This window comes from Hyperoodon ampullatus (assembly GCF_949752795.1).
Source record: "Hyperoodon ampullatus genome assembly, chromosome: 9".
NCBI classification, from domain to species: domain Eukaryota; kingdom Metazoa; phylum Chordata; class Mammalia; order Artiodactyla; family Ziphiidae; genus Hyperoodon; species Hyperoodon ampullatus.
The window spans coordinates 66,448,237-66,592,415 of NC_136922.1; the positions used below are offsets into that span (position 1 = coordinate 66,448,237).

The window sequence follows — 144,179 nt, forward strand, 5'->3', positions numbered from 1 at the left end:
AAAAAAAAAAGTGTCTTAATGGATATATGCTTCTATTAACTGGGTACACTTTGAATTTTTTCTAATCTTTGTAGTTAACCACAGGGGGAGAAAAGAAGGTAATTTAACACAATACAAAAGAAACAGGGAGACTAACTTGAGGTTCTAATCAAGGTACTACTGAAAGCTGAGTAATAAAAATCTTGACCTTTGCAAAAAATAAAAACAAATATAATTTGTATTTTTCCTATCTATTAAAGAACATGAATACTGGATATACAGAGGCTATCAAAGACTGTGATGGGTTGCAAAAACAGAATTCTCATCACATGGAGGCTATCTTAAGGCCATGAAGAAGCTACATTACATTGCACATCCTTTTTTTTTTAAGAAATCAAATAATTATTGAGTTGTAACACAATTTCTATGAATGATGTCTTTCTTCAAAGTCTATGAACCATAATGTAATGTTTTTTTCACATTTTCTAGGGAAGTATAAGAGTTTCTTTATGTAAAACAAATAAGATGTAATTTTGACTAGAGAAGGACAGACAGCAGAGGGGAAAGGGTGATAAAATCTTGGGAATTGCAGAGACTGGTATTTTTTTAACATTTCTAATGATGGAGAGAAGAATCAGATTAGAGTTGTGTTTAATCTGACATATAGCAGTTTTCCAGAAGGATTTAATATCTTCTCAAGACTTCACATATATTTAAGAATTGCTGCCTTAGCTTTACTAACACTAACATCACAAATTTTCATGCCAAAATTTATTCAGTGCTATTTGTTACTTATTTTTTAAATAGACTTTATGTTTTACAGCAGTTTTTTGTTCACAGCAAAATTGAATGGAAAGTACAGAGGCCTCCCATATATCACCTGCCCCCCAACACACACTACTTGCCCCATTATCAACATCTCCCACCAAAGTGGTAGATTTGTTACAATTGATGACTCTAAATTGATGCATCATTATCACTCAAAGTCCATAGTTTATACTAGGGTACACTCTTGGTGTTTTACATTTTATGGGTTTTAACAAATATATAATAGCACATATCCACCACTACAGTATCATACAGAAGAGTTTCACTGCCCTAAAAATCCTCTATGCTCTGTCTATTCATTCCTCCCTCCTTAAGCCTTTTCAGATTGGCTTCTTTCACTTAATAATATGCATTTAAGTTTCCTCCATGTCTTTTCATAATAATCAATAGCTCAGTTATTTTCAGTGCTGAATAGTATTCCATTTCTGGATGTACCAAAGTTTATCCATTTATGTGCTGAAGGACATCTTGGTTGCTTCCATGTCTGGCAATTATGAATAAAGCTACTATAAACATCCATGTGCAGGTTTTCTGTGGACATAGGTTTTCAACTCCTCTGGGTAAATACTACAGAGTGCAATTTCTGTATCATATGGTAAGAGTATGCTTACCAAACTCTCTTCTAAAGTGGCTGTACCATTTGGCATTCCTCCTGGTAATGAATAAGAGTTTCTGTTGCTCCATATTCTTGTCAGCATTTGGTGTTGTTAGTGTTCAGGATTTTGGCCATTCTAACCTCTGTAATTTTTCATATTACTATTACTAAGCCCAGATAATTAAACAGCTTTCAGGAATATATATAAACCAATTTCCACATGAAAGCTGATTCCCAAAACATAGCCAGAACAAGCAAACAGAGACCCAAGAAATTGTAAGTTATTAAGATAAGCTTAGTTATTTTCTGTATGCGTGAGCTATTTTCAAGGATTTAGCAATATTTGGTAGAATAGTACATCTACTTAAAGCACTAAAGAAGAGACCAAAGTGAAACGAGTTCTGAAACCAAGGATATAAGTTTGCAAATCTTCTGAATGATGAGGGCTTTGGGTACTAGAAGGTGTACAAATTGCTTGAAGCATGTTAATTCAATGTTTCCCCCAAACACTCTATCAAACAAATAAAATACATTAACACAATTTCTTTCACCACCAACCACAAAATGTAGGCAAACTTTGTTGATACTATACCTGCCAGGGAAGAAAACCGTGAGAACTGAAAAAAAGAGATTAGTGCTTTCTATGAAAGGGATGTGTTCACAGGGCTTGCTTTTTTGTTGCTGCTGTTGGGGGTGCTTAAAGGGAGCACCACATGTACACACACCCACGTGTCCTACATTCTTTCCAAATCCCTATTTTACACTTTAATGCTCTGTGTAATAAAAGCTTCCTCCATGTGGTAAAATGCTTTTTAAGCATTAATAAGTGAATTTTAGACCTTGACAGCCTGGTCTCCCTCCCTCACCTCTAAACTGTTCATGTTTTTATCTCCATTCCTGTTTAATTACTTGTCTATTTTCTCTATATTGCTTTGGCTTTTTATTATGTGTAAACTTATGTTTTATTTAAAAAATTACTGATTCTCCACTACCAATATCACAAACCTCATCATGGGTAAGCAGTTTCAGACTCTCTGCAGACGGCTCAAATAAGTTTTGTGAATAAATTTCAAAATGATGCCAAGAACAGAGATTGTGAAACTTGTAGATTCATATCATTTATAGGAAATTATATTCAGCCATTTGACTTTTTTTTTTTTTCGGTACACGGGCCTCTCACTGTTGTGGCCTCACCTGTTGCGGAGCACAGGCTCCGGACGCTCAGGCCCAGCGGCCATGGCTCACGGGTCCAGCTGCTCCATGGCATGTGGGATCTTCCCGGACCGGGGCACGAACCCGCATCCCCTGCATCGGCAGGCGGACTCTCAACCACTGCACCACCAGGGAAGCCCTGACTTGATATTTTAGGGTCATATTGAAAGAATAAACACTCATAAATACTACAAGTTATAAATGGTATACTCATACTTCAGCAAGTAAAAAAAATGATATTGACATCAACGTACCAAGAATTTAATATTAACAGTAACTTTGTAAGGAAGGTATTAGCATTCCCATTTTCTAATGGAAAGGACTTAGCAACAGACAGTAAATTGGGAACCTCAGTTTATATATTCAAGGATTGGGTGACAATCAACTAACATACGATTACTTAGCAGTGATATGCTCTAATGTCTTATTATAAAGAAGAGTTATAAATTTTAGTTTTTTGAATTAATAACAGTAAAAGTAATGATTAAGGCTTTTCATATACCAACTTTTTAGAAGATACCATAATGTAATTTTAAAGAAGCTATACCACTCCTGAAACACCATGTATTTTCTTTTCATTACTATCCTGAATTTTCCAACTTTCCCTTAATGAATATGAACTATTTTTATAGAAAAAAATTTTAAATAAGAAAAAATAAAAAATAGTAACTGCTTTCTATCCAGTTTGTGCTGTTCAATAAAGGCACTGTCATATCATCTGCCACTTGAAGAAACTAAGTAATACATTGCACAAATGGAAGATCATCTATAATTAGAGAATTTGTTTGACTAGCAGGACCCCAGTCTGATGATGCTTGTTGAAGCACCCTAGAGCTACTGAAAGAGAATCGCGATTTAAGAACCGCTGATGATCAAAGCCCTACTTTGAAGGATGTAAAATATATCACATTATCAAGTATATGTACATCTTAATTACAAAATGAAAACTTATGTACTTAACACCCAGTTAAGAACTGGAACAGGAGCATTAAAGCACCCAGGGCTCCTCCTGGATTGCATTCTCTCTTAGAAGTGATTGCCAGCCTAACTCTTGAATGAATTATGCCTATGCTTTTGTTTTGCTACACATATATCTCATATTATTGTTGTTTTGTTTGCTTTTAGGCTATATACAAATACCATATATATTTACACATACATACACACACCACCTTTGATAACTTAGTTTTTTATTCTTAACCTTATATTTGAGATTCATTCCTGTTGACGCGTGAACAGATCATTTTCATTCCTGTACAATATTCCATTGTATGGAATTACTTTGTTTTGATTCATTCTATTGGTGGTCCTTTAGGTTGTTTTCAGCTCCCTCCACCAGGTACAAATAATGCTTCCATAAACATTCTTGTATTTGTTTTCCCTGGCATACTTGCACAGGCATTTCTTTAGGGGAAAGTTATTGGTTGCAGGGTCTATATACTTTAAAATGTATTAGGTAATAAATTATTTTCCAAGATGGCTGTATCAATATATACTCCTACTACAGTTTAGTGACAGTTCTTGTTGCCCCGTTCTCACAAATTCATATTATTATCAGACTTGAACATTTTGTCATGTGGTATTAATTTGCATTTCCCTATTTTATTCTAAAAGTTTTAAAGTTCTACCTTTTTCATTTAAGTCCTTGACCCATCTTAATTTGACTTTTGTGCCTGAAGTTATATTCCTACCCATTCTTTTCAGATTTTCCTTTTATGTATCATGGCTAACAGGAATTTTCAAACAGAGATTTTTCTCTTTTCCCTTATCTGTAACCCCACTCCTTTTGAGGAGACTCAACAGATTTACCAAAGAATATAAACAGAGCTCCAGAGAACATCCTTTCTAATAAGAATACGGTGAGTTTTTACTGGACAATAATGGAATGTATAAAGCTCTACTAGTTCACATGAGGCCCAAAACTGTTGAAATTTAATAATTCTGCTTTCTGTATCCTATAAAAAGCAGCCCAGATTAGATCAATAATAATGGTTTAAGAAGTTTCATACATAAGACACAATTTACAAAGTTGATGGTGTCCAACCTTGAAATTATGATTACTGAATCCTTATCTAAGCAGTGGCAGCATTGAGATTTTTAAACTTGGCATTTAGTATTAAATATGACATACTGGATACAGTATAAAGTATATAGTATAAGTTATAAACTATTTTAGATAGCCTGAAGCATAATGTCCAGCCTATTGAGTAGTAAGAATATATACGGCATTTTTATCAACTTTATGGAATACTTAATGACAAGAGAGACTCACCAACAGTGAGTACCTGTAACACAGATGGTCTCAGGGCTAGATTGGGCTTACATAAATGTGGATGAATATAAAGAGGCAATACATAAGAGTAAATGCAACCGTTTACAAACATGAATAAGTATCCAGTCACACAAACCATGGAATAAATACAACTTAAAATAATAATACCATTTTGGGTGTCACAAATTAGCAAAAAATATTTTTAATAAGGCTAACCAATGCTAATGAGTGTTGTGAGATGAGCATTATCATACACTGATTTTTGGTGGTGCATACAATCCTTTTGCAGAGGTAATCTGAGGCGAACTGCATTGAAGGCTTTACAGGTATCCACATTCTTTTATTGAAATTTAACTTTGTGGAATATACCCTACAGAAACAATTTGAAAATTAAAAAACTTAATGTACTAACATATTCATGGCAGTGTTCTATATATACATCCATGTAGTAGCAAAAATGGAAACAGCTAAACAATGGCTAAGATACAGGTATCTATGCATATATTTATATACAAAATAGGATATTATGTAACCATTAAAAACAGTCTATATGTAACACTTCCACATTTACTATATGAAGAACAAAACATAAAACTGTTTATGTTAAAAGAGGTAAACAAGGGAAAAAACTATGCCTAAACGTTGGAAGAAAACAAAGAGATAATAAATGCCTGGTGAATATTTTCCCCTTCTTTTAAATTTCCTGTTTTTTTCAAAACTAATTTTCCATAATGAGTTTGTATTGCTTGTATAATAGAAACATATAAAATATAAGCATAGTTTTATTATTAAAATTAAAATGAAAAGTACTCAATGATTTTTTTTTTTTTTTTTAATAATTTATTTATATCAGTATGGGCTCATGGATATTTATTTTATACTTTGGGTTATAATCCAGTAGGACTTATTTGTTGTTCAAATTGTTTCATCTTTGGCCATTTGGAGCTCTTTCACCCGGCTCCTGTGTCTTTTTTTGCGGTACGCGGGCCTCTCACTGTTGTGGCCTCTCCCGTTGCGGAGCACAGGCTCCGGACACGCAGGCTCAGCGGCCATGGCTAACGGGCCCAGCCACTCCACGGCATGTGGGATCTTCCCGGACCGGGGCACGAACCCGCGTCCCCTGCATCGGCAGGCGGACTCTCAACCACTGCGCCACCAGGGAAGCCCCTCAATGATTTTTAATGTAGTGTCTATTAGCAGCAGAAGAGTACAACACACATATTATTCATTGAAGCTGTACATCAGCTTCTGACAACTCGATGATGGAGGGAATTGCTGAGCTTGTGCACAACTCACTTCTACCATGGTTTCAGATAAACGTGCAAAAATATGATGACAGGAAACTAAGGAAAATGCTTCCTTGCACTGAGGAAAAATCTACCCATCACTCAACCCACAGCATTTGTGCATAGTTTTTCAGATTTCAAAAGAATAAACAATAAAATGTATGCAGGTAAGAATCTAATAGCATAATTTATATAAGAGTAAGCAGTAGTGCAGTAGTGCGCTATGCTTATTTTTTAAATTAATTAATTAATTTTTGGCTGCATTGGGTCTTCGTTGCTGCGCACGGGCTTTCTCTAGTTGTGGTAAGCAGGGGCTATTCTCTTCGTTGTGGAGCACAGGCTCTAGGCGTGTGGGCTTCAGTAGTTGTGGTATGCGGGGGCTCAGTGGTTGTGGTGCACGGGCTTATTTGCTCCGCAGCATGTGGGATCTTCCCGGACCAGAGCTTGAACCTGTGTCCCCTGCATTGGCAGGAAGATTCTTAACCACTGCGCCACCAGGGAAGCCCCACAGAATTGTTTTAAAATGGCCAAAAAAGATCACTGCCAATGTAAACATGGTCAATACATCCAGGAAACTATGATTTCTACCTTCATATCGAATGATTTCAATTTTAAAATGTGTGTTTAGTAAAGAATGAGGAAAGATAGAAAACACACAAAAGAATCTTCAAGGGCTTTTTTAATTTAAAACATATATAGTACATGAAAATAACATAAATTCATATTAATACATTATATTTATATGAAACTTGTTTCAGTTAATACAGTTCATCCATTTTTGTTGTTAAATTCTACCAACTTCTTTAAAATGTTGCCTATGAAAATACCATCCAAAATGTGGCACTTTAATTTCATGAATGTTAGGTGTTAGAGCTCTTTGCCTTCTTTGCCCCACACTTACACCAAAACGAATTATTTGAAAATGCTAAAATAAAGCTTTCTTAGTGGCTTAGTGGCTTTGTATTTGTATTAAAATATTTTAAAACTATAAAAAGTTTAAAATAATTATATTGGTTCCCCTATATATAAATCCACATAAGTATATTTGTATTGTATATTTTATTAGCTAATACAGTTTTAAAAAATATTCTACCAACTTCTTTAAAATATTTCCTATGAAAGCATCCAAAATCTATTTCAATTTTTATGAATGTTAGGTGTTGTATCTCCTTTCTCTCTTTGCCCCATACTTATGCCAAAACAAATTATCTGAAAATGCAAATATAAATAAAATTTGGTATGCTTTCTTAGCTGTTTTGTATCTTGTATTAAGATATTTTACAAGTATAAAAGTTAAAAATTTTATTGGTTTTCCTGTATATATTATATATGTGTAATCTTCTACCTATTGTAAGTGAACTAATCTACAGAATTTAGTCATTTTGTTATCTCAAATGTAGAGGTCCAAAAAATCAGGGAATTACAAAAATTTCACAACGATTAAAGCAGATGCACATTAAAATACTACAGCTATGGCATATTTAACATCCATCAATCAGAGAAAGAGAGCATTTATCTTTCCATTTGGCAACAATATCTTCAAGATAACTATTTACCACTTTTCAAAGCACTACTATCGGGTAGGTTTTATACTGGGAGAGAGGATCGATAAAACATTACTGTCCTCATCCAAAACCAAAAATAAATAAAGGACTTTAAAATACATTAATTATGAAAGATGGTGACCAGAAAAAATGACTATGTCCAATGAGCTTATAGGGCTTCAAGATGAGAATGCCTTTGCTTCACTCAAGATCTAGAATCTTCAAATTTCATTTGATAAATTTAACTGGATTTTCGTTTCTGATTATGTTTAATCCCTACATTTGGCTGTGTACTGTAAAAACTTTTATTTTACTTGGATAATAAAAGAAAAAACACTGAATTCTAAAGACAGATTAATAATCTGTTGAACTCAAATTGAGAACTAATCAGTGAAAAATACTTATCTGGCTGGGTAAATAAATTTAAAGAGATTGAAAACATTACAAAATAAGCTGTTTTTAAAAATACCTAACCTGAAATGATAAAAAAGTTTTTAAAAGCTATTAAAGATCTTTCCTGAGGGCTACTAAAAGCAAAAACAACCTTAATAAACAATGGTTACAAACAAATTTCCTCACAGATGTAAAGAGGTTGTGATCAGTATGAGGATCTTAAGGAAGTGTTATTTCAGAGACTGCATTAGTCTCTTCTAAATGGTTTTCTAAGGAAAATTTGGTTTTCTAAGGAAAAATGGTTTTCTAAGGAAAATCCGAAGCAATTCACCTAGTGGGATACCAAAAGGACTTACGTATCCTTGATTTATTCAATTTCATTGTTCTTTTACATATATTTTTCTTCTTTAAAACTTTAAGATGATTTACTCATTTATATGACAAGCTCAATAAGGCTGACATTCAATGGAAAACAATGAAATAATTTACCTTTTAGCAATTAGAAAAATTTAAATCATTTTTATTATCTTCTTTTTAAGGGTCCCTTATTAAAGCTTGTGAATTTTATTAATGTAAATAAATGAAAGTGATTGTTTATTATGCACCTCTTTGCACCACAGTGTAAAGGGGTAGTCTCATTCCCAGTTAACCTTTAACACTCTGTATATACTATTCTGAAACACCGCGGTGAAGTACGGCCTCTCATCCTTGAGCAAGACGCTACATAAGGAAGGGTTAGCTGAGTTGGAAGGGTCTTCCACATCCCAAATTTCAAGCATACTGCAACCAGGCCTGAAAAAACAGGCACATATATCTGTATTAAAAATGCATTCATATCTAGAAGAAATATAATTATAAAATATCTCCTAGATTTTGAGAGACTAATTTAATAAATTAAAGATTTTAAAGCATCATTTCAAAAAACATAAGTTTAAAATTTAGAGATAATAAAATGAAAGTACGGTGCATTTTCATGTTCCACTTAACCAAATAACCAATATATTACTGAATCAAATAATAAGGGCTCAATGCACATTCAGAAATATACATTTAAAAATCTACTTTCAAAGTAAAATATAAATGCATATATTTTCTAAGTGGTATTGCCATCCAAACATAAGGCCCATTTATAGCAGAATGAGACAAATTAAAGGAAAGTTAATCTAATTCCTGAATTTCATATTTCATATTTTTGAGCTTAAATTGACTTGGATTAGCATGAAAATATATATAGTCCAAAGCAGGGAAGAGAAGCTCTCCTGCCAACTTTATTCTCCTCAACTCTTTCCCTTTTGAATGGATTGAATGAAATAATACTTCTCACTAGGCAACAACCCAGCATGAGAGTCATTAAAGGGAAGAAGTCAGGCAAGATTGGTTTCTAATTTTTTTTGTGTGTGGTACGCGGGCCTCTCACTGTTGTGGCCTCTCCCGTTGCGGAGCACAGGCTCCGGACATGCAGGCTCCAGACACGCAGGCTCCGGGGCCATGGCTCACGGGTCCAGTCGTTCCGCGGCATGTGGGATCTTCCCAGTCCGGGGCATGAACCCATGTCCCCTGCATCGGCAGGCGGACTCTCAACCACTGCGCCACCAGGGAAGCCCAGGTTTCTAATTTTTTAACAGCTATATTGAGGTATAATTTATGTACGATAAAATTCACCCATTTTATGTGTAAAGTTTGATAAGCATGGGCAAATGTGTATAGGTGTGTGAGCACCATCATAATCATAACACAGAGTATTTTCATCACCCCAACAAGTTCCCTTGTAGCCTTTTAGAGTCAGTCCTCTCCCCCAAATATAAACCCAGGCAAGCACTGATCTCCCTTCTGCACTATAGTATTGCCTTTTTTAGAATATGCTAGATAATGCATATCTAGCATATGTTACATACATGGTTACTCACATGGTAACATTGCTATCCTTTCTCCTTCAACCTTTCCTTAATGTATTTGTATTTACAATGCATCTCTTACAGGAAGGACATAGTTGGGTTTTGCTTTTGTATTCAGTCTGTCAATCTCCGACACTTGATTGGAGTGTTTAGTCCCCATTCACATTTGCAAGTACTGATATGGTTTGATTTAGGGTTGCCACTTTCCTTTTTTTCTTCTATTTGTTTCGTATCTTTTTTGATCATCTGTTTCTTTCTTGATTTCTTTTATGTAAAGCAAAAAGGTTTTATTATACCATTCAATTCATCTACTGGCTTATTCGGCTTTTTTTGTTTCTTGCTTTTGCATTTTTCAAGTGGTTTGCTCTAGGGATTACAACAGACATCTTCAATTTATCACAATTTACTTTACATTAAAATTACATTAAAATTGGATTATTTCCAAGGAGGTGTGCCAAGAAGGTGGAGTAGGAAGGCCCTGAGCTCACCCCCTCCCATGGGCACACTAAAATTACAACTATTTACAGAGTAACTATTGATGAGAAAGACCAGAATCTAGCAGAAAAGATCTTATACAACTAAAGGTATAAAGAAAGAACCACAATGAGACAGGTAAGTGGGGCAGAGGTGTGGTATAGTCAAGACTCATCATATACCCAGGTGGGTGACCCATAGATGGGAGGATAATTACAATTGCAGAGGTTCTCCCCAAAGAGTGAAGGATCAGAGCCCCACTTTGGGCTCAGGGTCCTATATCAGGAAGATGAGCCTCCAGGATATTCAGCTTTGAAGGCAAGCAGGGTTTACTTCTGGGAAAGACAGAGGGCTGTGGGAAAGAGAATCCACTCTTAAAGAGTGTACACAAAATCTCACACACTACAGGACCCAGGGTAGCAGTAATCTGAAAGGAGCCTGGGTCAGACCTTCCTGCTGATCTTGGAGAGTCACCCAGAGAGGCAGGAGGCAACTGGAGCTCACCTTGGGGACGTAGATGCTGGTAGCAGCTATTTTTGGGAGCTTGTTTTACCACGTGGACACAGGTGCTGGTAAGCGCCATCGCGGAATTCTTCCTCTAGCTTATTAGCATAGGACCTGTCCCGACCCACCATCCTGTGGGTACCAGTACTGAGAAGACTCAGGTCAAGCAGGTAGCCTGACACAGCCCCATCCACCAGCAGGCCAACATCAGCTTTGCCACACCCTGGAACGTATAGCCAGGTGCCTCGTGATCTGGCCCCACCCACCACTGGCCAGTAGCCTCCACACAAGGTAGGGCCTGGCAACCAACAGGACTGGGGGCCAGCCACATCTACCTGACCATCCATAGTTCTCAGCCTGCCATAACAGAAGGGCCCACGCAGCTGACACAGGGGGCAACCCTAGAGCATATAGCTCTGGTGACCAGAGGGGAGTGCACTTCTGGGACCCACAGGATGTTTCCTACAGAAGGTCACTTCACCAAGATTGGAAAGTGTAACCAAACTACCAAATACATAGAAATAATAATAACAAATTAGGCAAAATGAGGTGACAGAGAAATATGTTCCAAACAAAGGAAAAAGATAAAAACCCTGGAAGAAGAATTAAGTGCAGTAGAGATAAGCAATCCCGAATAAAAAGTTCAAGGTAATGATCACAAAGATGCTCAAAGAACTTGGGAGAAGAATGGATGAACACAGTGAGAAGTTTAACAATGAGGTAGGAAGTATAAAGAACCACCAAACAGCTGAATAATACAATAAGTGAAATGAAAAAAATACACTACAAGGAATCAACAGTAGATTAGATGATACAGAGGAATGGATCAGGAAACTGGAATACAGAGTTGTGGATGTCACTGGTGCTGAACAGAAAAAAGAAAAAAAAAATTACTGAGGACAGTTTAAGAGACCTCTGAGACAACATCAAGCATACTAACATTCTCATTTTAGGGGTCCCAGGAGGAGAGAGAGAAAAAGGGGCAGAGAACATATGTGAAGACACAATAGCTGAAAATTTCCCTAACCTGTGAAAGGAAACAGACTTCCAGGTACACAGAGAGTCCCAAATAGGATTAACCCAAAAGGTCCACACCAAGACACATTGTAATTAGAATGACAAAAATTAAACATAAAGAGAGATTCTTAAAAGCAACATGTTACCTACAAGTTTTGAGCTATTATGAATAAAACTGCTATGACACCCCTTCTAGAGAGATGTTTTAATTTCTCTTATTTAAGTTCTTTGGAATGGAACTGCTGAGTAATAAGGTAGATGTGTGCTTAAACTTTTTTAAGATTCCTCCAAATAGTTCTCCAAAGTGGTTGTATCATTTTCAGTCCCCTTAGCAATGTAAGAGATTTACAATTATTCTGTATCCTCTCCAATGTATGGTATTTTAGTTTTAAAAATTGTATTTATCGGTCAGTCACACATTTTCTTTGGTGAATTATGTCTTTCCAAGTCTTTTGCCCATTTTCAATTGTATGGTCATTTTATTATTAATTTATAGAATTTCTTTATATGAACTATATTTATAAGTCCTTTATCAGATATATGCTTTCAAATATTTTCTTCTAGTCTGTGGCTTGCCTTATCATTTACCTAATGTCTTTTTGATGAAAATATTTCAATTTGGATATATACTATTTATTGATTTTTAAAAATCATTAGTACTCTGTGTTCTAAGAAATCTTTACAACTTTAGCTCTTACATTTAGTTCTATAATCCATGTAAAGTTAATTTTTGTGTATGGTGTAGTATGGGTCATGGTTTAATTTTTTTCTGTATATTATATCCAGTTAGATCAACAATATTGTTAAAAGACCCCTTTTTCCATTCAAGTAAAAAATAGTGTTTTAAAATTTTCTTTGTGGTTTTTTTCTTTGACCCATAAATTACCCATAAGTTTACTGCCTAATTTCCAAATATGCATGGATTTACTAGGTATCTGTTTATTATTGTTTTCTATTTTAATTCTGTATGATTTAAAACCTTTTAAACATATTGAGATCATTTTACAGCCCAGCATATGTTCTCTCTTGGTGAACATTCCACATGCCCTTTAAAAGAATGTGTACTCTGCAGCTGTTTCCTGTAGTGTTCAATAAATGTCAGTTGGGTCAGGTTATTTGATACTATTTGTTGTTCATCTCTTTTATATGCTTACTAACTTTTTATCTACTTTTCCTAGTAGAGAAAAAAATGTTAACTTTTCCAACTATGATTAAAGCCTTGTTTATTTTTTCTTTTAGTTCTACACATTTTTATTTTTTGTGCTTTGAAGCTCTGTTTAGAGGTATGCACATTTAAAACTGTTAGATATTTTTTTTTTTTTTTTTTTTTTTTTTTTTTTTTTTTTTTTTTTTTTGCGTTATGTGGGCCTCTCACTGTTGTGGCCTCTCCCGTTGCGGAGCACAGGCTCCGGACGCACAGGCCCAGCGGCCATGGCTCACGGGCCCAGCCGCTCCGCGGCATGTGGGATCTTCCCAGACCGGGGCACGAACCCGTGTCCCCTGCATCGGCAGGCGGACTCTCAACCACTGCGCCACCAGGGAAGCCCTAAAACTGTTAGATATTTTTGATGAATTAATCCTTTTGTCATCATAAAATGTCCACCTTTATTTGTGATAATATGCCATTTTGAAGTATGTTTTGTCTTAAGCTTTAAATTAAATTAATATGATAAGCATATACATTATGATATTTGTTTCTTCTTTTGCAAGATGCCGTTTCTTCCTATACATATTTATTAGATCTTAAAATTAGATACAAAAATTAGCTACTAAAATTTCCAAACTTAGCTCTTCAAAATCTGTTATAGCCAATTCTTAATTATCCATAGGAGAAATGAAAATTCTTAGTGCTAAAATTAATATAACTAAGGACTTCTTAAATCAAGGAGACTAAACAAAGGTCTCAAGATATCCATTACACATCTTAGAATTTTATGTATTATTAGAGATTCAAAATTTAGAAATGAAAAAATGTTAATTAGAAACGTTTCTTATTATGTCCTTTTGAGTTACGTGAAACTTTTCTTAAGAGTCTTATAAATCCAATGTAAATCAGCTGTAGTAGCAGAATGCTAATATCTCACTTGGTTGTAAATTCAAATCTGTATTTCAGACCTCTAATAAAAGTTATCATAGGGCTTCCCTGGTGGCGCAGTGGTTGAGAGTCCGCCTGCTGATGCAGGGGACACGGGTTCATGCCCCGGTCCGGGAGGATCCCACATGCCTCAGAGTGGCTGGGCCCGTGAGCCATGGCCGCTGGGCCTGCGCATCCGGAGCCTGTGCTCCGCGACGGGAGAGGCCACAGCGGTGAGAGGCCCGCGTACCACAAAAAAAAAAAAAAAAAAAAAAGTTATAAAAATTTGAAGATTATGGAGAAAAGCTACATTTAAGATGTTAAATTAAAATGAAAAAATTAGGATAGCAAAATATACTATACTTAAAAAAATTACATTATGCTTAAATAATAGTATAATTTTAATTTCCTACATGAAATAATTTTAAATAAAATACCAGGGCAACAATTTAATGGAATTAATTTAAAATAAAAATTTTTAAAGAATCAGGACTGCTGTAATAAAGTAAAACATTTGTTGTTTTAAAATATACCATATCATATACCACAGGGCTCATACTCACTTAGTTCGTACAACACACCACGCCTCTTCTAAAATGTAGTAATTCACATGTAACTCCACCAACTTATCTCTCACTTCTTTTGCAGATTTTCGACTATATGCAGAATAAACTATTTTTGTCCGAGCTCTTTAAATTCAAACAAGTTAAAAAATTTTTAAATAAATGATAATAGATTTGTTACCAAATTAAAACCTCAATGCTTACTGGATGGAGCATTGATTATATATGACCCCAAATAGCATGAATTATTATTTTGGGAATAGCAATTGCCACATTTCTACTTATATTTTGCAAGTGCTTAAACTTACAGCAATTTGAATTTTGCAGGTACTGCTTATTAGTGTATAAACCAGTTTAGAGTCTAGAGGTAGGTAGCAGTATAATAGTTCAGAATATAAAATTTGCTTTGCATAATTCATAAAATAATCTGGAACAAATTCAGATAGGGGCTAAATATAGTGAAAATATAGATTTCAGTAGATAATTTCATTCATAGAAACTCTGAAAAGCATATGAGTTGAAGCTGAATGTAGCAAATAGAACAATTAGACAGTGGGCATCTAGGGTAGTAGTCATGTAGAGAAAGCAGCTTAACAGAAGCTTGAGAGACAGGGATGCTTACCAAAATATGGTACAACAGATGGTTTAGCCCTAAATGGGGGTTTTTATAAAATCCTGAACAAATTATCAATTATGCATTAGACTTTTCTTAGGATTTCAAGCATACAGAATGCCCAATCTCCACAACCAAACATAAAACTTTAAATAATTTAAAATATTACCTCTAACAATAAGCCAAAAATACACTAAAAGGAAATGATTACCCAATTACTAGAATGATTAAAATAATTTTTAAAAGTCAGTCATTTAAGGAAAACAAAACTTTCAGACCTCAGTGGAAACCAGAGTTCCCATAATCAGCTAGCAAAAGAGCACCCCAAAGTTTCATAAAAGCATTTAATATAGCAAATTTCATGTACCTTTTCTATCTGTTCAAAAAGGCTAACCATTGGCCACAAGTAAGATGAAGAATGGTTTCTTAAACCAGGCAGAGGGGCTGTGGAATCTAGAACAGGGGTTGGCAAACTATGGCCATGAGCCAAATCTATCCCCACTCTTATTACCATTACTTAGGAGTTTCACTGGAACACACACCCACATAAACACACAGAGGCTAGTCATAAATGTGACATATTTTTCACTTTGAGAAAAACTGGGTGTTGTATTTTTCAGTTTTCAGAGGTTCATTAAGGTTACTTTAAGTCAACAGGTACGTACTGTAATTTCTGAATGGTTATTATTCTTTAACTTCTAGCACAAATATGATAAGAGTGATTGTGTGTGTGTGTGTGCATGTGTGTATAAAAATTTCCCTATTCCTATGAGTCAGTAGAAGTCGTTAGTGTGTCTGGTTGAAGTATTCTATCAGTTGCCCACCTCAAGTCTGCACCCTCATAATGTGGGTGATTCACAATGGGGTGAAGAGTGGAGAGCTTTACACTTGCCATTGTAGGCATGGAACCTGCGAAAACAGCATCTGGAAAACAAGATTATATTCCTTAAGATGTTTTAAAGAAAACCAAAAGTTACCTATCTGTAATATTTGAACCCAGATTAAGAAAGATGAAGTACATTTAAATAATGATCATTGGCAGCATTCTTTTTCTTTGCTTAATATTTACTGATGGTCTACACAATAGCCAACTTTCATTAAATGTTATCTTGCTGCCAGGAACTGCTAAATACTTTTACTAGGATTATAGAATTTAATTTGCACAGCTTTGAGGTGGGTTCTATGTATTCTTATTTTGTAGATCAGGAAGCTGAGACACAGCAAAGTTAAGTGACTTGCCCAAGACTGCACAGCTAGAAGTATCAGGGCCAACCCTCTTAGCCACTTCACTACATCATACTACCATGTTCAAGCGCTATACTAAGAGACAGCACTACAAAGACACACAGGACTGGAAAGAATTGTAAAATTTGATATCTTTTTCCAATAGTTTAAAGTTCTAGGAACTGGGAGACTATTATAAAGGGCAAGTCTTATGGTACATGTTTTAAAGTGACTTTTGTGGGTTGTGAACTGTAATCTTGAGAACTTTCCAGATGAAAGCATTGTTTTCTTCCCTCAGATCACCTTTAAATATTCATAACTAAGTTTTCTTAGTTTCTGTTTGACTTTATAAATGTATACATTTCATCAAACCATATCATTACTTGTTAGTAGTACTTTCTGGAGTAATAGCTTGTATAAATGTATTGCCTTTTGGTTATAACTAGTCTTACACCAAAATCTACTGTCTGGCTTCAGTTTTAGTTCTGTCTCTTGGGAGACAAAAAGACCAAATACTTACTTCCTGGCACTCCTGTACAATAAATGATTACATGATTAGGAAGGTTATTGTCATTTTTAATCAGCACAGTAAAATCACTAATAAGAACAAGGCATATAATTCAGATCTATTGTAAATAATTGAATCTTTACTTTCAAATATAATTAAGCATTCTAAATGTAACTTTGGAGACTTCCCTGGTTGCGCAGTGGTTAGGAGTCTGCCTGCCAATGAGGGGGACATAGGTTCGAGCCCTGGTCCGGGAAGATCCCACACGCCACAGAGTAACTAAGCCCATGCGCCATGACTGCTGAGCCTGTGCTCTAGAGCCTGTGAGCCACAGCTGCTGAGCCCATGTGCCACAGCTGCTGAAGTCCACGTGCCTAGAGCCCATGGTCCGCAACAACAGAAGCCACTGCAGTGAGAAGCCCACGCCTGCAACGAGAAGCCCGCGCACTGCAACGAAGAGTAGCCCCTGCTCACTGCAACTAGAAGAAGCCCACGTGCAGCAACAAAGACCCAATGCAGCCCAAAATAAATAAATAAATGGATAAATTTATTAAAAAATAAATAAGTAAATAAATAAATATAACTTTGCATGAATATCTCTTTATATGCCTTAAATTTGAAAATACATAAATAAATTGAAGTAGACGTGTATTTCTTATTGTAAGATTCAATAACTAATGATGAAAAGCTCTTAGGCTAGAGCAGTGGTTCTCAACCAGAAGTGATTTTGTTTCCTAGAGACACTCACAACTTCTGGAGACATTTCTGGTTAGCACACTGTAGGGGGAGAGGGGCTACTGACATCTACAGATAGAAGGAAGGAATACTGCTCAATATTCTGCCAATGCACACGGTAGCCCCAAATATCAACAGTGCCAAGCTTGAGGAACTCTGGGTTAGAAGGACCCAAAGCTCAGGGCCAGGGTCATCCAGAAGAAACTAGGTAAGCCTGTCCAGCAAGAACTGGAACCACTGAGAAGAAACCATCTATGAAACAGAGAGAAGGGGAAAATACTCCCCAAATGCTTCTTTCCTCTTGGGGGCAAAGTAAACATGAGCATGACAGGGAAACAATAGGATCTTTTCTATAATATATTTAAATCTCCACTTAGCTTACTGCATGTATTAGAAAAAAATTATCCTTTAACTTGACAAAGCCTCACTAATACATACATGACTTGGTAAGTGGACCACAGGCTGGATATCAGTTCCCACTTGTCCTCCCAACTAAGCACCTTTGTGCTGTGTACAAACTATACAACCTTACATGGTAGACCTGAATGTAAGCTCTAGTTCCACCTTTACTATAGAATTTAATAAACCATGTGGTAACCATGACAGAACTCATAATACAGCGATGAGAAAGATTGGTAAGATCAAAGAAGAGGCAAAAATGAGGTAGGAGTTTGTGAGAGTTATCTCAGAAGGGTAAGTTGCCAAACATAGGCTCTCTCTGCCAAGAACCCAAGACAAACACTGGAACAAAGAAAGACACAAGCAAACATGAAAAGAGCAGGTATCTTTTAAAGCTTTGGAAAAACAGCTGTAAGTGGGGAGGGGCAAGGGAGAGTAAAGGGACTAGCTACCTTGTACTATTGTACTACAGGGAAAAAGTCAGTAAAGTGTTAATTCAAAAATTCTGATTAAACTAACCTGGAAGCTCTAAGTGATGAGGCACTGTCACCTACACCCCTTGAAAGCCATAGGCCAAATATCTGCGTTGAAGTTCATAAGAGTTTACCTTAACGATAGCTAGTTAGTAAAATGATGACTACCAAATAAGAGATAAGAAGAAACTGGCTCAAGGAGTCACAGGATAAATTTAAATAAACCATAGTGAAGAACTTGTGCCAGAAAAAAATTATGAAATGTCAAAAATTGTCTAGGACAAGACTATAGGTTACTTACAGAAAATAATGTAGAATATATTTATCCTCTGGAAAGGTATTCAAAAGTGAAATAAATATCAATCTGCTTGAGGTGGTTTTGGATAAAGATAGCAAGAAAAGAAGATAAGCTAAAAGAATATCTTGAAGTATTTAAAAATAGCATGTATACTCATCTTTTTGAGATGCATTAGTGAAGAAAACAGAATATCCAAGATTTTAACTCTTCTGCATGTGACTGGTTTTACAGACATGGAGCAGAGAGTAGGCACTGATGAAAGTGATGGGAGAGGTATTGTTAACCTCCCCACAGTCAAAACTATCTTCTCCAGTGGCCTGTCACAGGTGTGAAAGTTCTCATTAAAGGTTTTTTTTTTCTTTGAGGTGTCACTGTTATGGTTAAAATACAATAATCTCAGAGTTATAGCACATAACTTGTGAACAATCAATAACTCTTAAAGTCAGTTAAAATTCTTTTTGACAGGTACCTAGGAGGGGTTTAAAGATGACACAAAATCACCTTTTAAAAAGGTTTGATTTGGTGAACACTGAAATTACCATGCTCAAAATCTGTGAAGGTATGAATGCATATGTATTTTAAAATTTTATATGTATACACACATACACATATATATGAAATGATAACTGTACAATATATTCAAATGTATAATAACATATAATAATAATGTGTGTGTGTGTGAGTGTGTGCTAGCTATACATATAACCAAACAGCTACATACCCGGTCTGATATTGTATTTGATCCACTGTATCAGTTCTTCCTGGGGTAAATTATTAAATTCTCCTATTATGCTCCATTGATTACGGAGGTTTGCACAACCTCGTATTGACATCACTGTTAGAATGCCAAAGATAACATACTCAAAACGAACTCTCCTAAAAAGCCAGCCAAAGAGCTGAAATGAAAGAAACCAATTATTTATAATTCTTATATGAAGAGGGCTATTGGGTCAATAATAAACTACCACCTTTCTACCTAAACCAAGGTGGATTACCATTTGATACTAACAATATACAGAATATAATAATCATCACCTATTGTTTAAAAACAGCAAATATTTTGGAATTGGAGTCCAGTTAAAAATGGAGCTTTCTGGGCTTCCCTGGTGGCGCAGTGGTTGAGAGTCGGCCTGCTGATGCAGGGGACACGGGTTCGTGCCCCAGTCCGGGAAGATCCCACATGCCGCGGAGAGGCTGGGCCCGTGAGCCATGGCCGCTGAGCCTGCGCGTCCGGAGCCTGTGCTCCGCAATGGGAGAGGCCACAACAGTGAGAGGCCCGCATACCGCAAAAAAAAAAGAAAAAAAAATGGAGCTTTCTTTCCTCTTAAAAGAAATAAAGAAGGAATACCTGATCCTTCTAGTACTGATTTACTACCAGGAATTAAGATTAGCAAATCACAATTCTGAAACATCCTGGAACTAAATCCATAATATCTGGCTGCCTTTTATGGACATCTTGAATAACTAGGGAAACCTCACTAGTACTGACAAGTATATTCCTCTCAGGAATAGAAGCATTATGATATTCTAAGGCAAGACACTTATAATCAAAACTAAATAAGGTGTCTCTAGAAATAACTTGGTCCCAAAATTCTAGCTACTTTGTCTAGCTCTTTTGCATACAGTAACAGAACCCCAGAATTGACAATTTTCCCCACGTATTATCCAAGCCCAACAAGACAATACTAGAGCAATTACGCTGTATCTTCTCTAGTATTACAAGAGCACTTGAGGATAGTTTACACTGACCTGAACTTCAAAAAACTATATTTGTGGAGAGGATACTAATAGAGGGGAAAGTCATAGAATTATCAGCTAAAATCTAGGAATAATTTTCAAAGCTACCTGAATTTGCTTTTCTTACTCTATAATGAATCATGAACTAACATTTTAAATCATTTAAGATAAAAACACCGAGTGTTTTTATGTTTTGGATTACTCAGCAAAGCCATGGTAACTACACCGTAGTTGCTGTAGTGTTATAGTGTAGTTATATAAGAATGAATACCTTACCTGCTGAGAGCATATCAAGGAAGCCATAACACACATGTGAGGTGTCAAAAAGAGCTTCAGCCTCAGAATTAAAATGGCAAGGGAAGTAAATGCAAACAACTGCAATGTGTGAAAAATTAGCTATAGAAACACAAAACAAAATTACATTTTCACTTTATATATTTTTAATTAATATATGTAAAATAAAGTATATTAAAACTATTATTATTCACTAGGGCAAGGATCTTTTAAGTTAGTAATAAGTCTATTAATATTTATTCATTCATTCAACAAAGATTTATCAAATGCCTGCTACATGCCAGGTACTGTTCTGGGTGCTTTGGATATAGTAGTGAACAAAACAACACTGAGCAATTCCTGTCCTATGAGGCTCACATTTTAGTACATTTACTAAGGAGAGACAGAAAATAAATAGACATAGCAAATAACAAAATCTATCATACAGTCTATCAGAAAGTGGTAAGTGCAATGGAAAGGGAAGCAGAGCCAGGAAAGGAGACTGAAGTGCAGGGTGTGGTGTGAGACCACAGGCAGGAGAAGTTGCAAGTGTAATTAGGATCATCAGAGTGGGCCTCTTCAAAGAGGTGGCATTTGAGCAAGGACCTACACCAGGTGAGAAAGGGAGTCACAGAGACATAAAAATATGGGATGCTTCACAAATTTGTGTCATTCAGTCAGCAACAAAAATCATAACACAAACTAGATTATTTTAGAAGTAGTGGAACTGTATAAATACTTGTTCTAATTAGTAGGACATCCCGTTTTAAGATGGGGTTCCTCTGAGCAAAGGTTTCAACCAAAACTTTTCTAACAGACATATTCATAAAATATCAACAAACTCCTCACTAGAAAAATGGACAAAGAATTAATACAACCAAAAGTAAGCACAACTAAATATTCATGTTCTAATTCACTAATATTCAAATTAAATAGTAAAGATAATATTTTCACCTACAAAATTGACAAATATTAAATTAATAGAGTGTTAGAGAGTATGCCATGAAACACACCGAAATAATTCGTATATTTCTGTAATTTAGCAATATTTATCAAGACCCTAGGGCTTCCCTGGTGGCGCAGTGGTTGAGAGTCCGCCTGCCGATGCAGGGGACACGGGTTCGTGCCCCGATCCCGGAAGATCCCACATGCCGCGGAGCGGCTGGGCCCGCGAGCCATGGCCACGGAGCCTGTGTGTGTCCGGAGCCTGTGCTCCGCAACGGGAGAGGCCACAGCAGTGAGAGGCCCACGTACAGAAAAAAAAAAAAAAAAAAAAAAAAAAAAAAAAGACCCTAGAAAAGAGCCAACTCCTTTGACTTAAATTTTGGTTCTAGGAATTTAACTTAAGGGAATAATCAAAACAGAAAAATGCTTCTACAAAGATGATTGCTGAAGTGAATTTTTGCATTTTCACATGTATACAACCATTAAAAGATTACATACTGGAAGATTATTTAATGGCATGGAAAAGTTTTCAGAATATAAAACTCTATACTTACAGAATAATATTAATTCTGTGAAAACCATCTATGTGTGTATATACATGCACAGGGGGAAAAGACTATAAGAGAATATACCTAAAAAGTTAACAGAAATTATTTCTGAATGGTGATTTTTCTGCATTTTTCAAATTTTAAAGACATGTGCTATTCTTATAATCAGAAATATATAATTTATATTTAAAACAGAATGGCAAAAACTGTACCTAAAGCTACCTTTTTTCCTTTTCTAAATGATATTTGAAAATGGAAAATCTGATAATTTTTTAAATCATTCTTGAACCCAGAGTTGGAATGTGGAACATTTATTTCAAAATCAGTCCTTCATTTTTCTTTAGTCAAACTCACCTTTGGACAAAATCAGGAACACGTTTTGGAGAGAAGACAAGACATCAACACACTTCATCCTCAGATAGGTCCTTTTGTTTAGGACCACTAAATCACAGATTGGTAGGTTATGTGAGCCATCTACTTTAATCATCTATCCAAAACAGGGATCACTTCTATAAATCTATCAACTGAATATTCACTATTTCCTGAAAAGGAATATGCCATAGGAGTACCTATTACAAAGACGGATAGCTGTACATGTTAGAAAATCTTTTCTAAAACTGAACTAATGTTTTCCTGCAACTTCCACACCTCTGGAACTGCACAAAATTGGTCTAAACCCATTTGTGCATGACAGTTCTTGATTATCTAAATACTATAATTATGACTTTGCATTATTCCCACCTTCAACCTTAGAAAGCTTTCTATCTTTAGAGTAAATATTCAGAAAAATTCAATTATTAGTTGTGTGTTGTCATAATTCTGGTAGCCCTGCTCTGAATGTGGTACAGATTGTCCGTCATCTTCTTAAAATGTGGCATCTAGAAACAGACCATCATAGATAACGGATAATCAATACAAATACACATCTGAATTCTCCCAGTATTCCTTCCTTTGGTTATTTTGAGCCACAGGATGACACTATCATTTCCTCCCCTAACTCTGTTACTTCTACTTTAGCAACAATTTCTCACATGACCAAAATCAAATCCAAGGTAGTAATACTCCTTGACTTTCCTCTATCATCTAAAGGCTGAAGGAAGGACTCTGTTTTCATATGGAGACTTGAAAGATCCCCACCATTACCTTGTCTTCCCTGAATGACGCTTTTTGTGGCTGGATGACACAGAATAGCTAACCCAAATGGCATCACTTATGTTTGTTTTCTATTCTCACCCAAATGCTCCTAAGCATTCACTTACTCTTGGGCTACGACTTTCCATAAAGCTCTCTTGCCATAGTTATTTTATCTTCCATTCTATAAGACGGCCTTCTTTTTAACTACCAAGTGGAGGACAGAAGGTTACAGTCCAAAAGTATAGTACAAAAACCACTATTGTATGTATGTCATTGTCAATCTGGTACCTCTTGACATATAAAAATTACTAGGAAAATTCTCACAACATTTTTTAGAGGCTGGAAGGAAGGAAGAGAAGCTCAGGAAACTGTTTACTACTCATCTTTGGAATAAGTGAGCCCAACTGGGTAAAATGTGAGGTAGCAGCTACCAAGAAGAAAGAAAGCAAGGACTAACTAAAGCCAGTCCAAATAGCGAGTTGTTCCTGTCAAAACTACCTCACAGGACAGTGTGAAGATATCTTGAGAGCATGCTAAAGAAATGCCCTTCACTGGCACAGTTAACAGGGAGCAGAATATTAGATCTGAAATTTTGATCCAGAAGGCACACTAACTGTCAAAGTGGATATTTACACAATGCTTAACTTATACTAGGCATTATTGTAAGGACCTTACATGTAACTCATATAATCCCATAGCAACCATATGAAGATAAGTACTATTATGATTGTTGTTGTTTTTGTTGTTCCCCAAAAGATGTAGAATAACTTAGCCAATATCACACGCTGAGTAAGTGGAAGAACAAAGATCTGAGTCCAGTCTAGCTTCTGAGTCATTGTCTTTAACTACTACCCTATACTTTCTCTCCAAACAATAAACTATTCAACAACATAGTTCTATTAGTCTGTGAATACAGAAGTGTGCAGATTCCCAAAATATGTCACTCAATATCAGTTTCTAAAAAGAAGTCAGTCTTCCCCCAAATTCCGTATCATTTCACTTCTTCAACTGAATAGCTCTATATAAGTTCAGATGCCTTCAGCTGTATGTCACAGAAAGCTCTTTGGCTGTAAGTAATAGAAAAACCTTGTTTATAATAGAACACATAAACTAAACAGACTTCAAATATAAAGGATCTAATATAAACTAATCACATAATATAATAAACTAGGGATTAGAAAAAAGTGAAGGCTGATGCAGGACTTTCTGTCATGGACAAAATGAGATATGAGTGGGTCAAAAGAATATTCAGGAGTGAATACTCTGAATGTTCTCTCTCCCTAGCCAATCTTCTCACCAGTTCTTCATAGTATTAGGACATTCTGGGACTAAATATTGTTCCTAAATCTCTTTCCTTTCTTTTCTTTCCTGTGTATTACTAGGCACTCCTTCACTAATTTCTAAGCCCATAACATAAAAAAGTTGGCTAAAAGAAACAAATCTGATGGAATAAATAAAACACAAATACATTAAATTATGAGGAAAAATCACAACAGTATCCATTAATCTAACAAACTTTAATAATCAATATCATGCCAGTAGGGGTTAATTTAGTGAGTTGAGGTTTGCAGACTATCCCTGATTCAGAGGGTTAGCACAAAGCAAGGAATTTAGAACTTACCCCCCGGTGAAAAAATTATCCTAAGGGATCCTCACCTAATTTTTTTTTTTTTTTTTTTTTCCGGTACGCGGGCCTCTCACTGTTGTGGCCTCTCCCGTTGCGGAGCACAGGCTCCGGACGCACAGGCTCAGCAGCCATGGCCCACGGGCCCAGCCGCTCCGCGGCATATGGGATCTTCCCTGACCGGGGCATGAACCCGTGTCCCCTGCATCGGCAGGCGGACTCTCAACCACTGCACCACCAGGGAGGCCCCTCACCTAATTTTGAAACAAGCTGGAATGTACAATCTTTTGCTATCATATCACATTCAGAGTGAATCAGGGTTTGTGCCTCTCACACCCTATCATCCCTAAGGTGAAAACAGTCCCATCCCAAACCAAACAGATATTTATCAAGTGTGAGTCACAAGTGGAAGTGGGATTAGGAGCCACTTCATTGCTACTGCTCAGAAATCTACAATCTCCTTCCATAAGACCTACTATTTTTAGAAATTTAAATCTCTATACATGCCTATACATCAGGAGTTTAGCATACCCTCTTTAGTTTGAAAAAATTAAAAGATTTGCTATCACTGTCCTTTTTTTGGTCAGCTTGACTTCTTACTGCCTTTCAAAAAACCATCTTCTTTACTGCCAACAGACTTAAAGTATTTGAAGCTCAGATCTGACCATACCATCTCCAACTTAACAAAAAAGTCCAGAATGAAGTCGAGCTTCTTTGCATACAAAGGCATCATAGTCTGAACGCTGCTTTCTTTTCCCATCTTCTTGCCTTTTTTATGCATCAGCAACACTGATTTGCCTGTAGCTCTGGATAAATTTATTACCTTCTGTCTTCTTTGCACATGTGCATCCTTTGACTTTGGTAAACTCTTCCTCTATAGTCATTTGAAAAGCCTTTCCCTAACTACCCCATCCCTTCCAAACACAGATTTAATCACTTCTTCTGTACTACTTTTGTATCTTCCTTTGTCATTGCACATATAATTATGTGGTCACATTTTTTTCCCTCTACTATACCTTAAATTCCATAAAAGCAGAAACCTGGAGTATAGTAGGCACATAATAAAGACTGAACTGATAAGTATGCAGAATTAATAGAAAAAAGAAAGATGGGCAAAACAAGGACAAATGGAGAAATGAAAGACAATGAGAAGGTAGCAAACTATGTGAGAAAGAGAGGCAGAAACTTAAGGAATACTATATTTCTAAAAAGAGGTGGGTTTTAAATATTGTATGATAAAATATGAAGTACGAATGTGTACTAGTAAGTAAAGCTGGATAATGTGACATGCCTGATTTACATAGAAACAGTTCACATTAGGTGGTATCAGAGTGAATGGCCAACAGCATGGATTATGCTGCTACACTGCCTGGGTTCATAGTCCTTGGCTCTACAAAGCTAAGGCCACTTCAGCTTTGTGACCTTAGGCAAGTTATCTATACTTAACCTCTCTATGCCACAGTTTTTTTCATCTGTAAAATAAAAAAATAATAGTACTTACTGTCAATGGGTTGCTGTGAGAATGAAATTATCAAACAACTTCCCCCAAAATGCCCTGCACACAGGAAGCAGTAAGTGCTGACTACTCCTCTGAGAGCACTGGAAATGGATTGCTAGTGGTTAAATGCAAGATTTACTGCAAATTAGCTGTGAGACCTTAGGTAAACTACTTAATTTCTCTAGGTCTCTAGTCCTTGGCAGAGATCCCTTTGCTCTTTTTCCTAAACACACAGCAAGACTCCATTTCCCAGCCTCCCTGGCAGTCAGGTGTGGCCATGTGCCTGAGTTCTGGCTGTGAGATGGAAGTGATGTGCATCTATCTTTTCCAGCCTTACAAAGCCTCCAGTAGACAATCTTCCATGTTCTTTCTCCTTTGCTGCCTTGTACACATCAAGCCTGAAAACCACATATTGAAGATGGCAGAGCCGTAGATGGAAGGAGTCTGGGTCCCTCAAATACTGCTTGTTGGAGAACTACCTGCTAGTCAGGAACTCTGGTTTTAACCTTATGCGAGCAAATAATTAAATTTCTACTGATTTAAGTCATTTCAATGTTAGTGTTTATCTCTGTAACATCTAATATCATTTAATTAACATAATTTTCTTATTTGCAAAGTGGGAATAATATTATTATGAGAATCAAAACAGTACAGTACATGGCACATAGTAACTATTTAAAAAATATTAGTTATCATCATAAACTATTCCTATTAAGTTCAAATTCAGTTCCCCTCTCTTGTAAATTTGACCTGCCACTTAAGACTCAAAGTTCTATTACTTAGGAAATTGTATTTCTAGCCCATGACGGTCTTTCTCTTGTATGTCACAAAATAATTTAGCACCATAAGAAAGGCTATCTTGTTTTGCTCTCTGTTGAAAAATTAGACATATCTGAGGGCAGGAACATCGCTACACCATCTGTTATATCCTATAACACAGCTAAGCTTGTAACTGGTTGACCATCAGGTCTGTGTGTGGCAAAAACCCACCAGTCACAGGGCCACAGGTACCTACCCTGATGGCTTGTAGCTGATTAGCTCAGCAGGTTAGAAATTAATGTTTGTTATTGTTGAATGAATGAAGGAAGGTAATTTAATTTAATTATACTCTGTGGTCATAAATCAGACTTCTGGCTGTCAAGTCCTTACTACTGTTCAAAACTGAGAGCAGATTAAAAAGTGGGAAGGATGAGCAGAAATTTATTACCAGTGCTGAAGCACTTAAGCACTGATGTTGGTGTATCAACAGCAGAGTTATACCTTTGTGAATTATCCTTGAACTAAAATATAATACACAAATCTAGCAGAGATTAAAAAGAAAGTTTTACCTCACCATGTTCAAGGAGCTGTTTTCTGGAATAAAACAAAAATATTCTCTATTTACTGACTGTCCATTATACTATGATTACATCAAAATGAACTTCCATTTATTTGTTCTTATATCTTAAATAAATAAATATATAAATAAATAAAGCTATCAGATAATATTACTAAAAATTATGGTAATTTAAAAGGCATGATTAATAGTCATTCTATTTAAAGTATATCAAAATGCTGTTCTTTGGTTAAGATAAAATGGGTTTTACTGATTGCCGAAAACTGTATCTCTGGAGAGATAAATGAATAAAAAGAATATCTATTAAATATTCAACCATATACAAAATATATAATGCTTTATATAAGCACTGCTGTGACTTTTGAGTTGTTTTTATTTTTCACAATTACTAACATGAACATCCTTGTACTTAAAACACTGTGAGCATCTCTGAATATTTCCTTAGGATAAATTTCTAGAATAAAAGTTACTAGGTAAAGCTTATAAATATTTTTAGTTCCACAAAAGTTGTCTAACAAATTTTCTAAATATTTATGTCTAAAAATTTCCTAAATTTTTATGGCATACCTACTGTGTTCCAGGCACTGTGCAGTGAGCACAGTGTGAACAGAATAGATACTGTTCTTATCCTCATAAAGTTTATGTTAGATCCAGACAAGAGACACAAGACTGCTTATTTTATTGCCCATTGTAAAGACTGAATATTTCAGTCTTTGCAGGATAAGAGGCCTTCTCATATGGATTTTGGGGTTGGAGAGAGAAGTAATACAGTATAAATAAGAAAGTAAGAAGTATAAGGAAGTTCAGGGGCACACACAGATCCAGAGATTTTTTTAAGAAGAGTAGTGGAGGGAAGGCCTCTTAGAATAGTAGTGAAATCACCAAATTATTTTGCCAACCTTGCAAGTCCTTCCTGAGTTTATGCAGTCAAGGGTGGAGGTGGGGGTGAATGGATGGGTTCCCACATGTCCTGAAATCTGCCAGTCACAACAGACTCCTATAGTGAGCTACTGCCATGTAAGGGAGAGGCCTGGTAGGTAAGTATTATAATCACCAATGACCCCACCAATAAGTATGGATACAAATAAATCTAGTAACTAATTCAGACTATCAATATACAACCAAATCATGTGACACAAATAGGATGAAAGAAAAACATCAAGATAAATGAGCAAATGAACTGAACACTCGAGAAAGAGTGTTCAGTATAAGGAATAATAGACAGTATTAAATGAAAATTCCAATTATTATCTTCACAGAAGTCTAAGAGGATTCTGCATCCATTCAATTAAAACAAGCTGCAGTAAAAAAGAGCTTTCAGAAATTATGAAAAAAACATATTTGTCTAATTTAAAACCTCAAAAGAAGGTTGAATAGCAGAATTTACACAGCTGAAATTGGTCATTTTGAAGACCCAATCATAGAATTCTCTGAGAACATAAGAAAAAAAGAAATAAAAAATATGATAAAAGCAATAATATATGTTCAAAAAAGAGAGGCTAAAGCAAAAAAAAAAAAGAGAGAGAGAATAACTATCCCCTGAGCTAAAGAAAGATTTGAGTGTTCAGATTAAAATGTCCATGAATAAACATATAAATAACAGGGTAGAAATCTTATTTAGGGAATAATGACTGAAAACTTGCTAACTCTGGGGAGAGATATGGACATCCAAGTACAGGAGGCTCATACGTGACCTTTCCCAAATTCACTAGATACATTATAATAAAACTGTCAAAATCAAAGACAAAAAATGAACTTTGAAAACAGCAAATCATCTCATATAAGGGAACCCCTGTAAGGCTATCAGCAGATTTCTCAACAGAAACCTTGGAGGCCAGGAGAAAGTGGGATATTCAAAGTGCTCAAATAAAAAATCTGCCATCTAAGAATACTTCACCTAGCAAAGCTGTCCTTCAGATGAAGGTGAGAAAGACTTTCCCAGACAAACAAAAGCTGAGGGAGTTCATCATCACTAGACCTGCCTTATAAGAAATGTTAAAGGGAGTCCTTCAAGCTGAAACGAAAGAATACTAATTAGTGACATGAACACACATGAAAGTATAAAACTTGCTAGTAAAAGTAACTACACAGTCAAATTCAGAATACGCTAATACTGTAGTAGTGGTGTGTAAATCACCTAACTCTAGTATAAAGACAAAAAGACCAAAGCATTTAAAAATAAATATAGCTACAATAATTTATTAATGGATACACAATATAAGAAGATCCACATTGTGACATCAAAAGCATAAAATGGGAACAAGGGAAGTAAAAAGAAGAATTTTTATATGCGATTGAAGTTAAGTTGTTATCGGCTTAAAATAGACTCAAAACTATAAGATGTATTATGTAAGCCTCATGATAACCACAAAGTAAAAACCTATAGTACATACACAGAAGATAGAGGAATCAAAGCATACCACTACGAAAAATCATCAAGTGATAAAGGAAGATAGCATGAGAGGAAGAAAGAAACTACAAAACAGAAAGAAAACAAGATGGCAAAAATAAGTCCTCATCTATCAATAATTACTTTAAGTATAAATTGATTAAATTCTCTAATCTAAAGATATAGAGTGGCTAAATGAATAAAAAGCAAGACCCAATTATGCTGCCTATAAGAGTCTTATTTTAGCTTTAAGGATACACATGAAGTAAAAGTGAAGGGATGACAAAAGGTATTCCACACAAATGGAAATGAAAAGAAAGCAGGGGTATATATATATATATATATATATATATATATATATATAAATATATATTATCAGGTGAAACAGACTAAGTTGAAAAATGTAACGAGACAAAGGAGAAAGTCACTATATAACGATAAAGGGGTCACTTCATCAAAAGGATATAACAGTTCTAAATCTATATGCACCCAGCATTAAAACACTTAACTATATTAAGCAAATATTAATAGATAGGAGAGGAGAAATAGACAGCAGCACAATAATTCCAGGGGACTTAAATACCCAATTTAACATTGGATAGATGTTATCTATCCAAAAAAAAAAATCATTAAGGAAATACTGGACTTGAACTACACTTTAGACTAACTGGACCTAAGCATATACACAGTGCATTCTATTCAACAGCATCAGAGCACACATTGTCCTCAAGCACACATGGAACATTCTCCAGGATAAATCACATGTTAGGTCACAAAACAAGTCTTAACAAATTTAAGATTGAAATTATATCAAGTATTTTTTCTGCCCACAACAGTATGAAATTAGAAGTAGGAGAGCTGGAAAATTCACAAATATAATCCTGAACAATCAATGGGTTAAAGATGAAATCAAAGGGAAATCAAAAAGTATCTTGAAACAAATGAAAATGGAAACCCAACATACCAAAATTTATGAGATGCAGCAAAAGCAATTCTAAAGGGAAGTTTATAGCAATAAATGCCTACATTAAGAAAAAAGAAAGAGTTCAAATAAACAACTTAACTATACACCTCAAGGAACTAGAAGAAGAAGAAAAAACTAAGCCCAAAATTAGAAGAAAAGAAACATCAGAGAAGAAATAACTGAAATAGAGAGAAGAAATAATAGAAAAAAATCAATGAAATTAGAGGTTTTTTTTTTTTTTGGAAAAGATAAAATTGACAAGCCTTTAGTTGAACTGAGAAAAAAAAGACTCAAATAAAGAAAATCATAAATGCAAGGGAGGACATTACAACTAAATACAAAGAATCATAAGAAACTGTATGAACAATCATAAACCAGCATATTGGACAACGTGGAAGAAATGGATACTTTCCTAGAAACATACAATCTACCAGGACTGAATTGGAAGAAATAGAAACTCTAAACAGACTTAAAACTAGTAAGGAGGGGGCTTCCCTGGTGGCACAGTGGTTGAGAGTCCGCCTGCGATGCAGGGGACAGGGGTTCGTGCCCCGGTCCGGGAAGATCCCACATGCCGTGGAGCGGCTGGGTCCGTGAGCCATGGCTGCTAAGCCTGCGTGGCCGGAGCCTGTGCTCCACAACAGGAGAGGCCACAACAGTGAGAGGCCCGCGTACCGCAAAAAAACAAAACAAAACAAAAAAAAACTAGTAAGGAGATTGAATTAGTAATCAAAAGTCTCCCAACAAAAAAACCCTGCAAGACCAGATGGCTTCACTGGAGAATTCTATCAAACATTTAGACAAGAATTAATGCCAATCATTCTCAAACTCTTCCAACAAATTTAAGAGAAAAGAAGACTTCCAAACTCATTTTACAAGGATAGTATTACCTTGACACTGAAGTAAGACAAGGACAATAAAAATAAAAGAATATTGTAGGCCAATATCCCTGATGAATACAGATGCCAAAATCCTTAACAAATAGTAGAAACCAAATTCAACATCACATTAAAAGGATCATACACCATGGTCAAGTGGGATTTATATTTGCAATGTTAGGATGGTTCTACATATACAGATCAATAAATGTGAAACACTACATTAACAGAATGAAAGATAAAAATCATGTGCTCATTGCAATAGAGACAGGAAAAGCATTTGACAAAATCCAAAACCCCTTCATGATAAAAACAAAAAAAAAACTCTCAACAAATTAGGTATAGACAATATAATATAGGCAATATATGACAAGCTCACCGCTAACTTCACACTCAATGGTGAAAAGCTCAAAGTTTTTCCTCTAAGATCGGGAGCAAAACAAGGATGCCCACTCTTGTCATTTATCTTCAACACAGTACTAAAAGTCCTAGCCAGGGCAATAAGGCAAGAAAAAGAAACAAAAGCCATCAAAATCAGAAAGGAAGAAATAAAATTGTCCATGTTTGCAGTACCTAGAAATAAATTTAACTGAGGAGGAGACAGACTTGTATACTGAAAACTGTAAGACACTGATGAAAGAAATTGAAGATGATGCAATTAAATGGAGAGATACCCTATGCGTTTGGTTTGGAAAAATTAATGCTGTTAAAATGTCCATACTACCCCAAGTGATCTACAGATTCAATTCAATCCCTAACAAAATTCCAATGACATTTGTCACACATATAGAAAGAACAATCTTAAAATTCATATGAAACCACAAAAGACCCTGAATTTTCAAAATACTCTTGAGAAAAGCAGAACAAAGCTATAGGTATTACATTTCCTGATTTCAAACTATATTACAAAGCTATAGTAGCCAAAACAGTGTGAGACTGGCATAAAAAAGACACAAAGACCAGTGGAACAAAATAGAGAACCCAGAATTAAACCAATGCATAAATTGCCAATTTATCTTTGACAAAGGCACTAAGAACATGCACAGAGAAAGGACAGCATTTTCAATAAATAATGTTGGGAAAACTGGACAACCACATGCAAAAGAATGAAATTAACTCTTGTCTTACACAACTCACGGCAAGATAGAGTAGAAATGGATGAAAGGCTTAAATTTAATACTTTAGGGCTTCCCTGGTGGCGCAGTGGTTGACAGTCCGCCTGCCAATGCAGGGGACGCGGGTTCGTGTCCCGGTCCGGGAAGATCCCACATACCACGGAGCGGCTGGGCCCGTGAGCCATGGCCGCTGAGCCTGCACGTCCGGAGCCTGTGCTCCGCAACGGGAGAGGCCACAACAGTGAGAGGCCCGCGTACCGCAAAAAAAAAAAAAAATTTAATACTTTAAACCATAAAACTACTATGAGAAGACAAAGGGGAAAGCTTCTTGACAGTGGTCTGGTAATGACTTTTTTGGACTTGACACCAAAAGCACAGGCAACAAAAGCAAAAATAAAAAAGGGTGACACTACCAAACGTAAGGTAGATAGCTAGTGGGAAGCAGCCGCATAGCACAGGGAGATCAGCTCGGTGCTTTGTGACCGCCTGGAGGGGTGGGATAGGGAAGGCGGGAGGGAGATGCAAAAGGGAGGGGATATGGGAACATATGTATATGTATAACTGATTAAATTTGTTAAATAAAAAAAAAAAGAATTTCAAAGGAAAAAAAAAGGGTGACAATATCAACTTAAAAGCTTTTGCACAAAAAGGAAATAGAATGAAAAAGAAACCTATAGAATGGGGGAAAATATCTGCAAACTGTGTACCTGATAAGGGGTTAATATCTGAAGTATCTATATATAAGGAACTCATACAACTAAATGGCAAAAAAAAAAAAATCTGATTTTAAAATGGCAAAAAACTTGAACATTTTTCCAAAGAATATACATAAATTGTCAATAAATTGTCAACAGGTACATGAAAATGTGCTCAACATCATTAATTACCAGGGAAATGCAATTCAAAACCACAATGAGATATCACCTCATGTCTATTAGAATGGCTATTATTAAAAAGAAAAGAGATAACAAATGTTGGTGAAGATGTAGAGAAAAGGGAACCTTTGTGGACTGTTGCTGGGAATGTAAATTGGTATAATAACATTGTGTAAAACAGTATGTAGGTTCCTCAAAAAAATAAAATAGAACTACCATATGATCAAGTCATCCCACTGCTGGGAACGCATCCAAAGGAATAAAAATCCATATCCTGAAGAGATATCTGCACTTTCTTGTCCATTGCAGCATTATTCATCATAGCCAAAATATGGAAACACCCTAAGTGTCTGCTGATGGATGAATGGTGTATTTCTAAAAGCACTGCTGTTGGTCCTTCTAAATCTTAGATCCACCACTTTTGGAACTCTCACCGTGAGAGAGTCACAGGATTCTCAAGGCACTTGTCTCCTGCTTCTTTTGACTTACAGCTTACAAAGGGAGAGATACTCCAATATCACAAAGGCATAATTGCTTCTATTAAAAATAACCATGTTTGGGGGAATGGGCTTAAAGGAGAGATGTGAGGTCAGAAACAGCCAACAAAGGGGAGCAGGAAAGAAAGGTACCTAAAATAACAGACCTAAAGAGTCGCATGGGTAGCCTTAGAAGTTGCCAGGAACCAGCTCTTTTGGTGGAGTCACTGTCATTCGTTAAGGTTATGTAATCATCTCTACTGGGCAGAAGAGAGTGGAGACTGCTAGACCAACAGAGAGGTGTGAACCATAGAGCATATGCAGAGGAAAAACCAGGGAGTTGAGAATTCTTAATAAGAAACCATAACAGAGATTGACCATGGATTCCAGGCTGTGTCAGAAAGCAAACCAGGAATTCTGATTAGATTACAGCAGTTGACATCTTGGTGCCTTGAGGCAGCTGAAGAACAAACAGATTTAGTGAGCGGGGAGAAGAGGAGTGCAAGCATGTGGATACCAGGTGGGATTTCTTAAAAGGAGCAGTTTCAGGCTATGGCAAGGTCTGGGCTGTGACCACAGAAGCAGAATTGGCAGCATGCAGTTCACCCATTGTCTTCTTCAGGGAGCCTTGCAAATAAGACAGGCTTCTGTTAAGGACATTGTTTAGATTCCAAATTAAAAGTGCCTTACAGCCACCAAGTATTAGAGTGTTATTGTGAAGGGATGTGGGGAGATGGCTTCAGGTCATATGCTTGATGGTCGCCTGGCACCTTCCCCGAAGCACTTAAACCTGAATACAAAAAACTACTGACCTATATTATCTTAGGAGGTGTTCTATTTAAGAATAATTTCTACCATTATGCCATGAAGAAACTAAAATCACTCTCTCAATTCAAAATGTCATTCTGTTGCTGACATCCAATTCTTACAACCCTTGGTTATTTTTCATTCTTGGATGAAATGCCTGTCAAGATCTCCGTTGGCCTATTGCAAGATGATTTCCCATTGGCTGTTGGTTGATTTGTTTTTTCAGTCAACCAGAGGTTTGGCTGTGGGATTTAGCTGAAAACCCAGGGACTGCTTTTAAGAAGTGAAGATAAGAAGTAGGAACTGAAGTCCCAAGCACATGGCTGTGAAAGGCAGCAGAGTGAAGAGTTAAGATCACTGGCTCGGTAGTCAGATCTGGCATCAAACTCAATCTCCACCTGCCAGTTGAGTAGAAGAATCCCATTCTCAGTGTTGTCTTCTGTACTATGGGCTAATAATGTCTACTTTGCTGACTTTTTTTACAAAGATTAGACAAGATCAATTATGTAAAGCACTAAACAATTCATTAAACTGTAACATTAGCATTAAAAAAATAAAATAAAATAACCATGTTTTATTAGAGCAATCTTTTCACAGTGCACTCTTGGGAGACAAAAACCTTAACCATCACACCTTGCAACCTGGAGATTTTACCTATTGGAAGAGACACATCTAGAAGAACTCTCTTCAACCTTGCTGGAAGGGCCCCTATCAGGTACTGCTAACCAACCCTTATGCCACCAGAATCCAAGGAACAGACTCTTGGATACATGTGACACACCTAAAGAAAGTACAGAACCCTGACTGGACTTGCACATCATCTGGTGACTTGAAAGTAAAGATTTCCCAGAATTGACGTAGATGACATCTGATGAGACAGCTTTCCCAGGATATTCAGGCCAGGACTGTTGGAAGTTTGTCATCAAACTTTTAAGGATGATATAACACTTCGGATGATCACAGATATTTAGTATCTTGATAACATACGAACTTTAGATAAAAAAGCGCCTGTGAGTTCTCCCTCCCACCCCTCCTTGTTACTCGCATGTGACCTCAATAGGTTTCCAATCTGTGCACTTTTCCTCTGATGTGAGACACTACACTCAGGAAAGGTCCTTCCTGGCACTGAGGGACAAAAAGCTGCTGAAACTAGAAAACTTGACTTTTTTTTTTTTTGCAGTATGTGGGCCTCTCACTGTTGTGGTCTCTCCCGTTGCGGAGCACAGGCTCTGGACGCGCAGGCTCAGCCGCCATGGCTCACAGGCCCAGCCACTCTGCGGCATGTGGGATCTTCCCGGACAGGGGCACGAACCCGTGTCCCCTGCATCAGCAGGCGGACTCTCAACCACTGTGCCACCAGGGAAGCCCGAAAACCTGACTCTTGATCAATGATGCTTTCAGAGAAAGGTCTTGATCAAAAGGGGGAAAGTAAAAAAAAAAATTAATAAATAGAAATCTCAATTAAATAGAGTTGGAGACAAGAAGGGGGAACTTTCCTGCCCTGTAACAACAGCAGAGTCCAACAGGAAGAAGAAGGATTCCTCTTCTTTCCTGGCAAGGATTCAGCCAATGAAAAGCCATGGACTTTTGGTTTACTATAGCTCTCCCAACTTCGTTTTCCCCTCTATGAAAGTGTTCTCTTCTCCTTGCTGTGCAGGGACTTGCATGTGGCTCACCATGGTTGTAAACCTCAAAGTGCAATCCTCTGCTGACCACCAATAAACCCATCTTTGTTGGAGAAATATCTGGCAGTCCATTTGTTTTAGGGCAACAATGAATAAAGAAAATGCGGCACATATATGCAATGGATTATTATTCACCCATAAAAAACAAGGAAATCCTGTCATTTGCAACTACACAGATGAAGCTGGAAGGCATTACGCTATGTGAAACAGGGCAGACAGGGAAAGACAAATATTTTATGGTATCACTCACATGTGGAATCTAAAAAAGACCAAAAAAAAGTCAAACCAGAAACAGAGAATAGACTGGTGGTTGCCAGGGTCTGGGGACTGGGGGTAATGACATGATGTTCTTTAAAGGGTACAAACTTTTAGTTATAAGATGAAGAAATTCTGAGGAAGCAATGTACAGCATAGTGACTATAGTTAATAATACTGCATTATATACTTGACATTTGCTAAAAGCGTAACCCTTAAGTGTTCTCACACACACATAGGGTAACTCTGTGAGGTGTTAGATGTGTTGATTAACTTGGTTGTGGTGATCACTTTACAACATATATGTATATCAAATCATTGTATTATATACTTTATATATACACATATTTATTTGGCAAAAAATGGAAACTATGAAAGAGAATATGGGGAAATACTTTTATGATTTTGATGTGAAGTGTTTCTAAGCACAGAAATTACCACAGAAAACACAGCAAGTGTACAGTTGTGATTGTATACAAATTTTAAACTTCTATAAAGCAATGACCATTAATAAACTATATATTGATATCCTAGAATAAACTATGTTATATACATAATAGACAAAAGATTATTGTCTATAATATAAAAAGACACCATAAATCAATTTTCAAATGGTCAAAAAGAAACGCAAATAGCCAACAGACATATGGAAAGATGTAAAACTTCACTGGCAAAGACTTGTAAGATGAGTTACTTTTTAAAAAACTATCAGTTAGAAAATGTTAAAAGTTTAATAACAGTGGTGTTCATGGAGATGCAGAGAAATGGACACTCTCACCATTATAAGTTCTCAGTATCCATCAAATTATAAAAATTCATACCTTATGGTCTAGCAGTCCCATATCAAATATTTCAAATATTAAATATTCTAAATACTGAAATAAGTGTTCAAATGAATGTGTACAAGGATGTTAATTACTCATAGCACTGGTTGTTATGACAAAAAGATAAATATAATCTAAATGTCCACTGATGTGGGAATGGCTAATTACATGATAGTCACTCATGATGCTGAACAATAAAACGTGGAGAGTACTACAAAGTATGAGGAAGATCTAGGCAGATGCCCAAGACACGCTGGTACATAAAAGTTACAGAATAATACCATTTAAACAATACATTGGGTTTTCAGAAGTGTTTTCTGGAATGATACATACAAAGCCACTTACAATCAGCACTAATTGAGGAGTACATCTAAGAGAGGGGAGCATTTCCTCTTTTCTTGATATACTATTTTTTCTTATTGTATTACTATAAGCATATAGTTGACTCCTGAACAACATGGAGGTGAAGGGTGCAGTTGAAAGTCCGAGTATAAATTATAGTTGGCCCTCCATATACTTGGTCCCTCCGTATCCTGGGATTCAACCAACCACAGATCTAGTAATAGTGTAGTATTTATTATTATTGGGAAAAAATCTGCAAATAAGTGGACCCATGCAGTTCAAATCCATGTTGTTCAACAGTCAACTGTATTATTTTTGTGATTTAAAGGCCACTCTGCCCATAGCCATCACTTTCAGGAATGTAATCACCAAGAAAGACCTCCTAACTTTGAGCTAAGTATCTTCCTTCCACCAATTGGCTCCCTCAAGTCTGTCATCTTCCACATTATACTCTCTCAAATGTTTGAAGACAGCTGCCATGTACCCCTCAATCTTCTATTATCCAATTAAATATCCCAGGTATCTTCATGCATTCCTTAAGTGAACAGTTTTCAGGGCTCTAAAAACATTCTTTTTAGAATGTCAAGACATGTTCCCCCGGGCTCCATCTGACCAGAACAAAGTAGAGTGGATCTACTAACCCTCTTGATTTGGAAACAATTTCAACAACAAGATGTTACCATTTCAACCATAAGATTCTAATTAGCTCTTCTGGCTACCATACAAAACTGTTTACTGAAAATATAAGCACGGGGTACAGGGTTCATGGAAACTCTCTATTCTATCTTCAGAATTTTTCTGTAAATCTAAAACTGTCCTAAAATAAATTTTATTAAAAATAATCCATCTAATGAACTTATCTACAAATATAAAATGTAATCTGAGGTAAAATTTTCCTCAGAAGGAAGTTTTCTTCACAATTCTCATGTCCTATAGCAATGTGTGATTTGAGTTATATTTTGCTCTTATTTGTTTATCCCATAATTCTAGTGACTAATAAAACCACAAAGAAATGCAATAAAACAAGCAGTTTTAACAATAATGTAGGAAAAGTTATTTCATGAATATTCAGAAAAACAACTATGCTTTCTCTGAAAGTTAAAAAAAAAAAAAAAAGAATCGCCAAAATAAAACTTTAGCTTACTTCTGTTTACTGACTTTAAATTGTAGTGGTATATTAAAATTAAACTAAATCAATTTAAACTTTGAGTTAATTAACAAATATAAATCCTTCAAAACAAGTCCAAATGCATAAAAGAGAGACAGCCATAAGAATAATACATTTGGTCTTTTTTTTTTAAGAAGACATCTAAGCTTGGTTCATGTTTCCTGTTGTAATCATAATGCTTAAGTTTAATGTATATTCATTTGGAAAACTGATATTACAGTAAGTTATTTAATAACTGAATATAGTATGGTTTAAAAACAACTATGAAATAATTACCTCAGATAAGTGTTTGCAGATAAGACACATAAAATATCACGAAAAGCCTGTGAATAGAATCAAATCAATGAAATTTCTAAGGAATTAAATGATGTTTAAAATGTCCTGATTCATTAACAAAAATACCCCCACTATAAAGAAGTATTTTTATTGTTAAAATGAGTCCTCAGAAACAGTTTAGTTCCAGCGCTACCTCAGGCAAATAATTTCTTGAAGTTGTAACCTCCTTTTCTATTAAAAAAAAAAAAGTATTGGAGTAAACCTTTCAGCTCTAAAATTCTAAGCTTTTTATATGTGGATAACTTCTTACCAGTGTTTAAGTTTATATTTTACTGGGAGGCAGGTGGGTTGTGGGGGATTGCTTTCCACAAAGGAGGCAGCTTCCTCCAGGTACTTTCAGAGACTATTTTATCTTGACCTTCTAAGCGAATTAGGAATTTCTCTCTATCTACACAGTCTATATGCCTGCTTCACTCAAACTCCTGATTATTATAAAATTAGCTATGGCGTACCTGCTTCCCTGATCTACCTCAGCCTGAAGTGACTGCTACAGAAGGCTTAAGAGCACTTATCAAAATGGGACTTCCCTGGTGGTCCAGTGGTTATGACTATGCGTGGCTCAACCAAAAAAAAAAAAAAAAGAAAGAAAGAAACTGTACCAGATGATGATGAGAAAGGGAGGAGTGAAGGCAAAAAATGTGGAAGCTAACTTTGGCCAAAGAGGCTTTAGCAGCAATTACACACAACTTAAGAAATTTACAGGGAACTTAAAAATTTTGCACTCTGCATGATATGTGGCTTATAACTCACAGATAAACATTGAAAAAAATATGTAATAAAATTTCGACTCTAATGTTAAATTAAATCTAAGTTTAGAATTTTTAACTTCTCTCATTGATTCAAGGGCATCTGGCACAGACAAATGTTTCAAATAATGAAAATGAGATTATCAGTCTTTTTGGCAAGCAAAAGCCTATTCAAAGGTACAGATAACCAAATATATGCATTTATAGGAGTCTAAGATTCAATAGTGTTACAGGAAATCATACTAGACATGCCTTCCTCCTTTCCTTCTCAGAAGTGATTTCACACAAGTGAAAAGTTAAATGAACATCAGAAGTAGCCCTGAGGTGGAAAATAAGCCATAACAGGACAATTAAAGACTGAGGTGTTTATGTGGATGCAGAAAGGAGTTAAGCTTTAATGGCTGCAGGGATGGGTGTGTGCGCGTGTGCGCGCGCGTGCATGCATGCATGCATGCATGCGTGCGCCTGCTACTGCACGTGCACGGTTTGAGCTGTGGTACGTTTGGGGGCTAGTATGATGTTTATGAGTCTTAGATCTTGTATCTTTATTTTTAAAATAGTTAATAGTATATCTAGTTATCATTTTCTCCTGTGCTAGATATCTCCCCACTGAACAGTTAATTCTTGCATTAGTCCCCCCCAAGTGGAGCCTTGTAAGAATAACACAAATTGCCATGATGGAATAGAGAAATAGGCTAGTGGAGAAAATATGCAACTTGAGCTAAGTAGGGCCAAAGCAATGGAAAGCAGCAAACCTGTGTGTAGTTTACCCATTTGTATCTATCCTGACTTTCCACGTGGTCCCTAAGGAACTGGATCAAGGGTGAAACAACAGAGATGTACAGGGAGATGCCTTTCTCACTCATAAATTATTCATCTTCTATGTTAAAACAAAGGAATGAGAAATGTGGGAACTGGAACTACATAGGGAAGATAGACAATTTGACTTTAAATTTAGAACACGGGCTTCAACAGAACCACACTTCGTATGACAGTAGAGAAATCATGTTATTGCTATCTGCTTAAAAGCATAAAATACATACTGACTTAAGGCAGGACAACTTTTAAACAATAAAAATAAAGATGGTTCAAAATTGCTAAAAACTGAGGACCCACTGTCTTTAACCTGACTTTTGGATAAACTACTCCCAGATCAAGAAAATCTTCCAGTGGTATTTTAAACATTATTTCTTCTACTGTGATAACATTTTGTTTTTTTGTGAAAACAGTGAACAGTAGAGAATGATATTTTAATGACTATACAAATTTCTCCTATTCATGTCTCAAAATGGATCCAGCTTTTTTCAATGTGCTTTATATTTGAAAGATACCAAAGTGGTCGTTGTACTTTTTTTTAGTACCTATAACAATTGCAATTATTTAATCATTTGGGAAATTATTTGCTGAATGTTCCCCCCGGCTCAGACTGTGAGTTTCAAGATAGGGCTGGGCTTGTCTTATTTATCTCAGTGTACCTACTTTGTTAACGTAGTTCTTAGAACATAGTGGGTAAATGACAAATTTCTTTCGAAAGAATAAGTAAAAATATCTTTTCTAATGTGGCTTTCAGAAAAAAACCCACATAATACTAGATAAAGAAAAATCTGAATAAAAAAAGCTTTTTAGGGAGGGAAGAGTTCATCCTAAAAGTAAGACAGAATTCTGAGCTATTAGCATTAATCTAAGTCCTTGTCTTGAACCCAAAAGCAAGTGAAAAAAAATTTAAATACCTTTTTAAAGATAAAATAAGTAATCACTATAACGATTGGAAGCAACAATGTCTCTGTGTATCTCAGTGGCGTCTGAAATATAGCAAATTATTCAAAATAATTATTTAAATTTTACATTAAATGAATAAAAATGTATGCCAACTTGAGTGTCACAATAAGATTTTGTAAAAGTAAAAGACATCTTTGTCATTAACAGACTATATATTTATTGAGTTTCATGTTCTAATACAAGAATCAAAAATATAAAATAGTTACACAAATATATCAAATAGTTTTAATGATAAAAACTATTAAAATTAGCTATGGATATTATTTTTTCCTTTATTTTGGTTTTATCTTTCCTTTATTTATATTATATAATAGTAAGTTTAAAATGTGTGTTTACTGATCCCTGGGCCCTGGATTATCATTTCCTGGGCTGCAAATTCTATTATTTTCATTTGTGAAACTACAGAACTAACAATGAAGAAAGTTACACTAAGTAATTAAGTATGAATAATAAAATAATAGCAGCAGCTAAATAATTCTCATGAATTGTGATAGTGATTTACCATGTAACAAAATTATATATTTCTTGAAGGCAGGAATCAAGTAATTTTACTCTTCATAGTCCGACTACAAACTGCCTCACAGATAATTAGTGGTCAATAATTGTTTCTGAATAAATGTATGACTGGATAGATAAGAGAATAATAGATGATTAGTAGTATATCTTTCTTGGCAATGTCTTATTTTAAAAGTTTGTAATATTTGGGACATTAAGTGAAAAAAACCTGAATTTTTAAAAAACAAAAACAAGAATTTGGGTCTATATTTCCTGAGTGGTCTCATACCTCCAACTGACCCAGATTATTAAAAGTAATTGAACTGTAGTAACAGTAATTGACTATGGGTCATACAGTATGTTATGCACTCGCCCTGGTAGGGGCCATTGTTTACTGATTTTACACATAAGAAACCAGGTGAAGGAGGCCATATAATTAGCGAAAGTTACCGTAAAAAAATGATAGAGTAAGTAAATTGGGTGTTTCTGAATAAAACTTTTGAGTTTCGGATTAAAGGGAAAACTTAAGAGCAAGAACCCATCATACCTGTAGAGGAGAAAAAAAGAAACATTCATACCGCTTTTTCCATGAAGTCAAGTTCAGGAGCACAGGTGTAAATTAAAGTATCAAAATTTGTGTAATTTAAGATTCTGGCTGCAATAAAGTCACTCAGGCGAATCTGGAAGAAAATAAAAACAAATTAAAATTACACAAATAATTATAGTTAATAATAATTGGTTTGATGTAATAGTAACAAAGTCTACAGAGAAGATAAATCCAAGGTACATGGATGCCTCTCCAAAAAAACAAAAAATACAGTGAACCACATTATGTGCTGAATTATGAAGAAAATTGAAAACAAACAGAAATAGCAAGAGAAATAAAAAGGAAAAAGAAGTTCAGAAAAAGCAAGCAGAGAAGGTGATAATGTAAAGAATGAGCTAAAATCAACATTTGCTGGGCACAAACCACCATGCAGTTGATCATGAGATTTTATAATCAGATCATTTATCAAAAAAAAACCAATTTCAGTTAACTTCTTTCACCACACATTGTAAATCATGAACAAATTTTCCATGCACTGTCATTTTCACAAAGCCTCACACATTGAGCACAATTTTTGGTGCTTCTTGAATTTTTCAGACATACATTCAAGCCATTAACTATGAGAGTTATTCTTCAAGAGAATTACAACAACTATACATACTACTTTGATTTAGTTACTTGATCTCAAAGGACTTTAAAATAAACACCACCAACCAAATCCAATGTAGAACTATTTTCTACTGATTATTTATTACCTACTTTGGTGAGACAATTATTTTTACACTGCATTCTTAGAAGGCCAGATAAAGAAAAATATTTGGCATGTAAAACATTAACTCAAACTACTTTACAAGGACATAAATTATTATATATCAACTTTGATGATTATCTATGGTTTTCATTTATTCATGATTCCCCTTATCTACCAGTAACAAGGATAATTTACAGTTAACTTTATTTTTCTAATTTAGAATAGGCCTGGTGACTAATTACAATTTAACCAAGCCACTTTAGTTTCAAGTCTTTCTCACAGCTGTCACACAGAAGTCAGCTGTGTGTGTGACAAGGGGTGTGTGTGTGTGTGTGTGTGTGTTTTAGGATTTGTAAAGAGTTGGGTGGCAATGTGGAGCAAGGCAAGAAAGAAAATAACAGACCAACTTAATAAATAACTTAGGAGGCCTAAATAAATTTACCATAAAATGTATACCCCCTACAGAATAAAAATTTAAGAACAACAAATAAGCCTAATAAACCACTCTGCAGATCTAACAATAAATGGCAAATAAATTCTTATATTTTAAGATTTTATTTAACATGAACATGTATGCAGGCTCAATTCTCCTGGATAGTGACAGCATTTGACATTTTAAGAGAGTAACTACTATCTATAATCCCTTGTTAAAGTTGAAGCAATTTCAGCATTAGACAGAGTCCTAATTGGAGAGTACTACATAAGGTAAATTTCAGAGTAGATTATTGTATGATATACTCATCTATCCTCATATCCAAACAGAAAGTGCTGAAAAATCAAAAGTTAAAATCATGCATTGTTTTCTATTCCCAAAACAAACTAGTTAATAGGAACTTTTGCTTTGAAAAGGGCCATTATTTGAGGTATTAGCCTTAAAACAGACAGAAACAACATGCATGAGGGATGTGGTCCATATATTTTCTAGAAGTTGAAAAGACAGAGAATTTTTATCATTCTCTTTATACAAGAAGAACTTTAAAAATATCAAATCACATCTTAATTTTAGTCTATAATTATAAATAAAATAATATTGAGATCTTGAGCTCTATATTGCAAAGCTGAGTACAGACTGTTCATATGTTAACATTTACAATGAATTAATAACTTATTAAACAAACTATTTGTATTTTAACCAAAATATAAACAACTACTTAACATATTTTTTTCCTAGAAGGCTAAGTCACCATTCATTGATATACTTTCTTCTTAGTGGGTTGAAAAGATCTGCAGGGTATTAGTACTGACTCTGCCAATAACTAGTTTGGGACCTTGAAGAAGGCACTTAACCTCTATAAAATGAAGAGGTTTCATTTAAAAATAGATGGTTTCAAAGTCTTCATCCAACTAAGTATGTATAGAAATTCTAATGTTTTAACTAGAAAGTACTTACATGGTCTGAAACACCTAAAATTTTAGATGTCAGAAATTTCAGAATGATTGTCCCACAAAACCAAGCACTTCCTTGAATTATCTAGAAAATAAACAAAATAGATAGAAGTCAGAAGACCAAAAGGCCCTTCCTCCTGGAAATTAAACCTCCTATTAATAAGTCTTAAGTGAAAGGGAAACACAAACTCAAAAAAATTTTTTTAAAATATGGTAATGAAAACTACATATTAGAAACTAAGGGATGCATGTAAAGCAATGATCAGAAGAAAATTCATGGCCTCATAAACTTTTATCAATAAAAATGAGAGTAAAGGAAATAAATGAAAAGCTGGACTCAAATATCTAGATAAAGAACAACAAAATAAACAAAAACACATGAAAGGAAATATTCAAGAGAATAGTCTATTATATTTAGACCTATGTGCATCCATTTTGTTGTCCTTTACTTCTGGATGTTCTAACATTTCTTCTCTCATCATTTACTTCCTGTTTCAAGGACTTCTATTAATCATTATATAAGGGGTGCTCTGCTAGCAATAAATTCTTAGTTTTCCTTCATCTGAGAATATGTTTTACTTTCCACTTCATTCCTAAAAGACACTTTCACTGGATATATAACTTGTGGTTGACAATTCTTTCCAGCACTTGACAAATGCTGTGCCACCTCCTTCTGGCTCCCATAGTTTCAGATGAGAAGTCTGCTGTAAATTCGAATCAGTTTTGCCCTAAAGGTAATGCATTATTTCCCTCTGTCTGCTTTCAAGACTTTTTCTTTGCCTTTCGTTTGTAGAAGTTGAATTATGATGTGTCTTGGCATGGATTTTGTTGGCTTTATCCTACTTGGGATTAACTCAGTTTCTTGACTCTGTAGAGTTATGTCTTTTACCAAATTTGGAAAGTTCTCAGCCATTACTTCTTTTTTTTTTTAACATCTTTATTGGAGTATAATTGCTTTACAATGGTGTGTTAGTTTCTGCTTTATAACAAAGTGAATCAGTTATACATATACATATGTCCCCATATCTCTTCCCTCTTGCATCTCCCTCCCTCCCACCCACCCTATCCCACCCCTCTAGGTGGTCACAAAGCACCGAGCTGATCTCCCTGTGCTATGTGGCTGCTTCCCACTAGCTATCTATTTTATGCCATTACTTCTTCAAATACTTCAAATACCACTCTCTTTTTCCTCTCCTGTGGAACTTCCACGATACAAATATTAAATCTTCTGTTATTGTCCCACACTTCCCTAAGCCTCTATCATTTTTTTTTTTTTTTTTTTTTTTTTTTTTTTTTTTTTTTTTTTTTTTTTTGCGGTACGCGGGCCTCTCACTGCTGTGGCCTCTCCCGCTGCGGAGCACAGGCTCCGGACGCGCGGGCTCAGCAGCCACAGCCCACGGACCCAGCCGCTCCGCGGCATGTGGGATCCTCCCGGACCGGGGCACGAACCCGTGTCCCCTGCATCGGCAGGCGGACTCCCAACCACTGCGCCACCAGGGAAGCCCAGCCTCTATCATTTTTTTCCAGTTACTTTTCCTCTGTTGTTTAGATTGGGTAATTTCTATTCTTCTATCTTCAAGTACACTGATTGCTTTCTTTGTTAACATTCATTCTTCTATGAAGCTCATTCACTGCATTTTTTATTTCAGTTACAGTATTTTTCAAGTTATTTTTTTTAATTCCCAAGTTATTCCTTTTTTAAAAAAAATTTTTCTATTTCTTTGGTGATATTTTGTTTGCTTCTAGAGTACTTATAATTGCTTACTGAAGTATTTTTATGATGACTGCTTTAAAATTCTTACCAAATAATCCCAACATCTTACTCATCTGAGTGCTAACATCTCTTTATTGCCTTTTCTCATTCAAGTTGTAATTTTCCTTATCCTTATTACATGATAAGTGGTTTTACACATTTTTTTTTATTAGTTTCTGCTTTATAACAAAGTGAATCAGTCATACATATACATCCGTTCCCACATCCCTTCCCTCATGCATCTCCCTCCCTCTCACCCTCCCCATCCCACCCCTCCAGGCGGTCACAAAGCACCGAGCTGATCTCCCCGTGTTCTGCGACTGCTTCCCACTATCTATCTACCTCACGTTTGGTAGTGTATACATGTCCATGCCTCTCTTTCGCTTTGTCACAGCTTACCCTTCCCCCTCCCCATATCCTCAAGTCCATTCTCAAGTAGGTCTGTGTCTTTATTCCCGTTTTACCCCTAGGTTCTTCATAACATTTTTTTTTAATTCCATATATATGTGTTAGCATACGGTATTTGTCTTTCTCTTTCTGACTTACTTCACTCTGTATGACAGACTCTAGGTCTATCCACCTCATTACAAATAACTCAGTTTCGTTTCTTTTTATGGCTGAGTAATATTCCATTGTATATATGTGCCACATCTTCTTTATCCATTCATCCGATGATGGACATTTAGGTTGTTTCCAGCTCCGGGCTATTGTGAATAGAGCTGCAATGAACATTTTGGTACATGTCTCTTTTTGAATTATGGTTTTCTCAGGGTATATGCCTAGTAGTGGGATTGCTGAGTCATATGGTAGTTCTATTTTTAGTTTTTTAAGGAACCTCCATACTGTTCTCCATAGTGGCTGTACCAATTCACATTCCCACCAGCAGTGCAAGAGTGTTCCCTTTTCTCCACACCCTCTCCAGCATTTATTGTTTCTAGATTTCTTGATGATGGCCATTCTGACTGGTGTGAGATGATATCTCATTGTAGTTTTGATTTGCATTTCTCTAATGATTAATGATGTTGAGCATTCTTTCATGTGTTTGTTGGCAGTCTGTATATCTTCTTTGGAGAAATGCCTATTTAAGTCTTCTGCCCATTTTTGGATTGGGTTGTTTGTTTTTTTGCTATTGAGCTGCATGAGCTGTTTATAAATTTTGGAGATTAATCCTTTGTCAGTTGCTTCATTTGCAAAAGACCTGTATGCAGAAAATTATAAGACACTGATGAAAGAAATTAAAGATGATACAAATAGATGGAGAGATATACCATGCTCCTGGATTGGAAGAATCAATATTGTGAAAATGACTCTACTACCCAAAGCAATCTACAGATTCCATGCAATCCCTATCAAACTACCACTGGCATTTTTCAGAACAAAAAATTTCAAAATTTGTTTGGAAAAACAAAAGACCCCGAATAGCCAAAGCAATCCTGAGAACGAAAAACGGAACTGGAGGAATCAGGCTCCCTGACTTCAGACTATACTACAAAGCTACAGTAATCAAGACAGTGTGGTACTGGCATAAAAACAGAAAGATAGATCAATGGAACAGGATAGAAAGCCCAGAGATAAACCCATGCACATATGGTCAACTTATCTTTGATAAAGGAGGCAGGAATGTACAGTGGAGAAAGGACAGCCTCTTCAATAAGTGGTGCTGGGAAAACTGGACAGGGACATGTAAAAGTATGAGATTAGATCATTCCCTAACACCATACACAAAAATAAGCTCAAAATGGATTAAAGACCTAAATGTAAGGCCAGAAACTATCAAACTCTTAGAGGAAAACACAGGCAGAACACTCTATGACATAAATCACAGCAAGATCCTTTTGGACCCACCTCCTAGAGAAATGGAAATAAAAACAAAGATAAACAAATGGGACCTAATGAAACTTCAAAGCTTTTGCACAGCAAAGGAAACCATAAAGAAGACCAAAAGACAACCCTCAGAATGGGAGAAAATATTTGCAAATGAAGCAACTGACAAAGGATTAATCTCCAAAATTTATACACATTTTAAAAAAAAAAATTTAAATTTCAAAAATATTAGATTTATTCAGATACTATGTATTTTTTTCTCCCTAAAATATATGGCATATTTTCAAAAATATGTTTTTTGTTTGTTGCCAAAGAACAGAAATACAATTAACTTTTAAATATTAATCTTATACCTAGCCATGTTATTGAATTTTTATAATTTCTAATAATTATTTTGTTTTATATGTAATATAATAAATTTTTATTTTTCTTTCCATTTCTTTTCTAATCCTGTTATTTACTTTCTTGCTTTTATATGTTTGAACCTTTAATAAAATGTGAAAAAACATATTAATCTTGATCTTCATAAATGGAATACTCCAAATATCTCTCCTGCAAAACCAATGACTGCTGAAGAATTTTACTGGGTTAAGTAAACTCCCTGCTATTTCTTCTGTGCTAAGAGTTTTTATCATAAATGGGTGTTTAATTTTAGGAAATTTATTTTCTGCATCTAATGAGATGATCATAAAGTATTTTTCTCCTTTAATTTGCTAGTGTGATAATTTACATTTATAAATTTTCCAGAAACATCTTTGTATTCCTGGGATGAGCCCAATTTGACAAGAATGGATTATCCCTTTTTCTTACAAAAACAGGTGTTTTTCTAAGAAAAAGTGTTATTTCACAAAATAGCTTTGCTATTTCTTTTTGATGGTCTTCCAGAAAAAAGACATAAAAAGCCAGAATGTTTTCTGTGTCGTTCAGATGACTACCATGACTAATTTCTCCTTTTTGCAAGAGATTGATGGTATTAATTATATCAGTTTTAAAACATAAATATAAGCTGAACATTCATTATATCTTAACTGTTCTCTCCTTAGATTTTTGTTTCCTTGAAATTCTTGACTTGAAAGCTTTTTATTCTTTGCAGTCTAAAATTGAAAATATTTAAGACAATAAATTTTCCCCTGAACACAATTTTGGCAGAATTCCCTAAACATCCACAGATACTGCTCTATTTATTGTCATTTTTCAGTAATTTGTAATTAAAATTTTGACTTCCTTTTGAGTTAAATTATTAAATAAAAATATTTAAATTTTCTGTTGATTTCTTGGTTTAATCTTTAAAAAAACAAGTTTTGCCAATTTTTCTGAAGAAAAAAAATCAAATATTAGAAGGGTCATATCATTCAATAACAAGTGTATTTTCACCATAGGGGATGGGAGAATGCTTCCAGCAATAAGAAACTGGCAACTCATTCCATTTTGTTTGTTTGTATTCTGAGTCGCTATCTACCCTCTTATCATTTCCAGTTTTACCGTACCAATATATAATATGTAATCACAGAGTTCTTCAATATGGTAGATTTTATTTTTTAGTAGGAGCACATTAAAGACCTAGAGAAAAAGAATGTCATCTGTCTGATATTATGAGAATTAGTCATTGCAGTGCCTACTTAATAAGGTACTTATTTTACTTTGTAACAGAACATACAAATATAGAGGTAACATGGGCAATCCATTTGTACATTTGCAAAGAAGTCAAACAAAGATCAGGTAGTGGCTGAGATGAAATAAAAAGGAACTGGGAGATTGTAGGGAAAATGTTAAAAGGACAAAAATAATAAGAGTCTAAAGTTTGAAGCCAAAGGAAAGATCGATGATGGATAAGTGTAGAGAAGAGAAAAAGGGAAAGTGGGGACAGAACTACAGACTGAGTTATTTTGAAGAGAAGGTTAGTAAATCTAAAGAAAGAAACTCAAAGCTAATAGAAAAAAAATTAAAAGCAAGGTAGTAGGGTATAGCAGAAGGAAAAGTAAAGAAGAAAGGCCTGAGGGTAGTGCTGAAATAAATGAACTAACTTTTTTTTTTTTTTTTTTTTGTGGTACGCGGGCCTCTCACTGTTGTGGCCTCTCCTGTTGCAGAGCACAGGCTCCGGACGCGCAGGCTCAGCAGCCATGGCTCATGGGCCCAGCCGCTCCGCAGCATGTGGGATCTTCCTGGACTGGGGCACGAACCCATGTCCCCTGCATCGGCAGGCGGACTCTTAACCACTGCGCCACCAGGGAAGTCCCTGAACTAACTTCTTGAAAATAACTTGCAGATATTGCTAAGGAGTGTTTCCCACCTTATGTAAGTAGCTATTTATAATATTTACTAACTATAAATCATTCATTTTTAAAGCATATTATCTGTATTCAGTTTATAGAAATAAAAAAGGATTTGAAGAAATTGTGTTAAAAATGTTGAACCTTACCCAAAAGCAGAGTTCAGATGCACCCAATCTTTGAATTTTATTTCTTCTTAGAATTATCACCTAAAATGCATATGACATAAAATAACACAATTAAATTAACTTTTTAAAAATTACATTTCAAAAATTACACATTTCAAAAATTACACAGCCACCCCCTTCCATCTTGGCTATCACCAGCCATTTTCCTTCTTAATTGTTGATTTTTCTGAATTTGGACATGGAAAATTTCCTTGGGGTGAAAGCCAAATGCTTTGTGTACCAGAAAGTTGACCCTAGAATCAAGTTAATTCCTTACTGAGTTACTTGGGACGTTTTATGCAGGGCAATTCCTCTGAGGAGATAGATAGTGTGTGAAAGGTATGTCCATGCAAGCATACATGTAGGTTATCCAGCAAAATTAGTGGTCTAAATTAACATGAAAATCCTTCCTCTCCAAACTCCCAAATATTTTTAAATGTTTAAATATATATATATATATAACTGAATTTATAAGAAAGAAAAGGAACTTTCCAGGTGCCAGAGAAAAGAAGGTAATTTTAAAAAAGTAAAACATTAATTAGGAGAGTTTTTAAGGAGTTGGCAGTTTTTAAGGAGGTCTGTAGAACAGGGTTACAACTATGTGCTTGTATTAAAAGGGAGGGCAGCAGAAGAAGACTTGGGACTATGAAAGGTAAGAAACTGAAATTAAGACTCATGTATACAGCTGGGGTCCTCAAAAACTATATCCTTGGTGCTATCAACTGAATGTTTACATCCCTCCACTGATCCTGTGTTGAAACCCTAAGCTCCAATGTGACATATTTAGAGGTGGAACCTTTGTGAGGTAATTAGATCATGAGGGTGGGAACCTCATAAATGGGATTAGTGCCTTGCTAAGAACAGACATGAGAGATATGATCCCTCTCTCCATCATGGGAGGATACAATGAAGATATCTGTCTGCAAATCAAGAAGAGAGCCCTCATCAAGAACTAAATCAGCTGACACCTTGATCTCGGACTTCCCAGCATCTAGAACTGTAAGAAACAGATTTCCGTGTAAGCCACCCATTCTGGTATTTTTGTTATAGCAGCTTGAACTGACAAAAACATGCAGGACTAGGAATACTCCTCCTACTATCTCTACAAGTTGGTAAGGTATTTGTTTATTCCCAAGTTTGTGTTGGAAAAACAAAAAGCTCCAATGAGAAACAAATCTTAGGCCTGTGTATTACTAAGATTTGGAGGAGAATTTTGCATCATCTAATTGGCTCAAGATGAGCCAGGATTCCTGAAGTTCCAACAATAGGAAAATATAAATGTACCAGATTACACAGGCAAAATTGTTTGTAAATGCAAAATATAAGAAATAAACAGGGCTTCCCTGGTGGCGCAGTGGTTGAGAGTGCGCCTGCCGATGCAGGGGACACAGGTTCGTGCCCCGGTCCAGGAAGATCCCACATGCTGCGGAGCAGATGGGCCCGTGAGCCATGGCCGCTGGGCCTGCACGTCCGGAGCCTGGGCTCCGCAACGGGAGAGGCCACAGCAGTGAGAAGGCTGCATACCGCAAAAAAAAAAAAAAAAAAAAAAAAAGAAATAAACAAAATGCCCAGACTTAGGAGAATGGTTGAATTATCTATGGAATATACAGAAGGGAATAGTTACTATGAAATTACAAGAAAGAATGAAGATCTCCGTGAACTGATATGGAGTGATATCTAGGAAAGGTTGCTAAGTGATACCCAGAATAGGTTGATAAATCAAAATGCAAAAGACTATAGTATGCTACCTTTCATGTAAGTAGGAGGGGGTATAATAAAATATACATGTAACATTTATTAGTGCAAAAAATAAAAAATAAAAAACAACTAAATGGGTAAACCAGAAAAATTGAGAAGGAAAATGTAAAATTATCTCTGTTCACAGATGGCATGATCTTAGATGTAGAAAACATTAAAGATTCTACATACACATACACACACATAAACTGTTAGAATAAACAAGTTCTGCAAAGTAGCAGGATACAAACTCAACAAAGAAACTATGTTGCATTTCTATACACTAACAATGAACTATCTAAAAAGGAAATTAAGAAAACAATCCCACTTACAATAGTCTCAAAAAGAATAAAATATTAAGAATAAACATAACCAAAGAGGTGAAAGACTTACACACTGAATACATTGCTGAAAGAAATTAAAGAAGACACAAATGAAAAGATAGTATTTGTCTTTCTCTGTCTGACTTATGTCACATAATTATGCCCTCAAGGTCTATCCATTCTGTCACAGATGGTAGGAAAGCCTTTAACTACCATCTCCAGGGCCCTTCATTTGTTTGAGCCAGACTGAGATCTAATATTATATTCCTTTCATCTGAAGGACCTCCTTTAACATAAAGGTCATAAAGTCTTTATTTTGCCTGCATTTTTGAAAGACATGTTTGCTGGATATAGAATTATAGATAGTATTTTTAAATATTTTAAAGATGCTTCTTGACTGTTTTGTTGCTTGCACTTTTTTCTTATGAAAAATCTGCTGACATCCTTACTCTTTGTTCTTCTGTATTTAACATGTCTTAATTCTATTGCTACTCCCAAGATTTTCTCTTTATTGCTGATCTTGAACAATTTGACAATATGCTTACTCTAGCTCTATGTTTTTTGTATTTGAGATTCACTGATACTCTTCATCTCTGAGATTATAATTTTCATCAAATTTGGAAAATTATTGGTCATTATTTCTTCAAATATTTTTCTACTTCCTCCCAACTCCCCCCCATTTAGAAATGTACTTTACTTTTCCTATATGAACTGTGAACTGTAAAGGAGGGATTGGAATATCACCATTTTGCAATCCCTACTGAATTAATGGATCTGGTACTAAGCGCTGATCATAAAAAGAGAGGCACCAGATAATATGTGCCTCCTGACTGAAGAACAATACTATATACTTGCCAAAGGAGTTAAATCTGAACACATCCAGGTTTTAGACCCAAGTATTAATATAAATACAGAAGATAAAAGAAGATGTAAAGCGGCACCATGAGAATTTGGGAGCAAAATCTAGACCACAGAACCCTTCACATGTTCAGTGACCCAGGTAAAAAAAAAATATCCCGGGGTAAAAAACAGGGAGACATATTGGAAACCTATAGATAATAATAGAAACTTAAGTGATGAAACTATAAAGAAAAGCCTGGAGTGATCACCATAGTCAAGATAGTCACTACAGTTTTAGAGCAGCTCAAGGGAATTATGATTGAGGCAGGTTACATGGAAGGCTTCTAGAATGGTTAGAAAAGTTCTGGTTTTGACTTGATGGTAGTTTAAGGGTGTTTGCAAGTAACAGTCCATTAATCAGTACTTATCAGTACTAGTCAGAACTAAGTACATAAAACATTGGTTTTATGAGGTTTTCTACATCTGTGCTATATTTTAAAATAAAAAATGTTTTCATAGAAAGAGGTTGATGAACACACTATTACAAGTCATCTACTTTGTAATACTGAAAAAGTTTGACAAAATGTTGAAAAGAAAGGGCCTATGTCTTTTGGGAGAGAGAAAGAGGAGAAATTACTTACTGGGAGGCAAAAAAAAAAAAAAAAAAAAGGTATGGGGAGAAAAAATGTTAAAAACCTAAACCTCAAAAGATTCAATCAATGCACCATACATGGAAAAGTGCTATATTTTGGTATTTCTGTAGTAAGTTATCATTTCTGGTCATTGTGGAAAGAGAACATTCTAGGAACATTCCAGTGGAGAATATTCCAGGTTCTGGCTTATGAATATCGGAAGTGTGACTATAAGGTAATAAAACTGATTTACTGAACCACCATTCCAAATACAACTCTAAATGAGTGTTATTCCATGAAAGTAAGTCACACGAAGAAACTATACCCTTATTATAGTTATGTTGCCACTGCTCAAAACAGTTTGGAACTCCTCTTTATAAACTATCTTTAGAGATTATTTCCTTATGGGTTCAAGAAAATAGGTCTTATAACTTTGTTGTCACACTATATTTTGATCAAGATCTGTATTACCCAGCCCAATCACCGACCTTATTCACAAGACTTTGGTCATTTCCAAAAATCAAATCCACCCTTAAAATACAAAGATTTGCCACCACTGAGGACATTCAAAAGAATGTGCCACAGTCTGTGAAGGCAATTCATAGGAGTTCCAAAAACGTTTTGGGCAATGGCAGTGTCACTGCAGTAAGTATTTAGTCTACTGAAGTGACTTAGAAGGAAATAACTAATTTTTATCATAAATTATGGTATATTTTAAAAAGTAAGTCTTATTACCTTATTATTTTAAAAAAATTTACTTGGGCATTGCCTTAAAAAGGTAAACTTTGCTTATATTATTTTTCAAGGATGAGATAGACAAAAAGCATTATCTGGGAAAAATTTTTCATGTGAGCAGTAATCCAGAAAGGGCCTTATTTATTCTCCTTAGCCTATACTAAATGGGTAAACTTGCTATTTGACAGGTTAAAAAAAACTTCACAAGCTTAACAAACACTTACCAATGTCATCAATAGAGACGAAGAATAATAAGAAGATAAATACATTGGATTTCCAAACATCAACACAAAACAAAGGAGAACCGAAACCTGAAAATTGAAGAAAATGAATACATTTTATAGTTATTAGATAGATAGCATAATGCATACTTTGTCTACAGGGATATAGTCATTTCCAATACAAATTTTATTTGCATAAAAAAGATTAATAAATAGATCCTGACCAAGTGATAACAGAATTTCAACACACTGATAGGTTCCAAGTATTTTCAACACCATAAATACTATATAGCAGAATTTAATTTTTTCCCCCTGTTTTCAACTTGGTACAAAGAAAACAGGAAAAATCTTATTGATTCTATTAACTCAATAATGGAGGGATATAACAAGAAAGACTTACTTATAACTATTAGTTTTCTAATCTGATTTTTGTTGAACTACTTGAGGATTTCCCTCACTAAGGAAGCTTTATTTTATGTTCTTACCTAAAAGATTTTTATTTTTTATTTTCTTAAGGGATATGTGTTTGGAAACTAATATAAAAAAACAATAATGCAAAAACATAAATTTCACAGTGTCATATTCATGCAAAGTGTTAAAAATCTCAGGTCTCAGGGAGAAAAGGCAATTACAAAAGTAGTGACAATAATAATAATAAAAAATTTTTTTTAAAGATTCAGAGAATATAAAACATCTACAGTCTAGTTGAAAGTATAGTTGCTATAATATGGCATTCAGTTATCCTTCTAAATATTATCAACATCATATGTATTAAATACTACTTGAGAGGAGGTATATAAAACAGTCAGTTCTATTTTATAAACCCTGAGATCTTATTTTAATATATGACTTATAAATATTTAAAATGTTACCAGGTGTACAGCAGAAACTAATAAAACATTGTAAAGCAATTATACTCCAATAAAGATATTCAAAAAATTGTCACCATGTTCATATAGATGATCTTCTGAAATTTTTTTGGCTCAATGTACCCCACAACATACATGGGAAATAATGAGGCTATCTGAAATAAAAATATAAAAAAAGCAGAAGTGAAAAAATGTAGAAAAGCATTTCACTATTCATAAGCAAAGTAAATATAAGAGGAGAGTTATATTTCCAATAATGATTGTCAAAGTAATGTGAACCAACCTTCTCACTGAGAACTAGAATAGCTTGAAAAAATAATAAAAGTACCTGTATGAAAGCCACAGCTTACTAATACAGCAAAAAAAAGAATTAGAAAGCTAAGACCAGAGAAAAGGTGGAAATCTACAGAGATAAGCATGACATTTTGGGTCACTTTTCTTCTTCTGCCAATTCTAACAGAAGCAGATGCCTGCCAGCTGAGAGGCAGTTGAGAGATTTCCACACACTTAGCAGTCAGGTAACCCCAGGAATGAGATCTCTGCTAAGTCCCCAAGCTTTGGTTTGGGACTTCAAAGGGTTATACTATAAGAAAGAACCAGAAATCAAAGCAGCACTCCAAAATACTGAAGCCCACCTTTGAATTATCTCATTCTCTGATTGCATGAGGGAGATTAAAGATTGTTAGTCCCTGTATTTGCCTGCTGGAAACAAATTTAATTTTCTCTGGAAGAAGTTAATATCTTAGTCTCAAATTAACTGTACTACTGTTCATGTACAATGTCTAATACCACATCAAAACTAATCAGATATAGGAGGAGATAAGACATTATCACTAAGACAACAGAAACAGATCTATGAAGAATCTCAATCTAGTTCAGGGGTCAGCAAACTTTTTATGTAAAAAGCCAGATAATAAATGTTAAGACTTGTAGGCCACGTACAGTCTCCATTGTATACTCTTCTTCTTCTTCTACATTTTTTAAACAATACTATAAAATGTAAAAACTACTCTTAGCTCACAAACCATGCAAAAACATGTCTGGCATCATCAGACATAGACTTTATGTTTGGCATATGCACGGAAATAACAGATAAGATTGAAAATTCCAGGAGGGTACTGAAAGCCATAAAAAAAAAGAACCAAATTAAAAATATACAACTAAATATTACAATAATCAATAATAAGAAGTCAAAAATGGGTTTAAGCAGGTTGAACATAGCCAAACAAAGAAGTGATAAATTGGAAGATAGGTCAGAAGAAAGTATAAAATGACAAAGGGATGAACAACATATGAAAGAACATAAGAGATGTAGAGCATATAGTATAAAAGTCATACTTTACATCTCAGAAAGGGCTGAGGGAATTAAGTAAAATCTATACTTAAAGACATTATACCTGAGAAGTCCCCAAAATCTATAGAAAAAGAATCAAGCACTGATTCATAAAGTATTAGTAGCCCCCAGCAAGGGATAAATTAAAACAAACAAAACCCAACCACACATAGGCATGTCATAGTAAAAACTGCTTATAACCAAAGGCAAAGAGAAAACTCTTAAAAAGGGTCTGAAACTAACTGACTTTAAAACTTACTACAAAGCTGCAGTAATCAAGACAGCATGGTACTGGAGAAAAAATAGACAAATTGCTCAAAGGAATAAAATAGAGGGTCTAGAAACAGATCCACACAATTATAGGCAACTGAGCTTTGACAACGGCGCAAAACAGAGAAATGACAGTCTTTTCAACAAATAGCGCTGGAAGACTTGGACACGCACGCATTAAAAAAAATAAATCTAGACCTAGACCTTACACCTTTCAAAAAACTGACTCAAGTGTATGTTAGAGCTAAATGTAGAACACAGACTAAAAAACTTCTAAAATATAATATAGGAGAAAATCAAGGTGATCTTATTTGAGGATGAGTTTTTAGCTATGACATCAAAAGCATGATCCATGAAAGAAAAAAACTGATAAACTGAACTTCCTTAAAATTAAAAACCCCAGCTCCACAAAAGACACTATTAAGAAAACTAAAGACAAGCCAGGGACTGTGAGAAAATCTTTGCATAACCCACATCTGATAAAGGTTTGGTATGTAAAATGTACTAAGAACTCTTAAAACTCATAAATAAGAAAACAAATAACCCAATTTAAAAATGGTCAAAAAGGGCTTCCCTGGTGGCGCAATGGTTGAGAGTCCGCCTGCCGATGCAGGGGACACGGGTTCGTGCCCCGGTCTGGGAGGATCCCACATGCCGCGGAGCGGCTGGGCCCGTGAGCCATGGCCACTGAGCCTGCGCGTCTGGAGCCTGTGCTCCGCAACAGGAGAGGCCACAACAGTGAGAGGCCCAAGTACCGCAAAAAAAAAAAAGGTCAAAAGATGTGAACAAATAACCTAAACAAAGAAGATCTACAGAGGGCAAATAAGCACATGTAAAGATGCTAAACCCAATACTACATTAGGAACTGTAAATTAGAACAAGGAGATACTGCTACACACTTAATAGAATGGCTGAAATCCAAAAACCTGACAAAATCGGCAATTTCTTACAAAACTAAACATAGTCTTAACATACAATCCAACAATCACACTCCTGGGTATTTACCTAATTGAGCTGAAATCTTATGCCCACTCAAAACCTTCACATGAATGTTTAGGGAATCACCAAAGACTGGAAGCAGCCATGATGTCCTTCAAGAGTTGAATGGATAAACAAACTGTGGTACATTCAGACAATGGAATATTACTCATCAATAAAAAGAAATGAGCTATCAAGTCATGAAAAGACATGGAGGAACCTAAAATACATATGGCTAAGTGAAAGAAGTCAGTTTGAAAATGTGACACAACCTATGGTTCTAACTATATGACATTTTATTTTGGTTGTACTTTATTTCATTAAAAATTGTACAGCTCTACTGTGAGTTACAGTATTAACATTTATTTTAGAGGACTGCATTCACAATAATAATTATGACTGGGCCCAGTAATTCTTTTCTTTGGGGCTTTGAAAAGTCTCATACAATTTAACATTTACTGGTAACCAGATTATGAATTTGTTGTATAAGTAAAACAACAATGGATAATTCATTCAAGAATTCCAAAGAGATTTTTATTTCAAGAGGTGCCAGTTGAAGGTGGTAATACTTTCAAGTAATAACCAATTTACCCGAATATAGTTTCCCAGAACTTTGCTTATAACTTAATTGCTTGGAGCTTAAAGTATAGTTTTCTTAGAAACGATGCTATAAATTCAAATCCATTCAATGGATACTAGAGGGCCAATGCTATCTCCACCCTAAAGAAACTTATTTGCTGGTGGTGTGGAAAAAAAGGCAAGGACACAAATATCTCTGCAAACTTCGTTTCAACACATTATCAAGTGCCTCCTAAAGTAAGCTCAGGCAAGGTCATAGAATCTCAGAGTCAAAGAATGCATAAATTGTTATAAGTATATTCTATAGATCAACTACCCAGAATTTGGGAGTTTGGTGCTAATATCTTACTCTCAAACTTCCTTTCATTTTTTTCTTCTCCCAGTGTAAATACCTTACTACCTACCTCCTCCCCCCAAATGGATGGTGAAGGCATAAAGTGGTTCCAACTAAAATTCCAGCTAATGGATAATCAGAACTTTACTGGATTTAAGAAATTTGTCCCTTTTATTAAGCTTAGAGTCTCTACCAAGGATCCCTCTGTTATTTTTTTCAGCTTTATTGAGATATACTTGACTTAAAACATTGTGTAAGTTTAAGGTGTACAACCTGTTGATTTGATACACTTATATATTACAGTATTATTACCACTGCAGTGTTAGCTAACACCTTCATCACGTCATGAAATTCTCATTTCATTTTTGTGGTGAGAACATTTAAGATCTACTTTCTTACCAATGTTCAAGTATATCAAACAATAACATTAACTACAATTATTATGCTATGTGATAGATCGCCAGAATTTATTCATCTTCTAGTTGAAAGTTTGTACCCTTTGTCCAATATCTTCCTACTTCCCACACCCTTCAGGCCCTGGTAGCCACCATTCAACTCTCTGTTTCTATAAGTTTGTTTTTTTTAGATTCCAAACTAAATACTAATACATGATATTAATATTATATCCCATGATATAATACAGTATTTGTCTTTCTCTGTCTGACTTATGTCACTTAGCATAATGCCCTCAAGGTCCATCTATGTCCTATGGCAGGATTTCCTTTTTCTCATGGCTGAGTAATACTCCATTGTATATGTATGTAGCGCATCTTCTTTATCCATTCATCTGTTGACAGACACTTAGGTTATTTCCATACCTTGGCTATTATGAATAATGCTGCAATAAACATAGAAGGGCAGATAATCTCTTCAATATTCTGTTTTCATTTCCTTTGGATATATACCCAGAAGTGGGATTACTAGATCATATGGTAGTTCAATTTTAAATTTTTTGAGGAGCCTCCATACTGTTTTCGATAGTGGCTGTACCAATTTACATTCCCACCAACAGTGTACAAGGGTTCCCTTTCCTCCACATCCTCACCAACACTTGTTATCTCTTATTTTGATGATATTAATCTCTTATCAGATATAAGACAAGTGAGATTACATCAAAGTAAAAAGCTTCTGCATAGCAAAGGAAACACCGAAAGGGTAAACAGCAACCTATAGAATGGGAGAAAATACCCCATATATCCGATAAGGGGTTATATCCAAAATATATAACGAACTCATATTACTCTAGCAAAAAAACTAATAAGGGGTTATATCCAAAATATATAATGAACTCATATTACTCTAGCAAAAAAACTAATAACAATTAAAAAATAGGCAAATTGCACAGCTATCCTAAGAAGATATACAAATGGCCAACAGATATATGAAAAAACACTCAATATCATTAATCATCAGTGAAACGCAAATCAAAACCATAATGATATATTATCTCACACCTGTTAGGATGGCTATTTTCAAAAAAACAAATGACAAGTATTAGCAAGGATGTGAAAAAAAGGGAATCCTTTCACATTGTTAATGGGAATGCAAAATTATGCAGCTGCTAAGGAAAACAGTACGGAGGTTCCTCAAAAATTAAAAATAGAAATAGCATATGATCCAGCATTTCCACTTCTAAGTATTTATCCAAAGGAATTGAAAACAGGATCTTGAAGAGATATTAGCACTCTCATGTGCACTGCAGCCCTATTGACAATATCCAAGATATGGAAATAGCCTAAATGACCATCAACGGTTGAATGGATTTTAAAATGTGTTATATACATACAACAGAATAGTATCAGCCTTAAAAGAGAAGGAAATCCTATAACATGCAACAATATGGATGAGAATATTATGCTGAGTAAGTTAAGCCAGTCACAGAAGGACAAATACTGCATGGTTCCATTTATCAGAGGTATTTAGAATAGTCAAACTCACAGAAATAGATAATAGAACAGTGATTGCCAAGGGCTGAGGGGAAGAGGAAATGGGAAGTCGCTAATCAACACACATAAGATTTCAGTTATTCAAGATCAATAACTTCTAGAGATCTATTATACAACATGCGTCTATAGATAACAATACCTACACTGTACACTTAAAAATCTATTAAGAGGGTGTATCTCATGTTCAGTGTTCTTACCACACACATACACACAAATACACTTAAAAATTTTTTAAGGCTCATTACATAAAAATAAAAGGACTATATAACAACTGTGCACATAATGATGTTGCATCAAAATGTTTAAAGCAAGAATTTACACAGCTAAAAGTAGATACAGACCAATCACTGTTATAATGGAAGACTTTCTTTCATCCTCTAAGTAACTGAAAGCAAACAAAAATAGTAGAAATCTAAAAGATTAGAATAATACAATTAACAAACTTTGCTTAACATACATAGAACCCCATATCTAACAAATATAATCAATTTTTAAAATGCAACAAAAATAGAAAATACCTGGGAACAAATCTAATGAAAGATCTGTAAGATCTCTAAAAATCTGTATTAACATTATTGATAGAAATTAAGAACTAAATAAGTAGATATATATCATGTTCTTTGATCAGAAGACACAATATTTTAAAGATCTTAAAAGTTTTTATTTACTGCAATCACACTTATTGTCAAACTGAAAAGGAAAGAAATACAGTATGTATATAAATTTGGGGATGGGGACAAGTCTAAAATATAGGTTTTAAGAGACACTGTGAGAAAGTGTGTCCAGCTCATTTAATAAAATAACTATACAGTTGTTAAAAGGAAGTTCATAGGGCTTCCATGGTGGCACAGTGGTTGAGAGTCCGCCTGCCAACACAGGGGACACGGGTTCGTGCCCCGGTCCGGGAAGATCCCACATGCTGAGGAGCGGCTGGGCCCGTGAGCCATGACCGCTGAGCCTGTGCGTCCGGAGCCTGTGCTCCGTGACGGGAGAGGCCACAGCAGTGAGAGGCCCGCGTACCAAAAAAAAAAAAAAAAAAAAGGATCATAAATTTACTTTGTGAAGAAAATTAATCTTGACACTAACTATGAAAAATGTATCATACAGATTCTTATGTAGAAAAGCAATTAGGTAATACAATAGACTCAATTAATTATGGTTTTACAAAAGGTATAGAAGTAGTCTTTAAATGTATATTTCTTTTATTAATGCTTCATGAAAACTGAAGGCATTTTAGTAAGGAAATAAGACAACACAGCCAAGTGTGTGGCCTTCAACAGAAAAGAGTTGAAAGACCCTAGAGATGCAACAAAAATAAATTGGAAAGTGTTGGTGCTCTGAAGTAGGCCGACTTGATTTTAACTTAATCTCTGAGCCTCAGTGTCTTCATCTGTAATCGTAAATTAATAATACCCATGTGCCTGGACTCCTTGAGGATTAAATGAAATAAACTATAATACTGAAGTCTGGTATATGTTAGTCTCCCTTTCCCTCCTACCATAGACCAATACTGTTAGGATATGCAGATCTAGACCCTCCTTCTTAAAAATCACATTTACACTTCGGCTAAAAAAAAAAAAAAAAAATTCACAGGAGAAAATTGTGCTTAATAGCTGGACTGTTGCTATTTGAACTGCTGGTTGAAAAGAAAGCCCTCTCATTGAGATACAAGCAGCAGAGTCAACATTCTGTTGTGAAATGTAGAAAACTGACTTCTATTCTTGCCTCCTTTCATCATACTTCTCAAGATAAGTAGTTCTGAGGATAGGGCAAATTCTGTTTCCATGAAACAATAAAGAGTTTTTAATCTGTTCAAATGCTTGGACCAATTTTGTTTCTGAAATCAGAAATGAGTACAGGTATTAAAAATAAATTTTAAATAAAACTGTGTATAAGGAATGAAACTATAAAACCCTTCTGTAAGCTAATTCTTGATTCCCTGTTAGTTTACACATATAGAATAAACTATATTTTAACCACTGTGGCCACAATAAACATTGTCAAACTAATAGAAAGAAATCAACCTGTAGACTGAGTTTAACAACAAGATGCAAGGTCAGACAAAGCTTTCAGAAAGAGAAGCTGACATTTATAGTAAGAGTAGCTGCTTCTACATCCAGAAGAAGAAACATCAACTCCCCTTGGAAAAAACCATTTTGGTGACCTTTTAGTTTTGTAGATCAAAGACTCTTCTTGAACAAAAGGTTTATTTGACTTGCCAAAAAACTGTCCTTTCTTGGCCCTTTGGTGTGTGAAATTTGATGTTCAGTAAAGACAAAGGAACTGGAAAAAAGTTTCATAAGGAGCTATGAGTCTCCTGTGGGAAAACCTTTCTGAGACTCACCAATACTTGAACATCTCCAAAAAACTAACATAATCCTAATTTGGCAAGACAGAACCCCAAGGAACTTGAAAAACACATTGTGTAGATGATAGAATTCTGAACTTGTGAGCTCACTCACAAGAACTGTACACCAGAACTGCAGTCTTTTTTTAGGAGAAGCCTAGTTCTACAGACAGCATTTAGCTGACGCTGAAATTCCGTATGACTCAACTCAGCTATCTCAGCACTGCAGGAGTGCTATGAGACATTTACAAGGAAGAAAATGGTGCCACTCATAAGTAAAAGCATGGAGTCCAGGCCAATTTTAGTGTGAAGCACTTGGCATCTATGGCTGTTAGGAGTTTTCTATCTTCAAGAAGGTGAATTTGAGTTCTTGACATCAATGCTAACCAGGGGGTTTTAAGTTCACACTTGGCCTCTGGTTCATTCAGAAAGCTGTAGGACAGGAAACAGGACTTGTCAGCAGGACAGATTCAGATATTTCTCTTCAGTGGGAGCTCTCAAAGAAGTCTTCATGGTAGCCTCATCCCAGGTGACAGCTCAGGAGCAAAGAAAGAAGATGCACATCACATAAATGGAGAAGACACTCTGGCTTAGAAGATCCATAACCCATGGAAACTTCTGCAAGGGAAATGACACTTAAGAGAGTCACTTCACTTAAGGAAGCTCGAAGTCAAGGCATCTCCCTCAGGAAGAACTTAGCTCACTTACAATTTCTTCCTCTCGGATGCAATTAGGCAATCACCAAGCAACGTGCCTAGTAACGTCATGGTCACACAACAGTAGCAGGTTTCTAAGGGAAGAGAGCTAGAAGGTTAACTGAGGGTTAAATTCCATGCAGAAGGGGTAAGTTTTGCTAAACAGCAGTGTGGTGGCTTTGACTGTGTACCCAGACTTCTGAATCCTCCAGATACAAGTAGTCTCATTTCTGGCTTCAACAGTGAGGCAAAAACATCTAGTCCTGATATTTGGCTCAAATAAATGGCCGATGGGCTTATCGTTGGAAGAGAAACTCCAGGGTGGGAAGAAAATAATCTTCTTATAAGCAGGAGGAGGTCATGGAGTCACATTAATTTAAATATTAAAAGAGATATGGCTTTATACATATCCCAAGCAAAGAATCAGTTATATAAAGAAAGAATATGAAATTGACAACCAGTTTTGTATAGATATATTGATACTATCTCTTCCGGAAATAATCTGCATCTCTATCACTTCTGATTTTATAACCTCCTTCCTGCAACTATCCCTTTTATTGTCCTTGGTCATAACAATCTCTCCTACATGAATGGGAATTCTCTAATAAAATATAAGAAAATAGAGCATATTATAAATTAAAATCCAGTTACTGAATAAGTCAGTCACAATTTCTCAGTTTCTTAAGAATGATAATGCTTTAAGGTCTTCTCACTCCAAATATTCTAGGTTTCTACAACTGTTGCTTGTAAATTTTTTCCTTTAAAATATAGCCAATCCTTGAGTCCTTCAGCCCCATTTCTCAGACAATATGTGCAAGAGACACGAACTAATCTTAACTTTAATCTGTGAAAAATATAATCAAGAATAAAAGCCTTAGAACACTCCCAGAAAAATAACATTGAATTATCTTCACGTTAGTATTAAAAAACAAAAACACAAGCAAACAAAACTTTATAAGTTAATTCAGAAAACTAAAAGCTGGGAGTTACGTCAGCATCATGGCAGCATAAGGTGTCCCGCTTTTCTGCCTCCGCCTTTTAACAACTAAAATTTGGCATCCATCCATGAACAAAAGTGCCCCTGTGGAAGTTGTGGCATCCAGCACCATATGCCAAGGGTCCCGGAAGGAGTCTGGCCCACCTATGTATCTGGTAATAGGCAGACAGACCTCAGCACAAGCTGTGGAATAAGCAGGAGCCAGTGAACTAATCCCAGCTCTTCTCAGCTATGGTTGAAGAAAATCTGGATACTGCTGACTTGGGCAGACACCCACAGACAAGAGAGCCCTGTAGAATCCAGTCTTCCTGAGGAGAGGCTCAAGCACTTCATTGGAGCAAAAATATATATGAGTTTGGACACACTAGAGAGAGTAAGAGGAACTTTGCCAACACCACCTTATCCCCAAGGTGGCACAGTGAGAGCCTGAACTAGCCAGTGGCAACCTCTCCTATGGGAGAAAGGGAGAATGATGAGTGTGTGCCTGGCATCCCCAGCTATGCAGGACATTGCTGGAAAAAACAATTTCTTTCCCACAGCACTCAGAACTCTGCAGTGCGACCTCCTTGACTGGGGCAGGTAGGAGATTGAGAAAGAGGCAAATAAGAATATCAGAGGGCATTAAAAGGATGCAGTTCCTTCTGGTTGTGCTCAGGACTCTGGCAGGAAACCTGCCTACCAGCTGCTAAGAAAACCACCCAAGGATCCCTCCACTTGGCCTGAAGGCACTCTTGACACCTCCTGAGTGTTAAACTCACACCTCTCCCAACTCTGCAGCTGGCTTCTTTTTCATGTTCCTTAGTGTGGCAGTAAGAGTGAGTTCTACTAGATAAGGAGCTCATGTGAAAAAGAGGCCAGGGTCTGTGGGCCTGTCTAGAAAAGACATACAAGCTTAATAATTCTGCCACAGAGGGAGCAAGAAGCATGAAGCAGTTGTATGCATATAAGGTCAGAGAAAACCCCAGATATAAGCAGGATGAATGAAGAATATATCCCACCTGACGGCAACCTGAAATGCAAAAACTGCAACACAAAACTTCAAGGAACATGAAGAATCAAGGAAACATGACATCACCAAAAAATCTCAATAGTCCTCCAATAACCAAACTCTAACAGAATTCTACAATTTACCTGATAAAGAATTCAGAATAGCTGTTTTGTGGAAACTCGATGAGATACAAGAAAACACAGAAACACAATTCAATGAAATCAGGATAACAATACATGAACAACATGAGAAGATTAACAAAGAGATAAAAATGATTAAAAGAACAAAACAAATTCTGAAACTGAAGAATTCAATGAATGAAATGAAAACGGCAATAGAGTATCAATATCAGAATAGACCAAACAGAAGACAGAACAGTGAGTTAGATAGGAACTTTGAAATACGCTGTCAGAGGAGAACGAAGAAAAAAGAATGAAAAAGAGTGAAGAAAGTCTATGCGATTTATATGAAAATATCAAATGATCAAATAAGAGAATCACTGGAGTTCTATGAAAAGAGAGGGAGGAGGGACAGAAAGTTTATTTAAAGAAATAATAGCTGAGAACTTCCAAACCTATGAAGAGATTTGGACATGCAAGTTCACAAAGCTAATAAATCACCCCATTATTGTAATTGAAAAATACCTTCCCTAAGACACACTATAATGAAACTCAAAAATCAAAGACAGGGAGAATCCTAAAAGCAGCAAAAAAAAAAAGGACTGTAACATATAAGAAATCCCCATTACTCTAACAACTACAGTAATCAAAACAGTATGGTACAGGAATAAAGACTAATATACACAGCAATGGAACAGATTGAGTGACCATAAGTAAACCCATGCATATACTGTCAATTAATATTTGACAAGGAAGCCAAGAATACTTAGGGGGAAAAATAATGTCTTCAATAAATGATGTCAGGAAAACTGGATATTTACATGAAATTGGACTTCTATCTTACAACACTCACAAAAATTAACTTAAAATGGATTAAAGACTTAAATATGAGACCTGATGCCATAAAACCCCTAGAAGAAAACTTAGGGAATAAGCTCCTTGACCTTCATCTTGGCAATGATTTTTTGGATTGTAACACCAAAAGCAAAAGCAACAAAAGCAAAAATCAACAAGTGAAACTACATCAAACTATTGATAAAAAGCTTCTGCACAGCATAGGAAACAATCAACAAAATGAAAAGGCAACCTATGCAATGGGAAAAAATATTTGCAGATCATATATTAGGTGAAATATTAATATCCAAAATGTATAAAGAACTCATACAACTCAATAACGAAAAAAAACTGATTAAAAAATGGGTAGAGGAACAACAAATATTTTTCAAAAGAATACATCCAAATGGCCAACAGGTACATGAAAAGACACCCAACATCACTAATCATCAGGGAAATAAAATCAAATCCACAGTAAGATATCCCTCCATACTTATTAGAAAGGTTATCATCAAGAAGACAAAAGAAAACAAATGTTGGTGAGGATGTGGAGGAAAGGGAACCCTTGTGCACTGTTACTGGAAATGTAAATAAATTGGTGGAGCCACTATGAAAAACACTATGGAGGTTTCTCAAAAAATTTAAAATACCACTACCATATGATCCAGCAATCCCACTTCTGGGTACATATCCCAAAGGAAATGAAGACAGAATATTGAAGAGATATCTACACATCTATGTTTACTGCAGCATTATGCACAATAGCCAAGGTATGGAAACAACCTAAGTGTCTGCCAACAGATGAATGGATAAAGAAGATGTGTTACATATATATATATATATATATATATATATATATATAAATCCTGCCATTTGTGACAACACAGATGGACCTTGAAGGCATTATGCTAAGTGAGATAAGTCAGACAAAGACAAATACTTTATTATTTCACTTGTATGTGGAATCTAAAAAAGCCAAACTTTTAAAAACAGAGAGTAGAATGGTGATTAACAGGGGCTTGGGGGTGGGGGAATTAGAGAGATGTTGGACAAAGTATACAAACTTGCAACTAGAAGATGAATAAGTTCTGGAGATCTAATGCATAGCATAGTTATTATAGTCAATACTGTATCATATAATTCAAAGTTGCTAAGAAACTAGATCTTAAATGTTCTCACCACAAGAATGAAATAATAATTATGTGACTTGATAGAGGTGTTAACTAACACTACGGTGTTAATCAGGGGATAATCATATTGTAATATAATAATGTATCAATACATTGTATATCTTAAACTTACAAAATGTTAATTACATCTCAAAAAAAAGAAACAACAACTAAAAGTCTAGTATATCTTTTGAATGGATAGAAAATCATTAAGGCAATATCAAAATTACCCAAGGGGCTAAATTAATACATTTCCTTGCCAGGAAATGATGCACATTAGACATCTATTCTACTATGTTGGCATATGCAAATAATGAAAACCACAGAAATTCTGTGTTAGTTTTAAGACCAAATATAAGGAAGTAAGGCAGAGGGAATACTCTTAACATGCTTTAAACATGCAGCATCAATTAAGTTGTGGTTATAACTTCATTCTTTGTAGACAACTGGCAGCACAAGGATTCTTGGCAGAATTTCTCACTGCCAATAAAGAACATCATTACATATTGTCAGTGTTTGTTAGTTAGGTGGAAAGGAGTTCTAACGAAAAATCATAGTAGGAAATTTCGTAAAATTGACCTTTTACTCTCTGCTTCCCCAGCTCAGTTTCTTGCCATTAGTTACTTTGTTGTTTGAAGAAACAGGGTATGGCCTCAATTCACTGAATAATACCATGATTAAAGCTCTGAGAAATGGTGTCCAGTAAGATTCTGCTCTTCAGACAGAACAGCTAACATTTAGCTGGATTAGAAGCAGAAATCCCCTACCATGAAGAATCAAAGTGGCCCTTACCATGTTGTGCAGCTTGGCACCTAAAATGATTCCTCAGACAAAAGGAAAATCTACAGGCAGGTTTACAGAGATCATCTCAAATACCAACAGGAAAAATTATGGATTAAAATAAGAGGAAAAAGTCTTTTGCAGGTTTAATATCTGTTTAACTAACCAACACATTAACAGAAGGTAGATTTATATGATTAAAAAAAATCACACACGTATATAAACTTTATAATTATTCCATATTTTGAAAATCTATTAGGGCACAAATATAATCACATTTAAAATTTCTCCGTAATGAAAAAGAATATAAAAAAAGAATGTATATATGTGTATAACTGAGTCACTTTGCTGTACAGCAGAAATTAGCACAATATTGTAATCAACTATACTTCAATAAAAAATTTTTTTCCTATGGAAACAACCAAGCACATCTTGCATTCAACTTAAATTAGTTTAAAATCATCTTACCTGTGTAAAAAGTATAAACTGAGCAAATTGCCAGGGAAGCATAAAAGCAACATTGGAAAGGCAGAGTGCAATAAAATGCTTTTTACTATTGTTCGACGTCCTTAATGGAGAGAATTGACACCAGTAAGTTTTACTATAAAAGTAGCCTATCATTAAACTGAATGACTAGGTGCAAAATGCTAAAATCTATTGATCCCCTTACCTTTGATGTTAGACAACAAAATATAGTTGACTTTTAAAAGCTCATTAAGAAGAACTTAAAATATTTGGGTTATAAAAATGCTTATAATAAAACAAAATTAGAGCTTTAAATAAAGTATTGTATCTAGTTTATCAGTAGGTATCTTAAACATATAGCACAGGGAATTTGAGTCATTATTTTGTAAATTTTTAATGGAGTATATAATCTGTAAAAACAATGAATCACTATTCTGTATACCTGAAACTAATAAAATATTGTAAATCAACTATATTCAACTAAAAATTTTTTTCTTTAACTATGCATGACATTAGAAATTTAATACTCCAGCAAGAATGTCAGAAAATAGAATCTGAACTGACCTTGCATACCTCGAGATATTTATACTACATGAGCAGCAATAACTTTTATATACCACCACTTTTATGTTTCAAAAAACAATGAAGAAAAGTATAAGTGCTGGTGAAATAAAAAGCTAACGACTATGAGAAAAACTTAAAGAGATTTTAAACAATGACTTTAAAGAAATAATTCTGGAATACAGTTAAACTAATGCATATTGAAGTTTAAACTCTCCATTCTGCAATCATGAGATTTATCAGTAACCAATACCTTTTACCACATAGATTTTAGTACCTTTTAGAATATGAAAAAAAGAAATGCACACATTTTGTGTAAATTATAAAACTGTAACTCTTCTTTTTATAAAGGTTGTATTGGATTTTCATAAATTCTTGTACTATGGTATATACATTTTCAAAAGCAAAATTTTTAATGATCATATTGTTTAATATTATCACAAAATATATTCACTAAGTATTCAGTTATATTTATAAAATAAAAATTACTTTTGGCTAAGGTATGGAGTATAACACATGCACTCAGGGATACAATTCTAAATGTTCTAATTAACATATTTAATTCCATGAAATCTCTGATTGGTTAGACTAATATCACTTCAAAAAATAAAAATGGAAAATAAACCACCTTTCTAGAAATTTAACTGGGAATGAGTGGGGATAAATAGGCAACTTCCTGTACCATAATCTTTGAGAGAAGATAAGGTTTAGAGCAAAGATACAGAAATCCGGATAAGGATCAGATTCCCAAATCCATATTCAATCCAAAAATAAACTTTCATGTAGGTTAACAAACCACAAGGTAGTCTGCACCTTTCTAGAGGTTAGTAGTCATGCCAGTATGCCTTTATTTACCTTCTTTAAGCTAACATATAAGGGCCTTAAATGTCTACATGGCAGTGTGCTAAGTGCTCCATGGTTAAAGAGATAAATGTGGCATGGTCTCTGTTTCCAGTGGCATTTTAATACATTAAGTGTATGTTTAGACATTTGTGTATGTATGCTTTATTAACAAATTTACAGTTTTAAGAAAGAAAGAAGACATGTACACAAATGATCTTAATATAGGCAAAATCTGATGGGTACTAGTAAGTGAACTATGAGTTTCTCTGGGAATTTGGAGAGGACAGTGATCACTATCTCAATAAGAGATCTCATGAACATTCTATGAACCTATCTCTATTGTAAAGTTATTTATAGTATTCTACTATTTATGTTTTTGTTGTTGTTCCCCAGACTTTTAAAATTTCTGAAATGCTTATAAAATTAATCCCAACCAAAAAATGTGTCCAGGAAAAGCAGCTGAGATGAAACTTTGGTTGAGTTTCTAGAAACATCTGTAGTTCAGATATATTCGTAAACATATGAATATAGATACTCCTTATCTATCCAACCTAGCATTTCCCAAATTCACTTGTGCATAGAACACTTTTTTTTTCATGCTTCATCAAAACCACAGGATGGACAACAATAAGTCAGAGTACATAAGCACTGAGGGAAAAAAGTAATACTTTCTCAAAAACCTTTGCATCTTTACCAAATATATATGAACACATACATATTGGTTTATTAAAACATAACATAGTTATGTAAAACCTGTAGCCTAGACTCTTAAGTGGAAAGTGATTTTTTACATAGCAATTTTAGATTTTTTTTTAAACTGGACACACAATTTATTTTTGAAGTAATTTTTAAAATAGAGTCTAAATTTAATAATTATAACGATAGGTTGAAGTAATTTTGAGAAACTTACAATTTAGCTAGTTTCATTTTATAAATAAAAATTACCTGAGAATCACAGTTAAGATGTACATCTGAAGTACAAGAAATGGATATGAAAAACTTTCCCGGAGAGGTGGTGTCCACATCACCCGAGTAGCCTGAAATCAATAAAATGCTTACCTCACTCTATGTTCCATTGCAATAAACACAATTAATTTAAAAAATCATGGGTGGGCTGGTTTTAGTAATTTTAATACTAGGCTCATTTATTTCTGGATACCTGGTATAGCTCCTCAGTTTTTGGAGTTCTCTTACAGCACATAGCCATTAGGTAGAGAGCCATTAACTAGCAAGTCCAGAAACAAGTGAAAGATAGACCAGGCCAAACATAAGGACACTCAAAGGACAAACAAGATGATAGGGTTAGGAGCAGTGAGAATTCTGGGAAAGACAAACCAGATCCACATTCCAGCTCTTCAGTGATGATCCTGGGCATCCCAGGGATTTGGGATTTATACATGCTCAGAAAAATATCTAAACAAATGTCACCTAGGGCATTCACAAACACCAAATGTTTACACATGACAAGTTTAATGTGTATAGACACCCATTACAAGTACAAGACTGTCTCTGAATTTGTGAAATATACCTTTGAAAGAGTTAACTATAAATTTCTAAAAACAACTAGAAGTATTTGGGATTCACTGATATGATGTATACAATGAAACTATTAATTAAATTTTCATGTAGACTTTAAAACTATTTCCAAAACATATGGGTGGGAATATTATAAAATTTTATATCAAGAATTCTGAAATTCTAGAAAGAATCTAAACTCTTACAACCTTGCAAGAGTCTTAAAATTTATTGCTCTTCTTCCAAGAAACCAAAATCGTAAACCTCAGAAGGTGAGTTACGGTACGTATAAGAAGGTCAACTCACAGTGTCAGTCATCTGGCATACTCAAAGAAAAGGTCTTGTGTTTATACTAATACACTGGTGACTGACAATGTATTTGTTTGCTTAATATATTTAAGATACTTATGTATAATTTTTCTGATTCCCTTGTCTAACTGATTTTTTAAAATTAACCAAGTATCTACCTTTCCCAATAGTAACGGATAGAGACTTCTACCCTATATGATCTGTGCCATAACATATTACATATTTTGCTTCCAAAAACTAGCAGTCAGATTCTTCCACTTTTCTTGGCCATATCCTCAGCATCTAACACAGACTCTGGCACACGTTTTGTACTTGATATTTTGTTGAATGAATCTATCATATTCTAAATAAGTTTCCATGAACTTGTTTTAGGTGGACCCTGTCTTATTGGGCTGAGTTAGTAAGTTAGTTTGTATTTTGAATTCGGCATTTTGTGTAATTGAAAAGGCAGCATGATGTAACAGAAAGAAGTGAGGTTTTAGAGCCAGAAAGATGTAGAAGAGGAAACCCAGCTTCATCATGGAGTGAATGTGGAATCTTGAGTACGTAACTTAACCTCTCCAAATTTCAATTTCATATCTTCTACTGTGAGGATAATAGCCACCTCCCTAAAAAGTTTGGTGGGAGTGAGATAATGTACATAAAGTGCCTGAACTCAACAAATATAGTACTTCCTTTTTCTATAAAATATATGTAACATATATACATGCTAAAACCAGGCAAGATAGCTCATATCATAAATTCTAATTATTATGTAAAAATGTGGATCAACATGATTAAAACATCAACTTACAACACAAGGTTCTTTAAAATACTGTCAAGTCCTAAGTAATATACAATTAAACACTGTTTTGATGAATAAGTTTCCTTGTTCCTATACCACCCCTTCTATTTCTACAAATTATTTTCTAGAAAACAAACCTCTCCATGGTTGAAAAAGTAGCATAATACTGTAATTAGACCTCCAAGTTGAGTCCCACTGTAAAAAAAAATGTATACAATCAAAATTCATGTAAAATATAGTGAGTTTTTCACAAAATTATCTTAGATTTTAAAATGTCATAGTACTAAACCATATAAAATAACAGTAAAAATTTCAAAAGTACCCATGTAGTTGATGTTTTACTCTTTTTTTTTTTTTGGCGGTATGTGGGCCTCTCACTGTTGTGGCCTCTCCCGTTGCGGAGCACAGGCTCCGGACGTGCAGGCTCAGCGGCCATGGCTCACGGGCCCAGCCGCTCCGCGGCATGTGGGATCTTCCCAGACCGGGGCACAAACCCGTGTCCCCTGCATCGGCAGGCGGACACTCAACCACTGCACCACCAGGGAAGCCCAATGTTTTACTCTTGAATGTACAAGCATACAAAGTGTACATACAAAGTAATCTGAATGTTATTAATTTATATTTAAAATATTTTCTACGTAAAATATTATATGTGAACATAAAATAATTTTTAACAAACAGGCCAGCACTTCAGAGTCTATACTGCATTCTTTGAATATTCTGAGTGGAGGCAAATTTTTGTCATTCTAAATTGAATTTCAGTGACTGAGAGATGAAGAGTCTAACAGTTTCATTTAGCGGTAACTGAACCATCTAAACCACTGCAAATACTCTTTTGTTGAGTCCCAAGAAACAACAATGTAGAATACAAAACTGAGATCAAGGATGGCTGATTATTATCAAAGATTAAAAACCACTTCTTAAAGTTGCCTTTTCTTTAAAGTATTACTCATCATTATATACACAGGTTCAGACTCGGAAGACAATAAATACTGGTTGAATGATTGAAAAAAGGAAGGAATGAGTTTAACAAAACAAGCAGAGGAAAGCCAATGGGAAGTAATTTACCTTTAACAGATTTTCACTAAGGGAAATTCAAAGGACGCACATCAGAAAAGAAGAAATTGAAAAGAGGAAGGTGTGAGAAGCAAGAACAAATGCTGCATATAGAAACTAGGAACATGTGGATAAATCTAAGGAAGATTTGACAACAAAAAATAACAGTGATGACTGCTGTGGAGGGGTACTAGAAGTACTAAATTATGGTAATAATTACAAGATGCTAGGGGCTGTTTCGAAGTAAAGTGTTCTGAAATTCCTTGTAGTGATCAAAAAGAAGAGGAAAGATATCAATTAATTTTAGACTTGATCAAGTTAGATATGCATGTTAACATTTTATCATTAACCACGAAAAGAATAGAAATGGAATATCTACCTTCCAAGTTAGTGCCAGTGGGGGAGGGTGGCCAAGGTAAGAAATATCCTTCTTAAAGACTGGAGCCTAATGATGTATTTGATATTCTAGAACTGTGTAACCAATTTAGAGAAGACTATCATCTTTTGGGTAGCTCTCCCAATGAAAAGTACTAACTTTTAAAATGTCTTATTAGTCTCGTGTAACATTTTCCATATTTGAAAAAAGCATAATAAATACAAACTATTTTTTAAACTAGAACAATTTAAAGCCTGTTAACATAATCTAAAAGTAATCCTTTCCCTCAAAATACTGATGAGCTTATGTATTTTTCCTATCTGGCACACATATAGAAAAGTACATAAAAATTTCTAGATAGCTTATAGAACACTTATAAAGTGGATATTCTTATAACTACCATATATTATTGAAACAAAACTGATCACACCGAGACTTCACTTGCCACCCCTTAAGACAGCCACTATCCTGAGTTTTGTGATTACCAATATAACTGCTTCTATATACATATCATACTATCATTTAATCTGTGTTTAAACTTTATACAAATATAAGTATGCAGTATTTTTAAATTTTGTGCATGCCTTGATTCATTCAACATTATATTTGTAAGATTTTTCCATGTTGATGTTTGTAGCTATAGTTCATTATCATTGTTGTACAGTATTTCACTGTATTAATAAACCTACAATGTGTACACTTCTCTGCTGAAGGACATTTAAGTTGTTTCTAGTTTGGAGCTACTACAAACAATGCTGCTATGTTCTTGTATATATTTTCTGGTGTACATAAAAGAGTTTCTTAGGCATATTTACTTTAAATTGGAATTGCTGAGTTATAAGGTCTCTGTATCTTCAAATTACTAGATAATGCACACCGTTTTTCCAAAATTGCTGTACTAATTTATATATCCACCCACCAGGGTTAAAAGTTGCCTCTGTCAATCTAGTAGGTATGAAATGGTATCTCATTGTGGTTTAAAATAGTATTTTCCCCATAATTAATGATGGTGGTCAATTTTACATAAGTTTATTGGCAATCTGGAATTCTTCTGGGAAATGTCTATTCATAAATATTTTGTCTGATTTTCAGTTGGGTGGCCTATCTTCTTAGTCTTTGTCTATCCCCTAGAATATAAATTCCATGAGGACAGGGATTGTTTGTTTTGTTTTCCTAGCACCTAGAATAGTGCTCCCAGTCACAGTAGGCATTCAATAAATATTTGTCAAATTAATGAATGTAAGTCTGGATACCACATTGCGTACATGCTTTGCAGTATCTTTTCCCAGCTTGTGGCTTATCTTTTCATTCTATTATATCTTGAGGAACTTAAATTCTCTTCATTAAATTTATCAGTTTTTTTCTTCATGGCTGGACTTTTGTACCTTGTTTAAGAAATCTTTTCTTAACTCCAAGTTACTGATGATAATCTTCTATATAACATTTTATAATTTTGTCTATCACATTTGAGTTTTTAATCCAACTAGGATTTGTTTTTCAAAAGTTCTGACTCCGCTTTGTTCCATATGATCTCCCCATTATTTCAGCACCATTTATTGAGAAGCCTATCCTTACCCACTGATCTGTAATATCCACTTTGTCATACACCAGGTGTATATCAATGTACATTTCTGCTTCTGGGTTCCACTTTATTCCAGTGATCTATTTGTCTATCTCTATGCCAATATCACATTGTCTTGTTTACATTAGCTTTATAATACAGAAATAATTAATGAAGTAAGTTCTCACATTTTCTTCAGGATTGTCTCAACTATTTTAGGTCCTGTGCATTTCTGAATAATTTTAAAATCAGCTTATCAAGGTCAACAAGTTTTATCAAGATCACAATTTTTCACTGATTCTGTGCTAGGATTTTTATGCTGAAAACTTCCAAAAACAAGGGGTATATTTATATTAATCTCTATAGAAACATAAATCTTATGAAAACTCAGTAATTGTTGAAAGATTAAATCTAGATTTTTCACTTTTAATGTTGTGCAGTTCAAGAATAACATTGTAAAGAAATCTGATGATTCAGTTAAAAATGTATTGTTGTCAAAAACAAAATCTGACAGAAGTGTCTTAAATAATATGGATGCTTATTATATCATTCAACAAGAAAATAAAAGATAAGTGTCTGTTGGCATTGGTTCAGCAGCAGAAGGATGTTAAGGCAGACATATATGCTATGTTTATGGCCTTTCCCTCATGATCACAAAATGACTGCAATAGCTCCAGGTATCACATCCAGGTAAAAGCAGGAAGATAACAGAAAAGGGGCAGCTGAATCTAACCTTTTGTTAGAAAGGCAAATGCTTTCCTGGTGTAACCAAGTCTGATTTCACCTTCTTTTTCACCAGAAAAGCTAGCTCATATGGCTCTCCCAACATGCAATGGAGAGTGGGAAGCAGAATACACGATGGTCATAGTTAACTTCAACCTATCACCTGAAATTGGGCACCCTGCTACCCCAAACAAAATTGTGGTGCTGTTATCAAGAAAGATAGGCTATCAAATGTACGTGTCTGCTACAAGTGATATACATTTTCTTTTACTGCTTTCTTAATTTCACATGTACAGAGATGAAAATTAGAAATATTAATACTTTGCTACTAATGCCAACCAAAGATCCCCTCTAATGTTATAATAATTTTACACATGATCTAGAGGTATTTTCATTAAAATCTTTGTTAAGGAATCTTAATTAGCTTAAAAAATATCCCCATAAGGATAAAAGAGGGGCCTTTAAGATATTGTTTTAGCGACAGCTCTAGTTTTTGGCTGCATATTTGGCTCAGCTTCTGAAAAAATAAAATCTAAAGGTTTCCTACTATTAGTCAATTAATCTTGTTATTTATCCTTTTAATTTAATCAACAAATGTCAGAAAGTCCTTATTATCCCACTGAAAGATCTTTTAATACCGTAGTCTTACCTCAAGTATGCACCATATATGAAGAACAATCCCATCATTATTCCATTTAAAATAAAAATCACACCAACATAAAAGCAAGCAGGGTCTCCTAATCCTTTAAAAAGACACAGATTATTCAGTACTTAATGAATAAATTACTATACAGTAATTGGGCATAATTATCTCAGTGCTTTGTAATCAAGAGCTAGTGAATTTGCTGAAAGCTTTGTTGCTCAGACTGCTGCTCTATTTAATAGTTACATTAGTACTTTCCCCATCCATAAGGCATTATTAGTTACATTTATACTTTTCCCTATTGAAGTGTTGTTATAGTGTAATGATTAGTTGGTGCTTCATTTTATTTAGGTGATGCTGCTATTGTTCCGCATCTAGAACTGTCTGTAGAGCCATTTGATAAATTACAAGCGAAAATCCATTGCAGTAATTTTATCTTTTGCTAGGCTCTAGGATGAGTAAAATACGGCCCCTGACTTCAAGGAGCAGCTTTAGTCTGTATGGGATAAATTGATCCATTATCATGTATAGCCAGGACCTTAATACTTAATATATCCTGTGTATAAAATGATACATACATATATATATATATTAACACACACACATAATCTACTAGGTACTTTGCAATCATCATCTCACATAATACTCAGAACAAATCTTTGAAATTACTTGGTATGAAAATACGTTTTTTAATGGTTGAGAAAACAACACAGAAAACTTAAGTAACTTGCCAAAAGTTATTTAGCTGTAACTGGTGGAGCCAGGATCTAAAGGCTGGCCTTTCTGATTTCTTCTTCTTCTCTGATCATTCCTTTTCAGTCTGTCCTAGTAACTTCTCATCCTTTTACACACACCCCTTCAATGTTGGACCACCTTAGGCTCTGTCATATACCTTCTTCTTTTCTCAGTCTGCATATTCTCCTTAAGGAAATTCTTCCACTTCCATGGTTCCAATTATCATCTATATACAGATGACTCCAAGTCTACCTTCAGATGAGAACTTTCTTCTTATTCCTATAGGTATGTATATGCAGGTAGCCACTTGACATCTACACTTTGGGGTCTCTCAGGTACCTCGAATTAATAGCAATTCAAACCTGCTACTTTTAAAAATGTTTCTTACCACTTTGAATGGAGGGACTCAATTAAGCCAGAAACCCAACAGTGTTACATAAATTCATTCTCCTTCCCCTTCCCCATCAAACAATTACCAAATCTTGTTGTTTCTCCTTCCAGCTATCTCTCAAATCCATTCATTTTTCCAGTTACCTTTCCTGCAATCACTTGCTGAGAGCAAAACAGTTTCCTACCTGGCCTCACTGAATTCACTTTTGTCCTTTACTAGTGTCTTTTCCATGTAACTGCCGAAACTGTGTTTTGAAAATAAAAATCTGTCAAAATTCTTCAATGAATACACATAAAATCCTTAACTAGTAAATGGTCCTTCATTATCGGACCCTTGCTTACACTCTAAGCATCATTTCACACCATGTTTTCTTCTCTATCTCTCTGCTCTAGGAAGTCTAACTTTCTTTCAGTTCTCCCTTGCCTCAGGACTTTGGAAAATGCTGGTTCCTATTCTTGAAACACTTCTCCTAACCTCAGCAATCTTATTTTCCTATTTGTAACATCCACCACAGTTGTAACCGCTAACATCCCTCTTATGTTGCAAACTCTATGAGGGTAAGGCCCCATGTTTACCCAGTTTATCTTGCGGTCCCAAGTGCCAACATTAACCTATCACTTAGTGGCAACTTAATAAATACCATATATGTACATATATAAGGTGATTTTTTCCCATCCCTCAGAAAAGTTTATACCTTCTAAGCTGGTTGAGGCAGTCTCTCAATTCCTTTAGTTAGTACAAAAAAAAAAAAAAAGTCTAATTGCCCTCAAATATCTTCTAACAATGCTGTTTTAGACCATGGTTATAAAGACCATCTGAGGGAATCAGTAAAAATGTAAAGGAAACATGGAAATACAAATTTAGGATATATTCTGAGAACTGAATGTTACTATACACAAGTCAACAAAAATATATTTATAAAACATAATGTTCTAGAGAATATGAAGAAATAAAGAAAAAACAACTATGTGTTATGGAAGTAGATACATGTGATTTCAAATAAGAGTTTCAAGGAACAGCATCATACTAAGATTGTAACAGTGCTAAACTGCAAACATCTTAAATGGAAGTGACAATTACAGATCCTGGAAAACTGTTAGATGATTCGAAAAGCAGTTCTCTGACAAAGATACTGACGTAGAAGATGTATATGAAGAGTTCGATTAGAACTGTTCATGGACTGTGAGAGCACAAAAACAGCAGAATTTCTAAAGTAATCTATTATATATCTGATTTTTAAATATTTATGCATAACTAAATTTTTACATTAAATATTTATGTTAACTATTACAGGTAGAACTGTGACTATTTAATCTACATCCCCCAAATTTATATATTCAAGCCACCCCAAAGCTTTTTTTGTACCTTCTGAAATGGAGGAATGACTTATAATCAGTATGGCCTTACACTGGAGTATATTAATACTCTAAATTCCAAATTAATACTCTTATTAGCAAGTACATTGCCTTCTCAGAAAATTAAAGGGTAAATACACTTTTAGGTGAATCAGTTCTAGACTGTTTTTAAAGAAAAAAATCACAGTAGTTTATAATAATTCTTAAAGGAGTCATAACATTATGTTTATGTAAACATTAATGACAATACAACAGCATTTTAGGAAGAAACATGCCTTCACAGCTTTGAACTTCACTTAGAGGTTTTACTCTGGTCACATTCCAGCAGGTCTTTGTTTCCAGCCCCAAAAAATCCATTATTCCCACAAATGTGCGATACCAGAAGGCTATAATCACCTACAAATGATAAAATCAAAAAGATAATAAAGAAAAATTCAATATGTACAAAATTCATACATGTACAAAAAATTTCCACATTAAATGTATGTGCAAATTCTAGAATTATACTCCTTTCTGAGATGTCATTGAATATAGTAGAAAAGCATGACTTTGAAGTCAAAATAGAACAAAAAATTCTGACTCTGCAAGGTATGGTTTCTATGGTGTGAAGTAATCCTTCAACCTCTGAACCTCAGCCACCTCATCTGTAAAATGAGCTTAATATCAATAATAACCATCTTACAAGAGTGATGGGAGATTAGTGCTTATATATATAAGAACTGGCATATAGTAAGCATTAAATGCTTTTGTCTTTTCAAAATACATTGTTTCAAACTTACACTTTTAGATGAGAAATTAATCTCAACTTTAGATGAGAAATTAATCTTGTGAACACAAAGTATGGACATTTACTTCAACACTTAAGTACTATATAAGGTTGCAAGCAAATGTAAATCTGCATACTGCATCTAAGCAATATGAAAATAAGACTGGACGACTCTTTGTTGCCTGTCATTTACATGCTTTCAAGTTTTAAAAACAAATGAACTACATTACCACGATTACTTTTTCAAAGCATCAAAGAAGCTGAAAACTGCAGATTATTCAATAAATATTTTTAATAAGTAAAAAGAAAAAAATTAGCTAATGTTTTGGAGACCATACTGTTGGAAACTAGTGGAACAAGAAACAGAGATGTAACGACATAAAGTTCCAAAAATAACCAAAAACTAAAAATAATACTTACCAAACACTGGAAAAAATGGGCCTAGTCTAATAAGCTAAGTCCTTATCTTATATACACAGAGTAAGTCAACATTAACTAAAGTTGAAGATTCAACAAATAGGGTTTTTTTTCTTTTTGATTTTTCCATTTACACTAGAATTAGACAGATAATCATTAGAGGAAATATGGTCAGACTGCCTTTGAAAAGTAAGCTGGGATATAGAGAAAGCTGCTGCAGAAAACTGCTTCTTTCATCTTAGATCTTAGGTAGGTCTACACTATACAATTGTTACTACTACAAATTACATTGAAAAGTACTTATAGAAATTTAAAAAAAAAAAGAAAGAAATTTGGGAAACCCTTAAGTACTTTGAAATTAAATAACAATATTTAAGTATCCAATGGATCAAAGGAGAAATCACATGGGAAATTAGAAGGTCACTTAAACTAAATGAAAATGAAAAAAAAGTCAATATTTAAATAATGTAAATTTCCTATTCCTACAAGTACAACTAGAACTCCTGTGAATAATATAAATCAAATACAAGAAGACCCTGAAAGGTAGAGAAAAGAAGGCAAACTAGATAGGAATGTCAGGGCCCAAGGAATGACATGGTAATAGGTTCCCTGGACTTTCCCTTTGCCTTATTTTCTCAGGTTTGGAGTTAAAGATACTTTGATACTTGATACCGAAACCAACAAAGAAAGTACCAAAAAATTAAACCACATACTAATAACCTTTATAAAGACAGACGTAACAAGTCCTAACAAAATATTAGCAAATAGATTTCAGCAATATATAAAAATAATTATATGCCATGATCAGATGGGGTTTATTCCAGGGATGCAAGACTATTTTAGTATGAAAAAATGAATGTACTCCATCATATTAATGGAACAAAGAAGATAAATTCCATGATCATATCAATTGGTGCAGAAAAAGCATTAGAAAAAATTCAATACCCATTCTGATAAGAACTTACAGAAAAACTAGGAATAAGAGAGGAACTACCTCAATCTTATAAAGGTCATGTGCAAAAAAACTTACAGCTAACTTTATACTTAATGGTTAGAGATTGAATGCTTTCTCCCTAAGATCAAGAATGAGGCCTGGATGTCCACATTCACCAGTCTTAATAAACATAGTACTGAAAGTTCTAGCCAGTGCAATAAGGTAAATAAGAGGAATAACAGACATACAGATTAAAAGAAAAAAATAATACTCTATTTGCATATTAAATGACTCACTATGTAGAAAATCCCAACATACGTATAAAAAAAAAATACTCCTAGAACTAATAAGTGAATTCAGCAAGATTACAGGGTGAAAGATAAACATACCAAAATAATCAACTGTATTTCTATGTAGCAATGAACATGTGGGCATCAATATTAAAAATACAATCCCCTTTATCATCTTTTAAAAAAACATGAAATACTTAGATGTATATTTATCAAAACACATACAAGACCTGTATGCTGAAAACTACACAATGCTTTTGAAGGAAACCAAAGAATACCTAAATAAACAAGCGACATACCATGTTCATGAATTAGAAGACTCAATAGCAAAGAGGTCAATTCTCCTCAAATTTATTTACATGTTTAATGTAATTCTTATCAACGTGTCGATAGAATTAGATATAGATAACATTATTGTTAAATACACATTAAAAGGCACATGAACTAGCTAAACCAATTTTGAAAAAGAATGAAGTGAGAGAAATCAGTTTACCTAATCCAAGACTTACTGTATAGGTACATTAATCAAAATCATATGGTACTGGCAGAGGGACAGACACATAACTCAATGGAAGAGAGCAGGGAACCCAGAAGTAAACCCATAGAAATATGCCTAATTTATTGTCACATAGGTGCAAAAGCAATTCAATGAAGAAAAGATAGCCCTTTCAACAAGTGGTATGGAAACTATTGGACATCTACAGGTAAAAAACAGCAACAACATAACCTTTACCCAAGTCGCAAGTCTCACATCACATAAAGAAATTAATTCAAAATGAAATGGATCACAGACAGAATTCTAATTGCTTTTAGAAAAAAACATAGAAAATATTTAGCATCTAGGGCTAGGCAAAGAATTCTTAGACTTGACACCAAAAGCACAATCCACAAGAAGAAAAATTGCTACAATGGACTCCATTAAAATTTAAAAATTTTCTTATGCAAAAGACTCTACTTAAGAGGATGAAGAAACAAGGTATAGACTGGGAGAAAATATTTGCAAACCACATACCTGGTAAAGAAGTAGTACCTAGAATATATAAAGAACAACCTAAGATTCAACATTAAAAAAAAACAACCCAATTAGAAAATGAGCAAAAAACATGAAGACACATTTCACTGAAGAGGGTATACAGATAGCTAATAAACACAAAAAAGGGGCGTTCAACAACATTAGTCATTAGGGAAATGCACATTAAAACCACAATGATAAATCACTACATTCTGATAAATCAGAATGGTTAAAATAAAAAATAGTGACAACACCAAATGCTGGAGACCCTGTGGAGAAAGTGAATCACTTATACATTCCTGGTAGAAATGTAAAATTGCATAACCACTCTGGAAAACAGTTTGGCAGTTTCTTATGGTTTGTTCCTTTTTTATTGCTGAATTGTATTCCTGGTATGAGTGTACCACAGTTTCTTTAACCATTCACATGTCAAAGGACATCTGTGTTGTTTGCAGTTTTGTGCTACAATGTATAAAGCTACAATAAACGTGTATAGTTTTTTGTGTGAACATAAATTTTAATTTCTCTGGGATAAATGTCCTGGAGTACAACTGCTGGATTATATGGTTTACATCTGTAATTTAAAAACTGGAAATAATTTAATATCCATAATAGGGAAATATACAAATAATTTTGGAATTCATAAAATGGTTAAAATTAAAGAAAAATAAATATGTACATACATTTTCAAAAATTCCAAAATAAAATATTGAGGAAAAAGTTGTAGAGTGATATGTTCAGTATGAGAACACTTCTGTGAAATTACAAAAACACAAACAATCCTTGAAAAAAGAACTGGATGGATATACACATCAAATTCACGATAATGATGCTTGTGAGAATGGGAAAGGAACAAACTTAACTGGGAAGCAGAACAAAGATGACTTTAACTGTATTTATAATGCTTTATCAGAAGCAAAAACGATAAAAGAAAAGCATTTATTTATTGTAGGTGGTTGACCACACATATTTGCACATTATTCTCTAGCTTCTGCAATTTTAAACATTTTAAAATCAAAATAAGAATAATTTTTAAAAGCTATAAAATATGAAGAAAGAAATAAAAAGCAAGACTTTTAAACTAATCTGCTGGATTCTGAGATAACTCAAAAGTAGTTCTTACCATGCTGTCAAGTCAGCATTTATCTTCAGAGTTCACAAACTGAATCTACAATATTTTTTCTCCTTTTTTCCAATTTCTAGAATTTGAAGACTATCATAAAATTCATACCTTTTTTAGTATTGGGAAGTATTCATAGATTTCTAGCTATATAACTAAATAAATCTTGCCTTATTAATGTATCCCCAAGGTCACTATTCTACTCATCACTGTCACTGTCCCTTCATGTGATCAGTATGCCCATCCACACGGTCTCTAAAGCCAACAGATGCAACTGACAAAGGATTAATCTCCAAAATATACAAACAGCTCATGCAGCTCAATATTAAAAAACAAACAACCCAATCAAAAAAATGGGCTGGAGGCCTAAATAGACATTTCTCCAAAGAAGACATACAGATGGCCAACAAACATATGAAAAAATGCTTAACATCACTAATTATTAGAAAATGCAAATCAAAACTACAATAAGTTATCACCTCACACCAGTCAGAATGGCCATCATGAAAAAATCTACAAACCATAAATGCTGGAGAAGGTATGGAGAAAAGGGAACCCTCTCACACTGTTGGTGGGAATGTAAATTGATACAGCCACTATGGATAACAGTATGGAGGTTCCTTAAAGAACTAAAAATAGAACTACCATATGACCCAGCAATCCCACTACTGGCCATATACCCTGAGAAAACCGTAATTCAAAAAGAGTCATGCACCACAATGTTCACTGCAGCACTATTTACAATAGCCAGGACATGGAAGCAACCTAAGTGTCCATCGACAGATGAATGGATAAAGAAGATGTGGTACATATGTACAATGGAATATTACTCAGCCTTAAAAAGGAACGAAATTGAGTCATCTGTAGAGACATGGATGGATCTAGAGACTGTCATACAGAGTGAAGCAAGTCAGAGAGAGAAAAACGAATATTGTATATTAATGCATATATGTGGAATCTGAAAATATTGGTATAGACAATCTTATTTACAAAGCAGAAAAAGAGACACAGATGTAGAGAACAAATGTATGGAGACCAAGAGGGAAAAGGGTGGGTGGGATGAATTGGGAGGTTGGGACTGACATATATACTATTGATACTATGTATAAAATAGAAAACTAATGAGAACCTACTGTATAGCACAGGGAACTCTATTCAGTGCTATGTGGTGACCTAAATGGGAAGGAAATCCGAAAAAGAAGGGATACATGTATACGTATAGTTGATTCACTTTGCTGTACAGTAGAAACTAACACAACATTGTAAAGCAACTATACTCCAATAAAAATTTTTTTAAAAGAAGCTACTGGGGCTTCCCTGGTGGCGCAGTGGTTGAGAGTCCGCCTGCCGATGCAGGGGACGCGGGTTCGTGCCCCGGTCCGGGAGGGTCCTACATGCCGTGGAGCGGCTGGGCCCGTGAGTCATGGCCGCTGGGCCTGCGCGTCCGGAGCCTGCCTGTGCTCCGCAGTGGGAGAGGCCACAGCAGTGAGAGGCCCGTGTACCGCAAAAAAAAAAAAAAAAAAAAAAAGAAGCTATTGTACTTATATTTGTATCTATTTTGCTTTTGCCCTGACATTACTTTTATCAAATCATTCATTTATTGCATTTTATAAAAACAAGGAGTAGGTAATTTGATGAATACTGATTAAAGAATGCTTCAATAATATCTTCCCATAACGTTTTCTCTGCTGATGTTTTGTAATATATGGTCTTTGTACATACTGCAATAGCCATGTACTGCTTTTCACCGAGACTTGCTTGGGGAAAAGAAGAGGAATTTAACAGGATATATTTTTGCTAGAATTAGAAAATAATAGATTGAGGTTTAAAAAAAAAATAAAGCCAACAGACCATCTCCCTCGAGAATCCTTCTTGGCTCCTTCCCATTTGGCCTATTACGCTAGTCATTAATTCCATACTAAGGTTCTATTCTTTAAGTTCATGTGAGCATAATTTCTGGGGTTTTTACATTTAGGAGAGGAACTTTTGATACACTGCTCAACTATAAGGACACATACAATCAATAAACTTTAAAATCCCCTCCTTCCTATAACATCATTGAGCTTACTATTTTTATCTGATAAAGAAGAATCCCTCTACAAATATTTGTCCCCAAATATTGCTTACCTCTGGATAAAGATGGAAGTGTTTTACTGTATTAATTATAAGGGGATATTCAGTGAGCCTGTCATTCATAATCATCCACAGACCTCCAAAAAATGAAGGCGCTTCGATAATGGTTTTGAAGTAGGAATAATAAAGTCCCTTTAAAAAAGTACAAATTGTCAATGTAAGTAAAATTTGAAAATATTTATTTTTATAACTCTTTTTAGAACAATTTACTCTGAAAAAAAGAAAAGGATAGATAATAAGACTACCTAATTTCTCCTCGCTAGTGCATTCTTGGATGCAAAAAAGGCATACATTTTCAGGTTATCACTATACTATTCTTTCATATTTTCTGTAGGTTTGAAAAAGAGTTAAAGGGATGGTTAAACATTTTAAGGAGCTTTTCTAACCACACCTTAAAATATGTAAACAATATATTTTTAGTTTTACCAAGCCTGATTTTACCCCCACATTATGAGATGCCTAGAGGTTGAGATCTGATGATTCTGGCACAGAGATGACTTCATGCCCTTGTACATGTAGAACTTTGCATAGAGAAAATTACTTCTTTTTCTCCAACTCTTAAGAAATAACAGTGACTACAAGAGCATTAGATGCAACTTTGTGCTTTCATCTTACTTCCTAGTTCCATCTATTGGCTCTGCACAAGGTGAAAGCTAACTAAATGTGAACCAACTATTGTTCATGACACAAATGCTGTGTCCTAAAAAACGGATTACTTTAGTGCATTATTCCAGCATGTGGAATAATGATTTTATTAGGTTACTAAAAGTGCTGTTTAGTTAAATTCCAAAGATTAACAAAAGCATGTTGTTTCATATTACTTCCTCATCAATTTCCTGCTTTCCTTCCTAAAAAATAAAGGGCCACATAGTTTGTAATACACGCTCCCTCAAAAAACATTAAAAGCAATTTTCAACTCCACACGCATTCCTGCTTCATACAACTATAGGTACTTTATTTTTGATAGACTAAGCAACACTAGTGACTATTAAAATTAAAAGATCTGGGGGGCTTCCCTGGTGGTGCAGTGGTTAAGAATCTGCCTGCCAATGCAGGGGACATGGGTTCGAACCCTGGTCCGGGAAGATCCCACATGCCACGGAGCAACTAAGCCCATGTGCCACAACTACTGAGCCTGCGCTCTAGAGCCCGTGAGCCACAACTACTGAAGCCTGGGCGCCTAGAGCCCATGCTCCACAACAAGAGAAGCCACCGCAATGGAAGCCCACGTACCGCAACGAAGAGTAGCACCCGCTCGCTGCAACTAGAGAAGTCCACACGCAGCAATGAAGACCCAACACAGCCAAAAATAAAAATAAATAAAATAAATTTATTTTTTAAAAAAGTATAAAAAAAATTAAAGATTTGTTTTAGCTGATGTCTGTAAAAGCATTTACTCATAATTTTGATTAGTAAAATAAGTTCATATAAGGATCTTTCCCTTTTCTTATGAGAGAAACAAGGCAATACTACAATGAAAAGATATTTAATATGCATGTCTATACTTAGATAAATAGAAAATATATAAATTTTTATTAATAACAGTTATTATTTTGGGGCCAGGTACTGTGCTATGTGCTTCATTCATTTTCATCTTCCTTCATTTTTGGTAAAACCCTGTAAGGCTGGCATTATTCCCAGTTAACAGATGAGACTGAGAATCAAAGTTAACTTACTAGCCATTATGCAAGAAAGCACAGAACTGCTATCTGAATCTAGTGATCTGTCATCAAAGCCCAGACTCTGCCACAGCTATGCTCTTTATTTAATATTTTATATACTGTCTTTGGAAATAATACCTATAATAAAAATTCAAATGCTAACACACCCAATTCTTCAAAGCTTTAAGTGGCTATACGGTGAGACTTAAAAGCAATGGCTGAGATACCTAGAGTAGGCAGATTTATAGAGACAGGAAGTAGAACAGAGGTCACCAAGTAGCTAGGTGAGGAGTCAGTGTGAGTGGGGAGTTAAGTGTTTAGCAGGTACAGTCTCTTTGGGATAATAAAGTTCTGGAGATAGATGGTGGTGATGGTTGCACAACTATATAAGTGTACTTAATGCCACAGAACTGTATACTTCAAAATAGTTGAAATGGTAAATTTTGCTAATTTTTTTAATTAAAATTTTTTATTTTAATTTAGCCACAATTAAAACCAAAAAACAAAACTAGTGGCTAAACAGTCAGGAGACCCAGTTTCAATTCTTCTCTTGGCCCCTAACTAGCTGATCTGGAAGACAGTCCTGGTCTCTCTTAATTGTAAATTTCTGCAATTCTGGCATTCTTTTTCCCATTTAACCCCCATAAAAATTATGTGAAATACATATGGTAGATAGATTATCTCCATTTTATAGGTTAGGTGCCAAAAAAACAGAAAGCATTATATCAAAAGTTGTCTCTTAAAAGAAATTATCTTGAAATCAAGAGAGCTAAAAAAAAATTTAAAGAGCCAGATAAAACATGGGGTCTCCCAACTCCACCCTAAGGGAAAGCAATTTCTGATCATTTTGGTAGCCCTGTATCACTTCTTTTTAATTTTATTTTATTATTATTATTATTTTTTGCGGTACGCAGGCCTTACACTGTTGTGGCCTCTCCCGTTGCGGAGCACAGGCTCTGGAAGTGCAGGCTCAGCGGCCATGGCTCACGGGCCTAGCCGCTCCGCGGCATGTGGGATCTTCCCGGACCGGGGCACGAACCCGTGTCCCCTGCATCGGCAGGCGGACTCTCAACCACTGCGCCACCAGGGAAGCCCTATTTTTAGTTTTTTGAGGAATCTCCATAATGGCTGCACTGATTTACATTCCCACCAACAGTGTACAAGGGTTCCCTTTTCTCCACATCTTCAGCAACGTTTGTTATTTGTACACTTTTTGATGGCAGCCATTCTGACAAGTGTGAGGTGATATCTCATTGTGGTTTTGATTTGCACTTCTCTAATAATTAGTGATGTTGAGCATCTTTTTATGTGCCTGTTAGCCACTTGTATGTCTTCTTTGGAAAATGTCTATTCAGGTCTTCTGTCAATTTTTTTAACTTTTTCTTTTATATTGAGTGTGTGAGTTGTTTTTGTATTTTGGATATTAACCCCTTATTAGTCATAGCATTTGCAAATATTTTCTCCCATTCAGTAGGTTGTCTTTAAGTTTTGTGGATGGTTTCCTTTGCTTTGCAAAAGCTTTTAGGTTTAACTAGACTCTCTATTTGTTTATTTTTACTTTTATTTCTTTTGCCTTAGGAGACAGATCCAAAAAATATATTGCTACAATTTATGTCAAAGAGTGTTCTGCCTATGTTCTCTTCTAGGAGTTTTATGGTTTCAGGTCTTACATTAGGTCTTTAATCCATTTTGAGTTTATTTTTGTTTATGGTGTGAGGACTAAAACACTTTTTTATTTAAATAATAAACCTACAGGCCAGATTTCAAAAACAAACCTATGGTTACCTAAGGGGAAAAGTGGGGTGGGGAGAGATAAGCTAGGAACCTGGGATTAACATACACACATTACTATATATAAAATAGATAACCAACAAGGACCTACTGTATAGCAAGCACAGAGAACTCTACTCATATTCTGTAATAATCTACATGGGTAAAGAATCTCAAAAAGAATGAATATGTGTATACATATAACTGAATCAGTTTGCTGTACACCTGAAACTAACACAACATTATAAATCAACTATATTCCAATAAATTTTTTTTAAAAAAACAGCAAAAATAAAACAAAATAAACCTATAGGCTATAGTTTGAGAAACAGTGCAATTCACCAAAAATTCATTTCAGTTCCTAATAAATTTCTACCTTATAGTCTCACTATTCTTAAACTACATATGAATTCATTAGAAGAAAGAACCTAACCATTTCAGTGCGAAAAGTCATCTCCCGTTCCAAGGATGAGAGGTGAGAAAAATGACGATCATTTTCAAAAAGCTTTATTAAATGTATCCTAGAAGAAAAATAACATGTTTCAAAAACAGCACTAAAATAACTATTATAAACAAAGTATGAAAGCCATGAAAAGACAAAGAATAAATTTTTATAATAAATATTGAGATAATTTTGTAACTTGCTAATTTGTATATTTTTAGGCATTCATAAGCTAGCATTAGCACAGAGCTGAAATTCCTTAACTCCCTGGTTCCTAATATTAATTGTGTATCTAAAACTCCTGCAGATCTCATCACCCTTCCTCCTACTGCAGGCCTCTAAATCAGAACAGAAGCATGTTTTTGTCTGTTAGGTTTCACAAGTGTTTCCAATGTACCAGGTTTGGGAAATGCCTCTAACTGTTGAAAAGCTTTGGAATATAACTTTAAATAAAATTATTTTAGGTTAAAGCAATTTTTAAATAAGTATAATACTACATAAAGTGCCAAAGAACACAGGACTGTACTTTGAGATATTTATTAATGCAACTTAAAAAAACAGCTGTAGGTACTGAAAACAGGAGCATATGTGACAAATAAATTATAGTCAGCAATTATGCTATCCTTAATTTACATAGTAGATGCTTTCCAATGAAGTACAAAATAAATCAAAATTCCATATAGCAACGCTGTCTTTCACTCACCTTCGTTTACACATAGGACACATGCCACAGTACCAACAGCTGTAGGAAATGTTTCTTATCATTACAGCCTTAGTTCTAACATTGAAATCTCCCTGCAGAATAATGATCAGAAGAGCACTGTCCCAACAGGATGTGGGGCAGATCCCATTCTTCCCAATAGTAGAAATCCTTGAGCTCAGGTAGAAATGAAGATATGTCAGAGGAAAAATATTATTATTTTACATAGAGTTTTTACAAACATATCATTTGTGTAAAATTATATGCAGGTGTATGCATACTGAAAGGCTCATTTAATTCTGTATTACCATCACAGAGTGTTTATCTTCATTTCTACCTGATTTCCAATTGACAGGTGTTACTAAAACTTTGTCTCTAAGTTTATGTCACTAACAACACTCAATTACTATAAAATGAGGAAGTTTTTTTACATGAAATAAACATGAAAAGTACACTACAAAAGCTAGACATTTAAGAAACATAGTGGTGAATCCTTTGATAAAGCAAAAATATTTTAATTCATAAGTTACTATTCCCCTAATGCATCCATTTATAAAAGTTGCTTCACATGAGGTTTTTAAAAAGGTTATATATATATATATGTAAACTGGTGCACATACAGATGTTCTATACACATAACAAGCAGTTATTGTTTTATTATATGCAAACAGCAATGGCAATTTTTAATCCAAATGTTTTCATTGATTTCAAACTGAAACTAATCTTACCAGTGCAAAATTGCCACAAAGGCAGCTGGAAAAAGAAGAAAAGAAAAAAGTCATTAAAAGCTGCTTCATTATAATATACCTTTAAAACAACTATTTAATAATTTTTAAAACAAACATTGCACTGTTGAAAGTTCCCAATCATGCTTCTCCAGCTCTTTTTCCATATTCTTACCATCCTGAGCTCATTCCTACCACTCTTCAGTATTTCTCAGATTTACTAGTTTTATGCCACAATCAGCAAACTATGGCCCATGGTCTGTTTTTGTATTGTCTGCAAGCTAAAAATATTTGTTAAATTTTTTAAGGGTTATAAAAATAAGAAAGAATAGGTAACAGAGACCGTATGTGGCCTGTGAAGCTTAAAATATTTACCACCTGGATCTTTATAGAAAAAGTATATACTTGCTACATATGTTAACTTTCTATCTAATACATACATAATATACTCTGAACCACTTTAAAATTAAACCTATACCTCCCCTCTCAACTCAAAACAGATGCCCCTCTGATAAGGTTTCATTAACTCTTAAGATACACAGAGAATGCCTTATTCAACTATACCTGTATCCTCTTTCTTATTCTCCAATTACTCTTAAAAATGATATTTAAGGAAAAGATCAAATATCCTACTAAGTCCATCTAGCTTTCCAAAAACGCTCAAAATATTCATGTGCCTCTCCCTCCCCTTACTCCACATTCCACACCTGATAAAATGGTAAGGTGTAATGATGCCAATATTGTAAATGCAAAGAAGTGCTTATCACAGTTCCTTTCAAAGTTGTAATAAAAAGCTGACTCCTGGGCCCCCATATCCTGTCTCTGTCAATCTCACCTCTGATAGTGACCCAACCTTATACTTTACTGAAACAAAGATCATTTAATGCGAGCACTCCCAAAGTCTCTTATATCCACTTCAACATTTCTCTACGTAGTAATTCCCTCTCTTGGAACCTTAATCCCACCCTCTCCCCTTGGTTCTTCCCTTCAGCCTTTAATTTTCCTAGGCCTTAAAACACTTCTCTTGATCTAGTAGGCCTTCCAACTACGAAATATTCTCTCCTCCACACCCCCCGCCATTATCTAACAAGATTCTTAGCCTACTTCTTTCTTCTAAGTTCCTGTAACTCTTAAATGACCAATGATCAGTTAGTTATCAACATCAATGGCCTCTTTCACTTCTGCTTTTCAATCTCTCTGTAACATTTGACCAGATTCTTAGATTTCTTGCTCTGTTATCTTCCATCATACCAACTCTTCCATCTTCCATCATACCAACCCTTTCTGACCATTTTGTTTTTATATGCTTATCTGGTTTTCCTTCTCTCACGTCTTAAAACTAAGTATAATGGGTTTTCCCAAATAGCTTTACTTTGCCCTCTTTCCTCTCTTGGAAATCTCACTCAATCTTAACGTTTCAACTCACTTCCACATGGATAATTCCCAAATCGACACTCCTCATGCCTGAACAAATGTTCTCTCTCCCTCTCCTCACACTCTTTTCCTCTTCTACCTCACTACCTACCCAGTTCCTCTCAATTTGTTGCCATTAACTTTCACCTCTGTCCTCTCTTCTCCATTCCTACTGTTGCTACCCTCATTAAGACCACTATTGCCTGGATTCCAGCATTCAATTATTTTTTCTGCTTCTTTTCTCAGTCCATATCCAGTCCATTTTACACAATGCTGTCCAATTATTCTCTCTGAAGCACACTTCTGATCATTTCACTCTATTTAAAAATCATTCAATGCCAACATCGTGAATGTACTGTCACAAAATTGTTCACTTTAAAAATGGTTAATTTATGTTATGTTTTCCTAAAGAAAAGAATCAATTGATGCCTCCCTACAGAACAAAGCCCAAATGCCTTAAACCTAGGCTTGAATTAGACTCTCCATGGCTGGTCCCAACCAACCTTTTGAACTTCCTACTTTCTCTTCTTTTTGTACCCTTACTCTGCTTTCATATTTTCTTATTTCCATGACTCTGATTATGCTGTTTTTTTTTTTTTTTTTTTTTTTTTGCGGTACGCGGGCCTCTCACTGTTGTGGCCTCTCCCGTTGCGGAGCACAGGCTCCAGACGCACAGGCTCAGCGGCCATGGCTCACGGGCCCAGCCGCTCCGCGGTGTGTGGGATCTTCCCGGACCAGGGCAAGAACCCGTGTCCCCTGCATCGGCAGGTGGACTCTCAACCACTGTGCCACCATGGAAGCCCTATGCTGTTCTATAGGCCTCTAAACTTGTTCTCTGCTTCATGCATCCAAATATTAGCCTTTGGTCACAATTCAAATCTCACCTTTTCCTAAAAGTCTTATCTGATCTCATTTCCCACTTCCCATTCTCCAGTATGTTCACTCTTTTGAACTCTCATAGCACTTAATATACTCACTCATCATTTCACCCAACATTGAGTGCCTTCAATGTGCCAGTCATGGGTGCACCAGGGCTTGTGTTTGGGCAAAACACCTCTGTATTCAAGACCATGTTGATTCTGGATGTGGAATGTATCTGTTTCCATAATTAGACATCTGACAAAATCTAAATATGAACCCCCATCTATTATTTCTCAAGTATTTTCAACACACCCCAAATGTGGACATTCATTCTACTTTAATTAACATCAGCAGTCAACTTAGAAAAGAAATCACAGTAACTTACATTAGGAGACATTTATCTATGTTTCAATACACATCAGCAGCCAGTCTGACCAAAGACTAGGCTCAAAACTGATTTTAATGAAACAGCAATATTTAAGTTACGTCTTCAGCTACAGAAAATGAGGAATACAAATAAACATCTTTCAAGTGCTTAAATAAGAAGAAAATTTAAGCATCAAAGCTCCTCAGCAAGATGAAAATAAATGGAAAACATGGGGAAATATATTGCCTAATGTGACTATTTCTGCTATTAAAGATTCTCAACTCATTAAAATAACCACGTTTATTTTTCTTTATTCAAGGTGCAGAAAAATACAATGTCTGACCTCTCCCCCCCCAAAAGCTACCCTATCATTTTCACAACTTGTGATAAATGGCTGCCTTAAGATGACATTTTGTTGGTGACACATGAAGTGATCACTGTTCCTGAAAACCCTTGAAAATGTTTTAAAAGAACTTAAAAAGAACTTTAAAAGAAGAGGGCTGGAAATTCTTGTCAGCGATTTTCCAGAGATTGGACTTCGCCATTATTGCTGCTAGACTTGCTTGTTAAACTGATCTGCAAGATTCACCAAAACCACTTCCAACCCGAGGCTCAGAGGGCCCGCGGGTCCCTCAGATGCGAGCCTACCGCGCGGGATTGCTGGGCCTCGAGCCGTCGGGGCTCCTGCCGAGGGCTTTCCCCGGTCGACTCTGCTCACCTATGCCGAGGGTCATCCTGCCCGTGAACTGACATCTCCGCAATAGATGCACCTTGTCGCGGAGCTGCTCCATGAAACAGCTGAGGAACTGAAAGCGGCCGAGAGGAACGGTCCTTGCGACCGCCTCCATTTGCAGGCAATTCTGCGCGTTCAGGTTTCGGGTACCCCGCAGCGAGTACTCCTGGGCGTCCCCTGGCAGGTTCCCCCCGCATGCAGGCAAAGACAGCTTCGGCTTTTTCACCTCCCCCTTCGGCTCCTCGTCCAACTCCGGCTCCCCGGCTTCGGTGGCCCGGCGCCGCGGCTGCCTACACTGCGTGGAGCGGGGAGAGTGCGACGGCTCTGAGACCGCTTCTTTGAGCTTATTCCTCGTTTGCCCGACCATTTTCTCATAGTCCCTGTTCGGTTGGAGCTGCTACTCTCTCCGGCGCGGGCCCGGCCGAGTCCGGCGAGGTCCGCAGGGGTCTGGCTCGGCTCGCAGCCTCAACGACTAGTCCCCGCCGCAGTTGCTGGCCACCGGGTATCCAAGGCGACCGCGAACCCTGGAAGGGGGGCGGTGTCAGGCCCAGGCTGCCCCGCGCTGCCGGTGCGCCGCCCACGCGTGCAGCCCCACGTGCGCAGCCCGTGCGCGCAGCCCGGCGCGCATCCTCCCACGTGCGCCTCCACGTGTCCAGCCCCAAGTAAGAGGACTCCGCGCAGAGCTCCACGCGCGTCTCCTCACGCGTATCCTCTCAACTGCGCCGCCCAGCTCACCGCCGCCCTACGCTGCTGGTGGACAAGTCTGAGGAACTTTCTTCGACTTTAGGCTTAGCTTTGTTATTTTTACCAAAAGATTGTCTGTCTCGAGGTTATTGAAGGGAAAGGAGATCTCAATGGAAAGAAATAACCGTAGAAAGAGAGCGAGGGAAGAAAGTGGGCGCCTGTGATGCACCTGACAGCTATTAGGAGCGTCTCTCCTCGCCTCCTTGGAACACTTAGCATTGGGCACTCAGTCCGTCTCCTATGCCGAGGCAGTGGCCCGAGGCCGCAGGCAGCAGGTGGCAGAGCAGGCGTCAGCCCGGTGAGTCTAACCCCAGAGCCTCTGGTTGACGCGAACTCGGTGACGTCCCCTTTGAGGACAGCGCTTATTAATCCATTCTGAAGTGAAATTGTGTCCCCAGCAAGGTTGCTCAGAATTCGTCAGCAGTTGAGCGCGGAGTTGCGCTCACCAGTCTCCCCCTTCTGAACCAGGGACCACCCAGGACCACGTGAGAGGGGAGCCCCATAGTCACTGCACAGCCACACGTGATGCCAGGACGGCTGGCAAAGATGGACAGGGGCCATTGGCATTTTTCATGTCCTCTGTTACAGGCCAGGCCGCTGGAGCCCACGACGCTTCACGTCCCATCTGTTTTATCATGGATCGAACTCCCTAAGCCCCTTCTCCCCCATCTAATCTAGGCTCACTGTGGCCAGGTTAATTTTCCGCATGCCACACCCTTCAGAAATGCTCGTGGTTCCCATTAGCCCGCAAATGAAACGTAAACTCCTTGGCTTGTTCATCGGTACCTTCAGCAAGCTGCCCCAGTCTGCCTTTTCAACTTTAGTTTCCCACCTCCGCGGACACAAATCTTCCTTTCCAGTCATTACAAGTGAGGTCCGCAGTGTGACTCCATAGCTATCCGTTTACTTATACCGAAAAGCCCTCCTGTAGCTTTTTCATGCATTTCTGCCTGCCCATCTCAATTCTATCACCTTCCAAGCCCCAGCCCACGTTAATTTCCCTACTCTGAAGGTCTAAAGCAGTTACTGACAGTATTATTCATCTTGTCACTTATTTAAATTCAATAAGTGCTAATATTAATTTGTTGGTTTGTAAGATTTTCTTCAAGGAGCGTTTCTACATTCCTGGCACTATGTTTGGTGCTTAAAATGTTTTCGCATCTAGGGAATTGCTTGGCGGTCCAGTGGTTAGGACTCCGCGTTTTCGCTGCTAAGGCCAGGGGCCCCCGCGGCCGCGGCGGGGCCAAAAAAAAAAAAGTTTTCTCATTAAATTCACACGATAACTTTGTACGAATTAGGAAGCCGCGGATCAAGGATGTAGTGATTTACCCAACTTTTAACAGCTAATAAATCGTCCAATCCTGAGTTTACAATACAAGGTACTTATGGGTGGTTGATAAAAATATATTATTGAGTAAATATGCAAATTCAAAAAAATACCTTATTTTTTCATATGAGTATTTTAATATTGTTTTTGGAATGCAGTGATTTTGTTTCCCTTTAATAAAAAGGGAATTGTAGAATTAGCTTAAACTCATAAAATGAATTGGGTGGATTTGCACCTTTTTGTATGTATTAGAACATCTGGTTCTGGAGCCTTTTTATTTTTCTTTAGTCTTTAAGTTTCCTCCATTATTAATGGTGTATTTACATTGTCTACTACTTCTGGTATCAATTTGGGAAATTTATATTTTCCAATAGACGTTTCAAGTCAGCTGAATTATACACCCTACTTTTACCTGAAATTGATATGGCCATCTGTGCCTTTTCAAAAAATCAGTGTTTTCCCAACACTGGATAATCTGTTTATCCTTCAACTCTCTGTGATTTTAATAGATGTGTTTAAGTTATATCTTGTTGAATATTTAAAAAGGTAATCTGAGGGTCCTTGTTGATAGATTATTCATTTAAGTGATTTTATAAGTTTTATGTCTTCGTTTTTCATGAGGAGTGGGTATTTTTGTGGGAAGTAAGGAGTGGCTGCTACTGGAATGTTGGCCAGATGTCATTTTTAGTGACATTTTCTTGTAAAACTTTGAACTGAACTTTCTGATTTTGGTCTCCTTCTTTTCAATCTATTTTGCCTATTTCTTACGTTTCCCTTTTGTGAATTTGTTTGTTTCTTGGAGTTTCCAGTTGTCTTTTGTATCACTCCATGTCCTAACAGAATAAAGCCTATTCTTTCTGTTGGTCTAGCCCTTGAAAGTACAAATCTGGTCATGTTTGGCATTTAAAAAATAATTTTTATAATAATGTTCATTGTACTATTATTTATATAATTGAAAATTAGAAGTAACCTCCATGTCAAACAATGAATTACAGAACACTGATAACAGTGAAGCATTACTAAATTGACTAAAGTCGTTTTGAATGAATATTTAACAACATAGGAAAATACTCATGATATAGTGTTAAAGGTAAAATAAGCAGGATATATATGATTCAGATATATAGTAAACACATAGAATTAACTGTGTTGCATGCTCCATTCTAAATCTTTTACATAGAGGGCTCATATATGTAAGATTACCAAGATTACCTTTAGCCAGTAACTTAACTGCTCTAATTTATCTCCCGATCTGAAAAATGCTGAAGTACCTAAAACATAATAAAGCATCTAAAAGAGTATATGCTTAATTTGAAAATTATTACTATATCTTGGGGACTTCCCTGGCAGTCCAGTGGTTTAGACTCTGCGCTCCCACTGCAGGGGGCGCAGATTCAATCCCTGGTGGGGGAACTAAGCTCCCACAGGCCACACAGCGTGGCCAAAAAATAAAATAAAATAAAATAATTACTATATCTTGCTCTAGAGTGACCATATTCAGAGTATACTGATGAGTATTATTTCCAATTAATGTTTTGCTCACCTGGATTATTGTCATTAAGTTATATGTTAGTTCTATTATTAAACAGTAATACGAGTTGAAGTTTCATTAGTTAACTCAGAAAACTGAGAGACAAGTTGCCTAAATAATTTTGCATTCTCTCAGTAAGGAAAGGGATAGATTGTGTATGTGAGGGAAAACATGGCACTCAGTTTTATTCGCTTGAATAGAATCTGACAAGTTTTCATCTTTTATAACTTCTCTAACAGTGTTGACTTACTTTGAGCTAGTTATGTTGAACAGTTATTTAAGTCATATTTTAGCTTTATGCTTATTAATGACAGTGACTTAAATCAGTATGCCTGATACTTATTCTGTGGTGAACTGACAATTGAAATAGTGCATTATAATTTGATATAATGCAATGTATTCTCGAATTATTTTTTCCTCTTTGAGATGAAGATACCTTGTGATTTAGTAAATTGTTTCTCTTACATAGAGATTTCCCAGTCATCTATTTCTAAAACTTGTCTCTGTTTTCTCTTTTAGTAAAACAATTGCTAATTTTTACCCCAAAATGCAATTAAACTGTATAACCAGCAGATGGCAATAACGACTTATAAATCAGAATTTTAAAAATTTACGGAAGTTTTTAAGTTCATTTTTTTTTTTACATTTGAATATTTTTTTATTTTGCTTTATAACAAATTTAATCAGTTATACATATACATATGTTCCCATATCCCCTCCCTTTTGCGTCTCCCTACCACCCTCCCTATCCCACCCCTCCAGGCGGTCACAAAGCACCGAACTGATCTCCTTGTGCTCTGCGGCTGCTTCCCACTAGCTATCTACCTTACGTTTGGTAGTGTATATATGTCCATGCCGCTCTTTCACTTTGTCACAGCTTACCCCTCCCCCTCCCCATATCCTCAAGTCCATTCTCTAGTAGGTCTGTGTCTTTATTCCTGTCTTACCCCTATGTTCTTCGTGACATTTTTTTTTCTTAAATTCCATATATATGTGTCAGCATACAGTATTTGTCTTTCTCTTTCTGACTTACTTCACTCTGTATGACAGACTCTAGGTCTATCCACCTCATTACAAATAGCTCAATTTCATTTCTTTTTATGGCTGAGTAATATTCCATTGTATATATGTGCCACATCTTCTTTACCCATTCATCCGATGATGGACACTTAGGTTGTTTCCATCTCTGGGCTATTGTAAATAGGGCTGCTATGAACATTTTGGTACATGTCTCTTTTTGAATTATGGTTTTCTCAGGGTATATGCCCAGTAGTGGGATTGCTGGGTCATATGGTAGTTCTATTTGTAGTTTTTTAAGGAACCTCCATACCGTTCTCCATAGTGGCTGTACCAATTCACATTCCCACCAGCAGTGCAAGAGTGTTCCCTTTTTTCCACACCCTCTCCACCATTTATTGTTTCTAGATTTTTTGATGATGGCCATTCTGACTGGTGTGAGATGATATCTCATTGTAGTTTTGATTTGCATTTCTCTAATGAGTAAAGATGTTGAGCATCCTTTCATGTGTTTGTTGGCAGTCTGTATATCTTCTGTGGAGAAATGTCTATTTAGGTCTTCTGCCCATTTTTGGATTGGGCTATTTGTTTTTTTGTTATTGAGCTGCATGAGCTGCTTATAAATTTTGGAGATTAATCCTTTGTCAGTTGCTTCATTTGCAAATATTTTCTCCCATTCTGAGGGTTGTCTTTTGGTCTTGTTTATGGTTTCCTTTGCTGTGCAAAAGCTTTGAAGTTTCATTAGGTCCCATTTGTTTATTTTTGTCTTTATTTCCATTTCTCTAGGAGGTGGGTCAAAAAGGATCTTGATGTGATTTATGTCATAGAGTGTTCTGCCTATGTTTTCCTCTAAGAGTTTGATAGTGTCTGGCCTTACATTTAGGTCTTTAATCCATTTTGAGCTTATTTTTGTGTATGGTGTTAGGGAGTGATCTAATCTCATACTTTTACATGTCCCTATCCAATTTTCCCAGCACCACTTATTGAAGAGACTGTCCTTTCTCCACTGTACATTCCTGCCTCCTTTATCAAAGATAAGGTGACCATATGTCCGTGGGTTTATCTCTGGGCTTTCTATCCTGTTCCATTGATCTATCTTTCTGTTTTTGTGCCAGTACCATACTGTCTTGATTACTGTAGCTTTGTAGTATAGTCTGAAGTCAGGGAGCCTGATTCCTCCAGCTCCGTTTTTCGTTCTCAAGATTGCTTTGGCTATTCGGGGTCTTTTGTTTTTCCAAACAAATTTTGAAATTTTTTGTTCTAGTTCTGTGAAAAATGCCAGTGGTAGTTTGAGAGGGATTGCATTGAATCTGTAGATTGCTTTGGGTAGTAGAGTCATTTTCACAATATTGATTCTTCCAATCCAGGAGCATGGTATATCTCTCCATCTATTTGTATCCTCTTTAATTTCTTTCATCAGTGTCTTATAATTTTCTGCATACAGGTCTTTTGTCTGCTTAGGTAGGTTTATTCCTAGATATTTTATTCTTTTTGTTGTAATAGTAAATGGGAGTGTTTCCTTGATTTCACTTTCAGATTTTTCATCATTAGTATATAGGAATGCCAGAGATTTCTGTGCATTAATTTTGTATCCTGCAACTTTACCAAATTCATTGATTAGCTCTAGTAGTTTTCTGGTAGCATCTTTAGGATTCTCTATGTATAGTATCATGTCATCTGCAAACAGTGACAGCTTTACTTCTTCTTTTCCAATTTGGATTCCTTTTATTTCCTTTTCTTCTCTGATTGCTGTGGCTAAAACTTCCAAAACTATGTTGAATAAGAGTGGTGAGAGTGGGCAACCTTGTCTTGTTCCTGATCTTAGTGGAAATGGTTTCAGTTTTTCACCATTGAGGACGATGCTGGCTGTGGGTTTGTCATATATGGCCTTTATTATGTTGAGGAAAGTTCCCTCTATGCCTACTTTCTGCAGGGTTTTTATCATAAATGGGTGTTGAATTTTGTCAAAAGCTTTCTCTGCATCTATTGAGATGATCATATGGTTTTTCTCCTTCAATTTGTTAATATGGTGTATCACGTTGATTGATTTGTGTATATTGAAGAATCCTTGCATTCCTGGAATAAACCCCACTTGATCATGGTGTATGATCCTTTTAATGTGCTGTTGGATTCTGTTTGCTAGTATTTTGTTGAGGATTTTTGCATCTATGTTCATCAGTGATATTGGCCTGTAGTTTTCTTTCTTTGTGACATCCTTGTCTGGTTTTGGTATCAAGGTGATGGTGGCCTCGTAGAATGAGTTTGGGAGTGTTCCTCCCTCTGCTATATTTTGGAAGAGTTTGAGAAGGATAGGTGTTAGCTCTTCTCTAAATGCTTGATAGAATTCGCCTGTGAAGCCATCTGGTCCTGGGCTTTTGTTTGTTGGAAGATTTTTAATCACAGTTTCAATTTCAGTGCTTGTGATTGGTCTGTTCATATTTTCTATTTCTTCCTGATTCAGTCTTGGCAGGTTGTGCATTTCTAAGAATTTGTCCATTTCTTCCAGGTTGTCCATTTTATTGGCATAGAGTTGCTTATAGTAATCTCTCATGATCTTTTGTATTTCTGCAGTGTCAGTTGTTACTTCTCCTTTTTCATTTCTAATTCTATTGATTTGAGTCTTCTCCCTTTTTTTCTTGATGAGTCTGGCTAATGGTTTATCAATTTTGTTTATCTTCTCAAAGAACCAGCTTTTAATTTTATTGATCTTTGCTATCGTTTCCTTCATTTCTTTTTCATTTATTTCTGATCTGATTTTTATGATTTCTTTCCTTCTGCTAACTTTGGGATGTTTTTGTTCTTCTTTCTCTAATTGCTTTAGGTGCAAGGTTAGGTTGTTTATTTGAGATGTTTCCTGTTTCTTAACGTGGGATTGTATTGCTATAAACTTCCCTCTTAGAACTGCTTTTGCTGCATCCCATAGGTTTTGGGTCGTCGTGTCTCCATTGTCATCTGTTTCTAGATATTTTTAAATTTCCTCTTTGATTTCTTCAGTGATCTCTTCGTTATTAAGTAGTGTATAGTTTAGCCTCCATGTGTTTGTATTTTTTACAGCTCTTTTCCTGTAATTGATATCTAGTCTCATAGCATTGTGGTCGGAAAAGATACTTGATACAATTTCAATTTTCTTAAATTTACCAAGGCTTGATTTGTGACCCAAGATATGATCTATCCTGGAGAATGTTCCATGAGCACTTGAGAAAAATGTGTATTCTGTTGTTTTTGGGTGGCATGTCCTATAAATATCAACTAAGTCCATCTTGTTTAATGTATCATTTAAAGCTTGTGTTTCCTTATTTATTTTCATTTTGGATGATCTGTCCATTGGTGAAAGTGGGGTGTTAAAGTCCCCTACTATGATTGTGTTACTGTCGATTTCTCCTTTTATGGCTGTTAGTATTTGCCTTATGTATTGAGGTGCTCCTATGTTGGGTGCATAAATATTTACAATTGTTATATCTTCTTCTTGGATCGACCCCTTGATCATTATGTAGTGTCCTTCTTTGTCTCTTCTAGTAGTCTTTATTTTAAAGTCTATTTTGTCTGATATGAGAATTGCTACTCCAGCTTTCTTTTGGTTTCCATTTGCATGGAATATCTTTTTCCATCCCCTTACTTTCAGTCTGTATGTGTCTCTAGGTCTGAAGTGGGTCTCTTGTAGACAGCATATATATGGGTCTTGTTTTTGTATCCATTCAGCCAATCTGTGTCTTTTGGTGGGAGCATTTAGTCCATTTACATTTAAGGTAATTATCGATATGTATGTTCCTATTCCCATTTTCTTAATTGTTTTGGGTTCGTTATTGTAGGTCTTTTCCTTCTGTTTTGTTTCTTGCCTAGAGAAGTTCCTTTAGCATTTGTTGTAAAGCTGGTTTGGTGGTGCTGAACTCTCTCAGCTTTTGCTTGTCTGTAAACGTTTTAATTTCTCCATCAAATCTGAATGAGATCCTTGCTGGGTAGAGTAGTCTTGGTTGCAGGTGTTTCTCCTTCATCACTTTAATTATGTCCTGCCACTCCCTTCTGGCTTGTAGAGTTTCTGCTGAGAGATCAGCTGTTATCCTGATGGGGATTCCCTTGTGTGTTATTTGTTGTTTTTGCCTTGCTGCTTTTAATATGATTTCTTTGTGTTTAATTTTTGACAGTTTGATTAATATGTGTCTTGGCGTATTTCTCCTTGGATTTATTCTGTATGGGACTCTCTGTGCCTCCTGGACTTGATTAACTATTTCCTTTCCCATATTAGGGAAGTTTTCAACTAGAATCTCTTCAAATATTTTCTCAGTCCCTTTCTTTTTCTCTTCTTCTTCTGGAACCCCTATAATTCGAATGTTGGTGCATTTAATGTTGTCCCAGAGGTCTCTGAGACTGTCCTCTGTTCTTTTCATTCTTTTTTCTTTATTTTGCTCTGCATCAGTTATTTCCACTATTTTATCTTCCACCTCACTTATCCGTTCTTCTGCCTCAGTTATTCTGCTATTGATCCCATCTAGAGTATTTTTTATTTCATTTATTGTGTTTTTAATCGATGCTTGATTCATCTTTAGTTCTTCTAGGTCCTTGTTAACTGTTTCTTGCATTTTGTCTATTCTATTTCCAAGATTTTGGATCTGGGAAATAGAATCTTGGATCATCTTTACCATCATTATTCTGAATTCTTTTTCAGGTAGACTGCCTATTACCTCTTCATTTGTTAGGTCTGGTGGGTTTTTATCTTGCTCCTTCTCCTGCTGTGTGTTTTTCTGTCTTCTCATTTTGCTTATGTTACTGTGTTTGGGGTCTCCTTTTTGCAGGCTGCAGGTTCGTAGTTCCCGTTGTTTTTGGTGTCTGTCCCCAGTGGCTAAGGTTGGTTTAGTGGGTTGTGTAGGCTTCCTGGTGGAGGGGACTAGTGCCTGTGTTCTGGTGGATGAGGCTGGATCTTGTCTTTCTGGTGGGCAGGTCCACGTCTGGTGGTGTGTTTTGGGGTGTCTGTGGACTTTTTATGATTTTAGGCCACGTCTCTGCTAATGGGTGGCGTTGTGTTCCTGTCTTGCTAGTTGTTTGGCATAGGGTGTCCAGCACTGTAGCTTGCTCGTCGTTGAGTGAAGCTGGGTGCTGGTGTTGAGATGGAGATCTCTGGAAGATTTTCGCCGTTCGATATTATGTGGAGCTGGGAGGTCTCTTGTGGACCAGTGTCCTGAAGTTGGCTCTCCCACCTCAGAGGCACAGCACTGACTCCTGGCTCCTCAATTTGGGATGATTTGTTGTCTATTCATGTATTCCACAGATGCAGGGTACATCAAGTTGATTATGGAGCTTTAATCCGCTGCTTCTGAGGCTGCTGGGAGAGGTTTCCCTTTCTCTTCTTTGTTCTCACAGCTCCTGGGTCTCAGCTTTGGATTTGGCCCCGCCTCTGCGTGTAGGTCGCCGGAGGGCGTCTGTTCTTCGCTCAGAGAGGACAGGTTAAAGGAGCAGCCTCTTCGGGGACTCTGGCTCACTCAGGCCGGGCGGGAGGGAGGGGCACGGAGTGCGGGGCGAGCCTGCAGCGGCAGAGGTCGGCGTGACGTTGCACCAGCCAGAGGCGCGCCGTGCGTTCTCCCAGGGAAGCCGCCCCTGGATCCCGGGACCCCGGCAGTGGCGGGCTGCACAGGCTCCCGGAAGGGCGGTGTGGACAGTGACCTGCGCTCGCACACAGGCTTCTTGGCGGCGGCAGCAGCAGCCCCAGCGTCCCACGCCCGTCACTGGGCTCCGCGCTTTCAGTCGCGACTCGCGCCCGTCTGTGGAGCCCCTTTAAGCAGCGCTCTTAATCCCCTCTCCTCGCGCACCAGGAAACCAAGAGGAAAGAAAAAGTCTCTTGCCTCTTCGGCAGCTCCAGAGTTTTCCCGGACTCCCTTCCGGCTAGCTGTGGCACATTAGCCCCCCCCAGGCTGAGTTCTCGCCGCCAGCCCCAGTCCTCTCCCTGCGCTCTGACCGAAGCCCGAGCCTCAGCTTCCAGCGCCGCCCGCCCCGGCGGGCGAGCAGACAAGCCTCTCGGGCTGGTGAGTGCCGCTCGGCACCGATCCTCTGTGCGGGAATCTCTCCGCTTTGCCCTACCCAGGTATGTGGGGAGTTTCTTGCCTTTTGGGAGGTCTGGGGTCTTCTGCCAGCGTTCAGTAGGTGTTCTGTAGGAGTTGTTCCACGTGTAGCTGTATTTCTGGTGTATCCGTGGGGAGGAAGGTGATCTCCGCGTCTTACTCTTCCGCCATCTTACCCGGAAGTCTTAAGTTCATTTTTAAAAAGAAAAATATTACTGTTCTTGTAATATATCAGTTAACTAAATATGAAGTGTAGGGAAATTCCAAATATAATCCAGCATAAAAATAATTACATTGCATATTTCACGTATCAAAATAATTAAGATATTCATTATGGTCAATGGTTGGTTTTCCAAATAATAATGACTTTGCTTTCATTGATTCAGAAAGTTTTTAACCAAATTTAAGTGTTTTAACTTTGTGCAAATACATAGACATAAATATAAGTGGATAGCTGAGTTACATCTATAACTAGCTTGGTTATATGAATCAGGAAAGATAGAGGTAATTCAGTGAATATCATTTTGAAAATGTTAAATTTTCCACTTGTAAGTTGATAATTTAAAGTACTAATTTCACTTTAACAGATAATCTGCATACAAGATGGTGTTTTATTTGTGCTGTTTCACAGTTTCTTATACATTAAAGTACTTTTTTTCTCTTTTATGGTACAAAGAGTTGGAATTGGCATCAAAGTGTTTATGTCTAGTCTGTCATCATCAGTTAGTCCCCAAAATGGTAGCAAAATTCTTAGAATCTCATGATTATGCTAACTATAAGTGAACCACATATCCAATATTTTTTCTGAGCATTTTGATTTAGTAATTTTATTCATTTCAATTAAGAAGTTTTAAAAAGATGAACTGAATGGGATTAATTTTTTAATACTTTTGCAAGAATTCCTATAAATTCACAAAGATGAAAAAATTTCTGTTTATTCAGGTATCTCTATTGTTGTCTCAAAAATAGAATAACCATAGATATAGGCTTCTTGGTGGCTATTTATTTTCTAATTGGTCAGTTTTATATGTTAAAAGATTCTTTCAAATTCTTCTTCAGCAAGTTGCTTCCACTAAAAGAAATGTCATTGCATATGTATATTTTATAAAACAGCTGCTTCAGTCTAAAACCATTACATATCTCAGATTGATTCATTTTTTTTAAATAGTGCATTTGCTGCTATTGAATTACTTTATACAGCCTGTTTAAATTCTAGTTGGATGCAGGTGCTTTTTCATAGAAGAAAATGGAAGGTCACCAAGTTGCAGTGAAGCATACAGTGTGAATGTAAATGCATCTGTATATGACAGTTTGAATAAAACTGCCTTTTCATCCATGGGAGAAAAGGTATCTGTAATAAGTTGGAATTTCTAGGAGTTCTAGTCTACTTTCTGTGTCCATGAGGGTCCTATTCTCCTTTTAAAACTGTAGCTCTCTCAGCCACCCATACTGTTTAGTTCCTCAGATGAAATGAGATCCCCTTGACCTTGAACAGCCTTATATAGGCATGTGTCATTCAGAGGAAGGAAGGTAATCCATTAATTAATTGGGAGAATTCCTTCCCCTCCCACATGGAGAGACTGCCTAATTGCATAAGATATGCACACTGATTTGAGCAGAAGGGTACTCAGTAATCATTTTTAAATGACTTAACCATTATATACACAAGCACATACATGAATATTTATACCAGACCCCAAAAGTCAATTTTTCCATGAACCCAGTGGTGATAGTTCCATGAACAAACTCTAACATACTGAGATTTTTAAAAATTTACCACCAAAGTAACTAATACAAGAATTACTACATTCAGTATAAATAAGCAAAAGTCATAGACTATATTAAAGAATGAACTGTAGTATATGTAAGGGCAGGTTAAATACAAAATATAGCAAAAACAGAAATGAAACATAAGGCACCTGTGTGCTATGTTTTATATCACATAATATTTTAGATTGACTTAATATTTAACTTTGATCGTGACATAGTGGTCAAGAAATATCACAGTAGGGTATGAGCCAATATGTTTTGTGCAGTTTACTTCTCTAGCTCTGATTTCTTCAACTATGAAATAAAGACTTTGGACTACATGGCCTTATTAAAGTCTTTTAAACTTATTTGATTCTAGTTAGTATTTGAACATATGTTTAGGTAGCTGGAAAAATATACCTATTGAGTCATCAGTGCCCTGTACCAAACTCCCTTCTTAACAGTGCTTCTCTTCTCTCCTCATCTGTCTCCAGCTGTGTGTTCTGATTCCACCTTTATGGTCTTACTCTCTGCAATCTACCCCACAATTTATCCCCCATCCTGTCCTTAGTTGCTGCACCTCTCACTGCCAACTCAGATGAATTAAGCCTATCTCTCTCTGCCTATTCAGGCAGCCCCAACCCAGCCTCCACCTGATTCCTGATGTCTGTTCTGGTTCCTCCCTGATTCCACTTGCTTTCCATTCTCTTAAGTACAGTGGGCTTCATTGTTCCTATTCTCTAATTACGTCTGTCCTTTAGGAGCCAAAATGGCAACTGGAGTATAAAGGGAAGGGGAAATGTCCCTAAATAAGTAATAAGTGTTTATATGAAGACCACCAGGCTCTTGCTTTGGGCTGCAGAGTCCTGCTTTCACATAAATATTGACCCATCCTTAAAAGGTAAATGTGGAAGTTTAAAATTTCCTTCTTGTTTTTGCTACAATCTGAAACTCTTCTTGAGACACACCAGTGACAATGTAAAATTCTTTAGGAGAAAAATTGTTGAGTTTTGCTTTTATGTTTCTTATTTAAGGTTGCGTACCTGGATTCCATAAAGGCAATGTAGACCTTAAATTTTTTTTCTTAAAATCTAGAAATTTTTGTTATAGGGGTTAGCACAATGTCTTAGTTATGAGTACAGACAGGATTTGAATCCTGGCTATCTCACTTACTGTAGATCTCTGAGCATTTCATTTCTCTAAACCTCAATTTTCTCATACCTCAAATGGGAATAATAATAGCTCCTACCTCATAGAGTTGTTGCAAAGATTAAGTAAGATAATGTATATAAAGTACATAGATATGTAGTAAATGTTTTACAAAAGGTAGCAATTATTATCATAGCAAGGCTCAAGATGGAGAAGGAATTATTTATATCACCTTTTTCTTTTCAGGGAGTCCAAAGAACGAGCTACAATTCCTCCTAGGGGGGGAAAAAAAACGGAGCTAAAAATAAGCCAATTTAAATTGAGAGCCTAAAACCATACAATGCTATCTAATAGGCAGTATTATCTTCTTTTCACAGATAAAAAAGAATTTTGAGGCAGGCAGAAGATTCTAGACTGCTCACTTTTAACTCACGAGCACACAAGATTTAACTCCCCTGTAAGTCCTCAAAGTTGACAAGTTGGGCCCTATAAAATGGAAAAATATTTTCTGGATAGCTTTTTCTATGTTTTAAAGTAACAGCTTTAGTGAGATATGATTCACATACCATAAAATATGTTCTTTTAAAGTGTAGGATTCAGTGACTTTAGTATATTCACAATGTTGTGGAACTATCACCACTATCTAAGTCCACATTTTCACTACCCCAAAAAGAAACCCCATACTCATTAGCAGTCATTCCCATTCCTCCTTCCTTCCAGCCCCTAGCAATCTGCTTTCTGTCTGTCTGAATATGCCTCTGTTGGACATTTCGTATAAATGGAATCATACAACATGTGGTCTTTGTGTCTGGCTTCATTCACTTAGCATAGTGTTTTGAAGGTTCATCCATGTTGTAGCACTTATCAGTACTTCAGTTCTTTTTATAGCTAAATAATATTTAATGGTATAGATATACCAAATTTTATCTGTTTACCAGTTGCTGGACATTTGGGTTGTTTCCATTTTTATGGCCATTATGAATAATGCTGCTATGAATATTCATGTACAAGTTTTTACGTGGACATATGTTTTCATTTCTCCTAGGTGTATACCTAGGAGTGGAATTCCTGGGTCATATGGTAACTTTATGTTTAACAATTTTATAAACGGCCAGACTGTTTTCCAAAGCAGCCACATTATTTTATATTCTCACCATCAATGTACAAGGGGTCCAATTTCTTCACATCCTTGCCAACACTTGTTATTGTCTATCATTTTGATTATAGCCATTATAGTGGGTGTGAAGTGGTATCTCATTGGCTTTTTTAAATTAATTGACTGTATTTCTTAGAATAGTTTTAGGATTACAGAAAAACTGAGCAGAAAGTACAGAATTCCCATATATCCCTTCCCCTCCACTGCTGCACACAGTTTCTCCTGTTATTAACACTTTTTATTAGTGTGGTACATTTGTTACAATTGATGAACTAATAATGATACATTATTATTAACTAATGTAACTATACTTTGCATTATGGTCCACTCTTTGAGCTGTACAGTTCTTTGGGCTTTGACAAATGCATCATGTCATGTATTCACCATTATAATATACAGAATTGTTTCATCGCCCTAAAAAGCCTATGTGTTTCACCTATTCATCCCTCCCTCCCTCTTCCCAAACCCCTGGAAACCACTGATCTTTTTACTATCTCCATAGTTTTGCCTTTTCCAGATTGTTACACAGAGTGACTATACCATTTTGCATTCTCACCAGCAATAAATGAGAATTTCTATTGCTCTTTGTCTTTGTCAGCATTTGGCGTTATCCGTGTTTTGGATTTTAGCCATTCTAACAGGTGTGTAATGGTATCTCATTGTTGTTTTAATTTGCATTTCCCAAATGACATGTGATGTTGAGCATCTTTTCATGTTTATTTGCCACCTTTACATATTTTTTGGTATGTTGTCTAGCTCTTTTGCCTATTAAAAACTTAGATTGTTTTCTGATTGATAAGTTTTAACAGGTCTTTGTATATTTGAATACAGACCCATTAACAGATATGTGTTTTGCAAATATACTCTCCCAGTTGTAGCCAATCCTTTCATTCTCCTAATAGTGTCTTTCATAGAACAGACTTTTAAAAATTTTAATGTAGTCCATCATATTAACTTTCTCTTTAATAGATCTGCTTTTGACGTTGTATCTAAAAAGCCAACGTTATCTAGATTTTCTAGATTTTCTCCTGTTATCTTCTAGAAGTTTTATAGTTTTGCATTTTACATTTAGGCCTACGATCCATTTGGGGTTAATTTTTGTGAAAGGTGCAAGGTCTGTATCTAGATCCAGTATTTTACATGTGGCTATTCAGTTGTTCCGGCATAATTTTTTTTAAAAAGGTTATAGTTTCACCACTGAATTGCCTTTGCTCCTTTGTCAGAGATCAGTCGACTGTATTCATATGGGTTTATTATCTGGGCTCTCTGTTGTGTTTTGTGGATCTACTTGTCTGTTCCTGCACCAATACCATACTGTCTTTATTAATGTAGTTTCATAGTAAGTTTTGAAGTCAAGTACTGTCAGTCCTCCAACTTTGTCCTTCTTCAATATTTTGTTGGCTATTCTGGGTCTTTTGCATGTAAACTTTGGGATCAGTTTGTTGATAGCCACAAAACTTGGTGGGATTTTGTTTGGGATTGTGGTGAATCTATAAATCAAACTGGTTGTCACTATTGAGTCTACCTATCTGCAAATATGGAATATCTCTCCATTTATTTACGTCTTTGACTTCTTTCATCAGAGTTTTGTAGTGTTCTTCATATAGATCTTGTACATATTTTATTGATACCTAAGTATTTCTTCTTTTTTTTTTTTGGTGCTGATATAAATGGTGTTGTATTTTTAATTTCAAATTCCAGTTGTTCATTGCTGATATATTAGAAAGCATTTGACTTATTTTTATTAACCTTGTATCCTATGACCTTGTTATAATTGCTTATTAATTTTATGAGATTTTTGTTGTTGGAAGTATGTTAATATTATATATATATATTTTAAAAATCAGTAAGAAGGAGAGGAAAAAACCTTAAAACTATAAGCAAACTGAACAAATGAACCCAGTTGTATTGCTAGTGAATAACATAACCATATAGGAGAAAAAAAACAAGTAACTGCTAAACATGTCATTTGACTATATACACTTAGTTGAGTAGTGGGGTAAACAGCTGCAAACAAATCCTGAACTCTTTTTAGAAGGTTTATTGTAGTTGTATGAAAGAAGCAGTATGAAATTATTTGGGGTGTATAGTAGAATTGAGTAAATAAATATGTTGATTTTGGGAGCCAGGGTTCTCATTGCGGAAGAAGGCAAATACAGATACGGAATGGGGCAAAGCATGGAAAAAACGATCCTATGGGAGTACATTGGAATTGGAGATACCAGCATAAACTCATGATTTCTAATACATTTTATACACACACACATACGTATATTTGAACCTGTGTGCTTACATACATATATATATATAAATATTCCTAACATTGTCAGCTGAAAAGGCCTAGAAACATGACAATGAGCACATCTGGCACCCAGATATTGGTTACTAATACAGTTTCCCAACTAAAAGGAATCTGGGCTCCTGGTAGAAACTGTTGATTACAGGGCTAAGGCAGGAAAGGTACAAGATGAGCCTGGAACAGTGTGTTATGCCAGAAATTGAAGAAGAACTTAAAAAAAGTAAATTAGGGCATGTCAAGAGGACACAGGAGCCAACTTAAGTGGCTCCCAGTGACCAAATCTGGGATGATTTGAGCATCAAGATAACTAAGGGTGGTAATAAATTATAAGCCATTGAAAAATAGGAATTCTTTTGCCATGAAAGACAAAGGCTGAGGAATGATAAGTACCAGATTAAAGGAGACTAAAGAAACTTGACAGCTAAATGCAATAAGTGATTCTGAACTGGATCTGATACTTCTTACTGAAGGAGAATATATGCTACAAAGGACATCATTGGCGTCATTTCACAAAATTGGAGTACAGATGGTAGATCACAGTATTATACCATTGTTAAATTTCCTGAACTTGCTAATTCTACTGTAGATATTTACTGGAATCTTCTTGATTTTAGGAAATAGACTTTGAATTACTTAGGGATAATGCGGCACGATATGTGAAGCTTACTATAGGGATAATAGGGCATGATGTGTGAAGCTTACTATCAAATGTTCAGAAAAAGTGTGTGTGTGTGTATGTGTATGCGTTGACTACTCAGTATGAATGCAAATGATAAATGGGGTAAAAAGTTAACAATTGGTGAATCTGGGTAGAGAATATACAGAGTTTCTTTGTACAGTTCTTGCAACTTTTCTATAAGCTTGGAATTATACCAAATAGAAGATTTTTAAAGGTTGGGGTTTGGCATGAACAAAATATTAAGGGTAATAGAGCAGACTTCTGAAAGCAGAAGGTTTGATAACGTCAAGCATTTTGAAGGACTGTTACATGGAAGAAGGATTAAGACTTTGAATTTGGCTAATCTTATTTTGTGTCAGTCTGCTTTGTGTAATATTACAGCACATCCAAGAGGTCATGACTGGAATGAGAGGTAGGAGTTCTTTAAGCTTTATGGAGTCTTTGGTATCATTCAGAACAGAAAAGTGCGAAGACTGGCGCTTCTAAAGGTTCATCAGGTAGAGTGAATGAGTGAAAGGGACTGGGTGTAGGAATATGGGAACTGGTGGCAACTCGAGAGCAATGTCCTCTCTAAAGACTTCCAAGTGCGACTAAAGACAAAACCACAACCCTGCGACAAAACCACAACTGCTGTGCGTTGTGTCTGGCCTGGGAGTGGCCAGTTATGATCCCCTGATCTTACCTAATCCTCCTCTTTTTTTTTTTTCGGGTGAGGAAATGGGTACCAAAAGTCACAAAGTGTGTGAGATAATGAAAGGTGTAAATGTGTGCATGTATATCGAAACACATCATATTTAATGAAAGAAATTAACATCCACACATTTGTACTTTTGTACAATTTTGGGTAATATATAATTTTAAGCTGTTTACAAATAACATGTAATGCTTCAAATATTACATAATGTTGATAATACATTTCTAGCAGAAATAAATATATTGCACTTAAAAAGAACTTCATTAGATGTTACTTTATAGTATTAGGCTTATAACTTCTTTTTTCATAAAACATTTCCCATGCCCTTCCCACCACCCCCAGCACACACACTTCATTACAGTGACTGTTCTCACGCAATTCGTTAAGCAAATGAACACAGCAAACAATAGAACTGTGATAGAGTCTACTAAAGAGACTAGATCCAATTTTATCCTTTAGGAAATAGAAGACCTTCTTTTAGGTTTCTGAAACTAAGAAAAACAACAACTAAATACAGTATTTTAATGTACCAGAAGTGAAATACAACAAGCTGTATTTTTTGTCCAGATGTACTATTTCACCAAAATGTTTTTATTTTCTTATTATCAGGGGAGGAGGTTGGAATTATCTAAGGGAGAGACAGAGAAATAAGGGCCAGAGAATACTTCTGGATTATTTGTCTATCAAATATTTATAAATGAACCTTTGCGTATTTAAGCATGCTGAAGAAAGCTAAGTATTGAAATACTTTATAACTGGCATGGAATAGTAGTGAAGAAAGAATGTTATGATTTCCTAAAATTTTAAGAGTTTTTAACCTTCCCTTTGCTTGTTTACATAAAATCCTTACATTCTGAAATAATATAAAAATTTATAAAATCCATCCTCCACCCAAGCCTAGCTCTCTAAAGGAGCCAGCTAAAAATTTTTTCTGTCCAGTGCCTCATTTCTGTCCAGTCTAAATTTATAGTATAATATTGTTTTGTTTGTAGTAATTATCAATTCCATACACATTTAATAATGAAAACAGTTTTCCTTACTTGGTCAATGGAAGATTGAGTAAAAATATTGTTTTTCTTGCCACATTTGATCCTGCACATTACATAACTGACTTTTTGAACTTTAGTTACTGAGTCATGGCTTGAGTTTGACTGTGTTTTTAATGAGGTGGTAAAGTCTCTCCATTTACCTTATTTGAAGTTCAGTTTTCTTAGTATAATTCAGCTTAAATATAAGCAGGACAGCCTGAAAAGCTAATGTGAAATTCAGAATTGGGATAAATATCCTAATATCTCTATGAAAAATTCATAGGCAGTATGGGATGAAGATGCTTTGCTTCTAAGAATACTTATTCTTGGGCTTTTAGAGGGTTTCCTTTTTATCCCCCCAGGGTGGGGCATTGTGGCCGGAGAAGTGCAATTACAGAGATGTGGATAAGGGTGGAGAAAGGAGGTTTTGGAATATCCCACAAAGTCAATGTGACTCTTACACAGGGTGTTTACTAGATGATGCATCATAATCAGGAAGTGTCTTAATATCTCCTACTCTGTGCCCACCTACTAGAAATGGTGGTAAACCTTTAAGACAACATACCATTGTTATAAACTCAAAAGGACCAGCAATGTAATATAAATTCATTAATGTAGACCTTGTTACCTAATAATTTGTGATATGTTGGACACAAACTGGAAATGTTTATCTTTATACTGCCAAGGGTGGACAGAGGAGGGGGGAAGATTTACTAAGTAAAAGAAATAAATGAGCTTACTCAGAATTATTGATAAACATTTAAAAAACATATCACATATGTAGAATTTACTAAGTTATGAATTAATTCTTTGGGGTTAGATAAAGCCATTCTGGCAGGGCTGCTTTTTAGCAGCATTATACGTTAGCCAGGCTTTTTAATACTGTAATATACCTGGGGGGGACCCTGAATTTATTCCAAATATACCATAACTCATGCTCTTTATTATTCAGTTGGCTTTGTCCCTAATTATCTAGTTTTTGCAATTGTTTTTGGTAAAATAGACTTTAGAGTTTTAAATGTTAAATACCCAAGGGGTTAAGTAATAATCAACAAGCAGAAAAGCTCAGAACCCTGGTGGGGTCATATATCTGCCCCTGGTTTCCATGACTAGAGTGACTGACCAGGTTAAGCTCCATTTCACCTGTGCTTCTTCTTTCTTGTTCAAATAATACCAGATACTTAAAAAGTGTATCCAAGAATTTCAGGTGTGATTTTCCAAGAGCATGCTTTGGTGTCTTAGTCTTTGTTCTTCTCTAAGCATGCTATTTATTTTTAGTCTTATATTGATTTAATTACAAAATAAAGTTATGAATTCAGGACATACTAGCATAAAACCATATTTAACAAAAATATATAAACCTACTTTTGAGACACACCAATTGGGAAAAATGTCAAAATAGTATTAAAATGATCCTTTCATGCTCGTTGAAAAGAAAATTCAGATATGGATTTGCTTTAGTAGACCAGTCATTTATTAGGGTATTAAGTAGTATCATGTAAAATAGTATTTACTTTTGTTATTCCTGCTTTAAGTAGCAGTACTCTGTATTAAAAGCACTGACAACAGGGCAACTATTAAACATTAAATCCCTATCCTAAGCTCTGTGGATATGTACTTTAAACATTATGCATAACTACTTTTTTAAAGAAATACATCTGTGCTGTGTTTGAAAACAAACTACCTGTGGATACTATAGCATAACATGCAAGAAGTTAGAAGTAAGCCTACTGTGTCTGCCATAGGACTTTGAGATGTTTGGTTAACGCAGCTGGTGCTTCTCCATAACCAAACCTTGGAATACAGTGGAGAAAGTCAATTGCAAGGTCCAACAATAGCATCACTTAGACAGGCTGTGCCAATTATACCTTGTTTCATAGACATGCCCAATAAAGTCATTTGATATGGAAAAGCCTAACATTAAAACAACCAAATAAAATCCCACTTGAGTTTGATGTGATAAGTATATTACATTTGACTTCCAAATACACCTCTACCCTCAGCAGCAAGATTTCCCATCTCTTTGAACAGATTCAATACTTTTGTAGTCAGAATGAAGTAGAATGAATATTACATTAAAAATTAAGAATATTGGGGAGCTTTGTGAAGAACACAGGTTAAATTCTATAGCTAGAATGCATTATATCTAAAATTGAAGGACTACGAATTTCATTAAACCTCTGTTATTAGGGAAATGAAATGTTGCAAAATGCCAAATGTACTACCCTGATTGTAAATGCTTAGATATATATGGCTCAAAAATAATACAGAAATTATATATAACTACAATATAGTTAATTACTATTATAAATATTAAAAGAAGGCTTAAGAAGATAGCAAGAGTTGAAAATAAAGTGGATAAATCCTTTAGATTTACTTATAAGCACTTCCAATGTTTCAGTCAGGGTGTCATTGAGTTAACATGCGATTTCATATTATGGACCTAGAAAAATGGTAGAGTTACTGAATGTAATACAGTGAGAAAAAAGGGCCAATCAGATAGATGGACACATACCTATTCATGACCAAAGGTTAAGTGGTGGCTATATGGGCATTTAGAATGGTCATTCATAAATCCTTGTCAATCAGTGGCAGCAGCTAATCAAACAATGAAGCAGATTTACTGAAAATGAGAATTTGGCCTGGTGCATTTTAACATCCATAAGGTCTCCCAAAGCTGAAGTAAAAATGAAGGGAGCTCTGGTACCCACGGCAGAAAAATTCCTTTTAGAATAGGGCAACCATCTTTTTATTGTAGTGAAAGAAAGTCTCATGCGTCAAGGTGTAAAGACTTTAAAGTGTCCCTCAGTGAATAAATCAGCAGTGTATTTAGAATGCAGCCCAGAAAAATAAAACCTCAGTTTTATTCGTATATGGAAGATTTTTCCTACATAAATGGCAAATAAATTGCAAGAAAGAGAATTAGAAAGAAAGAAAAGACTGTGAAAAAGAACTTGTCAGGTACTGGCCCTTCAATATTAACAGAACTTTGTGAAGTCATTACCACCTATTCATCCACCAATTAGGATGCATTAGCATTATCTCAGCTCCTTCCCCAGCAAACTAACACAAAGGAAAACTAAACATGCTTAAGCTACAGCACTACAAATACTTCTCTATTGGCTCTCATTTCTATAGGGAGAAATGGACTTCAGTTAGTCATTATGCATTATGGTATGTTATATAGTATTGCCTCTTTGAAGATTCTTTTAACCTGTGGAAAGTAGAAAGAAAACCTATACATGTTGACTTTATACATTACTGCATTGACACAGCATTTTTAACCACTAGGAATAATGCATCTTAAGATTCATCTGCCTTGTATTATTAAACTTTCTTGGTACACTGATATCCAATAGTTGTGGGACTTAGGCTGGCTAAGAACTTTACACTGATTCTCTCTCAAAGCCAAAAGCTGTACCCCACTACAGATGAATCCTGGTCCATGGTGCTTTCCCTCAGTGGTAGGTTTTACTGTGAGTCCAGCTCTCCTCTTTAATAGGTCCCATGTCTCCTGGAGAGCCCCGGCTCCAACACCCCACATCCCACCCACCCAACCCTGTCTTATATTTCCATACCCATTTGCACATTCTGGATCTGGATTCTCCTATTTTTAGAAGAGTCATACAAATGGCGTCATCACAGCAGAGGAATGGCGCAGTCCTTGGATAGCAGCATAGGGCCCCTGCTGAAAGTAGTGATGATACCGGGGCATGTGGAATGAGGGGAATGTCGGGCCACTCCCTTGCATGGAGCTGGCAATGGCCGATGGGGTTAGAGGCATCCCAAGTCGGCTATATGGTGGCAGAGAGCCCTGTATAGGGTGAGGAATGGGTGTCGCTATGGATGCTGTGCTGGTGCCAAGAGCAGTCAGGGACTGTGGGTGCTGAAATCCAGGAAAACTGGATGAAGATGATACCCAGGAACTGAGAGACAAATTATCAGATGTTGTAAAGGCTGATCCTGAAAGGAAAAAAAAAATCTCATTAGACTGGAAACTCTACTTCAGTGTGCAAATCAAGAATTACATTATCTGAACAAATACTGTATGCTAACACGTATATATGTAATCTTAAAAAAAAAAAAGGTTCTGAAGAACCTAGGGGCAGGACAGGAATAAAGACGTAGACATAGAGAATGGACTTGAGGACATGGAGAGGGGGAAGGGTAAGCTGGGACGAAGTGAGAGAGTGGCATGGACATATATACACTACCAAATGTAAAATAGACAGCTAGTGGGAAGCAGCCGCATAGCACAGGGAGATCAGCTCGGTGCTTTGTGACCGACTAGAGAGGTGGGATAGGGAGGGTGGGAGGGAGAAGCAAGAGGGAGGAGATATGGGGGATATATGTATATGTAAAGCTGATTCACTTTGTTATACAGCAGAAACTAACACAACATTGTAAAGCAATTATACTCCAATAAAGATGTTAAAAAAAATAAAGAATTACATTATCTGTAAGGGTCAATTTTATTTTTAAAATTATGTAATAGATCTATAATTTAAAAGAGACAGGTCAATCATGAGGCATATCTAGCTTTCCACACAAGAATATATCATTTAACCATATATGGAAAAGATAATTTACTGACTTAACTCAATAGATGGCCTGCATACTCCCTGAGAGTGGCCAAAACACTAGCACCCTGCCTGAAGGTAATGACCTGATTCCCTTTAAAGGACTTCCAAATAGCTGATATCCGTCCTAACCTCTGTAGCATCCCTATAAGTAAGGCTGGACAGACAAGCCTCAACAAAGCTACCTGGTTTCCAGAGCCACTATGAAAACCCACAAGACTGTTTTTCTTTTTTTTTCTTTAGCTTCTGTAACTCTTTTCTTTTGGAAATAATGAGAACATTTACTATGTTGATTACATTTAAGACAGATACACAAAATCCAAACACATTTTAATATACCAGATCTACTCAGCGTAGGTGAGTTATGTGGAAACAATAAGCACTGTCAAAAATAAAGCATAAATACTTAGAAATTACTCTAAAAAGAAATGCATGATACTTATTTGAAGTTTTTCACACGACTCTATTGAAATAGAGATGTAAGGAAAGATTTTAATAATTGGAGACGTGCCATATTCTTGGATGAAAAATAAAAAATTTTTAGAAGTCATTTATTCCCAAATTAATTTATTGGTTGAGTGTAAAGCCAATGAAATGCCAATGTTTTTTCCCTCTTCAACTCAATTCTCAAAATTATCAGGACAAATAATGACAGAATTTTAAATTTTTAAAAATTATAACAAGGATAGATTTTCCCTACCAGATATAAAAATGTTATCATGTTATAAAAACAAAATAATGCATTTATGAAAATAGCATAGTACTGAGCAAGATGAGAAGCCACATCAATAGAAAAGAACAAATTGTCACAGTACAAAATAAAATATATATGTATACTGTATTTATCATATATTTAGTATATAATAATATACTAAGTAATAATGGTAATACACATCATTACAAACTATCAGGAATGACAGCTTAGCGTCCATAATTTTTTATTAGATATTTGACAAGTTGCAAGAGTAAGTTTTTCTTATATCACAGTATCCAGAAGTTTAAACAAAACTTGACACTGAATTTTCCAGTTGTATAATTACTAGTAGCTCATCTGGATTTAGCTATAAGAGATATCATATGTTCTGACTGTTTATGCTATTCCATATCATGGACATAAAAATATGACAGAGGACTCTCCCCATGTGAACATCCGTGTGCCTGGGCAGCCCCCTCTGGTTTCTTCTCTGGCCTCCCAGATGCAGAGGGCTCCTCTTTGCTCATCTGCAGCAGAGGAACTTTTTAGTACTCCCCTATTCTCACCACCTGGGCCACTGCCTCTACGCAATGTGTTCATTAGGAGAATCTTCTTTTTAAAAATGTTTTCCATTCTAGTCATTGATCCTAATAAGATATTCCTGATATAAGTAAAACAGATATATTCCCTGATTTTCAGATTGTAAAACTGAGGTTGAGAAAGACTAAGGGGCCACCCCCAAAGTCCAATAGCTCTTTGGTAGTAGATCACAGACAAATAACTCCTGGGCCCTGACTCAGAGGCTCAATGTCCTTTTACTGGAAAACAAACTACAGGAAGGCTTTAGGCAGCATAATCACTTAAGATGCAAAGAAAATGATGATCAGCCTCAGGCTGTCCCTTCCTGAAGAGGCTTCTGAAATACTCTGGGGCAGTCTCTTCCCTGAGGGCTAGAAGTCTCATCACCTCCCTGCCCAGCAGTTGCATAGCCCAGAAGCAGTCTTACCTCGATTTTGTGTTGTCTGAACCTCATCCCCCAGCACATCCTCTTCTCCTCCATAGGTTCGGATGGGTGAGCGGGCATAGGAATGCTTTTGAATCAGGCTCTCCACACTTTCCCTAGATTAGAGAGTGACACATCCTGAGTAAACTAAAAAGTTAAGTACTCAGAGAAGGAGAGGAGTCTTAAAGATGATTTACCAGTCAGTAAAACCATTTTCTCAGCCAAAAGACCACCACTTCAGTAAAGAATCCGCCTTCCAACGCATGGGACACAGTTTCTATCCCTGGTCGGGGAACTAAGATCCCACATTCTGCAGGGCAACTAAGCCCACATGCCACAACAACTGAGCTCACTCATGCATCTCAACTAGAGAGCCCTCGTGCCACAAACTACAGAGCCCATGCGCTCTGGAGCCCGTGCGCCACAACTAGAGAAGAGAAAACCCGCAGGCCAGACGTTTCTAGTGTTCTAGAAAATTAGAGAGAAGCCCGAGCACCACAACGAAGAGCCCGCACATCGCAATTAAGACCCGACACAGCCCAATAAATAAATAAATAAATAAAATAAAATATTTTAAAAAATACCACCACCTCAGGGAAAGATAACATTTAAAACATGTACATTTATTTCATTGTAGATGCCTCAGAAATATAACCTCAGGCATATAAATACAAGAAACCTAACTGGACAGGATAAGGACAATTCCCTGAAATTCTACAAAATTAGGGTCAAAGGTGAACAAGGAGCTATAAAACCTGACCATAGGAATATGGAGTTTAATGATGTGAAAAAATGACTGGTGAATTTACTACAAGGAGCTGCAATCCTGTGACTTCATCAGCTAATGAATACAAAACAAATACTCACCTGATACGAACTGCACTGATTGAACATCTGATGAAATACTGGCCCAAATTTCAGAATATCATTAGTCATAAAAAAGACTCAATGTTCACTAATAAACCTAGTAAGTGCATAGAGTATATGACAATATGGGTAGTATGGATAATGGCCACTTTGAGATTCTTGTTGCTTTAAGACTGAAAATTACGGAAAACCTATGAAGGACACATAAATGGCCACTAGGGAATTTAAGCCCCCAAATTGGTGCATTGTCTTTGTAGATGGTCTTTCTCTTGCAATATAGTCTAAAAACTAAAGAGTGTTGTTAACTTTAAAAACAAAAATTATTTTGGTATTTGACAGTTCAACCTGCTGCCATTAAGCGAGAAAAACACCAGAGAAGAGGTTTTTTTTTTAATTAATTAATTAATTTGTTTGGCTGCATTGGGTCTTCGTTGCTGTGCACAGGCTTTCTCTAGTTGCGGTGAACAGGGGCTACTCTTTGTTGTGGTACATGGGCTTCTCATTGCAGCGGCTTCTTTTGTTGGGGAGCACGGGCTGTAGGCACGCAGGCTTCAGTAGTTGTGGCATGCGGGCTTCAGTAGTTATGGTACATGGGCTCAGTAGTTGTGGCTCACAGGCTCTAGAGCGCAAGCTCAGTAGTTGTGGCTCACAGGCTTAGTTGCTCCACGGCATGTGGGATCTTCCCAGACTGGGGCTTGAACCCGTGTCCCCTGCATTGGCAGGTGGATTCTTAACCCCACTGCACCACCTGGGAAGCCCCCAGCTATAGTTTAGCCAAATGATTTCTTTGCCAAAAATGGAAGTTGGTAACAGGTAAGCTTATACAGTATACATCTCCAAGAATAGCTGTGGCCTAAAGACCAACACCAAATTAACCACCAAAGGACAAAAAAAGGATTTTTAAAAAGTGTGTTGAATAAAGGACAAACTGAACACCAAATTTCATCTTGAGGGGATAAGGAAAGCAAAATGTCATAATAACTTTTCAAAATGTAATACTTGTCAACATTTCACAGAGATATACAGACTTTACCTGTGAAAAAATACTAATAGTAAATTTGGTGTTCTAGAAAGCTTGTATACTCACACAGATTAAAGCATTGTGTCATATTATATAGCCTTCAAATGAAGACTTAAAAGTATGCCTAAAAGAAAAATTAGTTCCAACAACTATTCAAGTTATATCTTTACTCCTAAAAGGTTTTAAAATAAGCATACAGTACCACCTCATGTAGCCAAAATCACTGGGATCAGGCAAAATCCAGATCCAGTGGATTAACATGTAGGTGTTTAAAAAAAATGAGGCCATTCCATATTTATTCATATGGAATGATCACCAAGACATATTAAGTAAAAAAAGTTAAGTACAGAACACTGTATAAAGTTTGCTACCATTTGTGAATTTAAAACAAGAAATGTGTATGTTTGTATATGCACAATATTTCCAGAATGTTCCACTTTCCAGAACAGGAAGCTGCCTAGAATAGGTTGTCTCTGTAGTGTGGAACTAGGGATCTACTGGAGCAATGATTCCCAAATTTGTCCCAAATACACTTGAGTTACCTAAAGCTCTTAAAAAACAACAACTATATTGAGGTAAAATTAATGTACAGTAAGTGACATATATTTAAATTGTACAATTTGATTGATTTGGGCTTATGTGACCAGTGACACCACCACCACAAGTGAGATAATAAATGTATGTAACACCTCCAAAAGTTTCCTCATGCCCATCATGCTCCCTGGTCTCCATCCCAACATACTTTTCCAAGGAAAACACTAGTATGATTTCTGTTCCTACACATTAGTTTGTGTCTTCTAAAATTTTATAAAAATGAAAACATACCATATGTGTATCTTTTTATCTGGCTAAATTACTTTGAGATTCACATATCAATAGTTCATTCTTTCTTATTCTGAGTAGCATTCTATTATATGGACATACTATAGTCTACCTGTTTATCTGCTGATGGACATTTGCATTGTTTCTAGTTTTTAACTGTTACACATGACGCTGCTGCATATATTAATATATATTTTTAAATATACATATGATTTCTGTTCTTTTGGGAAAATGCCTAGGAGTGGAATGGCTGGATTGTATGGTCGGTGTATGTGTAATTTTTTAAGAAACTGCCAACCTATTTTCCAAAGCAGTTGTATCATTTATTTTAGTATTCCCACTCATCAGTGTATGAGAGTTCCATTCCTCCACATTCTCACCTACACTTGGTGTGATCAGTCTTTTTAATTTTAGCTATTCTAATACACATGTACTAGTATGTCATCATAGTTTTAATTTGCGTTTCTGTAATGACTAAGATGTTGCTCATCTTTTTATGTGCTTATTTGCTTCTATATATCAACTTTGGTAAAACTGTTCAAATATTTTGTTCATTTTAAAAATTAGGTTGTTTACTTATTATTGAGTTTTGAGATTTCTTTATATATTCGGGATGCTTGTCCTTATAGGATGTATGACTTGCAAATATTTTCTCCCAGGCTATGGCTTGTCTTTTCATCTTTAACAGTGTCTTTTAAACAGCAGAAGTTTTTAATTTTTATAAAGTCCAATTTATTGTTTGCAATTTTATGGATGCTTTTGCTATACTATCCCAGAATCTTTGCCTAAACCAAGACCATAAAAGTTTCTCTTAATTTTTTTTTCTAGAAGTTCTTATAGTTTTAGGTTTCACATAATGATATATAATTTGCCTTGAGTTAATTTTGTATAAGCATGAGGTATGGATGGATGTTTATTTTTTGCTTATTGATAGCCAACTATTCCAGCACTATTCATTGAAAAGATGACCCCGTCTCCACTGAATTACCACTGCATCTTTGTCAAAAAAAATCTTCTTCCTCTTTTTGCCTTCTTTTAGGTTATTTTATAATTCCATTTCATCTCCTTTCTTGGTTTGTTTATTATTTATAACTTTTGGTTTTTTAGTGGTTGATTTAGTGTTCACAGTAAATATCTTTAACACATCACAATCTGCTTGGCAAGTGATAGTTACCACTTTAAGTATAAGACTCACAATAACATTACTTTTATTTCTTTCTTCTAACCTTTGTACCATTCTTGTCAAACATTTTACTTTTACAGAAGCCCCACACTACACTGTTATTTTTTTGTCTAAACAGTAAATTATGTTTTAAAAGATTTGAATAATTTGAAAAAAATTGATCTATTTATTCTTGTAGTTACCATTCCCACTGTCCTTCATTCCTTTGTGTAGATCTAGGTTGACATCTGATATAATTCTCCTTCTACCTGAAGGACTTCCTTTAACATATTTGTAGTGCAATTTTGTGTGTCTGAAAAAGTCTTCATTTTGCTTTTTTTTTTTTGCAGTACGCAGGCCTCTCACTGTTGTGGCCTCTCCCGTTGCGGAGCACAGGCTCTGGACGCACAGGCTCAGCGGCCATGGCTCACGGGCCCAGCCGCTCCGCGGCATGTGGGATCTTCCCAAACCGGGGCACGAACCCGTGTCCCCTGCATCGGCAGGCGGACTCTCAACCACTGTGCCACCAGGGAAGCCTGCTTTTTTTTAACAGTTTTGCTGGGTATAAATTTCTAGGTGAGCAGACTTTTTTCTTTCTGCACTTTTAGAAATGTTGCTCCACTGTCTCCTCATTTACTTTGTTTCTGACAAGAAGTCTGCTGTCATCCTTATTTTATGTACTATGTCTTTAATTCCCTGGTTGCTTTCAATATTTTTTACACTGGTTTTGAGCAATTTGATTATGATGTGCCTTGGTGTTATTTCTTAATGCTTCTTGAGCTTGGGTTTGTTGGCCCTCTTTGGATTGTGTGTTTTTAGTTGTCATTAAATTTGGAAAATTTTTGAACATTATTTCTTCAAATATAATTCTTCCTTCATCTCCCTATCCACCTTTTAGGGGCTCCAATTCTCCAGTTACACATATATTAGACTGTTTAAAGTTTCCCCACAACTCACTGATACTCTTCATTTTTTAAAATTTCTCTTTGCTCTCTGTTTTATTTTGGATAGTTTCTATTGCTGTGTCTTAAAGTTTTCTAATTATTTCATCTGCAACATCGAATCTGCCATTAGTCCCATCCAGTGTATCTTTCATTTTATACATTATAGTTTTCTTCTTTAGAATTTTGACAACAAGGTCCTAATGTATAGCACAGGGAACTAGATTCAATATCCTGTGATAAACCATAATAGAATTTTGATTTGGATCACTTGGGCCTCTTCTGTGTCTCTATTTAATTTTTGGCTATTTGGAATACAGTTATAATAACTGTTTTAATGTCCTTGTTTGCTAATTGTAATATTTGTGTTAGTTCTGGGTTATTTTCAATTGGTTAATTTATGGGTTATATTTTTCTACTTCTTTGCATTTCTGGTAGTTTTTTTTTTTTTGCGGTACATGGGCCTCTCACTGTTGTGGCCTCTCCTGTTGCGGAGCACAGGCTCTGGACACGCAGGCCCAGTGGCCATGGCTCACGGGCCCAGCCGCTCCGCGGCACGTGGGATCCTTCCGGACCGGGGCACGAACCCGTGTTCCCTGCATCGGCAGGCGGACTCTCAACCACTGCGCCACCAGGGAAGCCCAGCATTTCTGGTAGTTTTTAATTGGATGTCAGATGTGAATTTTATCTTGGTGGTTGCTGGATATTTCTGTGTTCTTATAAATATTCTTGAGCTTTGTTCTAGGATATAGTTAAGTTACTTGGAAATAAGTGATCGTTTGGGGTCTTGCTTTCAAGATGTGTTTAGGTAGGACTGGAATACTGTTTAGTCTAGGACTAATTTTTTTTCTCACTATTAAAGGAAAACCCTTCTGAGTATTCTATCAAATGCCCTGAAAATTGCAAGATTTTCCAGTCCTTCTAGTTAGAACAGGCATTATTTTTATCCCTGTATGGACACTAGTACTGTTTCCTCCAGTCTTTTCAGGTGCTCCCCTCCCCACAACCTCTGGTAGTTTCCTCACACATGTGCTAGTTAGCTCCCAGCTGAACACTCAAGAGGGAACCCCTGTAGGACTTTGGCGTTCTCTTCTCCTGTGGTATGTCCTGTGGATTCTCACTGTTTGCTCTCATTGAACTCTCAGCTCTGACTGCTCAACTCAGGGAGTCTGCCAGGCTCAGCCTGTATTCCCCCTCCCTGTGCCATGGCCTAGATACTCTCTCAGACTATAAGCTGGGTCCATCATAGGGCTCACCTCATTTGTTTCCCATCTTTCAGGGATTACTGTCTTTTGTTGCCTTGTGTCCAGTATCATTTAAAAAAGCATTGTTTCTTAGTTATTTAAGGCAAGAGGTTGTATTTGGTCCTTGTTGCTTTACCTTTACCTGAAGCAAAGTCTGTCCTGAGGCTCTTCTAAAAATTCCAAAACCAGGTCATACCCACAGATCAAGTAAATCGCAATCTATGGGGTGGGACACAGGCTTCAGTAATTGTTAAAGCTCCCCAGGTGGTTCTAGTGGAGGAGAAGGTGTGTGATGGATACTTTTCTCCATATATGCCTCTGTACCATTTGAACTTTGGACATGTTTATTCAAAATTAATTACAAATCATAAACTATCATAAGAAATGGTAACATACCAATGGACAAAAAGAGAAGAACTGCTGGTCTAACGCTGATACTTGGGGAACTTATAATGAATTGATAAAACTGTCATTATCATTGCTGATTTTTATATCAATATAGTAAATGCATTGGAGGCAATGTGGTATATTGGAAATTTCATGGGCTTTAAAGTCACTCATCAAATGGATGAATGGATAGATGAGTATATGGACCACCTAAAACCATTTTCACATTCTAGTTTTGTTACTTCCTTAACCTCTCTTCATCTGTAAATTGGGAAGTCATTCATTCATCCCCCCCCAAATTATTTAGCACCTTTTATGAACAAGGCACTATTCTAGGAATTATGGAGACAGCAGTAAGCAAAACGTAAAAATCCCTGCCTAATGGGAGAGAGGGCTGGGGGAGAGGGAGAAAGATGATAAGAAAAATATGTAGAGAAATGGGTAGCATATTAGATGATGATGATAGTGCTATGGAAAAATAAAAGTAAAGCAAATAATAGTGATAAGAACTATAACTATGAGAATTAAATGAGATAAGGCATTTGAATTGCTCAAAAGTGTCTGGCACATAGGAGGTACTCAGTAAATATTAGCGCCCTATAAAAGTATATCTAAAGCAGGTAAAAATTCTATTCTTTTAGATTATATTTTTTTCCAATTTATTTCACCCATATGAATAATCCTAATCCAGAATAACGTGATCCAAACAGGAGGATTTTTCTCAGTGATTGAATGTAAAAGTCAGCAGAAAACTTGAAAAGTATGTTATCTGCAGTTCTATTATAAAATTATACCTATCATAAAATATAACATTAAGCTTTAAAGAGTCCATATCACCTGTTTAAAAGTGTAACCTACTTTTAAAGATCCCGTGAACTTGTTGAATCCCTTGAGTTGGACTTGTTGACATGAAAATATTTTATAATTTATTAAGAGGCACCAGTAAATGCAGAAATTAACAGAAAGGGTAACTTGGCATGACATGGACCCTAACTGATCAGTTTGCCAACTGCCATGTATTTTAAGCTTTATATGCCCACACTCTGGTAATGTTGGACCCCTGTAGCCTTAACAGCTGAGTCACTTACTCAAGGACTTAATTCACTGTAATATTAGAGCATGACTCTCTTTTTGGGTAACTTGGGTCATTAAGAAAAAAGTCAATTGAGATGAGTAACTTTTAATAAAATGACAACTATAACATACATTCAAGCTGATGTCCTTTAGTCTAAGCCATGTGTCATACTGTTAATATTTAAAATGAATTTAGAAAAGAATTAGGTGGTTATTTTCACATGAGGAAAGAACTTGTTTCAGATACCCTAGAAAATATTTTCTCTTTGTAAAGTCATAAAGGAATGACCATCAATGGGCTGAAATTATGGATGGTGTATTTCTAAGGTGTATTCTGTTGCCCATCCTAGGCATGTAGACTGCTCTATCCAAGCATTTAAGTTCAAAAGCAGAGTGTAGTATCTGCCTCTCTAAGAATGCCCTTATATAAAATCATTTAAACATTTTTCACATATACACAAGAAAAATTGTTTAAATAACACAATGAATCACTGCCTTGTGAAATATTTTGCTTTTCTATACAAAGTTCATTATATTTATTTTGTCCTTGGAAGATCACTGGTATCATTACTTATTCTTGTCTCTAAGAGGGAGAAAAAAGGGATTTATTGAAGTGATTTATTTTTGTCAGGCCTGGAAGGGAACTGAAAGCAATGGCAGTTCTTATATAAAGGATGGCATAATTAAATTATTGCCTTTTAAGTGAATGAAAACAGTGGTGCAAATCAGGGCCGTCTCTTCGAAGATGTTACGAAGAATAGACAGCTCACGTTGTTTACTTTATGTCTAATCCCTGTTTCCAGCAGAATGAAAAGTGCAAAGAATTTATTTAGCCTGGAAGACTACGGTGAGGATTTCTGGAATACTGTGCTCTGAAAAATAAGGGATGACTCACCTAATGGGTTAAGTGACTTAGGTATTACAAGCTAGGACAGTACCTTGTAATGCTCAGTTCTGTTATATCCCAAAGCAAGAGACAATAGTTACTTTGGATTTTAATAGATAAGTAAAATGGGTGCCATAATTGAAGTTTGGCCTTTCTAATATCTAACACTGAATTATTTTTCTAGGCAAAAAGCATACATCATTAGGTATCTTTAAGAGATCTCTTCTGGGCTTCCCTGGTGGTGCAGTAGTTGAGAGTCCGCCTGCCGATGCAGGGGACACGGGTTCGTGCCCCGGTCCGGGAAGATCCCACATGCTGCAGAGCGGCTAGGCCCATGAGCCATGGCCGCTGAGCCTGCGCGTCCGGAGCCTGTGCTCCGCAAAGGGAGAGGCCACAACAGTGAGAGGCCCGCGTACCGCAAAAAAAAAAAAAAAAAAAAAAAAAGAGATCTCTTCTGACTAATGTGTAACCATCAATTCCAAGACTAATATACATGGGAGAGACACAATCATAGCCAGAAAGTGGGCAAGATACAGGGTAGCTGCAGTGATTATGTTGATTCTGCAAAAATGTTCAGAACTATTGGAAGTCATCTGAACTATTTGTTCAAACTCTAGATAAGCAAAACCAACATACTCTATCAGTATTGAACTGATTACCCTTCCTCTATCTCTGAAACTAGAGTACAAATTTCTTAATGCTCAAAAAGCAAAACCTTCCCTTTTCCTTCACATTCTCCTTTGCACCATCGCTTTACCCAATATATTCCTCTTTAAATGCACTTACTAGATGGATGGCAATCATGTGTTTGCATGAGCACCGTTACCACTACACTGTTGGCCTTTGAGCGAGGGAGAGAACAATGCTTTCTTTATCTAGGCAGTGGTTCTCAAACTTTAGTGTATTGTAGACTGAGTGTTTGTGTCCCCCAAATTCATGTTGAAATCTTAATCTCCAATGTGATGATTTTAAGATGTGAGGCCTTTGGTAGACCGTTAGGTTTTAAGTGTGGAGCCCTCATAAATGGGATTAGTACCCTTATAAGAAGAGAAAGGAGAGCTTGCTTTAGCTTTCTGTTCTTCAGCCATGTGAGGACACAGTGAGAAGATAGCTGTCTGTGAACCACAAACAGGTCCTCACCAAAAACTGAATCTGCCAGCACCTTGATCTTAGACTCGCCAGCTTCCAAAACTGTGAGAAATAAATGTCTGTTGTTTAAGCTACTCACAGTCTATGGCATTTTTGTTATGGCAGCCCAACAGACTAAGACAGTGTTCATCAGAATTACCTGGAGGGCTGGTCAAAACACAGATTTTTGGACCCCACCCTAGAGTTTCTAATTTAGTAATTCTGAAGTATGGCTCGAGAATATTATTTCCAGCGTGTTTCCAGGTAACACTGATGCCACTGACCTGGAGGCCACACTCGGAGAACCACTGCCCTAGTGTAGTGGTTACTGGAAACTGCTTAGCTCGAATCCTAGCCCTGCCACTTGCCAGTTGTGTGCCTCTGGTCAAATTACTTCACTATTCTTTGCCTCAGTTTTCTCATCTGCAAAATGAGGGATATTAATATGACCTAGCTCTTAGGGTTATTATTAAGATTTAATGAATTAAATACACATAGTTTATATTTGTACTTGGCATATAATAAGTGCTCAATAAATGTTTATAGGTAACAAAATTAAATCACTGTTATTATTGAGGATCAAAATCATGTGTTTCTAAAGCTGGTTACATAATCATAATCATTTTAGATGAAATTGACACTTCCAGTCGCTATAACTTTCTATGCTTCATTTAAACCATCCCACAATATACATGTCAGAGAGAAAATTAAATAAAAAATAAATATTATTTCAATTTACATTCTAACTTTCTCTATTTCTAAATACAGACCTGGTAAAAAGCTGCATTCAGGGAGAAAATGTCAGATCCATTAAAATCAAATCTAATTTACAGGAAACAAAATATTTAAAGTTGTCCTTGCTCATCAGTTTGCTCATGTTTACATCATATCTTACTAGTAGGCCTTTGTAAACAACTCCTTGTCACAATAATTTTCTAAAGATTTATGCAGATAATGTTATAAATTACTGGAAGACAATATATCAATATTTGTTGCTTCCACAAAGTACTTAATAAATGAAAACTTTAGATAATACAATTGGAGATGTATTATAAATCATTAATTTTAATTTAAGAACAGAAATATATTATGCAATACCTTTTGGAAAAACAAAATAATCTTTTTAAAAGCTTTTAGATTTTAGCTTATTTTTATTTATGTGACTTAATCCTACTAATTTTTCTTTTTAATAGTAATACACATTTCTGGTTTTATATCATTATTAGCAACTTAAATAAGTAAACTGTACCACTGTGGAAAAAAAAAACTAGTTTCTTAAGTCTAACTGTTGTGACTAGAACAAAGGTCTCATGCAAAGTACAGATCATTCAGCCTCTAAAAATAAACTTTAGTAAATTGTGAGGCAGGGAACGAATATCCTTTAGACACAGAAAGAAAGACACAAGCAAGAAAAAAAGGAGGACAAATTATGACCATAAGTCAATTGTGAATAACTCTGCTACTCTATCAAACCCGCTGATTTATTTGACACTGTTTTGTAATATAAATGTTTCCTCTTAGAAGCTGTGAATAAATGAGTAACGTTTTAAATGCAGGAACATAGCTTGCTAGTTAAAAGAATTTTGTGGTAACTACTTATATAATTTGAAAAGAAAAATTTAGTTCTGTTGAAAGTCATCCCTTCCTTTCTGTGGTTGTTGTCACCAGACTAATTTATTAAATTAATAGATTGTATTTAAAAGCAGACTTTAATCTGGTTACCAAACAAAATAACTTCCATTTTATGCATACAGTCTCTTATACTAACTCTGCCTTCATTGGAGATGATAAAAACATGTTTCTTTACTAAGAAGCTGTGCGATCAGATTCCTTATCTGTGTCTGGGCTTTGCTTTCTCCTATAAAATGAGGGTGTGGTAGGGAAATGGTGGGCTGGATTAGATGCTCTCTAAGATCCATTATGGCTCTAACAATTTATGAGTCTATAAATATATAAACAGAAATAAAAATTAAAAAGAGCCAGTTTGAAAAAGTCCAGTACTATTTGCAAAGAGCCCTGAGTTCTAACCCCAAATTTTCTACTAACTTATTGTGTGATCTGGCAGATCACTCTCTGGGCCCTACTTGCCTCATTGGTATAATGACAGAGAAACTGGTTGGCTCCCCAAATCACTCCAGCCTTAAAATAAATAAAGCAGAGACCATTGTTACTAGCTTTTGCCATTTGCTTTCTTTAGTATTTTTACTTTCGAATAGCCTGCCTCTCACATGGTGGTTGCCTTTAACATCCAGGGTTTTTGTTTGTTTGTTTGTTTTAGCTGACTTCATTGAAATTATGTTTCACTTTTACTTTATTACAGACACTGCATAATCTACTTTGTAAGAGTCTCCATAGTACTCAAGTATAGTTGTATTTATGAAAGATTAAGGGAATTAGCAAACTAAGTTATGAGCCATAACCATTTCACTATTCACTAGGCTGTAGTTTAATCCATTTATTTTCTCAGGCAATACAATGCTCCCCCCATATATATATTCCTCTCCTTTGCATAAATCAGTTATACTGGTTTTCTTCTAAAGATAGAATATAAGAGTGATATGTGAACTTATGTTGTCGGCTATTTTGGTAACAACTATTAGGTTGGACTAATCAGTTCATGACATGCATGACTGCTTCAGGAGCCCTGAATGTCAGAATTTTCTTTTTACCAACACTAGCCAGAAAGCTTAGAAGAAAGCCAAGATACCAGCAGCAGGTATCCTAAACAGGGGAAGGTGAAGATGAGTAGGAGAGATGAACTAAGTACACAAAAGTATACTGCAGAAAGTCTTATTCTGGACCACACTTCAAGAAAAAAAGTGACTAATATGTCCAAAATTCAAAGGTAGAGGAGGATTTTTTAAAGAAATGGCTCTACTATAGGACATCTGGAGAGAGCACTGAGCAGGACATCCATTCAGCTTCCCATTGAGTCCAACAAAATGATGCAAGTGCCAGCTGTCTGGATGGGACCCATGATGTAGAGAAGGAAAATCCACATAATCCTTACATTTCATTTCACCATGAATTTCCACTTCTCTGCCTCTAAAGTCATCAGCAGAGCTTCTGACAATTTAAAATTTATTCCACTGGCAAGCTCACTAGAAGTTAGTGTAAGGAGGGTCTTGGATTGTACTCCAAGGACTCCTCATTCTAAGGAAGCATGAGGTACAAGAGGAACAAATGAATAATGTTTCAGAAGACTGATGCTGCCTTCTTTCTGTCCCTTCACATCATCTATGAGTGAAAGAAATAAGAAGGCAACATGTCCAGATAATTCTCTGGGAACTGGGCATCCCCTTCTGCCCTTTGATCAAGGACAATAAGAACAAAGGAAAAAGAACGAAATCTTTTGATCATTCCAGAAAAAAGGCTGTCACTTATATGGGAAAGAATATTAGATTGTCATCAGAGTTTGACAGCCATAGTTTATTCCAGGAGACAGTGAAGTAACAACATATCTAAAATATGGCAGGAAAGAAAATGTGACGGAAGGATTGTGTATACCAAGTTCAACTGACTTTCACAAATGAAGGCCACAGACTGTCATGTTCATGCAAAAGACAAGGAATTTTGGTCCCACTATAGCCTTTCTTGAGGAACCAAGTAGAAAATGAACTTCAGACAACCAAAACACTGGAGAGACACTGACATAAGATGCATCAGGGGCATTAAATATATATTTACTTATAGAACTAAGACTAAGCCATGGTTATAAGAAAGGATACAGTATGTAATGACTGTATTCTCTGACAAGGTAGATGAGATACAGTTCTCAAAAATGGGGAGGAGAATGGGGAAAGAACATGATAAGGAGAATAAAGTTGTTGATTATATATGTTTATTAACTGGGATTAAAAGGATGTTACTTCAAATCAGATGCTGAAAAAGAGGGAAAGTAGGGGGGAAGAAAAAAAGAGGTTACTAGTTAATTTCAATATTGCTTCTAGGAGGGGACTTAAAGAAAATTAGAGGGAGAGTAGGAGTTCTTAACAGATATTAGTGTAAAGGAAAACAGAACAAGAGTATGAATCTTGCTAGTTACCAAAAAAGTATAAAAAAAAAAAGGTTGCTAATAAAATAGACCACATAGTAAAAGATTATTTATATAAAATACTTGTATATCTATTTAAACATAACAAAACAATATGCCACAACTAAGCCCAAACATATTACTATATACATTACATGTATATTATATACTTACATAGTACAGATATATATATATGTAATAAAATACTAATGTACATTGTTACATAAAAAACAAGGTGAAAATGTATAAAGTGTTAAAATTTAAGAAAAGCATATATAAACATGTATCTGCTTATATTAAAAAACATAATATATTATATTAAAAAACATAATGGAAGGATAAACAATGCTTTTTCTTTTTTTTTAATGGTTACCGATAGGAGAGGGAAGAAATAGGATGGAGGAGATATAGAATTTTGACCGCCTTTGAATAAGCCATGTTCTGTAGATTTGTCTTGAAACCATGTAAATCATGTATTAAATAACCATATAAGAAAATTATACTTTTTTAAATTCCAAAAAATAAAAAATACAATAAAACAAATGAACCTAAATGTGTATCATTAGGTTAGTGGTATGAACAAAAAACAAAACAAAACTTAAAAAAAACACAACACTCTAGTATCAACAGAATCTACACTAAGGACAAAAAGAACCACAAAAAGATTTTTAACTATTTTTAGTTGGCACATTGTTGGAGATATGCTGACATACATATTCTGAGATTGCTATGCTTCTCTATGCTGTGAGATAAAGCAAAAAAGGAGCAATGACAGAATATTCTGTCATTCCTGGTGTTACTGAGAACTAGAGGCTCAGCATGAGAGAAAAGAAGTACAGATAAAAGGTCAGAGAGGTTAAGTAAAAACTTTATCATCCTGAATTGAAATAGAAAGTATCAGTATGAACTCAAGTAGAATTTTACCTTTAAAGTACATGTGGGTGTGCACACACATATCCTTCAAACTGAGGACAGAGACTATCTCTGGGGAGGGGGATTCTGAGAAGTGGAGGCTCACATTTGACTTACTTAAAGTTTGAGTACTGGGTTCTTACACATTTTAAATATCATATTTTTCCATTTTAAAATGCAAATTTGGAAAATATTAGTAAAAGTATTTTCTAATTCCTTAACAATAAACTGGATGATGTTTTCGGAGTCTTTATAACACCAGCTTTCCCAAATGCCTTTTATACTGTTCTCTAAAGGCCCTGCAAGTTTTCTCTGAAAGAGGAAAAAAAATTACAACCTAGTTTTCAGTTATTCATTATAGTTGAGGCACAAGATTAGATGATGGATAAAAATAACATAGATAATTGAAATTTACAGAGAATCTTAAAAAGTATGCATCTCTGAAGTTATTACTCTGTCATCCTACTCTGTCATCTTTCTTCTGCCTTGAACTACAGGTGCTAAAATGACCCTAAAACATGTCTCAAAAACTACCATTGTTGGGCTTCCCTGGTGGCGCAGTGATTGAGAGTCCGCCTGCCGATGCAGGGGACACGGGTTTGTGCCCCGGTCTGGGAAGATCCCACATGCCGCGGAGCGGCTGGGCCCGTGAGCCATGGCCGCTGAGCCTGCGTGTCCGGAGCCTGTGCTCCGCAACGGGAGAGGCCACAACAGTGAGAGGCCCGCGTACCGCAAAACAAACAAACAAACAAACAAAACTACCATTGTAAAGATAGGAAGGATAAGGTGTTGGCAGAGATCAGATCTCACCAGCTTTGTCAATTAGCATCACCATATGGGCCTCAAAATGAAATCTGAGTTTCTTCATTTTAAATACCATCCTAAGGAGATAAAGTTTCTGGGTAGAAGTTTTCCTTGCTGCCAACATTTCCACAGCCCCTTAAAGCTCTAAGCCTGTGATCAGCAAACTTACTCTGTAAAGGCCTGGTAGAAAATAGTTTAAGCTTTGCAGGCCTTAGGATCTCTGTCAGATATACTCAGCTCTGTCACTGTAGCATGGAAACAGCCACATACAATACATAAATTGAAAAACGTGACTGTCCTGCAATAAAACTTTATAGACAATAAATTTTAATTTTATATTATTTTTGCATGTCACAAAATGTTATTTTTATAACTTTTTCAACCATTTAAAATGTAAAGACCATTCTTAGCTTGTGGGCTATACCAAACAGGTGGCAGACAGCAGGGTTTGCCAACCCCTGCTCCAAGCTATTTACCTGATTAGAGATGGGCCCCACTCACCCCACACTCTTGGGAAAACCTTACTCTTCATGAAAACCTTACTGCCTCAGAAACTCCACAAGCCAGCTTAGAGCTATGTTAGAACCAACATTGCTTGCTTTCTAGCACCAGAAGTCATTATTTAAGACCTAGGAATTATCCATAAACTGAACTTCTTTAGCAAACCTGCCAAAATGCTTGCTGCTCCATGGCTTGATGCAGGTAAAACTATAAACTTCCAGAATAGCAGATTTGCAACTTTGTTTCCTGAAGTTTTCTTCTTCATCTAAACTAATAGTGTTTGAGCTCTGAGCAAGAAGGCCTGATTCCCTCTGGGCTTGTGTCCAAATTTCATGTGTTTGAAAGTTTTGTTCAATCCCAGGGAGCTTTAAACATATTTTATAGAGACTCTCAGTGTGAAGGGAGAGTGCCAACTGCATACTTTGACATTTTAGCCACAGGAAAGGAGTGAGGGAAGCATCAAACAGCGTGCGGTTCATCGCTGTATAGGGAGGGAAGCTACTTGGGGGGATGGGGAAGAAATGAAAAGCCCTCTGTCAGAGCTTCACCTAAACCCCACCTTGGAGCAGCAGAGATTAATGATAAAGGCAGATCTTTGAGCAGTTGATGAGAAGCAGATTCTTACACTGCTGGAGGCCATGAGGAAGGGATCCCACAGCAGCACGCTCTCAGCTAGCACACTGTGGTCTTGGTACACTGAAGGGTGTGGGGCTAATGACCACCACCGGCTCTGGAGGAGGGCCATGAGGTTGCTTTGCTGGGCATGGAGAGGGAACAGCTGATTTCCAGCTGCTGAGGCAGACAGGGTAATATAATCAATGCAAAGTAAAAACTCCCTTTTCCAAGGCTATCTCCACCTACCTGCAACAACTTCCTAACCCAAACAGAATAATTTTATTTCCAAATTGGCACACTCACAGTAAGTTTAAATTATTAATCTTGCAGTCTGCACCTGCAAGATTAAACAAAGAGCCACATGATTTTATTCACAATTAATCTCAGCTCCTGACGCTAAACAAACAGACATCCCATTCTATACATGAGCTAGAGAAAGATAATTGGAATTACAAAACACTCAGCAATTCAAAAGAAGAAAACTAATTTTTAAAAACAGAACAAGTGATCTCTTTTGAAACAGACTTGTTCCAAGAAACAAATGTTTTAAGTCTCTAATTTGTAGTTTCAAGTTTTTAGTGAGATTTAAGAAGACCCTATACTAATAAAGCAGGGACTAGCAGGAATGAAAAGAATACAATCTGGAAATGTAAAAGTATACTTGAAAGTGACAAAATAATAATTGCCACATTTTAAAAGAACTCAATAAGGAGAGCAAACAGAATACCGGATGCTGTAGAAAACAGAATCAACAATTAGAAGACTCATATAGGAAATTCTTCCAATATCAGAGTAAACAGTTAAAGAAATAAAAATTATTAAGTGAAAGATGAAAGAAATAGGGAATAGATTCAGGAGTTGTAACTTTTATATAATAGGAATTTTAGTAGGTCTGAATAGAGCAGAACAATTAGAAACAAAAAGAATGAGGAAGAGGAGAAAAAAAAAAAGAAAATTTTCCTGAGATGAGTAACGACTTGAGTTTTCAATTGGAAGGGCTCAGTTATATTGTAAATACGAATGAAAAAAATTTACAACTGAACAAATACTGGTACAATTTCTGAATTTCAAAGGAAACTTTCTAAAAGCATTTTTATTAGATAGGAAAAAAAGGTAATTTTCCAATAAAGGAAAGACAGTTTAGCATCAGCTTTATCTACAGTATTTAAAAACTAGATGACAAAGGAAGGTTGAAAGAGTTCTGAGGAGAAAGACAGTGATGCTAGTCAGGTTATAATAATGGCAACAGATCCTTTCAGATATGTATAAACTGATAAAAAGAGGGTCACCCATATATCCTTCCTCAACCAATTACTCAACATTTATCAACAACTGAGAATAAAGTCAGAACACAATTCCAGTAATCAGAGTATAACAGAAGAAATGAGCATTAAACAATGAAATGAGTATGACTAGAATTAAATTTAAATGATTATGGTTGATGTATTTGTGATCCTTACATTAACATTAAGAAAAAGAATTGAAAAAGAAGATAAGGAAGATACATGAATAAAAAGCTGGATTTTAAATCCCAGATTTTTTAAACCAAAACTATAGGTTGAGAGAGGGGTAGTACAAGGAAAAAATCACATACTAAATATCTCCTATTTTACAAGAAAAGAAAATGTATAGTTTCATTCCTAACAGTAACAGAGAAATATCAATTTTACAATTATGTCTTTCAGAATTTAAAAGCATAATTATATTAAAAAGAAATATAATGAACATTAGAGAAAGGACTTTGGTTTCAGACAAACTAACCTGGGTGTGAGGCTCAGCTGTCACAAATTACCATATGTGAATTTGAATAAAGTATTAATCTCTTTAAGCTTCAGCTTAATAGGGATGATAGTCATTCTTTATTATAGAATTATAGGGATGATAATCATTCTTTATTATAGAATTATTTTGAAATGTAGCTGAAATAAAATGTGTCAACTGCATAGCTCACTGGCTGACACGTGGTGGCTGTGGAATGTTAACTGTAGTAAAAGCGGGGTGGGGTGGGGGGTGGTTCTGGGACTTGATAAATTTAACAAAAGACAGGAAGAGAAAATAAGGGGTAAAACAAATAGTTGAATTAAACAGAGAGCAGAAACAGAAAGAAACAATACCAAACATATCAGTGGTCATAATACTTGGAGTTAGATTAAAATTTTCAACTAACACACAAAGACCTTAAGACAAATTTTTAAAAATACGGATACTCTGTATGACATTTTTAAAGACACATCATTATTTACTCAACAAATATTTGAGTGTTTACTGTGTACCAGGCACTATTCTAGGCTGTGGGGATATAGTAGGAAGCAAAAGACAAGGCATTGGACCAATCAGATATTGGGGGCTGCATAATCTAGGCAGAGGGTAAGTAAGTATAAAGGCCCTAACTGGGGCTAAGATGGGCCTGGGCATGTTCAAAGGAAATTGAGCAAGACAAAGGTAGGGGAGTTCAGAGAGATAACTGGGAGGGGCTGGAATCAGATTCTATGGGACCTTTCAGGCCTTGTCTGGACTTTGGATTTTACTGTGAATGGGAAGATGAGTCACTCTGAGCAAGAGTGATGTGATCTGACTTCCTTTCTTTGATAAGATCATTCTGATTGGTGAACTGAAAATGGACTTAAGAACAGTAAGAGTGGGAGTAGAAAGATCAATTAGGAAATTAATGTAATAATTCAGGAAAGAGATGATATTGTCCTAGATAAGAGTGGTAGCAGTGAGAATGGTAAGAAGTAGTTGAACTCCTCTGGATATAGTTAGAATGATTAGTTGCCTGCATGTGGAAAGAGAAAGAGGGGCCAGCAAGGGTGACACCCAGTCTTTTGGCTGGAGCAGCAGGAGGGATGCAGCTGAGAAGGGAACTGTAAGAGGAGAGCAGGTGTAGAAGAGTGTGGTTGGGCATCCTGTTGTAGACGTGAGGTACCCTTAGCAGAGACGGAAAAGTAAAAGAAATAGCCAGCCAGAGCTTTGACTCTAGAGAGGCCAGAACCAGAGATGTAATTTGATAGTAGTCAGCATATAATGGCATTTAAAGGCATGAAACTGGTGATATCACCCAGGAAGGGGATGTGAACTGAGAAGAAAAGAGGTCCAAGGACTAAGGCCTGGAACACATTACTGTTTACAGATGGAGGACAAGGGGAAGAACCAATAAGGGGATGGAGAAAGAATGGCCAATGGAGTAGAATAAAAACCAGAGATTGTGAGAGATCTTGGAAGCAAAGAGGAAAAAGGGAGAGAATAAACAACAGTGTCATACCCTGGTAATAGGTGAAGTAAGACAGGACTGAGAATTGACCATTGTGGTTAGCAATGGGGAGTTCACTGGTGACCTGGACAGAGGTGGACTGGTGGGGTAGTGTGGGTGAAACTCTAAATGACGGGGTAGAAGAGACAAAGGGAAGAGAGGAACTGAGGAGAATACACACAACTCTTTTTAAGGAGCTTTACTATAAGAAGGAGTAGAAAACTGGGAAAATCAGTAACTCAAGAGACACATGGCATCAAGAGAAGGTTGTTTTTTACTTAATGAAAGAAATGTCAAGATATTTGTTTGATTATGCAAGAGAAAGAGGGGTCTATTGCTGTAGGGACAAAGATTTTTAAAAATTGAAAGGCAAATAAAAGCAAAAAATGTTAAGATATACCAATATAAGATGAGACAAAGTAGAACTCAAGACAGGCATTAAATGGGATAGAAGTAAATGATCATTTGACTGATAAATTATGGAACAAACTAAGAAAGTAGTTAAAGAAGTATTCCTCAAAAGAATAGTGCACCCAGATGAATTTACGGGCAAGACTGTAAAGTATCACTTCTTTGGATTTAAACTGATCAAACAATAAAAAGAAGGAAGATATTTCAGTTTATTCAAACAAACTAGCAGAAACTTGATACCAAAGACTGACAGAGAAGGAAAGAAGAAACAAAGTATATCTCTGTTATGAAGACTGATAAAAAAGTCTTAAATAAAATATGAGGGGAAGGGTAAGCTGTGACAAAGCGAGAGAGAGGCATGGACATATATACAGTACCAAACGTAAGGTAGATAGATAGTGGGAAGCAGCCGCATAGCACAGGGAGATCAGCTTGGTGCTTTGTGACCGCCTGGAGGGGTGGGATAGGGAGGGTGGGAGGGAGGGAGACGCAAGAGGGAAGGGATGTGGGAACAGATGTATATGTATGACTGATTCACTTTGTTATAAAGCAGAAACTAATAATAAAAAAATAATAATAAAAAAAATAAAATATGAGTAAGTTAAATCCAGCAATATATTACAAGAAAAACAGATAAAATCCAGATAAGATGTATTTCAGAAATACAAGGATGGCTCAACATAGACAGTATGACTAGAATTAATCATATTGTTATTTAAAAGTAGAAAAATAGTTAAAATTGTCTCTGGATGTTAAAAGAGCATTTAATATAAATTCAGTTAACATTCAGGATAGCAAAAAATTCTTAATTTAGGCATACCTCAATATGATAAAGTATATCAATCTGAAACCAACAGCCAATGAAAACCATATATAATGATAAAACACGAGGCATTACTAAATAAGTCAAGGACAAGAGAAAAATGCTAACTATCATCACTTTTTAATAGTATTCCAGAAATTTTAGTCAGTGTAATAAAACAAGAAAAAGACATTGTTAAAGGCGTAAATCCTAGAAAGAAAACAATAAAGTGATCATTTTTGCAAATGATATAGAAATCTAAGTAGATAACTCAAGAGACTAAAAGGAAAAATTGTTAAAACTAATTTTTTTAAGTTCAGTAAAATGGCAGGATGCCAAAGACATGTAGGAATCAATAGCTTTTTACAGACTAGACTGATTTCTAATTAAAAATTCTAGTACATTCTAGACAAAAGAAA

At 35.8% G+C, this 144,179-nt stretch overlaps 2 protein-coding genes across 2 annotated transcripts in view; both read right to left on the reverse strand.

Moving 5' to 3' along the window:
- Positions 1-8,744: 8,744 nt before the first annotated feature.
- On the reverse strand, positions 8,745-97,567 carry DPY19L2 (dpy-19 like 2; the record flags this gene model as incomplete). Its single annotated transcript, XM_079711115.1, has 22 exons — positions 8,745-8,901; positions 14,637-14,762; positions 16,074-16,173; positions 19,608-19,782; positions 20,900-21,019; positions 27,974-27,998; positions 40,036-40,082; positions 42,572-42,643; positions 43,694-43,795; positions 45,804-45,884; positions 51,796-51,855; positions 56,305-56,391; positions 57,248-57,325; positions 71,008-71,107; positions 73,354-73,445; positions 75,154-75,211; positions 79,382-79,475; positions 82,132-82,252; positions 88,523-88,660; positions 92,393-92,480; positions 93,830-93,854; positions 97,186-97,567. 22 exons carry the CDS (start codon positions 97,565-97,567, stop codon positions 8,745-8,747), a joined length of 2,328 nt encoding a protein of 775 aa, XP_079567241.1.
- A 22,678-nt stretch (positions 97,568-120,245) lies between these two features.
- Positions 120,246-144,179, reverse strand: part of TBX20 (T-box transcription factor 20) — a gene marked incomplete at both ends in the record, with an annotated part of 48,103 nt that continues 24,169 nt past the window's right edge. The window contains 3 exons of the mRNA XM_079711837.1: positions 120,246-120,586; positions 122,904-123,016; positions 129,100-129,176. Coding sequence (XP_079567963.1) covers positions 120,246-120,586; positions 122,904-123,016; positions 129,100-129,176 — 531 coding nt within the window. The remainder of the gene's footprint in view (positions 120,587-122,903; positions 123,017-129,099; positions 129,177-144,179) is intronic.